General features: G+C 46.3%; 2 protein-coding genes across 6 annotated transcripts in view; one reads left to right on the top strand and one right to left on the bottom strand.

Annotated features, from left to right (window-relative positions):
• RBL2 (RB transcriptional corepressor like 2) overlaps positions 1-12,195 on the top strand; it is a 722,629-nt gene extending 710,434 nt beyond the window's left edge. For both annotated transcript variants that reach the window (XM_085638866.1, XM_085638867.1), the window contains exon 22: positions 6,967-12,195. In XM_085638866.1, coding sequence (XP_085494992.1) covers positions 6,967-7,137 — 171 coding nt within the window. In that variant the 3' untranslated portion in view covers positions 7,138-12,195. The remainder of the gene's footprint in view (positions 1-6,966) is intronic.
• Positions 12,196-45,874: 33,679 nt separating this feature from the next.
• Positions 45,875-133,965, bottom strand: AKTIP (AKT interacting protein). Of its 4 annotated transcripts, none has more exons than XM_085639412.1 (10): positions 133,945-133,965; positions 104,861-104,974; positions 99,720-99,928; positions 83,258-83,322; positions 83,054-83,154; positions 81,272-81,360; positions 77,723-77,821; positions 75,620-75,727; positions 49,774-49,834; positions 45,875-46,791 (listed from the first exon to the last, which is right to left on the bottom strand). In XM_085639412.1, exons 2-10 carry the CDS (start codon positions 104,900-104,902, stop codon positions 46,681-46,683), a joined length of 885 nt encoding a protein of 294 aa, XP_085495538.1. In that variant the 5' UTR covers positions 104,903-104,974; positions 133,945-133,965; the 3' UTR covers positions 45,875-46,680. The 4 variants fall into 4 exon arrangements, with proteins under 4 accessions (XP_085495538.1, XP_085495537.1, XP_085495539.1 ...); XM_085639411.1 differs by lacking the exon at positions 133,945-133,965 and adding an exon at positions 129,072-130,267; XM_085639413.1 differs by lacking the exon at positions 133,945-133,965 and adding an exon at positions 128,236-128,303.
• Positions 133,966-144,179: the final 10,214 nt, after the last annotated feature.

Genomic DNA, 144,179 nt, shown 5'->3' with positions numbered 1-144,179 from the left:
CGCCAACACAACCCATCACAATGATCAGAGATCACATGGGCCGCATACTCGCAAGCCAACCGAACATACATGAGGCCTTCACAGAGTATTATTGTAGATTCTATGACCCTCTGCATGTTGAGCATCAGACAGACATTACGAACTTCCTTGCCGGCCTAGAACTGACAACCCTCGGCCCACTAGCGAGAGAAGAGGATACCCTTTTGGAGGTGCAGGAGATGAGCGATGTGATAAAGGGAACAGCCACACTCAAAACTCCATGATTAGACAGCTTTCCTGCCGAGTTTTATAAGGCTTATGAGTCATTATTGGCCCCCAGACTGCTGGTAGTATACCAGGCCGCCCTGCGCAAAGGGAACCTACCGCAATCCATGCGTGAATCCCTGCTAGTGTCTGTGGTCAAGCCTGACGGAGATCAGATGGAACTGATAACCTACCGCCCATTGCCCATGTTGGGAATGGACTATAAAATCCTAAGCAAGGTAGTGGCGCTCCGTCTGATTAAACATATGCCACAAAACGGTTTCATTACAGATAGATCCACCACACTTAACATTAGGAGACTGCACAGGGTGATAGGCTGCATATGGCCTTTGCTGTGGGGCCAGCTCAGTTTGGTGTTGGACTTCGAGAAGGCGTTCAACACCATTGACTGGGCTTAACTTTTTGCCACCTTATCAGAAATGGGTATCGTGGGGAGACTGCAGAGATGCATACGTTTCTAGACAGCACCAACTGCCAGGGTAAAAATAGGACAGAACCTGTCGCCCTCTTTCAAGGTGAGATGGGGCACTCGTCAGGACTGTCCCCTCTGCTCTTTACCCTGGGGATGGAGCCACTGGCAATTATAGAGATACTAGAGAGATTCCGACGAGCGTCAGGATTGGGAGACAGCTGGACAAAATCTTGTGTATTCCCTTTATGTGCAGATTGTGCACCACAGGAGGTCACAGTGGGAGGCCAGGTGGGAACCTCGCTTCTTTCAATATCTCTGGATCTGCATTCAACACACAACAAAAGATCTCATTGATAGGAACTTGACTAGGACCATATCCTCCCGGCGCCCACAGATGGTCTTCTAGAGTACTCTCCTGCTCACAGTACGACGGTGAATTTCTCTCTCTAAAATAGTGATTCTCCCCCACCTTTTGTACTACTTTCATAATTCACCAATGGCAGCGCCCCGCTCCACCTTTATGGAGTTACATGCCATGTTGGGTTTATAGACCGAGAGACGAGTTGCACTCAGTAGACAGCATTTGTCAGTGGAGAGGGGTGCCCTAGGTGCGCCAAACTTTGAACATTATTATTTAGCCGCGCATCTGCAATGGCTCGCTAGATGGTTAGCTGAGAGGCAACTGGATGAGGTGAGTGGATTGCAACGCATAGAGCACAGGAAATGTTGGGGTTGATGCTGCTTCCTGGAGTGATGATCCCTCGAGGGGTGACTGGCAGGCTATGCTCACCAGACCAGAGTTATAAGAGAGGCTTAAAACATATGCCGGATAGGATCCCATATTCTTCAGCCATTGGATTGAACTTCATGGTGCCATTTCTCACACACATAGTTAGGGAAGGCCTGGCGGTATTGAGGGGGGTGGGGTTGACCTCATTGGGTCATCGAGGGGCCGCTGCATAAGGGCAATAGTGGGAGCTAGTGCTAGAGCTACATTACGCAGGGAACTAATGCAAACAAACTCTTCTGGGAATGCAAGAGACTGCAGCCAGATCAGATCCCACAGCATTGGCCACACTGACAGACACTTAGAAACACCACGTACATCTAAAAGAACAACTACAATGTATAGACTTCAAGGCATAGCAGGCCAAGATGCACATGGAGAGACACAAATCGGGCTGCCTTTTAACCTGGCTCCTTCACAGCGCCAACACAACCCATCACAATGATCAGAGATCACATGGGCCGCATACTCGCAAGCCAACCGAACATACATGAGGCCTTCACAGAGTATTATTGTAGATTCTATGACCCTCTGCATGTTGAGCATCAGACAGACATTACGAACTTCCTTGCCGGCCTAGAACTGACAACCCTCGGCCCACTAGCGAGAGAAGAGGATACCCTTTTGGAGGTGCAGGAGATGAGCGATGTGATAAAGGGAACAGCCACACTCAAAACTCCATGATTAGACAGCTTTCCTGCCGAGTTTTATAAGGCTTATGAGTCATTATTGGCCCCCAGACTGCTGGTAGTATACCAGGCCGCCCTGCGCAAAGGGAACCTACCGCAATCCATGCGTGAATCCCTGCTAGTGTCTGTGGTCAAGCCTGACGGAGATCAGATGGAACTGATAACCTACCGCCCATTGCCCATGTTGGGAATGGACTATAAAATCCTAAGCAAGGTAGTGGCGCTCCGTCTGATTAAACATATGCCACAAAACGGTTTCATTACAGATAGATCCACCACACTTAACATTAGGAGACTGCACAGGGTGATAGGCTGCATATGGCCTTTGCTGTGGGGCCAGCTCAGTTTGGTGTTGGACTTCGAGAAGGCGTTCAACACCATTGACTGGGCTTAACTTTTTGCCACCTTATCAGAAATGGGTATCGTGGGGAGACTGCAGAGATGCATACGTTTCTAGACAGCACCAACTGCCAGGGTAAAAATAGGACAGAACCTGTCGCCCTCTTTCAAGGTGAGATGGGGCACTCGTCAGGACTGTCCCCTCTGCTCTTTACCCTGGGGATGGAGCCACTGGCAATTATAGAGATACTAGAGAGATTCCGACGAGCGTCAGGATTGGGAGACAGCTGGACAAAATCTTGTGTATTCCCTTTATGTGCAGATTGTGCACCACAGGAGGTCACAGTGGGAGGCCAGGTGGGAACCTCGCTTCTTTCAATATCTCTGGATCTGCATTCAACACACAACAAAAGATCTCATTGATAGGAACTTGACTAGGACCATATCCTCCCGGCGCCCACAGATGGTCTTCTAGAGTACTCTCCTGCTCACAGTACGACGGTGAATTTCTCTCTCTAAAATAGTGATTCTCCCCCACCTTTTGTACTACTTTCATAATTCACCAATGGCAGCGCCCCGCTCCACCTTTATGGAGTTACATGCCATGTTGGGTTTATAGACCGAGAGACGAGTTGCACTCAGTAGACAGCATTTGTCAGTGGAGAGGGGTGCCCTAGGTGCGCCAAACTTTGAACATTATTATTTAGCCGCGCATCTGCAATGGCTCGCTAGATGGTTAGCTGAGAGGCAACTGGATGAGGTGAGTGGATTGCAACGCATAGAGCACAGGAAATGTTGGGGTTGATGCTGCTTCCTGGAGTGATGATCCCTCGAGGGGTGACTGGCAGGCTATGCTCACCAGACCAGAGTTATAAGAGAGGCTTAAAACATATGCCGGATAGGATCCCATATTCTTCAGCCATTGGATTGAACTTCATGGTGCCATTTCTCACACACATAGTTAGGGAAGGCCTGGCGGTATTGAGGGGGGTGGGGTTGACCTCATTGGGTGATCCCGTTCAGAGACTGGGTGCTAATATCCTTTGGGCAGCTACAGGGAGAATATGAGCTGCCGGTGGGGCACTTTCTAGCCCATGGCACGCTTGCAGTGGAGTTGGAACTTCTGTGGAATGTAACAGACACCGAACCCGGACAACACCCACTGACCCTCACCCTACACATCATGGGGACTGGCCGCAAACTCAACCTGGTTCGTCAAAGATATGGCCCACATGACAACAGACCCTTTGTCATCCACATGCCGACTCTGAGAGATAGATGTGGGCCGTGCCTAAACTCCCAAGGAATGGGAACTAATCATTCATTACCCACGCAGGGTGTCTCGAAATGCCAAATTCCAGTGTATACAATATAATATACTGCATAGGCATATCTCACCCCGGCTACCTTACCTAAAATATTTGGGTCCTCCTCCCTTTGCTCCAAGTGCCACGCGCACAACGTGAATATGACGCACACGTTCTGGTCGTGCCCGGCTGCTGCTGTACTGTGGACTGAAGTTACAAATATACTAACCACCCTGACAGATCGTGCAGACCTCCACACCTTGGAGGGAGCATTACTGGGGATAAATATGCGTAAAAGACCCAAAAAGTGACCAGCCGGTCCATACATTTGGCGATGCTCATCGCTTGTCCTGCGATAGCAATGACCTGAAAGCAACCACACTTCCGACAATACAGCATTAGTGCACAGTGACACTTAAGTGGGGCAGTGCGGAGGCGTTTGAACTGCGGAGGGAAGAGACAGATGTCTTTGCAGGGTTCCTTTTGCCAAATATTGGGAGAATATGCTGCAAGGGCTACAGGACTTACAAGATGCTCCCCTGGACAGGTAATGGTTATTGGAGTTTGGGGTCTCCTGAACTCCCCTTGGTGACTTTAGCATGGTTTGGCAAATTCAGGGCGGCATTATTATTATCCTGCCATGTTTGAGGAGTTGTGTGGCCGCTATCCCCGTTTCCCGAGAGGGAGGGAGTGGGGGACGGGGGGGGGGGGGGGGGGGGGGGCTTGGGCTATGGAGTTATACATAAACCGCATTCAACATATTTTATTTTATATATGCTTGATACTACTGTATGCACCCCATGGGTAGACTGTAAGATATAATGTATGTGGACATCTTCAGTATTCATGCTGTTAATGTGATCTGCTGTCTGGTTTTGTTTGTTTGACACCCATGTTATTTCATATTGAACCATGTACTTCTGTCATAAACTGATATCTATTGCATCGGACATCCTGTACTAGCGTCGTTCCTTGTTTGTTTTATTTTAACCAATGTTTATAGATTTTTCAGTCATAATTATGCAATGCAAAGAGTAATGGCAAAGCCAGATTCCCCCCTGACAATCTGTGTACAACACCCCTATGGCCGGCCTGTCGAGTCCTAAAGCAGGGTGCAACATATTTCACAGACATAACATGCATTTTTACTTGTTCTTATAATAAAAACGCTATGCTGTGGGTTAGTGGAAAAGCTTGTTCACCCAATTGGCAAACACAGAGTTACACGCTGACACCTCAGCTATGCTAACTCTGGAATGTTGCAACCAAAGTGGGTCATCCATGGTATCAAACAACTCATAACATTAAGTCAGACAATTCTCAGTTCAAAATTAATGTAACAAGTTGCAATGTGTATATTTACTAAAGTTACCACTTTGTTGCCTTTAGTCCTCTGTACCCATACTGGTTGCACATGGGGTCCTGTCACTGAGACGACTTTCTACCCTCCTGGGAAGACATGCTAACGACTCCCAAAAAAGGATACAATAGGGGCCTGCTCTGGAAGGAGGGGTCACCTCCCTCCTGCAAGAAGTCACACTGTTGTTGGCTCAAACATCGAGCTTCAACGGAGATGTCACCTTTGATGGGCACATTGATAACACTAGGGAGAGGTAGGGGCTGCTCCATTGTTCAGGCGCACAGGCTGGCACATGGTACAGGATAGAGGAAACCAGTTGCCAAACCGGTTTTCCAGGGGCATGTAACCCACTTGGTAGCCACACCACTGGGCTGGGCTAGGGAGCTCCACACCCGGGAAAAGGGTCCTGCCATATTGGCAGTGGACAGAATGGTGCACCCTTGGATGCCCAGATGCTACAATTGCAGGAAGTGGTGGTCATCAGGTGGGAGAGAACCTGGTAGCCCATTGGCTACCCACCACATCCTGCCCTGAGGGCATTTTCTATGAATAGATAGGGCACCCCTTGCACCCCGAACTCAAATCTCAACCGCCCTGCTGCACCGTGGAACCAGCACAGAGAAGCTGCACTGTTGTAGACCTTACCTGGTGGTTAGCAAAGGAGAGGGACTGAGCCTGCGGTGGCCTTTTCAAGGAGAAGTCATATTCAAGGGCCAGCTGACTGGCCTCCTGTTCGCAGGACAGGGATAGAACAGCTGAAGAAGCCTGCTGGGTCAAGATGGTTGCCCATAGTCTTCAACCCAAAGCCAACCGCCACTGTGCAGCACCAGGGAGGACCCCACCCACCGGTTACACCCAAGTTCTCTGAAACCAGGAGGACCAGGAGGACCACGACCACCTCACCCTTTTAGTGGACCGAGGGGTGGTGGCAGCAAGCCTCCCCGTTGACCGCATCACATCCACAGCATTCTTAAAGCATCTTCAGCATTTTCCATTCCTTACATCAGGACAACTTCCATAGGAAAGCCCTGCAAAGGATAAAAGTGCCTGGAACTGACTCTAGACTGCTTTACCTGCTGAGATAGCTGTTTCTGAGGACATTGCTGGTCCCCCTGATTGACTCCCCACTGGAGTTGGTCGCCTAAAGTGATTCCAAGTGACCACATTACACTTAACCCAACTTTTTTTGAGAAAAAGTTTCTAAGTGTCAAATTCATCGAATTTACCAGTGCTTGTACATTGTTGAGTGAAATGCTTTGATATATTACACCTTGTAAATTCCATATCTTTAGACACCACAACGAAAAAGATCCACCGGAGGGTTCTAAAGATAGTCTATTTTTATAAATTGGTGTCTGATTTCTTTGGTGACCTGCTAATTTTTTTCAATTGTTTTGGTACTGTTTGAATCCTGTACACTTTTTCCTTTGTGTAAGCCTTGCTGCTCAGAGCCACTACTACTCACGGTTAAGCTGAAAGTTTGACAAACCTAGGGTACTAAAGGAGTTTATAAGTGTATTACATGGTGAGGTCGCACAACCATACCATATAATACACACCATTTCCTCACAATTATAGTTATACAGCCATCTGTGATTATTATAAGAGAACATGTCAATCATTAAGCAAAAAATTTAAATGTTGTACCCTTCAATGGAACAAAAATATAGAATTAGTAAATAACTTAACATATTGTGCTAATTTGTACGATGTAAACAAAGCACTATTTACAAAAATACGATATTTTGTGCATTTTACCATGCAGAATCATTCATATCCTCAGTTCTTTCTTTGTTTTATTTATTCAGACGCTACGGGAAATTAACAGTATGATCAAAACTGGGGAAACGCCTACAAAGAAAAGAGGAATTGTTTTAGAAGATGGAAATCAGTCTCCAGCAAAGAGAATATGCCCGGAAAACCACACAGCTTTACTGAGAAGATTGCAGGATGTGGCGAATGATAGGGGCTCCCACTGAGTTGAACTTTGTTCTAAAAGTGTTCATGGTGCACTTTATATTCTTTATTTTAAAAGCCTATATTTGAATATTGGAGTATATTTTAAAATAACTTATTTAATTGCGTGCCCTTCAAATATCAGTTTCTTGATGAGCGGCCAAAATGTAAACATGAGACTTGCTTTGTATTGTTTGCATGCACACAGTGCATTTCATAGAAAACTAATGCCCAATTTAGTTTATAATTTTTTTTATTTTTCTAAAACTCAAAATCTATGGTTTTAAATATTCTGGTAGATGTTTGGGTTAGTAAAAGGGGTGGAAGATGAAAAAAATTAATTCATGTTCCACACAAGCAAACAGTAAATTAACTCAGATATCAGGCAGTTAGTATTGCCATAAAAAAACAAGTTTGTCCAATGTTTATTGACCAGCGTAATGGAATTGACTAGAGGGGAAGCTTTGGGGGGCTGGTTGGAGCGGGGCTGGTGCAGTAAGATAGTCATATTTGTTGCAGAATGTTTGACACACTTCCATCTTGCAAAAATATGATTGCCTCTGGAGTTACCCAAAGTTTCACTTGTGGACTGGGTCAGAGGGAAGACAGTGTGTACTTGAAGGATAGTCTGTAAGGTTTAGCACAACGTCCCGCTAAGCTATCTTCACATAGATTTGTGACTCTTCCCCATCTCAAAGTTGGGGTATTGGCAGACATAAGATTTCCGATGACTTCTCAATCTCCCAGGAAGAAGTGGCCTGAGTTTAAATTAAAGAATTAGACGACATGGCCCTGGAAAGAATTAAGTATTCATAGGTGGTCAACTCAATGTTTGCCTCTTCTAGGGAATTTTTAAATAAATAGATAATTTTGATGCTGGAAGTGATGATGCTGACTCAAATGTTTCTAATCATGTTTTTGGAAAATGATTACTCTCCTCTTAGAGGTGGTTCTTTTTATAGTATTGTATACAGTACAAGTCGGCAAATGAACGTTTTTTGTAAACCTAGAACTTGGAGCTTCTAGTTTGTCAGTGAGTATTTACTTGTTGGTATACCAACTCCATCAAACACAATACAGCATCTAGTTAGTCCATAGAAAGGCATGCCTTCAATTTTTAGTTAGATGAAAACAAGAACTACATTTTTTTTTAAACTGTCTTTTTAAAGGTAATTTGGTATAATAAGAAGTAAAGTAATAAGAACATCTCTTATAATTTAAAAATCGTGATGAAAATAGGACTGTGACCCTCCTTTACACAATACATTTTTTGCCAACAGAGACCAGGAATGTGACTTTCCCGATTAAATACATTGCATCACAAAACAGAAAATGACCACAGCAAGCCATTCTGAGCCTGCCATTGTTCCATCCAGCAATTCATTTGTAAAGATGTATCTTAAGGGGTGATTCTTTTAGGAGTAATTGATGTTTCTGAATGCTGCATAGAAGACTTAAACCTCCAGCTTGTGTTATATACATGTATTTTAAATTGCATAGTTTCTTCGGAGCTTATATCCTGCTTTCTTGATATTTTCATATGCCTTAAACTCATACACAGCCTGTTGTGTTAGAGAAGGTTCACTACCAAAAGAAAGTGCACTGGGTGCACAATGCATTATACCAACAATCATATACACTAGAGATCGTTGTTTTGACCTTCATCACAGGACATGGGAATAGTTTATGGTGAAACAGTTGGATGTGTGCACCACCCCACATATTTACATGTCACGGTAATGCAAATGTGAATTAATACAACTGGGTCATTGCTGGTCCCTAAACCATGCTTCTTCAACCTATAGGACCTGAACATGGTGGAGTCAGCAGAACACTGTGATGGGGCTGCATAGTTCGCCGTATCAGTCCATCGTAGAGAGTAATCAATTTAGTAATTTTGAAAAGGAAGGTCACAGGATTACAACTCTGTCATACTTGGGTTACAAACTTAAAGGAGCTTGTCAAATGTTATATTGACATAACCACATTTTGTCTAATCAAGGAACCATAGAATATACTTTAATCATCTTAGTTTCTTGCAAAACTATTCTAATAATTTGTTGTCTCCGTTCACCCAACACATACCTTTTTTCCACTTTAAGCACCTGCTTACCATACTGTGAAGGATTAAAGAGTATAGGCTTCTCTACAGGAGTCCCATTTATATGTTGCTCTGTCAGGACACTTGAGTAGTTTCCCAAACATAGCTGAGTGCTGGGAGCTGTCAAGAATGAGGCATATGATCTTTAAACTTGACAGTTGTACATGGGACAGAAACCTTTTGTCACCCTCTTCTACTATCAGAAGGTCCTGAGATGTGAGTTAGATTGTTCATCACCAAAATCATCCTGGCCCGAATTTTTTATTAGCTATAAACTATAGAAGAGCTTCTTATTTCTATCATTAGTGCAGAAGATGCAGTGACCCCAGAGTCCTAGAACAATGTGAATGTCCCACAGCAACTCAATTACAGCTTCCCTTTAATAACCAAATTTTGCACTGGTGGGCCCATTTTCCTTGCTTGCATTAGGGCCATGGCATTCTAGCTACACCACTGAAGTTGACATAAATCTGATTTGTACATATAATTGTGCCCCTGACAGCCTATTAATGTTTCTGTTTAGTGATATTTTATTAGGCATTGTAATCGCAAAATCCCTATCCCTAGAAAGAATTTGCTGATGCGAATGTTCTTGGCCTCCCTCGGCCGGACCCAATACATACAGTGCTGCCTTGAGATTTCATTGTTTGCCAGCTAAGTCTGCGCCTTAGAAATCCCAAATCATACGAGGCTTGTTGGCATTTAACTTTATCTAGTCTCTCAATTGATACTGGTAAAAAAAAAACATAGGATTCAAAACTTACTTGAGTTTGCATTAGATCTTTGCAAGATTGGAGCAGAACTTATTCAGAGATCTGTTCACCTTTGCAATTTTAAAGGAAAGGGGGATATTTACTGTATCTTGTTTTTTCTTTTTACCTGACATCTCCTCCACCAAACATTTACTTATGATTTCTTTTCACTTTGCATATTATGGACAGAGTTGTTTTGTTTTAGCAATATAATTCTAAGCATAATTCTTGACGGAGCATACTGATATTCAACACATTTTTTGAAAAAGAATGGTACTGGTTGGGTTTCTTCTGTTGAATTCTCATTATCACATCTTTTAAAATGTACATATTTAGTTTATTTGTATGGGTAGAACGTTCCAACAGCTTGGCATAGTTTGCTACTGTTATTTTATGTATTTATTTGGAATCTAATGTGATACTGTTAATCATAGTGCTTTTCTTTGCAATCATGTTACATCTGTTTAAAATAGTCACTGACACTTCTTAAATCTTAAGCTTTTCAGAAAAGCTTACAGTGGTCTTTTTAAAGTGTCTTTTACTCACTACAGCATGTCATAGCTTGTGAACTATGAGTATGTACTTGGAAGTATATTCAGTAGACGTCCTCCCATGTTCACTGAATCAAGCTCTACCATTGTGTTGTGGTTGCCCTCAAAAAGAAGCTGGCGTCTTTCCCCGTGAATTTGATTTAAAGTTCTCCAAAAACAGAAAAATATGCCTCGTCCAATTTTGGGAAGATCAGTGGATGGTTGTTTTCAATAAATAGGTGAGTTACCGTCATGACCAAATAAGCAATGGCTATGTCCTTGAAAGCTTGTTTTTATTAGATCTCAATCCTATATGTTGCAGTTGATCTCAGGTGGTGGCCCACTATTATATCAGCGAGAAAGCATTGTACATTGTACCTGCTTCTGGCACATCTCCAAACTACTTTCGCCCCACTTCTTCTACACTCTCCACCTGTCATATCCTGTTCTTACTGGCGTAAATGTCAGAGTGTAGAGGTGACGTAATCTGTGGTGTTGGTCTTAATGAATTTGCTAAATGAAATTAAATGAGCAATGTATTTTTTGTTCCTACAAAAATATTCCACTTTGTGTTCTTCTTGCTGTATAGCAGCAGAATTCCATAGTTCCCACCACCCCCCACCCCCCACCCCCCTTTCGAAGAGAACAACATAGTTGATACAATAAACTGGTGACATTGGTGTTTTTCAACAGTGAGTGCATTACGTCTGTGATGCCATCAGGTATGCAGATGGAGGATTGGATGAACAGTATAAATATTTCATTTTACCTGCCTTTCATCCCTAGTAACTGCAAATCACTTCCTTATCAACTACATGGACTCTCTTCACCGCAGCCAGTGCAGGGTGTTGTATCATGGACATATTGTGCTTTCTCTGTCTGGTCAGGAGCCATTATCACTTCCATGGTTTTCTAACTTTAACTACATTCTCTTACTGCAGGTTTTTGTAGGTCAGGAAATTGTGGCTTGGCAGATCCCTTGTTTACCCTATATACATACATATATTTGGATATATACACACACATACGTGTGTGTGTGTATATATATATATACATACATACGTGTATGTATATATATAAATATACACACATTCATTCATACATATATATATATCTTTAAAATTGGTCCAAGCATTTCATACTCCTACTCATTAAAGCAGCCCTTAAGAATATATCAGATCTCTGTATTTGAATTGTTTAAAGCTTAGTGTCTCCTTAAAAATATAGCCTAATTTGGAAATAAAAGAAATTTTACTTTTGAGTTTGTAAATAGTTTATGTAATCAAACATGTAAATGGAACACATTGGTATTTTGTTAATACTTCATAATGCACTTTTGAAATGTAGACTAGTTCTTCATACATTTTAGCATCTACAGACAATGACTGTAGGTGCCATATTCTGTACAGTTGGCAAATATCAGATTGAAAGACTTAAAGCTGTTAACAAATGTACTTTCAGACATGTATAAATTGCTCTTCCTGTGAAGAGATGTCGTACTGCTTTTCTCATAAGCATGCAAAAAGTAATAATTCCGTTTGAGTTCCCCAGGGTTGTAGCCTAATTCTGCACACGGAAAAGGTATTTATACTTGCTTTTAAAGTTGCCTTTGTGTCTCCATCGTCGCTTCTCACTTTTTATGAAAATATATTGCAACTGTCTTTTTCGACATTTTAATAAATATCCTTTGTAAACAGATTATTTGAATTTGTATTTCTTTCTCCAGATGTGGGTAGTGGTATGGTGCGCATTTCTGCAAACAGGTGCACACTTCTTTGCCCATCTGATTATGCAGAGCTGCACAATCAACCAGGGAAGACCCTAATCCTTTAGTTTAAATTGGCAAGGATACAACTAGAAAGTCCTCCCTGCCATACCCAATCTAAAGAATGTCTTTATTGCTACTCATTTAACACATGTTTTGAAATGGTTATAATCGTTATGTTATAAAAATCTTATAAAGTGCACGTACACCAATTGTGTTCATGGTGTGGTTTCTAGAACTTGCCAGACCCAGGTGGAATTTATTTATATGCTTGGGTAAACAACCATGTCTTAAGGGATTTTCTGAAGCTCAGCAGGTCAGTGCATGATCTAATTTCCAGGGAAAAGGAATTCCAAAGGTTGGGTGCCAGAGTTGCAAACCTACATCCCCCTTGTCGCTTCAGCTTGAAGGCGGGAGTTCCCATGAGATGAAGTTGAGCTGAGCGTAGGTCACATGAGGGAGTGTACCTTTGAATAAGACTATCGATGAATTTGGGGCTCTGTCCATGTAAAGATTTAAAGACCAGACATCCTACTTAAGTGGCACAGCGCAGGGGGATGGAAAGCCAGTGCACCTTCCTCAGAAGTGGGGTGACCTGTTGCCACCTAGGTTGCTGGTGGTTCAGAATCAAGCGGCCAGACTGATCCAACTGAAACCTTTGGTTAAGAATAGTGGCATACCAAGGTAGACTGAGTTTGTGTAGTCTAAGTGGGACATAATCATGGCTATCACAACCTGTATCAATGCTTCCTGTGTGAGTAGTCTACCTGCTTCTTCCAATTACGGAAGATTAGAAAGTTCAGCAGAGATCACAGAGACAACTTGAGTTTTTAGTGACAGGTCGTTATTTATTGTGACGCCAGGACTTTTTGCAGAGGGAGAAGGGGTGCGGGAGGGTCTCAGTTCCATTGGCCAACAGTGTGGGCCCCAAAGTTGTGGCCACCCCCGTCGGGACCAGTTTGGTTTTACCTGGGTTAAGCTTTAAATGGTTGCAGTCCATCCAATGGCGGATGTGCAGCATGATAGACTGAAATTCAGAGGCTGATTGAGGCGAGTTGTCGATGGTGAACAATGATCATCAGTGTAATTGAATGTGGCAACTTTCCTGTTCGAGGCATATGAGCTGCAGATTGTACACTTAGCATAGGTCGCCATCTGGTGTTGGGCCCGGATGTTTGCAGTTTGTTTTTCTTCTTGGACAGTCTTTGGAAGTCACGAGTTTGGTGACTCCTCCTTCGGTCCGTACTGCGCATGGGCTTCGGCTCCATCCTCAGATTGTTTTTTTCCGCCATCGGGCTCGGATGTGATACTTCGTGCTCCGGCTTCGAACTTCTACGGTTCCAGCCTCGACGGAAAATCCTCGATTCTTCGAGTTCCTTCATCATCTTCATCTCTCGAAGCGGCACTTTTCTCCATCCCGTACATCGACACCGGTCTTCGGGCCCTCCGCGACTCCGGTCCCGGCCGATGGAAAGGACTCCGTTCAAAAAGTGCCCAAAATGTGGGTCTAAATTTCCCCACACCGACCTCCATCAGGTGTGTAACCTTTGCCTCTCTCCGGAACACGAGGCTAGAGACTGCCCCGCCTGCAAGTCTTTTCGATCGAAGAAGACCATCCGAGATCGAAGAGCTCGACGCACCATGGCGCACTCATCCTCGGCAGCTCCACCGGACATCTTCGGAGACGACGCCGAAGCTTCGGGGCAAACACACACCGAGCAGGAGGAAGACGTCGTCAGCGCTTCCGAGGCCGACGACTCCGACGTGGAGGACGTTACACCAGCGCAGCGGGCCGTGAGTATTATGCCCCCTCCCACCCCCGCGCCGAAAACCAAAGAGACTCAGGTTACTCCCTCGCCTGCCGGCCTGGGCAAAACCAAAACTTCGATCACCCCACCTTCGGGCCCGGTGTCGAAGCACCCAAAGTCTCATGGCAGCTCGGGATCGAGCCAGCCGACACCCGGTGCCGAAAAACAGCATCCGGCACCGAAGACTGCAAAATCCAGCTAGACTCCGAAACCACCGGTGCCGAAGCCTGGACACTCGGTGCCGACCAAACACAAACACAAATCTGTCGGCACCGACGCTCCGGCGCCGAAACATCATTCGACGCCGAAACACCCGGAGACCTCAAAAAAGCATGGCGCACACAGACCATCGAAACCCCCGGTTCCGAAATCACCGGTGCCGACAGACGACTCGACACCGTTGGCTCTGTTTACACCAGACCCTTTACAAAAGACTTTGTCCAAAGATCCAAAGACTGGGCTTTTGACTTTAACTACCAAGAAAAGACGCCTTGATGCTCCGGCTCCTCCTCCTCCACCCAAAAGGAAGGACTCTGCTACTTCTCCCCTCAGAGTGCCCTCCCCACCACCGCCTCCCCTACCCACACCTCCTCCACCTCACAGGTCTCCGCCACCTTTACCTCACTACGATCCGGCCCCATCCCCAGATCCAGATGATGGGGATCCGGACAATTACCCGGCGGACCCCCCAATGGATCCCACTCCACCAGGGACCCCAGAACCATGGGAGGATTACAATAACCCTGATATACCCAATGTACCTAAGGACGACCTATACCCATCAAGGCCGTCTCCTCCAGAGGACTCCTTAGGGTTTCATCATTTAGTGCAGAGAGCAGCACACTACCATGGGGTGGACATGCACAGTGAACCAGTAGAAGAAGACTTCCTACTGGATACATTTGATATACAAGACAAATCTACTTCCATTTTACCCATGCTTAAGGGTGTCACCAAGCACGCTACAGAGGTGTTCAAAGACCCTGTTAGAGCCAGAGTACTGAACCCTAGAATAGAGAAGAAGTACAAGGCGGCACCCACAGACCCTGCTTACATCAAGGGCCCTGCTCCCCTAGATTCCCTAGTTGTCTCCACAGCTAGAAAGCGGGCTAACTCCCAATCCTCAGGAGATGCCCCACCGCCAGACAAAGAATCTAAACTTCTGGACGCGTCTGGTAAACGCACCGCCTCCCAAGCTGCAAACATGTGGCGCATTGCAAACACACAAGCACTGCTTGCGCGATATGATAGAGCACACTATGACGAACTAGAGGCTCTTATGCAGCACCTTCCAGAAAAATACAAGCACAAGGCTCATGACCTCATACAGGAGGGTAAACTAATCACAAACACCTCCATTAAGTGTGCCCTCGATGCAGCCGACACTGCTTCTAGGGCCATAAATACCAGTGTCCTGCTTCGTCGCCACGCCTGGCTCAGGATCTCAGGGTTCAAACCTGAAGTCCAGGCATCCATACTCAATCACCCCTTTGACCAGGAAACACTCTTTGGGCCAAAGGTAGACGAAGCGCTCGAAAAGATGAAGAAAGACACAGACACAGCAAAGTCTATGGGGGCACTCCAAACACAAGCCTCCAAACGTTCCTTTCGACGCTCGTCCTTTCGTGGCACAGGTAGAGGCTCCTCCACCGATAACGCCTCTACCTCCTACAAGTCCCCTCCTCAAAATACCTTTTCAAAGGGCAATCACAGAGGTGGTTACAGGGGTAACAACAATAAGGGCAGGGGCAAAACCAACAACACCCGTTCTGCCACCCCCCCCGCACAATGACTCCCCTCCGCTCCCCCCAGACCATTCCACTCCGGTCGGGGGCAGACTACAAAACTTTATCCACGTATGGGAGTCCATAACATCGGACAAATGGGTGACCCAAATTATTCGGTCAGGGTACTGTCTAGAGCTAACATCTACCCCACCCAATATCCCACCAAGGCACCGTCCAATGTCTCAAGAACATTCCACACTGCTCAAACAAGAGGTACTTTCACTCCTGCAAAAACATGCTATAGAGCAGGTCCCCGTCAACCAACGAAATCTAGGGGTCTACTCTCTATATTTCTTAATACCAAAGAGAGACGAGACCCTCAGACCCATTCTGGACCTCCGGCCTCTAAATGCCTACATACACTCAGACCATTTTCACATGGTCACTCTACAACAAGTCCTCCCACTCCTCTGCCAGGGAGACTTTCTCACAACCTTGGATCTGAAAGACGCATACTTTCACATTCCAATACACCCCTCTCACAGGAAATACCTCAGGTTCGTGGTGGACGGGCAACATTACCAATTCACGGTTCTCCCCTTCGGGGTCACCACCGCACCACGGGTGTTTACCAAATGCCTAGCAGTAGTAGGAGCACACCTCAGACGTCAACATATTCACGTCTTCCCTTACCTAGACGACTGGCTGATAAAAGCCGCGTCCTACCACCAATGTGTGCAGCATACAAACAGCACCATCCAACTGCTCCACCAGCTAGGCTTCACGGTGAACTACCAAAAGTCCCACCTCATACCATCTCACACAAAGCAATACCTCGGGGCCACTATAGACACCTCCAAGGGTATTGCCTATCCAAACTCAGCCAGAATCACAAGCATTCAAGCCTTACGCAAAACATTCCTTCCCCAACACTCTCTTCCAGCAAGAGTGTTTATGAAGCTCATAGGAATGATGGCGTCTTGCATTTTCATAGTGCCCCATGCAAGACTCCACATGCGTCCACTTCAAGAGTGCCTAGCACAACAGTGGAACCAGGCCCAGGGTCAGCTGACGGATCTGGTGTTGGTGGACGGCCGCACACATCACTCTCTGCAGTGGTGGAACACCACAAACCTTTCCAAAGGGCGGCCGTTTCTGGACCCGGTTCCTCAAGTGACTCTAACAGCGGATGCATCGCTCTCCGGCTGGGGAGCGCACCTTCTACACCTCACCATGCAAGGTCTATGGACGCCACAGCAAAAATCGCTCCACATCAACCATCTGGAGCTCTTGGCGATCTTTCTAGCCCTAAAATCTTTCCAAAAACAGATTTCGGGCAAAGCAGTCCTCATTCGCACAGACAATATGACTGCAATGTATTATATCCAAAAACAGGGGGGGGGACACACTCTCCCCAGCTCTCCCGCTTAGCCCAGAGCATATGGAGATGGGCAATTCCTCAAAACATCTTTCTCCTGGCACAGCACGTTCCAGGCGTACAAAACACCTTGGCAGATCTGCTCAGCAGACAAACGCAACAAATACACGAATGGGAACTGCATCCACAAGTTCTTCACCCATTCTTCCAACAGTGGGGGCATCCTCAGATAGACCTCTTCGCCACCCACGAAAACAAAAAATGCCCAAGCTTCGCCGCCAGATACCCACACCCATTGTCCAAGGGCAATGCGATATGGATGAACTGGTCAGGCAGATTTGCATACGCCTTTCCACCTCTCCCACTAATTCCATTAGTGGTCAGGAAGCTACAACAGCGCTCCCTCACACTCATTCTGGTAGCTCCGACGTGGGCCAGGCAGCCGTGGTACACCACGCTACTACAACTGTCAGTGGTACCACATCAAAAACTGCATCTATCCCCATGCCTCCTAACCCAGAACCATGGAGAAATCAGGCACCCGGACCCAGCTCAGCTCAACCTGGCGATCTGGCTCCTGAAATCCTAGAATTCGGATACCTTAACCTTCCCCCTGATTGTATGAACATCATCATGGAAGCCAGACGTCCTACCACTAGAGCATGCTATGCCGCAAAGTGGAAAAGATTTGTAATTTACTGCCGTAACAATACAATCAACCCTCTAGATGCATCCATACAGCACATCATATGCTATCTGCTCCATCTTCACAGGTGTAACCTGGCATATTCATCCATACGCCTACACCTAGCAGCGATAGCTGCTTATCTACAAAACAGGCAGCATTTATCACTCTTCAGAGTGCCCGCTATTAAAGCCTTCATGGAAGGCCTTAAACGAGTAATTCCTCCCAGGGCACCACCTTCCCCTGTATGGAATCTAAATTTAGTTCTTACACGACTAATGGGTCCGCCCTTCGAACCAATGCACAAATGTGAGCTACAGTTTCTCACCTGGAAAACAGCTTTCCTTGTAGCTATCACTTCCCTTAGAAGGGTTGGTGAAATACAAGCGTTCACCATACAGGAACCCTACATACAAATGCATCACAGCAAGGTCATACTTCGCACAAATCCGAAGTTTCTGCCCAAAGTCATTTCCCCCTTCCACCTCAATCAATCAGTGGAATTACCTGTCTTCTTCTCGCAACCCCAATCTGTTGCAGAAAGGGCCTTACACACACTTGATGTAAAAAGGGCGTTACTATACTACATACAAAGAACGCAACCCTTCAGGAAGACTAAACAATTGTTCGTTTCCTTCTCTCCACCACATAAAGGCAACCCCATTTCAAAATCAGGGATAGCTAGGTGGATTGTAAAATGCATACAAATTTGCTATCAAAAGGCAAAGAGAACATTATCTGTTCCCCCTAAAGCCCACTCTAGGGAATATACCCTTAGATGACATCTGCAAGGCAGCCACATGGTCTACACCGCACACCTTCACAAAACACTACTGTGTAGATGTGCATTCCAAGCAGCAAGCTAGGGTGGGCCAGGCTGTACTAAAGACACTTTTTCAAACAGCTGCAACGGATACCGGTGGTCGCCGCTAAGGTTGGGTACTGCTATATAATCTATGCTAAGTGTACAATCTGCAGCTCATATGCCTCGAACGGAATATGCTACTTACCAGTATGCATCTGTTCTTGGCATGTAGAGCTGCAGAGTTGTACACGCCCACCCGCCTCCCCGGCTACCTGTATCCGTTCCAGTACATCTTATTTAGATACAACACATGGGTTTCTCACTGTTATTACTACGCTCCATCATTTCCCTGTTGGCGAAAAACAATCTGAGGATGGAGCCGAAGCCCATGCGCAGTACGGACCGAAGGAGGAGTCACCAAACTCATGACTTCCAAAGACTGTCCAAGAAGAAAAACAAACTGCAAACATCCGGGCCCAACACCAGATGGCGACCTATGCTAAGTGTACAACTCTGCAGCTCTACATGCCAAGAACAGATGCATACTGGTAAGTAGCATATTCCTTCCTAAGGGACCAGATCAGAGGGAGACGGTAGAGATTAAACAGATTATGGGGGGAGGGGGATAGCAAGGAACCCTGCGGGACCCTACTAGTGTTTTTTAATTTTGATGCCGTCAACTGGGCTATGCGGACCGACAGTTGGACCAGCTCCTTCCTAGAGGCTTGCTCCCAGAGGGCTGAGCCCTGGATGCCTGCATCTTTGACACGGTCCACCAAAATACCATGCTCGACCGTGTCAAAGGCAGCAGAGAGATCCAACAGCACCAGGGCCTGAGGGGTTCCCCTGTCGGCCTTCTCTCGCAGGGCGTCTAGTACCTCCAGTATTACCGTCTCAGTTGAGTGGGCAGGGTGGAACCCAGCTTGGTGCAAATCGAGATAGTTGGATTGTTCAATTAAATTGGACAGACACTTAGCCACACAGGCCTCCAGTACCTTGTTAGCTCATGTCTTGCTTAAGTGGGCCCGCATAGGGAGGCGTTTAATTGCATAGGGCGGGGTTTATGGGGGCATGGCTAAGGAGCCAATGAGGACAGACGCGTGAGCCAGGAGCTCTGCGCCGACCCCGCCGATTACCACCGGCTTCCTAACCAGGATAATCATCAGACCACCTCAGATCATGCCTGAAGGTGCTGAGAGCTGCCAACGGCGATATCCGGCAAGATTAGATCCCCGCCGATGATCGGGGCTAAGAGGAATGACGAGCCCGGCCTGAGAGTTCCCAAGATGGCGATGATGGCTGCCGCCCAGAGTCTGATGTGAAACCGAAGGAAGGAAGGACACGGACGACGGCCCTGGTTATCGAGGAGGTTTAGCTGAGGGCAACGAGGGCCCTACGGCGCCGGTACGATCCCTGAAGTGCAGGCAGAGCGGAGTCCATAGAGCCACGAGACCTGTGGAAGCTGATCTGGGCCAGGCGGCCGGCAGCAGAAAAGAGAGTGGGCGGAAATATGGCTGGCGGCGGTCCCGGTAAGTGGAGACCCGATGGGAACTCAACGGTGCCTCCTGCCTGCAGCCGTGAATTTTGCTGGGGGTAGTGGCCCACAGATTCGGCCGCCATTTTGTGAGCTCGAATGAGCAGCAGGCCCCGCGGCTGGGAGTACACAAGAGCACACCCCTGACGGCATCTAGGGCGGCGGAGCCATGCTGAGGGTGTTCAGCAACGACTGCATCAGCTAACATAGGGGCCCCCTTAGCACTAACCGGGTGACGACGGCAGTGATGGAATAGCCGTGAGGACTGGCCTAGCAGCGGAGGGGCTCCACGAAGGTCAGAGGGGAGACGTGTGGGCAGTGGTGCGGCCCATGACGGCACTGCAGAGTGGGGACCGGTGAATCTCTCCCTGAGGGCTCAGATTGTTGTCCGGAGGGACATGGCTGCCGTCCTGGTTGCTTCACGGTCAATGGACATTGCTACTGGGGGCAAGTGAAAGATATTCCATTGCGGCAACCGGGACAGATCTCCAGTGCTGCCACCGACTGCATGGCGCACTGTGGACGGCTGGATAAAATATTACATGGCGCTTTCAGATACTATCGAGCGGGCCCTGGTTAAGGAGCACTAGCTTCTGGATAGAGATCTTCTCACACCAAGACCTGGAGAAGAGGAGTGGAAGGCTGGAGGGGGAGCCTTCTGCTCTTAGGATGCTGGAAGTACAGCAAGTTTGCTGAGTGAGCAGTTGAGCAGGGAGCCGCCAGGAGGTGGTGGAGGGATCCCCTGTGCAGCTGACGATTGAACAGTGACCGGACTACTAAGGGCACTGGTGAGTGGGGGGCCCCCTTTACAGCGGGCGTTGTCTGTCGCCTGCGACCTGCACGGACGAAGTGAGGGAACTTCCGGGAGGTTAAGCTGCTGTTGGTGACCTGAAGCGTCGAGACTTATGGGGAGACTACGAGGGAAGCAGGGGGGAGCGCCCCTGGAGCCGGAGAAAAAGGTGGCGGAACAACGTAAGCAGGATGCAGTAGAACCGCAATCGGAGGGGATGATTCAGCAGCAGGTCGATCAAATACTTAAAGCCATCCCGGATACCAGGGATGCCCTTCAACAGAACATTGCGCATGTGGCACTAAGGCTGGGGCTCCGAGCAGACCACGCTAAGCTGACTGACCATGTGAAGCAAACCGAAGCCACATTGGAGGTCCTGGAGCCCACCCAGAAAGCACTGGAGGCTCAGATGGGGGATGTCACTCTCCGATTACAAGCCCTGGAGCGGAGGGTTGAAGACACTGAAGGGCGGAACAGAAGGAATAATGAACGGGTGGTGGGGCTGCCAGAAGGAGTGGAAGGGGCCAATATTGTGGACTATTTAGAAAACTGGCTACGGACTGGGGTTGCCCCTGAGGGCCTGACCCCCTTCTATACCCTGGAAATAGCGCATAGGGGGCCGGTCCGACCGTTGGCACCCGGAAGGCCACCCAGGCCGGTAGTGGCGCGACTACTCCATTATAAAGATAAGGTCCTGCTACTGAACAAGGCTCGCTCCTCCGGCCCCTACAGGGTGGATAATAATAATGTGACACTGAACGTGTAATCCGGGAACAAAGTGCAGCACTGTGAAGCTTCATCATGGAGTGCTTTCTTGACCTCCAAGAACGAAGGCATCCAGTATTGTTTGATGTTCCCTGCACGCTTAAGGGTGACCATGGACGGTAAAGCATATTTTCATGATAGCCCCGAGGTGGCGTGGACCTGGCTGGAGTCCTATAGAGCAGGTTCGGGCAAAGCAGGGCGCAGCACGGTGCCGTCGGCGGAGGCGCTGCGCCCACACTGGTCACGGTGCCCACGCCAGTCACGACGCCGCGCCCACGCTGATCACAGCACACTCAACATCGTGGGTCTCTGAGTCGGCGTCGTCCTGGCACACAAACGGAGAGGGAGAGATCGGCAGCGTTGCAGGTTGTGACAGGAGCAGTATCGATGGTGGCGACAGTCTCATCTGAGTCAGTCCCCGCTGAACCCTTCTCCGATTCTGGCATGGGAAGTGTTCCACTGCCACATGTTATGCCTGGGACAGCGAATGAGATCGCCGATGCATAATATTGTAAGACATTTCCATGAGAATTTTTAGGGAGGACTGTCTATTGCTAGTCCCCTTCTCTCCCATGGGTGTGGTTGGGATGTTGGTCAGTTGTGATGGCAAGGGCTGGAGGGCTTTTGAAGTATGCGGCTCCCTCAAACCGGCATGCCTCACGAGATGTTGAGGCTTACTCGTCAGTGGGGTACAGCACTAGATAATGGTGGCATTGTGGACTAGATCTTCTAGGCTCTTGGACACCTCCCCTATCGTTGTTAGTTGAGTGGTTCCCTGGTAGCTACCAAAGGAGCAATTAGTTTAATAGTTTGGATGGGTACTAGAATTTTAGAGCCGGTTTTGGGGGTTTCTTCTGGGGAAGTAAGGGCCACCGGTGTGTCCACAAGGAGCGAGCAGTTACTTATAGAATTTAGAGTACATTATGGGGTCGTTACCCGACTTAAAATTCATTACATGGAATGTACGGGGGGGGGGATACATACAATGTTGAGCCACCATAAGATACATGCTTACTTGGTGCGTAGGGGTGCACATATAGCTTTCCTCCAGAAAACCCATATTAGCCGTGCCAAAGGACTGGCGCTGCAGCGTAGATGGAGAGGGCAACTTTTTTACACAACGTACTCCGCTTTTGCTAGGGGGACACAGCTGGAATGGGACCCCCGCCCTAATCCGTATCAGACGCAGCAGTTAGTGGATCCAGAAGGGAGATTTGTGGTGGTGGCGGGATGCCTTAATGGTATGGATGTGACGTTATGTAGTGTATATGCCCCTAATGTGGATCAGGTGGCCTTTTTACCCACCTGTCAGGGAGGTTAGCGCCTTATTTGACTGGTCCGGTAATAATAAAGCAATTTCAATTCTATAACAGACACCAATATGGATAGGTCTCACCCTCCATTGCCTGAAGCACCCATACATAGAATTTCTAAAATCAGACCGAACTGACAAGATAGGTGGGGGCTCATAGACACATAGCGCGCACAGCACTCAGGGGAGCAAGACTATTCTTTCTTTTCTGCATTGCATGTACAGTTGGACGCGATATTATGCACCCCAGACATTCATGCAAAAGTGGGTCGCAGTGAACATCTTGAACACTTTCGGATCATAATCGGTTATTGCTGTAGATACACTGGGTCCAGGGGAGACCCGTGATTCAGACCTGGTGGTTGCAGCCAGGGCCATTGGAAGACCGTCTTCCGCGAAGAAGTTGAGGCAGATATCACCCAATACTTTCTCGAGAATGAGGGCATGGTGTCAATGTGGTCACTGGAGTGGGACGCTTTTAAAGTGGTGGTACGGGGACTGTGCATTACTAAAATGGTGGGAGTACGGAAGACACTATTGCGAGATATAGAGACAACAGAGCAACATTTGCGAACGTCAGAGAGGGTCTGCCCTGAGAACCCAGGAGCACAAGGGGAAGTCTCGGACGCTAGAGAGGCAATGGCTGCACAGATAGAGCGGTTGCGTTGTTCCGACCACAGGTCATACTTGGCGCGGGCACAAGGGGAACGGGACAAAGCAAGCACACTGCTGGCATGGTTGGCCAACCCGGCCCCTAGGGGCACACCCATATTAGATTTGACCTCTTCGACGGGAGCATCGGTATATACCCAGCAAGAGATAAATGGGTTGTTTTTAGAATATTACACCGAGTTATACCGGAGCAAGTTTCGGGTCACTGGAGATGCCATAGGGGATTTCTTGGCAGATATAACGTTGCCGCAGCTAGAAGAGGTACAAGCAGACTTGCTAGGACAGGAGATCACATTGGGGGAAATAAGATGTGCGGTTAAACACATGGCGTGTAATAAAACGCCAGGTATGGACGACATAGGTTGAGTAAAACTCTTATAGGTAATCGATTTATTGGCCCCAAAGCTGTTGGCTGTTTTTAAGGAAGCACGAAGGGTGGGAAGGTTGCCAGCCTCCACCTGAGAGGCTGTCATTATCCCCCTGCTGAAGCAAGGGAAGGACCCCTCAGATAGGTCGGCTTACCGCCCATTATCCATGTTAACCTCCGATTATAAAATACTGAGTAGGATCCTCGCAACTTTGTTCCGCTCATATATGGTACAGTTGGTCCACCGTGATGAGGCGGGATTTATCCCAACCCGAAATACATCCACTAATGTGAGGCGTCTACTCCGCATATTGGGGGAGGATCACAGTATGGTTCCACCGTGGCAGTCCTCTCAGTAGATATTGAAAAGGCGTTTGACAGCCTGGAATGGCCATACCTGTTCCAGGTTATGCGCAAGCTTGGTCTTGGAGGCTTTTGTGGGATGGACAGATTCTTTAAAGATCCGCGACTGCTCGAGTGCGGACAGGGACGATGGTTTCCTCCTCCTGCTCAGTAGGGCGGGGAATGCAACAGGGGTGCCTGCTTTCTACTTGGTTTGCATTGGCCATTGAGCCATTGGTTGCACATGCCAGACTGGGACGGCACTACCTCGGATTAGACCTACGCGGGGATATGCAGTATATATTTTGACGATTTACTTATGTTTCTGGCCAATACGGAGGAGGCTTGCTTAAGACATTCTGCCCTGGTTTCGGAAATACGTCACTGGAGGGAAGGACTGTTGGATGCTCAGACGTCCATGGCATGCCAGTATGTAGTGATGGTGGCGGGGACCTTCAAAGCTATTACATGTCTCTACAGGCGCATGTTGAACAAGGGAAAGGAGCCGTTGAGGGAACTGCAAAGGAAGTGGGAGGTGGACCTAGATAAGGAGATCCCCGAGAAGACATGGGCTCAGTTAGTTAGGAAAGCATGGAACAGTACCAGGAATAGCAGATTTCAGCTGGTTCACTTTTTTATCTTACATAGGGCATATTTAACTCCTGCTAAGATTAATCAATACTTAAAAATAGATACTGCCCACGTTGCAATCTGGAGGGGGTGGAGTTTCATCACATGATGTGGGTTTGTCCGCAACTAGGAACATATTGGGAGGAGGTGGTCGACCAGCTCTGAGGAGTTACGGAACGACAAGTAGAACCGACATGAGCACTTGTTTACTGCAATGGTTTCTGCATACACCCAAAACGAAAGTAACAAGTACGTTTTTAGATCTAGGTTTGTTGTTGGCTAAGAGAGAGATCACAGCGCACTGGAAGTCAAGGCGAGGACCCAACATTGAGAGGTGGAAAGCAGAATTGATTAAACGGGCAACGAGTGAAAGTACAGTTCGGCTTCAACATGCTAAGCAGACTAATAAGTCGTTGGAGACTGCAAGGGCATGGGAGACCACAGTTGCAGCATTGCAGGTGCCTGAGGCAGACTCAGATGTAAGCTCGGCCCTGGATGCACAGACTGGTTCGCCATGAACCACAAGGGCAGTAGGAGATCCCTAGACATAACTCTGTAGTGCATCTGTTGAAATGGAATGATTGGTGGTTAAGTTGTACTGTCCCGCTGTTACTACGATAAGTATTGCAGAAGGATCTGTTGTTCTCTCATTTATAAGCTGCAAGTAGACAGGGCACACTGGTTGTAAGGAGGGGGGGTAGATGGAGGGAGCTGGGTGTGGGTTGGCTTATTTCTTGTTATATTACTCAGTTAACATAGCACTAGTGTTCCGTGATTGTTAGCAGGAAATGGACTTCTATCTGATTGCGATACGTTCTAGAGTTATGTGGTGGGTGAGAGGTAGCCTATAAACTGTAAGCATTTAAAACCGCATGCTTGTACTGATGGGGGAGACTGAGACAATTGATCAGAGGTGTTGTGATGATAATACAGCAGTATTAATACTCAGTGTAAATTTGCCTGATGTTATTTGGAAAACTAATAAAAATATGCATACGGGGGGCGCGCGTAGGGGGTTGTGTGCAGGCATGGGGGCAGGCGTGGGGGCAGGCATGGGGGCAGGCGTGGGGGCAGGCGTGGGGGCAGGCATGGGGGCAGGCGTGGGGGCAGGCATGGGGGCAGGCGTGGGGGCAGGCATGGGGGCAGGCGTGGGGGCAGGCATGGGGGCGTGGGGGGGTGTCAGTGCGGGGGGGGGTGTCAGTGCGGGGGGGGGGGTGTCAGTGCGGGGGGGGGGGTGTCAGTGCGGGGGGGGGGTGTCAGTGCGGGGGGGGGGTGTCAGTGCGGGGGGGGGGTGTCAGTGCGGGGGGGGGTGTCAGTGCGGGGGGGGTGTCAGTGCGGGGGGGGTGTCAGTGCGGGGGGGGTGTCAGTGCGGGGGGGTGTCAGTGCGGGGGGGGTGTCAGTGCGGGGGGGGTGTCAGTGCGGGGGGGGTGTCAGTGCGGGGGGGGTGTCAGTGCGGGGGGGGTGTCAGTGCGGGGGGGGTGTCAGTGCGGGGGGGGTGTCAGTGCGGGGGGGGTGTCAGTGCGGGGGGGGTGTCAGTGCGGGGGGGGTGTCAGTGCGGGGGGGTGTCAGTGCGGGGGGGGTGTCAGTGCGGGGGGGGTGTCAGTGCGTAGGGGGGGTGTCAGTGCGTAGGGGGGGTGTCAGTGCGTAGGGGGGGTGTCAGTGCGGGGGGGGTGTCAGTGCGTAGGGGGGGTGTCAGTGCGGGGGGGGGTCAGTGCGGGGGGGGGTCAGTGCGGGGGGGGGTCAGTGCGGGGGGGGGTCAGTGCGGGGGGGGGTCAGTGCGGGGGGGGGTCAGTGCGGGGGGGTGGGGGGTGTAACTGCGTAGGGGGGGTGTAACTGCGTAGGGGGGGTGTAACTGCGTAGGGGGGGGTGTAACTGCGTAGGGGGGGGTGTAACTGCGTAGGGGGGGGTGTAACTGCGTAGGGGGGGGTGTGTATATGAATAGGGAGTGAGTGTAGGAGGGTGCGTGTACAGGGTATTAGTACATAGGGAGGGGTTTGGTGGGTGTGTGGGGGGGGTGCGCAAGTGCGTGTGGGGGGTGCGCAAGTGCGTGTGGGGGGTGCGCAAGTGCGTGGGGGGGGTAAGTGCGTAGGGGGGGTAAGTGCGTGGGGGGGGTAAGTGCGTGGGGGGGGTAAGTGCGTGGGGGGGGTAAGTGCGTGGGGGGGGTAAGTGCGTGGGGGGGGTAAGTGCGTGGGGGGGGTAAGTGCGTGGGGGGGGTAAGTGCGTGGGGGGGGTAAGTGCGTGGGGGGGGCAAGTGCGTGGGGGGGGCAAGTGCGTGGGGGGGGCAAGTGCGTGGGGGGGGCAAGTGCGTGGGGGGGGCAAGTGCGTGGGGGGGGCAAGTGCGTGGGGGGGGCAAGTGCGTAGGGGGGGCAAGTGCGTAGGGGGGGCAAGTGCGTAGGGGGGGCAAGTGCGTAGGGGGGGCAAGTGCGTAGGGGGGGCAAGTGCGTAGGGGGGGCAAGTGCGTAGGGGGGGCAAGTGCGTAGGGGGGGCAAGTGCGTAGGGGGGGCAAGTGCGTAGGGGGGGCAAGTGCGTAGGGGGGCAAGTGCGTAGGGGGGGCAAGTGCGTAGGGGGGGCAAGTGCGTAGGGGGGGCAAGTGCGTAGGGGGGGCAAGTGCGTAGGGGGGGCAAGTGCGTAGGGGGGGCAAGTGCGTAGGGGGGGCAAGTGCGTAGGGGGGCAAGTGCATAGGGGGGCAAGTGCATAGGGGGGCAAGTGCATAGGGGGGCAAGTGCATAGGGGGGCAAGTGCATAGGGGGGCAAGTGCATAGGGGGGCAAGTGCATAGGGGGGCAAGTGCATAGGGGGGCAAGTGCATAGGGGGGCAAGTGCATAGGGGGGCAAGTGCATAGGGGGGCAAGTGCATAGGGGGGCAAGTGCATAGGGGGGCAAGTGCATAGGGGGGCAAGTGCATAGGGGGGCAAGTGCATAGGGGGGCAAGTGCATAGGGGGGCAAGTGCATAGGGGGGCAAGTGCATAGGGGGGCAAGTGCATAGGGGGGCAAGTGCATAGGGGGGCAAGTGCATAGGGGGGCAAGTGCATAGGGGGGCAAGTGCATAGGGGGGCAAGTGCATAGGGGGGCAAGTGCATAGGGGGGCAAGTGCATAGGGGGGCAAGTGCATAGGGGGGCAAGTGCATAGGGGGGCAAGTGCATAGGGGGGCAAGTGCATAGGGGGGCAAGTGCATAGGGGGGCAAGTGCATAGGGGGGCAAGTGCATAGGGGGGCAAGTGCATAGGGGGGCAAGTGCATAGGGGGGCAAGTGCATAGGGGGGCAAGTGCATAGGGGGGCAAGTGCATAGGGGGGCAAGTGCATAGGGGGGCAAGTGCATAGGGGGGCAAGTGCATAGGGGGGCAAGTGCATAGGGGGGCAAGTGCATAGGGGGGCAAGTGCATAGGGGGGCAAGTGCATAGGGGGGCAAGTGCATAGGGGGGCAAGTGCATAGGGGGGCAAGTGCATAGGGGGGCAAGTGCATAGGGGGGCAAGTGCATAGGGGGGCAAGTGCATAGGGGGGCAAGTGCATAGGGGGGCAAGTGCATAGGGGGGCAAGTGCATAGGGGGGCAAGTGCATAGGGGGGCAAGTGCATAGGGGGGCAAGTGCATAGGGGGGCAAGTGCATAGGGGGGCAAGTGCATAGGGGGGCAAGTGCATAGGGGGGCAAGTGCATAGGGGGGCAAGTGCATAGGGGGGCAAGTGCATAGGGGGGCAAGTGCATAGGGGGGCAAGTGCATAGGGGGGCAAGTGCATAGGGGGGCAAGTGCATAGGGGGGCAAGTGCATAGGGGGGCAAGTGCATAGGGGGGCAAGTGCATAAGGGGGCAAGTGCATAAGGGGGCAAGTGCATAAGGGGGCAAGTGCATAAGGGGGCAAGTGCATAAGGGGTGAGTAAGTGCGTAGGGGGGGTGAGTAAGTGCGTAGGGGGGGTGAGTAAGTGCGTAGGGGGGGTGAGTAAGTGCATAGAGGTGTATGTGCAGAGGTGGTGTTATGGGCACAGGGGGGTGCGTGTATGTGTAAAGGGAGTTATGTGCATGGAGGTTACATTCATGGGGCAGTGGGGGTGCAGGGGGCAGTGGGGGTATACACATATGGGGGGGTGTATGTGCAGGGGGGGGTGTATGTGCAGGGGGGGTGTATGTGCAGGGGGGGTGTATGTGCAGGGGGGGTGTATGTGCAGGGGGGGTGTATGTGCAGGGGGGGTGTATGTGCAGGGGGGTGTGTATGTGCAGGGGGGTGTGTATGTGCAGGGGGGTGTGTATGTGCAGGGGGGTGTGTATGTGCAGGGGGGTGTGTATGTGCAGGGGGGTGTATGTGCAGGGGGGGTGTATGTGCAGGGGGGGTGTATGTGCAGGGGGGGTGTATGTGCAGGGGGGGTGTATGTGCAGGGGGGGTGTATGTGCAGGGGGGGTGTATGTGCAGGGGGGGGGTGTATGTGCAGGGGGGGTGTATGTGCAGGGGGGGGGTGTATGTGCAGGGGGGGGGTGTATGTGCAGGGGGGGGGGTGTATGTGCAGGGGGGGGTTAGACGGACCGGGAGGGTCGGCTGAGGACAAGGGGAGAGGTCTCCGGGGAGAGCCGTCTCCAGCGATCGTACAGATAAATAACTTCCCCCCCACAGACAGACACCACACAAGGAGAAGAGTTTGCGTTCTTTATAGGCAATTTCTTAAGGTACGATGCAATGGTACAAGGAGGTCTGGACTCAGGGGTCCCCTCGATTCAAGTCTCTCAAGATGGGAAAAAGGGGGTAGCGGGACAGTCTGGTTACCAGTCTGGTAGTTGAGATGGTCTGGTGGATAGCTCACAATCCTCGAGCTTGGTGTTCTAGCTGGGACGGGCCGCGGCAGCGCCAGCAGGTCCCGGTGAAGATGGTCGATACACGGTCCGCGGCAGCGCCAGCAGGTCCCGGGAAGATGGTCGATACACGGTCCGCGGCAGGTCCCGGTGAAGATGGTCGTTACAACGGGCCGCGGCAGCGCCAGCAGGTCCCGACGAGGATGGATGTTGCAGAAGGCAGCGCCAGCAGGCAGGACGATAGTTCACAAGGTAGGGCTACGGCAGCGCCAGTAGTCCGTCAAGGCTGAGTTCTCTCGGTGTCTCGACTCCAGGATACAACTGCCGTCCTGCTCCGGAGCTGCCCTAGTTATAGGTCTGGCGCCCTTTGATGTCCGGACCCTCGCACTTGGAGGTCGGAGGGTCCGGGATGAAGGTGTCCAGACACCCAGCAGGGGGTGGAGCCAGCGCCTGGGGGAGCTGGAGGCGATCGGCACCTGGCGGGGGAGAGCTCTTGACGCTTCGTTCTCCTATTGACCTGCCAAGTGGTCCGCTCACCTCCTGGGTGGATGGTGGTGCCGGAATGTCGGGGCCGGCCAGGCCCAGGGTTAGGGTCGGGTGGAGGCCACGCGGCCTCGTGGCGCAGGGCCCAAGATGGCGGCTTGATCCGGCCGGGGGAGCCGGTGGTGGCTCGGTCCCGTGATACATGGAGGTCCGGGGGCAGGAGTTCCGTCGGGAGACGGGGTGCGGGTGATTCTTGTGGGTCACGCCTGGCGGGCCGGGGCTTGGGCCCTGTCATGCGGGGAGGGAGCCAGCCCTTCGTGTGGCCTGTCCAACAGGGGGTGTATGTGCAGGGGGGGTGTATGTGCAGGGGGGGGTGTATGTGCAGGGGGGGGGTGTATGTGCAGGGGGGGGGTGTATGTGCAGGGGGGGGGTGTATGTGCAGGGGGGGGGGTGTATGTGCAGGGGGGGGGTGTATGTGCAGGGGGGGGTGTATGTGCAGGGGGGGGTGTATGTGCAGGGGGGGGTGTATGTGCAGGGGGGGGTGTATGTGCAGGGGGGGGTGTATGTGCAGGGGGGGGTGTATGTGCAGGGGGGGGTGTATGTGCAGGGGGGGGTGTATGTGCAGGGGGGGTGTATGTGCAGGGGGGGTGTATGTGCAGGGGGGTGTATGTGCAGGGGGGGTGTATGTGCAGGGGGGGTGTATGTGCAGGGGGGGTGTATGTGCAGGGGGGGTGTATGTGCAGGGGGGGTGTATGTGCAGGGGGGGTGTATGTGCAGGGGGGGTGTATGTGCAGGGGGGGTGTATGTGCAGGGGGGGTGTATGTGCAGGGGGGTGTATGTGCAGGGGGGTGTATGTGCAGGGGGGTGTATGTGCAGGGGGGGGTGTGCGCAGAAGGGGGTGTGCGCAGAAGGGGGTGTGCGCAGAAGGGGGTGTGCGCAGAAGGGGGTGTGCGCAGAAGGGGGTGTGCGCAGAAGGGGGTGTGCGCAGAAGGGGGTGTGCGCAGAAGGGGGTGTGTGCGCAGAAGGGGGTGTGTGCGCAGAAGGGGGTGTGTGCGCAGAAGGGGGTGTGTGCGCAGAAGGGGGTGTGTGCGCAGAAGGGGGTGTGTGCGCAGAAGGGGGTGTGTGCGCAGAAGGGGGTGTGTGCGCAGAAGGGGGTGTGTGCGCAGAAGGGGGTGTGTGCGCAGAAGGGGGTGTGTGCGCAGAAGGGGGTGTGTGCGCAGAAGGGGGTGTGCGCAGAAGGGGGTGTGCGCAGAAGGGGGTGTGCGCAGAAGGGGGTGTGTGTGCAGAAGGGGGTGTGTGTGCAGAAGGGGGTGTGTGTGCAGAAGGGGGTGTGTGTGCAGAAGGGGGTGTGTGTGCAGAAGGGGGTGTGTGTGCAGAAGGGGGTGTGTGTGCAGAAGGGGGTGTGTGTGCAGAAGGGGGTGTATGTGCATAGGGGTGGGTGGGCATGTGTATGGGCAATGGGGGTGTGCATGGGCAATGGGGGGGGCCGTGCATGGGCAGGGGGGGCCCGTGCATGGGCAATGGGGGGCTCATCCCCAGCTCCTGTCACTCCAAAACCTGACGGTGAATACACAAACAGGCAAAGGCACACAGGATGGTTAAGTAAGAAAATGCCCACCTTCTAAAAGTGGCATTTTCAAACTCAATTTAAAAACCACCTTTCCTAAAAGATGTGTTATGAAATTCAATGTCACAAATGTAACTTTCCATTCGGACAAGATTGAAAGATGTTACACGGTAGCTCCTATGTTAACCCATCAATAGTTCAAAATTAAAAGCAGAGTATTTCACTATCACGACATGTAAAGCACACTACATGTCCTACCTTTCACATATACTGCACCCTGCCCACAGGGCTACCTTGGGCCTTCCTGAAGGGTGACTTACATGTAAGAAAAAGGAAGGTCATGGCCTGGCAAGTAGGTGCACTTGCCAGGATGACATGGCAGTAAAAACTGAGCGCAGACAATGCCTTGGCAGGTCTGAGGCACCATTCAAAGTCTACTTGTGTGGGTGGCACAACCAATGCCCCAGGCCCACTAGTAGCATGTGATTTACAGGCCCTGGGCACATACAGTGCACTGAACTAGTGAATTACTAGTAAATCAAATATGCCAATCATGGAAAACCAATCATAACACAATTTACAGGAGGAGCACTTGCACTTTGCACACTTTTTCACTGCTATTAAGTGTTAGAGAGAGACTAAACCAGTGAAAAACAAGGTCCAGCATACCATCAAAACAGGAGGTCAGAAAGCAAAAAGAGGGGAAACGCACCAAAAGATGCCAGGTTGTGAGACCGGCCTCACGGCGTTGCCCTCCCAATCATCCAGCCAACCTGCAACCACCCTCAAGACACGACATCTCCGACTCCGGCCGCCCCAGCCACCCAGATCCGAGGGCCGGCCAGAGCCCTGACAGACTCGACACCCTACCACGCATGTCCAACCGAGGAAGCGGGAACCCTCGAGCCAGACCCAAAGGCGCCAGCCCAGTCACACCTCGGGTCGCCTTCCCCGGGAAAACTCAATCGGCCACCAGGCCCCTGGGGAGCAGGCGCCTCCCCTGCCGAGCGTCTGGGGTCCCTCCCAGACCCACCTGAAAAGACCAAAGAAGTGAGCGGCAGGAAATCCCGCCGAGCCCCCTCCGTCACCCCAGTCCCCCCTCTGCGAGGACCCCGGACTTCAAAGAGCAAGCGGAGTATAACAAGGGGTGCCAGAGAAACGAAGGTAGAGAAGACCTGGAACCATCCGAGCCTGCTGACGCTGTCGCGGCTCCTGAACGCTGAAGTCACCTGGGCCTGCTGAGTGACTCGCGGCCTCTTGCTATTGAACCATCTGAGCCCTGCTGACGAGGTCGCGGCTCCCGAGCACTGAACCACCTGGGCCTGCTGAGTGACTCGCGGCCTCTTGGTACTGAACCATCTGAGCCCTGCTGACGAGGTCGCGGCTCCCGAGTACTGAACCACCTGGGCCTGCGGAGTGACTCGCGGCCCCCAGCTATTGAACCATCTGAGCCTTGCTGACGGAATCGCAGCTCCCGAACTCCAACCACCTGTGCCTGCTGAGAGACTCGCGGCGCTCCCCTTGAGGACGACTCGGTAAGAGATCGCCCAGAGAATTGACACCCTCCAGCTCGAGGATTGTGAGCTATCCGCAGGGTATTTCGCAGAGACACTATCTTGAAAGACTGTCCCGCTACCCCCATTCCCCACGACCGATTTGTGGTACTTTGTGCCACTGCTGTACTACTTGCATCTTGGATCATAAAGATCCCTTGAAAATAATCGATAAAAGAACCTATCGTCCTACAAAGAATACGTGCGGTGTCACTCTGTTCGTAGTGTATATCAGGGTGTGTGCGCCTAGTTCGGCCTACGTGGGAGAGGTGGGTCAAAGGGGTGGGCAAGACGGGCATCGAACCCCCCTCCGGCGAACGCCTTTCCAACACAGGTTTAACAGGGACCTAGCACACATGCTCTTTCACTGCCCCACATTAAACTTACTTGAAGAACATCTTTGTCTTCATTAAAAACACTGTAGGTATTACCCCATCACTTGAATTCTTATACAATTCTTGGACAGCTTAATCCACAACTATCAAGGGAAAACGATTATAAAATAAACTGATTGGAAGAATACTAGTATTGGGTCTTTTCACATGTGGTGAGATTGGATCTCGTTCATAAGATGAGCAGACAATATCTCCCTACAACTCACCTTGGCATTCTCCCAACAGACCCATGTGTGACTTGCTGGATACTACTATTCTATACATCAAACCACCTCCAATGGCAACTCCATCACATTCTCGTTATAACAGGATGGAGTCAGCAACAGACTTAATTCCTTTTCATTTGCAGAATACTACAACTTGAACGGGATAGATTCTCATATAAACAAACTAAAAGTAAGCTAATTACCCAACTGCTCACTGTTCTAGTCAACTGTGCGCTGTAAAGATGAAGTTTGTACAATGTGCCTGTAGCCAGTCTCTACTTCGTCGCTCCTTTTCAATATTGCTTCCTTTCTTACTTTATCCTCTTTTCCTCCTGTTCTGCCAGTTTGTGCTCAGTCAACTTGGTTTTCGATATGGACTCCATGTTTATGCACAAACTGTTCCTTTATCACATGGTCTCATTGTTTGATTATGCAAATAAATATTAACAGTTGAATAAAAAAAAGTGTCCATTGTCACCCAATCAATAAAGAACTCGTCCAGAACCCAGCTAAAATGCCAATTTCCAATTCGCTTAGCGACAAATACAAAACAATGGTTGTTAAAAATTCCTTGTTCCCAATTGAGTAGGACTCTTCTACACAAAGCACTGCCAAATGTGCCCCCCCACCTGATCAGATGAGTTGCCTCTCCAGCCTAAGGCCTATATGTTCCTTCCTGTATTCATGGAAGATACTTTTAACAAAGGAAACGGAAAGTTTGTTAGTCAAAATATTTATGGTCTCAAATGTAACCCTCTAGAATTTCTTTCAATCAACAGACATCCTAGATTCACTAATACTGCACAATTTAAAAACCCTGCTTCTGAACATGCTTTGGTTTAAGCTTTCCTTTGTTGACCAGTCTGGTGTGCAACTTTAGAAGTTTTGTGAAACTTGCTACTACAATGCTAATGATCTTAAAATGGCTGACGAAAAACAATGTTATCGACAGCATTACTGATGAAACAAAAAGCCTGATTTCCATCCCGAATGCCCGCTACCGGAAGTTCATAGCGACCTCTTTTCTTCGCTAAGGTACAATATTCCGCCGCAGATATGCAATAATGATCTTAACGTTGCCAGCAAACATTGTTTAAGCGGCCTGTCCCTAAGATGGTGACCATTTAAGAAGTACAAGGAGTGCTTCACCTTCACCTGCGGGGCTGCACAATGGAATCTTAGGCACTGCATCAAATACTTGCTCAGGTTATGTTATTTAGAAGGAGTGAACTATTGCTAAGCCATTCTCTCCCACACCGCGCTCTCATAAATGCTGAGCCTGTCCTTAAGATGGCGTCTGCGTTTTAAAACCTGCAGTATTTTATGAGTGATATAATCGTCCATAATTGTTTCACAACTGTCACTAACTATTGCAGATGCGATAACTGCTAATAAGTTGCGCGTCATTGTAATGACTGATTTCTCCTCCTCGGCGATCTTTATGAGATTAGTGCCTGTCCCTAAAATGGCACCCATGACTGACCTTAGCACTTTCAATCAGGGTTATGGCCGTCTGTGCTGTAATATTGATAGAGTAATTCACTTTTCTATTACTCCAAGCTGGGGGACTCTTTCATCAACACTACAGGTTTATTAGTCTAGCCTGCAAAGTTTTTGCCATACCTCTGAAATGATAACTGAAGTCTGGATACTCCCCGCGCCAAGTGAACTTCGACCAGCTAAGGAGAGACGAGTACCGGAAAACTGGAGGTTGAGGCGGGTGGCGTTCCCTAATACCACCGGGACTGATGGAACTAGGACGATGCCCTCTGGCGGAAACCTTATATGTTATACTGACTGCGGTGCCCAAGCAACATGGTCGATGCCCGGTGGAGCTGTTTTGGCAGCTATAGAGGAGATTGACTTTGGTTTCACCCTCTTAGCCGTCACCCACCCAGACATTGTTTTTCCTTGTCTCTCCGCTGTGTTGCCTTTCCCTCCCCAGCCTTCTTCCTCAGTGATCCTGTGGCTGGCACCCCTTTCCAGCCCTACCTGACCTGGTTTGTTTTCTTGAACCCTCACCCCCCCCCCCCCCACCACTCTCCCTCATGCTCCAGATAACTCCTAAAAGTTTTTATTTTATGCTATGGTAACGGATGTAACTGTGCAACTTGTTCTCATGTAAAGCGCTCTGAGACCTCCGGGTCTAGCCAGCGCTATGTAAAACTCTTCAAATAAATGTCAAAATAAACATTTGTTTGTATTTATATAAAAAGAAAAAAAAAACAATAAAGTAATTGGAAACATCAGTTTTATCAGATGGAAGCAAGTAATCCTGCCCAATGCCCACCCTGGCTAATCACAACAGTTAACTGCATTAACAGACGATTGCTTTGTGGAATTTCCCATGTGCTGGTGTTAAAATGCTGCATGGTAGGAATTGGTGTGAAATGCCAAACAAGGGTTAAGCACTGATTAAGTGACCAGTTGTCTTTTAAAAGTGTTTCCGTTTTGGAGGTTTGGTCTGAATAGCAGCCTTTTCTACCTTGTTTGAGAAGCAATGGATTGTCTAGAAGACTGAGAAGATGGATTCAAAAAGAACTTCCGATTGTAATCCCTGATTTTCCTTTAGCTAATGCGGAATTTCAGAACCGACACAGCTTCAACTTAAGAGTGGTGGATGTGTTTGAGGTTTTAGATGCTTTCATGCTGACGGGAATCCTACCTTTAAATCTCGATTTTAACCTCACTTGGCAAAACAAGAATATGGCATGTATGACAAGCATTTACAATGTAATAGGTCTCGCATTGACGCAAGTTTGAGCTATTGGCATTGCAAATAACAATGCCTTTTATTTTTGTTTTCTTTTTAAAAACCTAAATAAAAGGCATTGTAATTTACAATGCCAATAGCTTAAACTCACGTAACTGCGAGACCTATTGCATTGCAAATGCTTGTTTCAGTAGGCAGGGGCTGTCCCAGCCCTGGTACAGTGTGACAGCTAATTAACAGACAGATTTTCGTCCCCACCCCTTCCTCCTTAGGAGCTGAGGGAAGCACTGTTAATGTGCTGTAGAGACACTGAAAATGTTATGTGGGGAGGCCTTTGTGCACTCTGCAGGTGAGCAATGTAATTAACTTGGCCCAGCAGGGTGGCAAAATGCCTGGGCTATAATCCTGAGCTGAGCCAGAGAAATATGAAATTCTGGAGGACCCATAAGATGTACATATATCTTCTGGGGACTTGCATATTTGAACTGGGCGCACTCTTTTGACCCCATTTGATATCTTGCTGGACTTTGTAAGCCAAAGGGAAACAAAACTACACTGTAAGGCACAATTCCCCCTATGTGTATAATAAATAGTAACTGCAGATGGAACAGTAAACCTTACTGACTTTACCTATGAGTGCCAGTCAAGTGTTGCAGCAGCCTTATCTTAAAAGGCGGACACTGGCGGGAAACACGCACAGTCCATTTACTGTGAGATTACAGTGGGTTAGACACAAGTAGTGGGATTCACCCACAGTAAAAAGTCCCAAACTGGGTTATCACAAGCATTAAACAATAATACAAAAGGGTCTGTAGGTCTATGTGTTGAAGAAGGTCAACAAAAAGATAAATGTAAATGTAAAGCGTGAGAGAGAAACCTTAGAGTGCTAATTGGTTGTAAAGGATTTCCATCAATAACCAGTGATTGGTAGGTATCATCTGGATATCCAACCTTCCCACCACGATAAACAGCTCCAACCAGGAGTATTATGTGTGGTATCGGTGTCAACCAGAGCACCTGGATATAGCCCGGGAAGGGGGAAGAAAAGAAGACAGCGAAGACACTGGCTTAGTCAGGATGTGCAGGTATATACCGAAAAATGATATATAAACAGTGCAGTGCAAAAAAGTGAAGATGTTAAAAAAGGATTTAGAGGAAGAAGGTAGTTTAATACAGAATATTCCTACTAATCCCTAGTTAAAAATGGTGCAGAAACAGCTTTTAACAATTAGGCTGTATGACAATATGGTCAACATGTTTCAGCCTGCTTGACCCCATGGTCAAATGGCTTTCGTCAGGACCTTATAATCTATTAATTGCTACTGCAACAATGAAGTGTGAAAAAGAACAATAAGTGTATAAAATACAACCTTTTGTGGTGTATAACTTCTTCGAGCACTCAGTATATATGAGTATATCTGTGCAAACACAAAAAACCAAAGAGAACACAGTGTAAGGTTAAACATACTATTTCACCCTGAGAGAGTAAGTCCTAGGCCAGGCCCATAGCATTATCTCAAAGTGCTTACCTGGTTAGCACGAGAAGTAAGCCTCACCTCACCCGGTACTGACTCAGGTTTAGAGGAGGCCCCGCCCTATAGAGAATATGGGGGGGGGGGGGAAGTAGAGAGACTATTAAACCACAGCGGTGGTGAGCTCTCAATTTTAACAAAAAGAAGAAAAAACAGGACCGTGTATCATAGTCCTGTTGCACGCTCCGTTAACAACTCTGTTGTAACATTCCCAAGCAAGCAGATATAACAGACCAAATAGCGCAGCGTCGAATGTATGTCAGAAAGTATGTAATTAAAATGGATTTGAAACCGCAATCGCTCTAGCAGTACAGCTGTCAAGTTAGTAGTTGTGACATACGATATGCGGTTTACAAATAGATAGGAGTTAAGCCAGTCCATTAATAGTCTGGCGTTAAAACGGAACACACAGCGATTTAGATACAAAAGAAAGGTCCGTTACCCTACCTCTCAGTCGGTACCTCGGAGTGGGTCTGAGCCGTATGGGAGGTAGCTATTGAACCGGATCTTCGATGTTAAAAAGCCATCGAGATGCGTGAAATCGCATCCCCATTGGGCGGCCGGTGGCCAATCAGTGTCGTTGTTGCTACTTTCGGAGCCTCCAATCCTCGTCCGGTTGCGCTAAAAACTACAGGATGACATCAGCGCACCAGGGAATTGTAGTTCCACATGCAGAAAATGTTAACTTTATCGATCTCGTTCGTAAGAAACGAGCCAATGACAAAGCTAATAAGCATGCCAGATAACAATGCAATGGTCTCGCCTTTTGCATAAGTTGGAGCTATTGGTATTGTAAATGACAAACTTTTTTATTTATGGGTTGGTTTTGAAAACAGATAAATAAATGGCAGTCATTTACAATGCCAATAGCTTTAGCTCTCGCAAAGGCGAGACCTATTGCATTTATACACACACACACAGAGCCCCACACACACAATCCTTTGGTGAATATGTAGTGTTGGAAGGGGTCCACAGGGTGCACAGCGGTGGGGAAACGAGTGGGACAGAGAGCAAAAGGGGCACAAAAGGCAAAAAAACGAGTGGCGCAGAAGGGCACAGAAAAACAAGAGGAGCAGAGGGCAGAAAGGCACAAAAAAAGAGGAGAAACGAGTGGCACAGAGGGCAGAAGGGCACAAAAAAAGTGGAACAGAGGGCAGAAGGGCACAAAAACGAGGAGCAGAGGGCAGAAAGGAACAACAACAAAAAAAGAGGGAAAAACGAGTGGCACAGAGGGCAGAAATGCACAAAAAAAAAAGAGGGAAAAACGAGTGGCACAGAGGGCAGAAAGGCACAAAAACGAGTGGCACAGAGGGCAGAAAGGCACAAAAACGAGTGGCACAGAGGGCAGAAAGGCACAAAAGAGCCACACACACAATCCTTTGGTGAATATGTAGTGTTGGAAGGGGTCCACAGCGGCTGGGAAACCAGTGGGACAGAGGGCAAAAGGGACACAAAAGGGAAAAAAACGAGGGGCACAAAAAAAACGAGTGGCACAGAGGACAGAAAGGCACAAAAACGAGTGGCGCAGAAGGGCACAAAAGACGAGAGGAGCAGAGGGCAGAAAGGCACAAATAACCTGCCTCGGTGAGGAATCTAGCTGGGCGTGCGGGGGATGGTCCTCTCGTTCTCCGGATGAAGCTGAAGCGCCAGTTACAGGACATGCAGCCGGACCCCTATTTCGCGGCCCTGTAGAAACCCGCGCGTGCAAGAGATGTCATGAGCAAAAGACTCGCCACGGCGTGCGCGCAACACTCACCCAGTCTGTCTGTGCGCGTGCACCCGCCCGGTCTCCTTCCCAGCAAGGTATCTAGCTGGGGTTATATACAAAACCCTAAACTGTGGCTACTCTAGTGGTGGGCAAAGTCCCCTTCTACAATACGCCCCCTTGAACAGTGGGGAAATGCCAAGCGGAGACATACAGAAAAGCCATCAGCATAGATATGGGAAATACAATGTCAGAAAACACATGCGTTGAACCTACTGGAAAGCAAAGGGTAAGGCAAGTGATCAGGTGTGGTGGCTGCCTGGCAGGGGTGGAGGCAGCATAAGCTGTGTTTTTCCATATTAGGTTTAAGTTACTATAAGAACCCCTTCATCAACCAGAAACACTACCAGAACCCACACCCAGTGCATTTACTCCCACTTTCACGCACCGCACCTTAATTGTATTTGCCCTTCAACCAGGTACATATGAAAAAGAAACCCTGATGCAGGGCCTGCGGGTGGCGGGCGATTCATTATACAAAGTTAAATTAACCAGTGCACTGCTACCAGCAGTGGGGGTGAGGGGGTCCACCTGCATGCAGCGTTAAAACAAGGAATACAGTCAGGTTTTTTTTTTCAATGGAAGCCTAGATATAGCGGCGCAGAGCGGCTTCTCCTTGGTGACCGGCGGCTCCTCACCTCATCGTGGCCGCTACTGGGAGTCCGGGCCGGGGTAGCGGGTCCTCTGGAGTCCGACCCAAGGTGTCGGGGGTCCCAGGCACCGCGCCGCTACCAGGCGGGGGCAGCCCCGGGCCATTAACCGGCTGCAGGGGTTGGCGGAGTGAGGGGGGCCTGCATGCAGCTGTGTCCCGGTGGGCTGGGGCTCGCGCTCCTTGGGCTCTCGTGTCCTGCCCCCGCGGCGGCCTCCTACTCCTGCCACCGGCTCTCCGGCTCCTGCTCGCTCTCCTCTCGGGCTCCGTGGGATGGAGAGGAGGAGCGGGGGCGCACGCAGCCGAAGGGATGGAGAGTGGGAAAGGGGGGCGCACCGACGGTCCCCGGGGATGGGCCGACAACACGGCGTGCGCGCAACAGTCACCCAGTCTGTGCGCGTGCAACCGCCCTGTCTCCCTAATGAACGTACTTGGAAGGCAAGGCATCACAACACTCTGCGCGTGCCCCGGTCTGTCTCCCTTGAGAGGCATCTCAGCGACTATAGAGCTTGCCTGAGCGAAGCAGCGCGCTAACGCCAGGCTCGACCTAAAAAAAAAAAAAATAAATAAAGGAATAGCTTCTTCTGTTGCCTTGAGTGAATAATTATTGAAAAATGTGGAATTTGGCGGGATTTGTGCCCCGCCGCTGACGCCTGACTTGGCAGTGGCCCAGTCTCCCTAGTCTGCTTGTCACCTTGGTTCTGGGTATTGTGTCCACTGTCTGTCCCGGCCTGTCCCCCCCCCCCCCCCCCCCCCCCATTCCTGTGTATCGGTAGGGCCCTCCCCAGGGGAGCTCATAATGCTGCTTTGACTTTTGCTGCCTTGTGGATTTGCTCTCACTGTTTGCTAGCGGCCGGCCTGAAGGTTGTAGGCCCATCTTTGTATATCTTTTGCATTCTGTAATAAAGGTTTAAAAAAAAAAAAAAAGAGGAAAATGTGGAATAAAAAAAAACTTGCAGAGCTTGTGATCTGCTCCCAGTCTCTTCCCAAAGCATGCATTGGACATCCGAGCAAGTGGGCTGCTATTGGCTGCCAGTGTAGCAGGCGGCTAGTGATTGGCCCACGCCTGCTGCCGGGGTCTTGCAATTGGACTGTAGAGTCACACGTGACCAGGGGGAGTCACGCGCTTTCCGGGAACCCGTCAGGTAGGACATAAACAAAACAAGCCCAAGGAAAGAAGCATGGAGGGTCCGGGGCAGCGGAAGCAGCAGCGGAGGGGGTGAAGAGCATCACCGGAGAAGGGCAAACCAACAGCAAGTGAGTGCAAGGGGGAAGAAACAGAAAATTATATTTTGGGAGGGTGAAAGGGAACTTCCGCCTTTGGGTGCCAGCTCCTCCAGACTCCCTTTGCGGGCTGCAGTGGGGCGAAGATCCCTTTCGACCCCACAGCTAGAAATAGTGCTGTAGGAAGGAAATGTGCGAGTTAAAGGTGTTGAAAAGCAGGAAGAACGCCTTGTTGCAAGTGCAGATCCCGCCACACCCCCTTAGGCTGCACAGAGCTCTAGAAAAGTCCAGGTAGCCTTGTGGAAAACAGGGGATTGTGGACACAGTCTCCCTACTATGCTTCGGGGTTGTAACTGCTAACTCCTCCTCTGCTTCCCCATCCAGACGAGGTGCTAAATAGAGGAGTATATTTGTGGAAAAGTTAAAATAGATGCAAAGGAGGGCAGACAAATTTCCCAATACCCCACCCGCTGGTGATAGGGCTGCTGCACTGCCAAGAGAACACGTGAGGCATCAGACAGACTGGGGCACGTCCACACCATGGCACTGTACTTCATAAAACAGCCCTCTGCCGGGACAACCACTTACCCAAAGGCATAAGAATATCTTCAGCGATGTCAAGGTGCGTGGAGGAGGGAGTATAACTTTAGTTCAGAGTGTAACTCACGACTTATCAGCTATAATAGAGAACCGACAACAGTCCGCTCTCGCGCTTGGTTTGTGCTATAAGACTTAGTCGCTTTGTAAGAAATGTAGTAGCAGCTTTTTAACATTACAAGGCCCCGTCCTACTTTGGGGGTTCGGGGATTGGCTTCCGTGTAGGCTTCTCTTTGAAAGGTGAGGCCCAGCCTCGCCACTCGCTAAAGAGTGCTGTAGCTCCGACACCTTGTTTTCGGTGCAGTCATTCTACCGGGTCTGCAGGAATAACCAGGATCCGGCAGGTTTTATTACTCGCTCCCTAATTCACAGGTTGCTTGCAGCCACATACCCTTTTCTGGAACACTAGCGACCATCTCAGCCCTCACAATTAATGGCGTTTCGTTCCTCTGACAGCAGGCACCACGCCCGCTGTTATTTCCAATCCTCAACTGCTGCCCCTTGCCCTGTCTAATGCAATAGATTTGCCCTGTCTTGCTGTCGAATGCTAGGGAAATGTTTTTTAGAGACAAAGTACGCCGCAACAGGGCACCCACAGTAAGCATGTCTAGCACCTCATGATACCACCCCCCCAATGACAAAGAAGAGGTGAAAGGGACGAGAACTACATTAAATCATGTGGTTTCCCTATTGCAAGGCGGTGGATGGGAAACAGTGCCTGGATTTCTGTGGGGATAGTCTTACAGTGAGAGAATTCTAAAATGTTTTTAATTATTTGTCTGCCCATGCAAAATACGTTATTGTAGGTAAAATATACTGTGGTATAATAAGTGCTCAAATGATTGAGGGGGCATAGCATGAAAATAGTTTTTCCTTGGTCCTTTTTGCATTTTGCTATAAAGGGGGCGTGGTTGAACCAATGGGAAGCGGACTGCTGCATGCCAAGAGTGGGAATTCGACTGGGGGAATGAATGAGCTGTTTGACAAAGCTTTGCAAGTGGACATGGTGCTCATGCGTCTTAATTTTAGAAGCAGTTGATAGCTATTTAGTGGTTTTGCTACTACGTTATTTTGTAATTTTGGATGGGGCGTTGGGACCCGAGCCAGGCACAGGTGCATTATTAAATGTAAATCAGAAAGATTTTTAAGTAACGGACTACCAAAGGTAGGGGCTCTTAGAAGGTAGGGCGGGTGGTAAATCGCCAATGATAGTAAGGATGCTCCACCCATCATCCGTAGGAGTCAAGGAAGAAAAGTATGGATCCTTTTACTGGTGGGATGACTGATCAAGGGTCGTGCGGGGGAGTGGGGTCTGTATAGTAGAGTAGTGACTAACCAGGGGTAAGAGAAGCAGCTAGGCAGGCGATATGGCATCTATAGATGTAGCATAGATGTCAACATTTCAGAAAAGTAAAGTGGAACATTTTAAGGAAATACTCGGAATAATGTATTTTCCTCATTGACTTTTACTGTATCGGGCAATTTCAGGCGGGATACAGACAAAATGAAAACATTTTTTACTTACAAAACCAAGAGTCTGGCCTGAATTAGGTCTAATGGCATGTATATTGTAGCTTGGGGGGTGGTCCAGCAGTTGAGCCCCTATGTTAGGGACATCTGTTGCGAGTAGAGGACGATAACTCCGAAATTGGATCACGCTGTTGGTTATGAACCCTCCTCACGCTGAACTCATATTCAGGCACTGTTGTGGTACATCCTTGGACCTACGTACCCTATCAGCCCCCAATGTTCCGGGCGCGGGAGGGGGCTGGGCCTTGCCTGGGAAATGTTTATGTGTCGCCTCATACAAACAGGCAGAACATCCTGGGACCCGGGTGTTGCTGCTCGTAAGCGGCAGCCAGTGCGGCCAATGCGAGAGTGAGGACGTCAAGGAGGCAGCCAGTGGCAAGCCGGAGCAGTAGGTGTGGGTGGGGCCTGTGGATTGTGTAATGCTAGGCTGCGCTCCTCTAGGTCTGACGGCCATGTTGGATTTTTGTGGTGAGGAGGAGAATGTCAATGGAGCTCGATGGGCCGCAAAGCGAGGGTCTAGGGGCTCATTTTTAAACTCTACCCCATTTCAGGGAGCTCTTGCTTTCTGACTCTTAAAGAAGTACTGTGGCGGTCTGAACGGCCCATTCATTTCCTGGAGTCACATCCCGGGGTTCCCACCTCAGGATATAAATGCATATTTTCATAATATTCGGCCTCTCCAAAACAAGCTAGAATTAAGTAATAGTAACGCCTACTCGCCTCGCATTTTACTTGTAATAAGATACTATTCCCGAAGATGTCGCAGTAGGTAGATAAACTCAACCAAAATGAACAGTCTATATAACGTTAATAAGTGACACTCCTTTCCAATTGCAACTAGAATATACAAAGAAAAAGTTGATAGCGATCCACCATCGAGATTCATTTAATACTTACGTATAATTAAAACATTGCCCGTTTACTGCCACCCAGTACCTTCGGAATATACACATACACGTTTTTCTCAGGTGAATCATCTTCCTGATAAATTTAATATACACATTTAATTATGAAACATTGATCGCATCTTTACGACTACAAATCATTGGCAAAGTCTGCAATGCCCAGGCTATAGAGCATGATTCAAAGGCAATGGATGAGCCAATAGTCTCAAAGGCGAGACCTATTGGCTTTGCCAATGCTTGTTGTACCGGGGGGGGGGGGGGGGGGGGGGGGGGGGGGGCGGTGGCGAGGTGTGTGCGCACGCGTTAGGCAGCCGCGGATGTGGTGAGGGGGGCGGCAGCAGCAGGGTGTGTGCGTCTGTATGTGCGTCTGCGCAAGCGCGTCTCAGAAGCGCGTCCACAGACCCCGACCCCAATCGCTATCACTGCGCGTGCCCCGGTCTGTCTCCCTTGAGAGGCATCTCGGCGACAATAGGTCTCGAGAGCGAGACCGAGACCTAAAAATGACGAGGTGAACAAGTCATGTGTCAGAGCAGTTTAAAACAATTAAATAAAATGCTATGCGAGTGAGTTGGGCAGTAGTTAGTACTCAACAACAGTTGTGATGTGCAAGTCTGCTAAAGGTCTGAGACCCAGAAAAATAAAAACTTAAGAAGCGAAAGCCAACTGAAGATCTTAAACAGAAGAAATAAAACGAACCAACCAAGATGTGGTATTTGTGCTAGAAGCAACTGGAATAATTTAAACTTCACCACACTGATTCGCCAGTCATTGGGTAGTAGCAGCCAGGACGCAGAAAAGAGGCAGGTTTCAATTTAAACATTTGGAAAATATGCTGTACTAACTAGGAAGTTTGATGCCTTGAAGAGACATTGCTAAGAAATCCTCCTGTGACAAAGCAGGTCACATATCAAGTTCAATTTATTTAATTATCTTTCAAAACATGTCAATTAAAAACACATTAGTCACCGTGAAGGACTGGCATTTCAGAGTAATTAATCTGCAAAGGAATCCCCCACAAAACTGAAATCTTAGAAAATTATTAGATGAATGATTATTTTTTAAGGAAAACGTCATGACAAAGCTCAAGAGTTGCCCCAGTTATCACAATGTGATCAGACCAATGTGCGCTTAAATGACAAATCCATTTTCTGTGTTGCAGACAGCAGAGGATGGACTTCTCAGCATCTCTTCCCACATAAAGTCTTTGACGTGGAGGTTATTTAACAAGTTATTTACAATAATATATCCTAAATATATTTACAAAGCTGAAACAAGCCATTTAAAAACAAATATTGTTCTGACTTTCTATACAGTATGTAGTGTAGCAAAAAAATCTGTCACACCAGTCATCAAGCCAATCATGCTTCATTTCTAGCATATCATTTCCCAGAGCCCCAACCAAGTAAAATAGAGCCCCCACATCTCATTACAGAAGTGTGCAAGGCCCAAGAAATCAGAATACAGCTATTGCAAAGTATAAAGAACTGCAGACAGTCCATATGAACACATATGATCACAGCAGTAAAAACTGAAATGTAGTTAATCATCTATTTCAGCAGGTTGTAAATCCGATTTTACAGTCATGGTCATAATTAAGTTAGAGATTTGTACAAATCCAAAGGCATAGAGTAAACCATGTAGCAGCGTTTCCCCACCACCCCCTGTTGTCCTCGTGCCCGCTGGCTAGGCAGTGCAGTGCATCAGAGTTACGACTGCAGGGGTTTCTCCTCTTTGCTGAAAGGCTGCACCGACCCAGGTTTCACCCAGGAGAGTCCAGATACATGCAGACCTTTACTTTGCTGATCATCTGGCTTCTTCTACAAAGTGGACAAAAACAAGTGACAATTCAATATGCAAATCAAATTAAAAATAAACTGCTCTTGAAGAGGTTTGAATTTAACATGTCTTTCTAAGGGTTGAGTGGGTACAAGCAATGGGTCACGTCAGATGCTAGAATCCATGAGGACTGAACTATCAGAAGAACTCTTACACAATCTACAAACACTTGCTTTATAGAAACTTAGTTCTGCAACAAACTATTAGCAAAACAAAGGAAAAGAAAAATGCCAAACACAATTTAGATGCACTAACAGCCACAAATATCAAACAGGTGTTTAGGTTTAGCTGCACAACTTATGCTAACTGGAATACCATTCACTGTTCGACATTTAGGGTTTTTATACCAGCTCAGCTTAATGACAATTTTCCCGTCCTCGGATGGGCAGCAGCGAGAAAGAGGTAACAGAGCCGTTTCTGCTTTCAAGCCACAATTCCAGTTTGCCCAATGCCTCACGAGACCCATCAGATAGTCAATTGACCCCCCCCCCCCCCCCCCCTCAGGCTTTTCCTTTGCAATTTTGCATAAAAACAATGCAGCATTCTGTTCCGGATAAACTGCATCCCACTTCCCAAAAAAAGAAAACATTTGTAGCACAACCCGAGTCTAGGGGCTCTAGCACCTTATCTCAACTGGACTTTGAAAGGCATGGTGAAACACTGGGATCGTTGTATTTTTACTGCAGCAGCCCCTTTCAAATCAGCACCCCAGTAGACGTATTCAGTAGAATCTTGCTGCACACCCTAAACATGCACCACAACTACCCTTCTACCTTGCTCAGAATTACAGGTTATGTCTCTTTTAAGGGTTATTACATCTCATTCCAGGAACCAGTACTCTCAGAAAGTGCTTGCTGTTTTCGCTTACGCCCTAGTAATTTAAAGTCTCACCATGCTCCTAGGTATCCTGTTCAAAATCATTTAGGTTTGCTCTCCCCTCAGACATGTGGTTTGAGATAGACCTTTGGGCAGCAGTCTTGAAACTATGGGGAGATTGTACTCCGTGCCATATTGCAACGAAGACATAACTTAATGAGCTCTCAATTGCGTGTTAAGTAAAAACTTTTTCCTGCGGATTTATACTTCAAAATAATTATGCACCTCACGGTCACATAAAGGCAGCAAACGCGAAATTGAGCAATTGTTACAGACTAATTTTGTAGTATGACAAAATTGTGAACCTGTTTAAGACTAATGCAGGATTTAGTCAAGGGCTCACGTTTTCCCCAACTTATGATAAATCTATCCTTGAGCGACCTACAAATCGCCATTGCCTAGTGACTATTTTCACTTCAATGGACAAAATTAGGAATTCTTGTGACCCCCAAACTTGTCGCTACCATAGCTTCAAAGCATACCGGTCACAAATCTATGATGTTCAACGTAGAAGTCAACAGGGATCTATCGGTGCAAGTCTATACATACCACTCTGCCTTGATTAACTTCATTGATCATGGTTTCAATTTATGATTAGATTGGTATGGCAGGTTTTGATTCAAGCAACTTTGATGCATTAGTTTAAGCATTTATCACTAAATGGTCTCGCTCCTTTCGAAGCCATACTCTAGGAATGCAGCATCTCACTCAGTACATACATCCAAGACTCCTACTGCAAACTTTTGAAAAGTTTGCTTTAGGACAAGCTTTGGTTTAAGCTTGCCCTTGTTGACCATTCTGTGGCGTGCCTTCAGGCGTTTTGTGAAACATTCCAGTACAACACAAATGACCAAAATAAATAGGTACCCGTGTTTAAAAATCAAAGACGTCATTGGAAATTACTGTTTTATCAGATGGAAGCAAGTAATCCTGCCCATTGCCCACTCTGGCTAATCACAACAGTTTGCTGCACTAAAAGAATGATCTCTCTGTAGCATTTCAAATGTGTTGGTGTTAAACCTTTGTATGGTAGAAATTGGTGTTAAACTACAAACAAGCGTTAGGCACTGGTTAATTAACCAGTTTTCATTTACACTTTGTGTTTAGGTTTGGTCTGGAGTGCCCTTTTCCATGTAGTTTGGGAAGGAAAAGATTGTCTGAAAGACTGAGAAGATGGATTCAAAATGAAGAACTTCCATGCTTGCAACTACTGATTGTTTAGCTTATAATAAGTTTGAGCAGACAAACTTCAAACACACCCACAATTCTTAAGTTGAAGCTGTATTAGTTTCTTGCATGCTGGGTGGAGAGCAGAAATAATACTAGACTCTTGCCTTTAAATCTCGATTTTGACGTCACTTGGCAAAACAGGACTATGGAATGCACAACAATAACGAGGTGAACTAGGTGTGTAACGCCCACTTACTCATTATAAAAAAGGTGCTATGCGAGTTGGCTGGACAGTAGTAAGTCCTCAACTAAAGCGGATGTGTAAGTCCATTAGTGGCCAATTCAGTGCTTAATTTGAAGCAGGGATTTCCGGTGCTCTGCTCAGCATCAGCACTTAATTGTCAAAAACCACTTACGACAGTTTGCCACTTGGTGGTGCGGTCTATCAAATTTAGAAATGGGTACAACACCAGTTGGTTTTTAATTCAATATACATTAAAAAGGACTAAAATCTGTAGCCCAAGACATTCTTATTTTGTTGGACGCCTGGAATAATCTAAATTGTCGCACTTTTAAGAGTGTGATGTTTAGTAGCTGTGTAGGTACTGGCAGTGCAGGCAAGGGGCAATGGGTGGTGCAAGCTGCAGTGGCCTCCTGACGTGGACCCTTGCACTTAAAAAAAAAACATTACACAAAATAAAAACTGGGGATCATAGTTTGTCAGACCTAGAAAAGCAAGCTTTAGATGTGAAAGCCAACTGAAGATCTTTTCCATGAGAAATCTGCAAAGTAAATGATCTTTACCCCTCCACATCAACTTTCAAATCTTTAGTATAAAGAAAATGTTGCTATGAAACAGATTATGCATACAGTTGGCATAGTATACTAATAATTAGAATGGGAAATACATACTGTACCTTGTGAGACAGCATCTTTTCTCTAGCTTCATCATGTAGACTTGGGTTCCAGGGAGAAAAACTACAGAATGAAAAATAAAACCATCCCAAAATGTAATTAGAACACGCACTCTAAACACATCCACAAAGGTACGTAGTACTTTAGGCAGAAGCCCGAAGGAGGAAAGAGGAGTGTTAGAAATGTAATTTCCGGTTGGCTAGGGCATGCGCCTAAGCCAGGCAGAAACCACCACTCTAGTCAGGGCAAAGGTGTTACACACTGAAGATAACCCCTGCTCACCCCCTTGGTAGCTTGACAGGAGCAGTCAGGCTTATCCCTGAGGCAATGTGTAAAGAGTTTGCGCAACACGCACAGCAGCAACACACTACAAAAGAAACTCCACACAAGGTTATATAATAAAAAAAAAAAAGCCTTTGTATTATCCAAAACACATTAGAATCATAATCACACATACACTGTGCCAACTGGCACGGGGCAATATTCACAGGGGATTATATACATGACAGGGCCAATCGGGCCACTGTCAGAACCATCACAAGCAGTAAAAATATCAACCAGTAACTACTGGCAAAATACTGTACTCTGCATTATCCCATTAGCATTTGGGCATAATCATCAGCATAACCACTTTATGCAATCTCTGTAGGCATAAACATATTATGCATAAACATCCTAAGCATAAACACATTATGTCATAGGCATCACAGTAGGCATAGACATTAGGAATAAACACATTATGCATAAAACATGAGTACTGCACCCCAGTACCACAGATAAAGTGCATACAGCACCTTAGCATAAACTCCGAAATGACCCCAGGCCAATTGGCCTTCTGTGGGGCTCAAATGCCCTATGTTCAAAATGTCAGGATGCGATCCTAGGGCTTGCCAAGTGCCCTTTTGCTGCCAATGCAGTCAAAGCAAAGTGTGCAATGCGCTAGGGCAGAGAAGTGTATCTCACTCCTTTATTTCAAGAAAAAGAATGCCCCACATTTGCAGCTGCCCGCTCTCACGCTGTGCAGCGGTGGCAAAATTAGCCTGGGCACCCCCGTGCCCTTGAAGCCCCACTCCGGGACTCCTAAAAGCCAAAAGAAGAAATCGGCCCAGGAGCCCCGCTGGGACTCTTCCAGGGCTGCTCCGGGGCACCGCTATGCTCAATGGTAGCCCCATTCACCGGGGCTTCTCCTGCGCAGGTCCCAGGCACCAACAGTGAGCCTCAGCAGGCCTCTGCTAACGGGACCTCTCCAGATCGGCTCCGGTCTTCCTCCTGTCACCGGCGATCTCTGCAGGCCTTCCTTCCCTTCTGCCAGGTGGCAGGGGAAGGCTGGAATGCAGCAAATGGAGCCCACGAGGCTCCGTCGCCTCTCGCTCCTCTTTGGGGCTCTGGGCCTCCTGCTTTCAACGAGCACCTCTTCTGGCCACACCCACAACCAGGCAAGTTGCCCGTCTTCCGGGTCGGGCCACGTAAGTTCCTCATCTCAGTGGCAAAGTGGGCTCCCGCCGTAAAACAGCAGGGTGGGCTCCCGCTCTGCTGCAGAAGCACCCACGATGTGGGGAAATCCCCACCTCGGGAATTTCCCCCCCCCCCCCCCCCCCCCCCCCCCCCCCCCCACACACCCCAAACTCATCGCAGCCTAGTACTGCAAATTAAAACAAAAACGCTCCTCTCGTCCTGGAGCAAAGAAATAAAGATGCAGCGCTCACAAGGCGCTGGGACCCCACAGGTCAAGGGGAAAAGGATGGGCCCCGGCAGGCCAGCTCACAGGGCCCTCCAGCAGGGAGGCAGTTCCTCCTGGGGCCCAGCAGCAACAAGTCACCAAGAAGTACAAAAATCACAACCTTTTCATGGGGTCACAGCCCCAAAATGTATACACCACTCTTTGCCTGCCCTAGCACAGGGCTACCACTACTCCAAATGCAGATCTCCCATTCAGCCTAGCACTGACTCACCCTGCCCTCCCTGGAGCCACACACCTCACCAGCCCCCGTCACTCCAAAGCAAGACATGCAATCCACATCAGGCAGGTAGGTAGGTAGGTAGGTAGACACATAGCACACAGAAATGCCAACTTCTGAAAGTGGCACTTCTAAAACAGCGATAATAAATCTGCACACAGTTGTAAAGCATTACTACTATTCCAGCCATACCAAACTTGCCCACGCTGCTCCTCTCATACCAGTAATTACCACTGAAACACTTCGAGGGATGCATTGGGGATTCCCTGGAGAGGACAGCCTCACAGCAGTGAGAAACCAAAATGGCAGTTTGTCACTACCAGGACATGTCACACTCTTAAGGTACATGTTCTACCTTCTACCCACAATGCACCCTGCCCATAGGGCTAACTAGGGCTTACCTTAGGGGTGACTGACATGCAGTAAGGGGGGTGGGGGGGGGGGGGGGTGGGGGGAGGGTCACAGACGTGGCACACACTTTAGGTGCCATGTCACTGTGGCAGTAACACTGCCATTGCAGGGCCTGTGCACGCAGAGGCCTGGGGCAGGTTTGAAGTGCTACTTTGGTGGGTGGCGCAATCAGCGCTGCAAGCCCACCAGTAGCATTTAATTTACCGGCCCTGGGTATCTAAGACACCACTTTACAAGGGACCGACAGGTAAATTAAATATGCCAAACCGGTGTCGACCAATCTTACCATGTTTATCACAGAGATCACACACACGCACACACACTTTGGGCACTTTAGCATTGCTGTCCAGTGTAGAGTCCTAGGACCACCAACATCATGTCAGAAAAAAGGCTAGGAGGAAGGCAAAACGTTCAGGGATGACCCTGCAGAAAGGGCCAAGTCCAACAAGGAGGGAAAATTACTTTTAATCCTTATTCGCAATCAGGGGTTTCTTGAAACATTAGCCAATTAAACCTTCAAAGTTAGGGCAACAGCATCGGTTTAGTGGTTTTGGAGCTAGTTAAGGAATATCACTTATTGGGACTGACTTTCTCTCCAAGCTTTCTCATTGAGGGAAACTACGGTGAAGATTACCAGCACTGTGGCAGCATTATTGCGCTTTGACAAAACATATGGGGACTTTTGTCTAGAATGTGCTTAAAACCAACAACTGGTAAATGTGTATCAAGATTATATGGCTGACTAAATTATCACAAAGCAAAAGGGATGTGTAAGGAGGAGAGGCAGGAAGCCCACCAGAAGTACGGCGATTCCCGCTGCAGACCGGAAAGGGTGAGCGGTCTAGTCTCGGAAGACGAAGGAGGCCCCCCCGACGTCATACGGAGGAGACGGACAAAAGCCGGAGGAGACGGACGAGGAGCGGCGGATTGGAGACGGCAGGAGGTGACCGGACGAGCAAGTAGGACGAAGCAAAGGAGGAAGACGCGGGCAGCAATTGTGAGAAGTTGGCCCGATATATGAAGTCACTAATTCTAGTGTACACCTTGTATCAGTCCAAACAACCCTTATGGTGATTGGTTGTAAAGTCAACCTTATAGACCAGCTATCCTAGTGGTAGCATGGACAAGAGCAGTCTTAGGCTAAACTCTGAATGGCATGTGAAGCCAGCTGTGATACCATATATAATCCCTTGAATACCAAATGAAAGGACACCACAACAGATATATATATAAAATAAAGTGTATTTATTCTAGTCAAACCCTCAGCACTCTTTATGAGATTCGAGGTAAGTACAACACAGTCTTATTTAAGCATACATTAAGTCACACAGGTAAGTAATACAGTTAGGCCCTAGGGGCCACGCAAACCAAATACTAAGTAAGTGGTATAAGAACCACTGTCACGAACACAGGATAGGCCTAGGGAATCGCTGGGGCTACACTATACTACCAAAGGTTAGGAAGTGAGAGGCCCACGGGATTCAGGTGCAGAGTGGAAACACTCACGCGTAAAAGTCAATAGAAATAGTAGTTATTAGAATTTAACAGTTTTAGGACACTTCTGGAATAGCTAGGAAGTCGAGACTTGGAAACTAGACCCTAGGATAGTCAATACCCTTGTGAGCACCGGAGTACTCAAGTTACCTAGCCCACGGGCTGCGGGTGCATAGGTGTGAACTTGCGTCGGGTTTCGTCGTTGACTCCTATGGATGCCTGAAGGAAAGTTGCCGACAGGCAGTCTGTGAAGAGTGTCCGGTGGATCCCAAGGATGGAATCAAGAAGGAAGGATACCTGCAAGCAGAAGGGACAGAGTCTAGGTCACCAGCCCGGAGCCAGGAAGGAACCAGGCGATGTCGTGCAGGTGCAGGTGAAGAGGTGAAGCTTGTTGCAGCAGCCACGGGTACCAGGAGACGTAGAGGACGACCAGGACCAGGAGACGAGCTGTCCCACGAAGGCTCTTGCTGTCGGCGGCGATGTCGAGTCAGGACCCAACAAGCCTTGGCAAGCGGAACCCACGCAGAATGGAGGACTTGCTTCTGGTGCAGACCAGGAAGGTCTGGGGTGCTTCTCTTGCACAGAAGAGCGGGTGCCAGTCTGGAGGAGCCGGACCAGCAAGATGAAATCAAGGGTTCGTCGTCGCAGAGGTCACTAGCCAACGGGCCAGCAACCAGACAACACGTTGAACTACTCGGGTGCAGAAGGGCCCCACGCAGAACACGTGAAGTGTGGGGAGCTGGTCTTTGCAGATGGTGCTCGGGATGGGGGATTCTCAATTCCCCAAGCACAGCCTCGAGGAAGCCTCAGAAGTCACGCTAGTCAGTTACTAGCCACTTTTCTCAAGTCGCCGGTCCCACGTCCCTAGTCGCCTCCACGGGTCTCAGCTTCGCTTAGATGTGGATCTGGTTCAGAGGTGTCTGGAAGTCTCGGCGCTGGTCAGTCTCTGCAGTCGTCCCTCGTAGGATCAGTCGCAAAGCAAGCAGCGGTCGCTGGATGGTGCCTGGTTGCCCAGGGTGGTCACTCCTTGGCCACAAGGGAGATTTCTTCAGTCTTCTTCCTGAGGTCGAATGTCGAAGGTCCAGAGTTTCTGTTCAAGTTGCAGATTCAGGATAATCTAATCTCTGCAGGGCTCAGCTACCTACTGATATACTGGGCTAGTGGGCTGGGCTACCTGCAAGGTCCCTCCTATGGGTGGGACCAGGAAGGGGAGTGGTTACACCCCCTTTCCTTTGTCCAGTTTCGCGCCAGAGCTGGGGCTGGAGTGCCCCAGCACCGGTTTGAACTGGACTATGCATAGAGCACCTTGTGTGCCCCAGGCATGTCTCATTCCTTTCAGCCCTCCCTGCCCCAATACACTAAAGTCTGTCTGTGGAGGTGCTAGCACCTCCCCAAGCAGGAAACCCATTGTCCAGGCCTCCCTGGCTGGGAGGGCTCCCAGCTGCAGGAGGTCAGACTCGTGTCTGTGGCAGCAGCATCCATTTTGTGATGCTGAGGCTTTGGTCAGAGTTAAACAGCAAAGTAGGATTTTAACATGTCTCTCCCTCTAGAAGGGAGTAATAATATCCTCATCACCAGAAATGGTATGGGGGTATTATTCCAAAGTGTTAGACACCTTACACGACATGTTTTGATAAAGCCAAACCATAGTTACCATAACCGTTTAAGATTATAAGGTACTTTAAGAGTATATGGTAGGCTAGATCATAGAACAGCTATAAGGACATGGTTCCGAAAGCTGCAGACAGGCTCAGCTCATGCTAGAGCACCCTCTCACATGTTACCGAGCACTCTGCCTCAAGGATTGTTAAGGCCTGCCATAGGAGTGGCTCACAGGTACACATGTGTCTATTTTAAGGGTAGATATAGGTATACTATATCTAAGCAAGGGGTGATTACACGACCTTGCCCCAGCTGAGTGATCAGCCAGTTGTGTCCGATTGGAAGGCCAGGCCAGGGGTGGCATAATATATGCTGCAGCCCCTGGGAGGCCTAGGGTACACCTATGCCCGGGTACCTAGGGTACACTGTACAGGGTCCAATAAGGTGACCCTTACCAATTGGGTATGTACCTAGGGTACATGGAGTCCATTTTAAAGAGAGAGCAGACAGCCTGAGACCCTGAATGGCAGGATCTCAGGCCAACTAAGTCGAAATACCAGCTAGACACTAGGCAAAAAGTTGGGGGTAACCATAGTCAGATATCCACCTTCCTACAGCGATGAAAGGAGGGCGGAAACCCAGGAGAGAGTATTGTACAACGCGGGCAAGCCCGGCGGCTCACCGAAGAGAGAGGACGCCCCGGGTCCCTACGCCACGGTCCTGGACGCGGACCGTGGTACAAGGCGAGTACCTTTGGGAGGATCGTTTTGGTGGGGTTGGTGGGGAGACACAAGGAAGTAGGTCTCGTGTGTGTGGTTTTTTTTCCCTTTATAACTACCACGCCGGCTTTCTCCCCTCACGCCCCTCCCTCACAGTCTGCTATAAATTCTCTCTTCCTTTGTGTTTTCTTTGCTTTTTGCTGCACCACTAAATCAACAGGAGTGGTACAAGGAGGAGCCAGGAGCTACCACATTCAAGGCCTGAAGAGAAGACCAAGGGAAAGGAGCAGCCTGTTACCAGACGCTATCACTGCTGCGAAGAACGCAGCAGTTCCTTTTTTTTTTGTTGTTTGCCCACAGCACAAAAACAGTTATTGCTCGAGAACCACCCCAGGAAAGAAATAAACCTTGTTTTCGTTGCAAGTGCACCTGATCTGTTCCGTGGTTTCCTTTGTCACACCCCAACCCACTACAGGATGGTAATATATAAAAAATAAAAACTCTATCCCAGGATCAAGGTTACAAGCAATTAGACTGAAGATAGGGTTGCTCTCTTGGGATGTACTTGTTAAATATCAGGCACTCCGCTACCTTTTAAAATATTAAGGGTTATAGCCTCAAGAATTTCAAGATCGGTCTTCTGGATATTCTCTAATGTTCTAGTAGGGATATTTATTTAACCAAATAAAATATTTTTGGGATTGTTGCTAGTGCCTTCTGGGATAACCAGATCCAGGAGGAAGAAAATTAGTGAAATCTATAGGTTTGGAAAATTTGAGTCTTGATAGCGTTTGAGAGCGAAGTCTTCAGCAGATCTGTCCTGTGATTATAGGGGTTCATCGAACACTATAAAATATAAGCCTCTTCATTAATCCATCTAGAGGAAATGCCCTTCTTAGATCAAGAGTCGGGTGGTCTTAGGGTGGCAACTGGTGCAAATGATGGCACATTACTTTTTAAAAAATATATACAAGTTGTTTACATAACTTCATTTATTGGGTTGCAGACTTTTTTTTCCATTTTTTGTTTAACTATGCATTGCGTGTTTTTATATCCTTCATTTTTAAATTAGATCTAACTCCATCAGCAACTATGGATGTTGTGGGCATTATGAAATACTATCTGTACAGTGTAAAGGATATTTTAATTAGCATTTAAGATGTGTATATATACTAGCGTGCTTTATTGAAATAATATCAGTCTAGCAACCTCCTATGAGGGACAACTAGGATTACATTTTAGTACATTTTCTTTATGAATCACGGTATCCCCGCTGATTTCCAGGACTATGAAATATAATTGCAAATGTAACACCTCCCCCCCCCCCTCCTCTCCTCTCCTCTAGGATGGGATAAACAGAAGTATCAATGCACAATTATTACCATGGGTGTCTGTGATTGACTTCAAAAGTGTAAGCATTAGTGCCTTTAAAACTCGTGAACCAACATCCAGATAGAAAATCTGCAAATCTCAATTACAGGGAAGGAAAAAAGTAATCTCTTTCTGTAGGACTTGGCCCTTTTTCCCTCAGTTGTTTTTATTTTTCATATTGATGCAGATTCAGGGAGCCATTTTAATTACCCCTGAAAACTTCTGCCTGAGGGCCTGAAGCACAAAATGGTGGCCACCTGTGACATCACCAGCATCCACTGGAACCTACCAGCACCTTCCAGAACATTCCAGGAGATTCCAGAACTCTGTGACAGTTGGAGACCGTTTAGAATGTTGGGAGGATAAGAGAGGCAGTTGGCAGTTGGAGCTGGCAGTTGGCACCTGACTGGTGAAGAGAGAGGAGCACAACAGTGAAGGAGGAAGGAGTGAAGCAGCAGGGGTGGAAACTTGTGCCTGGAGTGGGGTCCATAAACCCACCCTTGATACTTGTCCCTACTGATGGATCCCAGCCTATAGCCCTGTGTGGGAAGAAGACAGAAAAACTCATCCTAAGGACCTGAACAGCAGGAACAGGCCTTAGAAGCAGAAAGCAGCAAGATCCTGACCTGGAAACTGGTTTCCCTGGAGTCCGGCGTCGAGTAGCCTGAGACCTGGAGCCCGAGGTGGAGAAGCGGCGCTGACTGAAGTAGCAGACGTCGTACCCGGAGCCGCCTGAGGTCGTGAGAGGGCGCCGACGGAGGTCGTGAGGAATACCAGAGGTCGAGGAGGGAGTGAACCGAGGTCGAGCGAGCGGCGTCATCGGAGGAGTGAAGTCCGCCCTCCGGAGTCGTCGGAGACCGAGGTAGAGGAGCACCGGAGGTCGGGAGTGAGGATCGCACTCCGGAGTCGCCCGGAACCTGTGTGGAGGAGCACCGGAGGTCGGGGGTGAGGATCGCACCCCGGAGTCGCCGGAAGTCGACATCGAGGCCAGGCCGGCTGACGTCATCGGAGCCGAGAGCGCCATCGGACCGGAGCCGCCCGAAGTCGACATCGTGAAGAGACTGCCCGACGCCGTCGAATCGGAGGTCGAGATCGAACCGAGGCCACCGACATCGGACCGGAACCGCCTGCCGGCGTCGTCAAAGAACTGACATTGTGCCGAGGCCGCCGAGACCGAACCGGAACCGCCTCACGGCGTCGACACGACTCCAGCGGCGTCGGAACATCAGAAAAAGGGCAGTAAGTGGAGTAGAGGGCGCCTAAGGCCCTGTGGAGACCTGAGAGACTGCTCTAAGGGGCTAGGGAGGTGCTGAAACCCACCTGACTGTGCCTGGGGTGAACTGGGACTAACCTAGAGAGGTTGTGTGGAGAGAGAAAGCCAGGGCACTGGTATTCCCCCCCTTTGATCTACCTCAGTTTAGGCCTCAGCCTTGTCTCAGCCAGGGAGTAGCCCCCCTCAAGCCTTCCACAACCCTACAAGCTGTGCCTGGGCCAAATCAGCCCTTAGGAATTGAAATGTCAACTGATTACATGAGTGTTGCTGTATACTTTTAATTATTTATTGGGGGTACTGTATTTATTGAGTTTTTACCTATTTATTGCTTCACTATATTTATAGGTCCACAGGACTTGATGGTGTACAATATTTATTGGTACAGTATTTATCGCCTCAAAATATTTAATTGCCTGTATTACCTGCACTGATATTTATGTCCCTTGTATTTATGATCACCCCTATTTATTGAATCTTCAGATAATATTTATTTGACCGGCACTATTTAAAATTGTATATTGTGATTGACTTATTTATTTTTCCGATCAGCAACTAAGAGAAAAAGATTAAGAAGAATATTTTCATAATTTTTACGGTGTAGAGTCGTTTTTGGAACGGATGCACGCATGGTTATTGTATGGGTATATTGTATGCTTAGCACTGTGCCTGTTTCCTGACCACTCGAGCCAAGCTACCACAGTGTGTTCGAGGAGTCCACCACCACCCTGCGGAGTGGGAGTGGGCTGTTTCCAACACTTTCCCTTTGCAAAATGAGTGAGCAATAGTTGGCATTTGACATGTTTTATTTGTATGGTGCCTATGCAACCTGGACATTTTCAAAAGGGGTAGAAAGGAGTCAACCGGAGAATTAAGTGGAATCCTAGCAAAAGACTGGTCAAAAGGCCTGTTTCTTCAAGTGTTTATGTATTTTGCTTCCTTATGAAGAGACCAAGATACAGAGCTACAAAGGATGGGGACTTGCTAGTGCAGGGAAATTAGCCATATTTTCTTTACTAAAAAACCTTTTTTTATTGGCATTTTACAACACCATCCCCTCTTATTACGTTAAAAATAATGCAAAAGTTCATATCAATGCAGCTCATGGGGGCCCAAAATTTATCGAAAAGATTTGTTAAAAATCAAGTCAGTAGACCTTACAATAAAAAAAAAATTAGATTAAAACTACAAACAAAGGAATATGGCCAAATACACTGTTAATTAAGCCTTTACATACAAGGACGTGTGAATATCTTTGATAGTACATGTGAGTGCTAAACATATGAAGCTGCTTATGTAGGCACCAGTTCATAATCAAGTCAGAGTGAAAGTGCTACAATAGGATGTTACAAGACACAATATGGGTAAGGGAGCCAATGGCCAGATTAGTGTAGTAGTGGTCTACTACGTATAGTTTTCAGGAGAAGGCTTCTGTTTGTCAAATTCATCTTTTGCGCAGCAAAGAGACTAAAACACTAAAGTGAGCGATTAGGCTAAGCTCAGAGGCTAGAAGACTAGATCACTGCTCCTCTACATATTCAGATTCCTATTAGGAAGATTGATTTGAGCCAATATCTACGCTCTGTCAGGAGGGTAGGACAGGCACATGTTACATGTTCAATAGATTCCCAGTGGTAGTTGCATAACCAGCATTAGTTCCTGCCATCCGGCTTCCGCAATCTCGGGGCCAGATGTAGAGTTGGTAAGTCAAGACCTGATCTGCCACACACTACACAAGTATCTGAACTAGATGGTCATGGAAACGTACATTCACAGAGATATACTGAATAACCAGAAAAGTCCATGTCTTTCAGCATCCTGCACTCTAAATACCATTATGAAGAATGATCATTTTCCACAAATAACAGTCATACAGCCCCAAGCTAGTCAGACAGCCGCGGATTTGGCCTCTCATCAAGTTACAAAACCACTACAATGTTTTTACTCTCTCAGGTTATGTGGCATTTCTGTAGACAATCTCTAGGTTTATAGGCATCAGCATTTCCAGGGCCATACAATCATCCATTTAGCTCTTCCAGATCTGGTGGACTGATATACCATCACTTTCTACCGAAGTCTCCTAGCCACAATGATGCTCATATGTAGAAAAGCTTTATGTATCTATTGGTCTTCATATCAGAGAGCCCAAGACACAGCCACACTGTATGCACCAACACCTCCCCCACCCCTAGTGTTTCATTTATTCTATGCAGGTTTTCTAATCAGGATATACAGAATGAAGTCATTATTACTGCACTCACAATGGCCATGAGTGCATTTTGCCACTCCTCAAAGGGCCATGGTCTAGCACCCATGCATGACATTGCAGGAAAGGAATAAGGTATTAATCACCAAAAGTAAGAGAAACATTATGGTTCTACATTTCTCCTGTGAATAGTTTGTAAAATCCTCGGTGAAGGTAGACTAGAGGCACACTCCAAGAGTGAAATTCTAGCATAATTTGGGTAAACAAATTGCTTGGATAGATCAACCTTTAATATCAGGAATAAGGTCAGCATTTTCAGAGCTTAGAAAGTGGACCAGCTGGGGTATTGGAAGTAGAGCAATAGATCATCCAACGAGAGAAATGCTCTCCTCTAGCGCTAGTGATCATTCAACCCTGTGCATCTAAGCATCTATCCAGACCTATTCCGTCAGAGGCTCACTGCCAACACTGCAGGTGGCTCAGTCAATGGGAGAAGGGATTGACCGTGTGACATTGACAGACCCTAGCCATTACATGTGTATAGAGTGATCTCACTGGACCCAGAAAATGTATTTGACTCCTGAACTGGAGTTAAATGCACTAAACCCTGCTGCTGTTTGGACTGTGCAGCAGTGTCTGTAAGTGGATACGTACATTATACAAGAATACCACTGCCAGAGTGAAAACTGGCTCATGTGTTTCAAAACCCTGCTTCATTCGCAGGGGCACACGTTAGGAATGTCCCCTTTCTCCTCTGCTTCTTTTAACAGCCTTGTAGCCCTTGGCTGCGCTCAATGGGCATACACTGGGGGCATCCCTTACGGATGACGTCCTTATTAGGTATTGCATACACAGCTCATGAGCTATGGTGCGAGAGATTCTTTACGATGTAGTGGGCTTACAAACCACCCACAGCATACCACTAGTTTTTGTTGACTCATATGCAATTGTTCAATTGCACAAGTCCAATAGGCTTCCCTTCTTTTGCGTTTGCTCCTCCCTGGAGCATGGACCAAGTACATGAGTTCTTCCTAATGGGTGTTCTTCATAATCTGCGTGCAACACTTTTTTTTAGGTTATAAACTCTTCAGTATTATTCCTAAAGCCAAGTCCTAACATAGCTAGCTACAGAATAAAAGCATTAAATGTATCATGTCAAACAAAACTGTCTGAACCTCTCAGGGATGCATTGATACAAATGTTACATATAATGGGAGATTCTAGACACTTGATAAAATTGATGCATACTTCCTTCTCAACACAGATGTAGAGCGGCTTAAATTCAAGGCAGTGGGAAACAGATGCACAACGTACCTTAAGCAACTCAGAATGGAGTTTGGTCATTGCATGCCCTCCACAAGATCAAGCTAAGTGCAATTTAAACAGATTTGATTCTATATATTGAATAGGGCTTACCTTACACCATATAAACTGGAGGATCTACCCATGTGCACTGTCCACTTATCCTAGGTACTGATGCTGATCTTCCCCTCATGCTTTGGTCCTGTTCAAGTTTGAGACTTTATTTGGAGAAGATTGCCAAGTACATAATTCCCTAGTAGTATGTGTGGCGGGCTATATACCATTTGTCATACCAGACCGAGCTACTGTGAAATGTATTGGTCTAGCTGTACTGGTAGAACACCCCAACATTATTGTGCTACACTGTTGTAGACTGAGCCTTTGTGGTCTCTCACTGACCCATAGGTTAAGAACGTGCAGAAAAGGGCTCGAGATGAGACCCCGGAATTGGTACCTATGCCCACAGAACTATTGCAGACAAGGATCCAGGAAACAATGCAGGGCCTGCGGGAAGTTAAACTGTGGGCTGGTGCAAGAGAAGGACATGCTGGTAGGACAGTATCTTTATGCCCCCATGGATTGATGGGGCCTAAAGGAGCTAAAGGAGGAACAGAAATGCTAAACAATTGAATCATGGACTCCCTCAATAGGCTTCAGTGTCAACAGCATGAGAAACATGGAAAGCACCAGCTCCAAAGACAGCAATTTGATCAGAGTCCAAGGATGCCAAGAGAGTTAGGACTTTGTAATCCGGACTGCAGACTCTCTGAAGAAGTGTCAGAAAGGGGTGAAACCCTTTTGCTTATGCTTCTACTTGTCGCTCAACTTAGTTTCACCCAAGGATGACCAAGACCAGGAATACCAATTACTTCAGAGCAGAACTATCCTGTTAGAGTTTAACAGAATTTGGCCTCACACTTCAGTGGTCTATGGTGCTCTCTGATGTGCACAAAGACAGATGTCTTGCGGGTCTGTGACCGACATCTGCTTGTGGCATGGCTTGAAGTCTATGGGGCAAGACATTTCTCTAGCACACAGTCTTTAAAAAAGTTTTAGTCTGTGGCCTGCGTCAAAGAGCGTCAAAAAAGCACTTAGATCAGGATGCAGCGTTGGCACCTTTACGTGGCTCAGAGTAATCACATCCGAAGATGGTGCAGAGTAGAGAGTCAGATGGTGCCATCTGACGGCGCGAGAGCTATTGAAAGTTTCCGGATCCAGTTTGATGCCTGGGAGCAGCCAAAGAGAAGAGCCGGTAGTTGGAAATATCCATCATAATGGGCCATTTATTAAATTTCTAGTGGTCAAGTAAACTGACAAACTAAGATTACTCACACCTGAGCAGTGCAACTTTCCTCGCTAATCTAGTACAAACACTGATCTACCCAGCTTTTGATGAGATTAACTACCACAATGACTTTTTTTTTGAGGAAGGGAACAGAGCTACACTTTTTTTTTTAAAAAAAAAGCTTTTATTGAAGGTTCCGACAATTCTATGTCAGGACTGGAGGCGAGGATTGTAGGAGGGTGGAATCTGACTATATGGTTGCCCCCAACTTTCCCTGGTATTTGGATGGTTTTTGACTAGTCTGGCTGGAACCCCAGCCTATCTGCTTCCTCCCTAAAACTGATGTGAGTAACCTAGGTACCTTCCAATTGGATACTGAGGACACCCTACCAGCCCCTTGTAGATGGTACCCTAGGTACCCAGGGCATGGGTCCCTCAGAGGCCTAACAGGGGCTGCAGCACTTATTGTGCCACCCCTGGGACAGCCATACCAAATGACACCACCAGACCACTACTGTTGTCTGGGTAAGGTGGTGCTTGCACCCCTTACAGGGATGTAGGTATCTCCTGTATCCCACTTAATACAACACATTTATCCTCATAGGTCACCCCTAGAGCAGGCCTTGCTAATCCTACAAGGCAGGGTGCTGAGATGTGTGAGGGGGGACCCCTACCCGAGTAGGGCCCCCTCTGCAACCTTCGTAAAATCATTAATGGGTTGTTTGTAGTGTAGCCATACCATATACTTAACCGCATTATAAGTATATCGCGATAGCGAGATCACTTGAGAATGGCTACACAGAACCATATCGTGTTTGGTGTCAAACATGTAGGAATCATACCCCCAATCCAGCCATAGGACTGAGGGCATGATTCCCCCCTGCTAGAGGGGCGATATGGGAAAAGCGGCAGAATTTAGACACCAATTTAAAAGTGCACGCGAAGTACAAAATGGATGCTACCAGCCACCCACACGACTCTGGCTGCCTGTTGCTGGGTAGAACTCCCGCCACGGCAGCTGGACAATAGGGATCCTGTTGCAGGGAGGTGTTCCCACCTCCCCAGACAGACTATGTGGATTGGAACTGGGTGGGTGCACCATAGGATGCCTTTCAGAGTTGCAGGTAGGCTTCTCCAGTGCCTAAATTCTGCATACACCGCCTGGAACCGGTTTAGGGGCATACTGTTCCCTGCCCTGGCGGGAAACACACAAAGGGGAGAGGGTGTAGCCACCCTTTCCCGCCTGACCTCTCATTGGTGGACCCTGATCTGGACACAACCCTAATCTTTGGATAAAGGTGAATACTGGGTCCCCAGAGCCTCAGATTATTCTTGAACTTCACAGTCTTGACCTTCGACTTGCTGCCGCACAGCTACCTGAAGAAATCTCCCTTGGAGTAAAGGAGTTACACACCCACACCCCCCCCCCCCCCCCCCCGCTTGGCAGGCACCTGAAACACTGCAAGTGACCTGGTTGGAACCTCGCTGCTCCTTCGGACATAGACGACGCTTTCCTACCTTGAGGTGGATTTCCAAGCATCCCAGAGGCCAGTGAGTGTGCACAGCAAAGCTCTGCACCGTGGACGCCGAGATCCCCAATACCCCAGGACACCGGCCACCTCTTGCATAGCACCCGACCCCGACGAGTGGGGAAGTTGTGCTTTGGTCCATTGAGCCAACCTCTCTGCAGCATCTGTGCCAAAGATAGACGCCCTGGCACGCTCCGGCGACCCGTGGGCGCACCTTTACGCACGCCAAATTGCTGCCTTCCGCGGTCCCTTGTCTCTCGACTTGTGGGCCATAGCGGAGGACAATCTTCGATTCCAAGAGTTCCCCTGGTTGCTCCAGGCCTGCTCTTCAGTCTCCTCGCTGGAGACCTCGCTCAGACCTCGCGGGTCTGCACCAGTAGCTGCTTTGTGTTTCTTGCTTGGGTTGCGGTTGCCAAGGCTTCGTGGATCCAATCCGGACACTAATACCACAGCGACCCGCATCCTTCGTGGGACAGTCACCCTCCAGAAGCTGGCCTTCCTTGAAGCCTCCTGGACCCAGTGGCTGACTATCCAAGCTACACCTCTTCGACCTGGAAGCACCCGACATTGAAGGGCTCCTTCTCTTGAGCCCCCTGGTCACTGTGCCTTGACCCAGACTCTGTCCCCTCTGCTTTCAGGTTCTTCTCTACAAGATCTACATTTTTATTCTTCACGACGACGCTTGGGGGGGGGGGGGGGGGCAAAGTTATAGCCGAGCGCCGCTGAGAAGCCCCCTAGGGGAGGTCCTTCTCCTATAATCGTACTTAGGCCCAGTAACACCACCACACCGGACTCCGTATCAGTTGCTTATCTTGGTTCTTTATCAATAATAGCACATTCAATATTTACAGTGGGATCGAGTGATCCAGTAAGAGTCCGTGTCCTTGGAGGGCTAGGGTAGCGGGACAGTCTTAGTATCAGCCAGGTACGGGAAGGCTCTGCGCCAGACCTTGAGTGCTGGTCTCAGAGCGGCTCGGACGAGGAGAGCCGCGACGGCGTCAGCAGGGCTCGGGTGGTAGTTCCGCTTGGGTCGAGCCGCGACGAGGTCAGCTGGGCTCTGATGGTACGTTTCAACAAGGTCGGGCCGCGACAGCGTCAGCAGGGCCCCAAAGGTTCGTGAAGGTCTTTAAGCACGGTGGAGCCGCGACATTGTCAGCAGGGCTCAGAGTGTAGGTTCAGGAAGAGTTTTTCTCCGTAGGGTCAGCCGCGATCCGATCAGCAGGGCTCTTGACTCCGGGATACAACGGTAGTCTTGTTGCCGGGTCGCCCCAGATATAGGTCTGGAGCCCTTTGATGTCCGCACCCTTGCGCCCAGGAGGGCGGAGAGGCCGGGTAGGGCGCGGCTAGACGCCCAGCAGGAGAGGCGCCAGGCCACAGAGCTGTGGGCCGATCGCACCTAGGTGTGGAAGGACGGTTTGGGGTCCCATCGATACTGCCCTCCGCCGGGAGTGGGAAGGGCTCACATGGTATCCCCCGGGCCAGGGGTTGGCGCCTCGATGTCGGGCCTCGCCGGGACCGAGGCCGGGTGGAGTGGGGTCACGTAGGTGGTTACGTAGAGTCACGTACAATCCAAAATGGAGGAGCCCCGAGGTGCATGGGACCTCGTGCGGCTTAGCGAGGGGGAACAGGACCAAGCCACGAGGCCGGCTCCAACAAGCAGCAGTTGACGTTTTGCCATTAAAAATCAGCCCGCGACCCGACATCGAAATCGACCTATGCGCCCGGCTTCCCTGGGGCAGGTAACAGTGGTACCTCGATACTCTCGTGGGTGTGGGCCCTTCAAAAGCTTAACTCTAAAGTGCTGAACTTGAACTCCTGCTAGAAGTGTTTTTAAACTTGTAAAATCAAACCGCGACATTCTCCATAGGCTATAATAGAGATCCCGACATGAACTTCAGTCACTGCACGCGGCTCCCGTGGTTCACCTTCCTCACTACCTTGGGTGGTTTCACAAGGGGCCAGCGACCCTAAATGCCCTAGGCATTGTCTGTAGAATTGTCGTGGTTCCAGTGCTATTTATTGTAACTATCAATGCTTGTTTGAATTGTATCTTCACCTCTAGCCTCATAAAGAGACTAGTGGGGTTATTCCTAGAATAAATACATATACATACATATACACACCTGTGTGGACTACTCTTTCCTTTGGTTATTCAAGAGGTTATCTATGGTAAAACAATAAGCTTAACACAACTTCAAGACTTAGCCTGAAGGCTGCGCTCCACAGCTACCACTAGGATAGCTTTCTTTAACCCCTTGCATGCCCGCCCCTTTCCCCGCCCAGTGCCGCGCTTTGTATTAGCGGGCGGAGTTCATGACGAGCTGGACTCGTCATGGGCACAGCGCCACCGCAGCCCATGACGAGTCCAGCTCGTCATGGGCACTGAAGGGGTTAAAGGTTGTCTTTAACCCATCACCTTAAGAGTCGAATTGGACTGGTACAAGGTGGCCACTAGAACTAGTGACCAGCATATGCCAGGCCAACTTCTCACAAGGATTATGCCTTCATTCTTCACTTTATTAATACAGCAGCGTTGAAAGAACTAACAAAGACTACGTTTCCCATGAACCATAGGGGGGAAAAAATGTCATTTACAATGTGTTAACCAATCAAAAGAAAGGGACAGCATCCAATCAGGGCCTCTCAGGCTCCATATAATCCTTTGTTAGTGTCCTGATCGTCTTTCTTCGCTGCTGTTTATGGTAATCTTTTACTATCTTCTGTCGTATTTAAAGCACATTTGTTATTTACAGACAGAGCTGCCGCTTTTCGCGAGCGCCGCGACTGTGCTGTCAGATGTTCAGAGTTCGATATTTCTTCCGTTTTCTTTGATGGGACGCGCTGTTTTAAGTTTGAAATGTAGTGCTGATTGCGTGTGTTGTTTGGTTTTGTTTCACCGCGGGAGCGAGTGTCTCTCGCTCCTATGCGCTAGTTTAGCTGGTGCATGCTCCGGACCTCCCGCCGCCTGGGGGCGCGGGAGGCTGTAGCAAGCGCGATGCGTCTCTGGGGTTTTCTAACCGTCTTCCCAGAGAGGCGAGCGTGTTTGTTCACTCAAGGGCCCTGGTGCTGGAAAGAATACGCCTTTAACGGTCTGCAAAAGGCTCGCGAGCCAGTCGCTTCGCTCGCGGCTGTTTGATTTACGCTCGTTTCCCTGCTTAAATAAGCAATAAAGGGATTAGAGTCCAGTACTGCTTGGTAGCGCCGACACCTCCTTGGGAGGTCTGGTACCGGCCATTAAGCCTTTAAGGGGACATTACCAGCCCAGTTTCAGCTACAGTTTTATTTAAATCAGAGTTTTACCAGCTATTGTCCCCTTAGGGCCAGTCACCCTGTAAAATTGTGGTTTCTGCCACCAGTGAAGATTGTAAGCTGACACCCAGCTTTGGTTAACACTTTGCTGTTGTAGCAAAAAGGGCTTAAGATTGCTCTACCTCACTCATAATGGAGTATTACGAGGATTACCACGAGGAGGAAGAGGACCCCCTGGTGGACATGCCATGGGGTGAAGCGTTCTATGAGGCTGTTGACACCTCCATCTATGGGGCAGTGGACCAAGCCATTTCCCCTTTAGAAGACAGGCTTACTCAAAAAAATAGAACAGGCGTTCTTGCGTCTGGAGCGTAGATCTGCTCTGCAACCTGCCCAGTCTTCTAGTTCCCAGGATAATCCTGGCCCGCCCCCTCCTAAACACCCATGCGCACCGGGGGTGGACGCTTTTGAGCGCCTAAAGCAGGCTTTTATTGATAGCCAACCTGTTAGGAGGTACAGCGGACCCCCTGTCTCTGACTCCTGCTCTTTCACCAGGTTTGCCAGGTCCTTCAGGGGACCCAGATTCCAGTCCATCCACACCTTGGCTTCCGTCCCAGCCCTCCCAGGTCCCTTCAGTGCCCTCTGACTCGCAACCACCTCCAACGCCTTCAGACATGTTGGACCCTAACGATATTGTGCACCCACGCTCTTCGGACTGGGTCCCAGCCGAGAAAGTCGCAACGTATGTCGCAGAACATACCAGACGCCCACTTGAGAAAGAAGCTCGCAATTGTCTTAGAGCTGAATGTCCCTGACCTTCCCTAGAGGGAAAATTAGCCCTTACCCCAGAAATTGACCCTAGAATGTCCACGTTTTTGCAGAAATTTATTAGAGATCCCAAAAAGGGCATGGACAGATCTTGGAGAGCGTGCCAAGATAAACTCTTGGACGTCCTCGGGCCTGCCACGAAAATCCTGGACATTGCTGAAGAAGCCAAAGCTTTGAGCTCCATGATTTCACCCGAGACGCTATCCGGCTGGGCTCAGCGGGTAGTGATATTTTTGGGCAATGCTAACTGCGCCCTGTCCACCGAACGGCGTAGGTCCCTCCTTATTAAAATTGACCCGAAACTCAGACCTGGCAGATTCGGAGGCGGGTGCCATTGCCCAAGGGGGACGGTTTAGGGAACCCTTCATTAAAGAGCTGGGTAAATATATCAACACTTTTACCTCATTAGACCGGGCACAATCCACTATCAAAAAAGTGTTTTCCCGTGTTTTGAGGGGCCGGTCGAGGGAGGTGCCGCTCGACTGGTCGGCAGAATCAAGCCAACCAAAGAAACCAGGGATACGAGCGTAAATCAAAGACCAGTCCAAATTTGGAAATTTCTACCCCACAAGAGAACGCAGAGGCAAAGGCAGAGGATTCAGGGGAGGAGTGTCTAACGTAAACTCGGGTGAGTGTTCTCCCTTCTTCCCCACAAAACATAGGGGGGGGGGGGGGGCGACAGGCCAGTTGTTACAGGGCATGGTTATCACCCGCGACGCTTGGGTCAGACGGTGAGGGAGTTCCATATAGAGTTCTTCGGGAACCCTGTACAACATGTTCCTCCACGACCCATTCAGTTTTCAACTCACAACGCAAATCTGGTGGACGAGGAAGTGGTTTCCCTTCTTCACAAAGGCGCCATCTCGCTTACATCGCCCCACCCCGCGCAGGTTCCTCAGCAACATCTGTTTGGTCGACAAGACAGACGGAGGCGAGCCCGGTCATAAATCTCAGCGAGTTCAACGGGTGGTTGGTTAACCGCCATTTCAAGATAGAGGGCATTCACCTCCTTCGAGATGTTCTCCGCCCTCAAGATTGGATGGTCCGCTTGGACCTGAATGACGCTTATCTGGTAATCCCAATTGTTCAACGGCATCGCCGGTTTCTTCAGTTTGCTTGGCGTCATCAGGTTTACGAATTCACTGCTCTCCCTTTCGGGCTCTCTTCCGCACCCTGATGCTTCACCAAGGTGCTCAAACCGGTGGTGGAGTCTGAGGGCTCGAGGGGTCAGGTTCATCGTTTATCTAGACTACCTCCTCTTGATGGCATCCGGGCCCTGTCTTTTGACGGATCAACTTCAGATGACAGTGACTGCTTCAGGATCTCAGGTTTGTGATCAATGGGAAAAAAAAAATTCCTCCTTCAGCCGGCACAGTCCGTTACCTTCTTGGGGTTCGTCATCGACTCCATTTTCTCCACTCGAAGCCTGCCAACCAGAAAGCTTGCAAAGATTTGCCACGAGTTGCGTCGAGTTCTGGCCAAACAGCGAGTGTCCCTTCGCCAGCTGGATCAAGTGGTGGGGCTCCTGTCAGCTTCTATCCAGGCTCTCTTTCCGGGTCTGCTACTCTACAGGGCCCTTCAACGCCTCAAGGTGTATTTTCTTCGGAAAGCGTATCCTTACTCCCACAAGATAAACTTCTCCGACGAAGCTCGGAGCGAGATCCAATGGTGGCGAACGCACATTGAGGCATGGAACTGAAAAGCGATCTTCGGTTCCGTTCCAGATTTGGTTATCGAATCGGACGCCAGCAGACTTGGTTGGGGCGCATGTTGGAGACCTTTCCACGGGGGGTTGTGGTCTCCCGACGAACAGAGGTTACATATAAATTGTCTCCATCTTCTGGCCGGCTCATTTGCCGTGAGATGTTGGACGAGAGACTCAGTGCAGTCGTGTGTACTCCTAAAACTGGACGTTTCGGCAGTCCGTTACATCAACCATCTTGGAGGCACCAAGTCGAAAGGTCTCGGACCTAGCGGCGAGCTTCTGGCAATATTGCCTGGACAGTCAGGTGTCGGTCACGGCGGAGTATCTGCAGGGCCGCGACAATGTGGAGGCAGATTTCAACTCACGCCACTTCCGAGATTCCAGCCTTTGGAAGCTGGACAACTCTGTTTTTGCGTCCCTCAGCGACATTTGGGGTCCGTTTACGGTAGACCTGTTTACGTCCCGACTAGACCACCAGCTCCCGAGGTTATTCAGCTGGCGGCCCGATCCTCGGGCAGCGGCGACGGATGAGTTTCTCCAAGATTGGAGCAAAGAATGAGGCTATGCGTTCCCTCCTTTCGCGATGATCACCCGGTCAAAGGCTCAAGTCCGCAGGCAGCAAGCGGAATTAGTCCTAATAACCCCTCTTTGGAGGTCTCAAGTGTGGTTTCCAGTTCTTTTGGAACTTATGGGATTTTCCAATCCTACTCCCCCGGTTTCCAGATCCTCAAGGATCCGTACGGCACTCCTTATCCTCTAGTGTCCACAAACTCGCTGTGGCTCATGGCGTGGAGGATCTCAGGGGTAGATGGCAAACCCCGGGCCTTTCGCGAGCAGCTGAAGAGCTCATCTCCAAAGCTTGGGCGGACAGTATGGTTAAAAGATACAAGTCCGCGTGGGGCAGATGGTTCCGTTGGTGTTTGCGAAGGTGTTTTGATCCCCTTGGTCGCGGACGTGGTCCACGTTGTGAATTTCTTGGAGCAACTGGCGTCGAACGGAATGGCCTATTAACACTTTCAGGTCAGCCATTTCCTCGGGTCATGTCCCGGTTGGTGGCTCTCCTGGGGGGTGGGGGGGGGGGGAACACCCTTTGGTTTGCAGACTTTTAAGGGGTATTCGACTCCTTACCGCCGGAACCGCGGTATTCGGCTTTATGGGATGTTAATCAGGTCTTGAATCTTTTCCTTTCATGGCAACCCAATAGGTTTCTATCCCGTAAGGAGTTGTCAGCGAAACTTGCAATGCTCCTGTGCCTGGTGTCTTGCCGTCAGGTGTCTGATGTGCGAGCACTGGATATCTCTAGTCGGATGTTCACTCCGGATGGAGTGAAGTTTACCCTTTTACGCCGTACAAAGTGCCACACGAGAGTCATCTCTTACCCAGACTTTTCGGATTTTCTGAAGCTTTGCGTGGTTCGCTGCCTCAAGGCATAAGAGGAGAGGACAGAGGAGTACCGTCCTCCAGGAGAGAGTCAGCTTCTCATTGCACTCCGGAAACCCTTCAAGGCGGTTTCCTCACCCACCATCGCCAGATGGGTTCGTTGGGTGATGCAAGAAGCGGGCATTAGCCTCAGACACTTTGGTGCGCATTCTACAAGAGGAGCCATGGCATCTAAGGTGTTTGGTCTGGGTGCCCGCTTGGAGGAGATACTCAATGCGGTGGACTGGTCCTCAGATACCACCTTCAAGCGATTTTACTTCAAGCCAATCCTAAAAATGGCTCATCTGGTTGTGGGCAAGCTTTAAACGAGCATAATCCTAGCCTCCAGTCCTGACATAGAATGAAAAATGTCCTAGCTATCGTAACAGAAAGTTTCAATTCTATTAAGGACTCGGATGCGAGGATTATCCCGCCCTATGCTCTTGGAAGAGATCCCTCCCCATATGGAAGTAGGTATGTTTTCTCTTCCCTTCATTCCTAGGTCAGAGGAGCTTGTGGTTTGCTGTTCTCATTAATTGATGGAAATGATTGACTATTCTGTATTCTTTCCTTACATGAATGATACCTAGGGTTGTAGTTTCCTCTGGTAATGCTTCCTCGTTTGTTGCAGGTTAGGATACCCACAAACAGGATTCCTGAAGACGATGGTTTGGCTGTCTTCGCGCTCCGAAAGAGAAGATTAGGACACTAACAAAGGACTATATAGAGCCTGAGAGGCCCCGATTGGACGTTGTCCCTTTCTTTTGATTGGTTAACACATTGTGAATGACTACTTTTTTTCCCTATGGTTCATGGGAAACTTAGTCTGTTTGTTCTTTCAATGCTGCTGTATTAATAAAGTGAAGAAAGAAGGCATAATCCTCGCCTCCGAGTCCTTAACAGAATTGAAACTTTCCGTTACGATAGCTAGGACATTTTTCATTCTACACAGCAGTGATTACATAGTTACAGCTCAGTGAGGGATCAGGCATTACACATCATCCAACATCACATTAAAACATCTTGCATATTACATTAATATTCTCAACATGGCATTTGGTTTAGTGCTTCGATTTAAGTAAGTCCGGATGCTCACGCAAATATCTTGTCAAAGGTTCCCAAATGTCCGAGGGCTTAGAGTTGGTAGGCAGTTCTTCCGCATATAGCGAAAAATTATCCCTACAATAGACAGCATCTAAAATCCAGCTTGTGAGAGTAGGGGGATGTCTTACTGTCCCAGTGCATCGCAACTCTGCGTTTTGCAAGCAACAACATAATGGCTATCAACTTCTTTTTTTTGATACAGAGTCGGGGCACACATGGCAGTGTACCTAGCACCAGCATTCCCAAATGGTATGTTAAATCTTGCCAAAATGTCTGTATCTTATTACAATCCCATGAAAGGTGGATAAAGTCTGCTTGATCAATTCCGCATCTTTTACAGTGCGCATTATCACGTAGGCCATACCGACAGTTTGGCTGGGGTGTGATATGTTTGATGTATGTATTTGAAATGTATGATGCAGAGATTTCCGTTAGGTGTGAGCAATGTAGGGAGCGTGCAACATGAGACCCAGTCTTCATCCGTTAGCGGAGTATCTAATAAGCTATTCCATTTGTCACGTGCTTTTTTAAGTATCTGCGCCTATTTCCGTTTGCACCATTTTATACAGTTGTGAGATCAAGTTGGAGTGCGTGGTCGCAATCAGTGTTTGTAGTGGTTGAAGGCTAAGGGGTTCTCTGGGGAAGGAAGGATAGAATTCCCTTATAGCCGCTCTGAGCTTATGATAAATTAATCTAAAAAAGGAGCGACTGGTTTCGTACATACGACATATCGTCAGAGGTAATAAAAGTTCCGTTAGGATATAGGTCACCCATCTGCATTATTCCTACCTGCTCCAGTAACCTCATACTCTTGTTCTTGTGTGACAGATCTAGCAGGGTGATGTGCTAGCGGTAGGTTCGGTGTATATAAAGGAGTCTTGTTCGCTAATTGACTGATGCGCTGCCATGCTTGCGACGTTGTGCGTATCGTATTGATTTCCTGTGATGTCAGGTGGGGTCGTGTATGCAGCAGTATTTGGGGTAGTGGTATCGGGTCCGTGTCGTCATCTTCCACCGCTAGGTGTTTGAGGTATTTTACTGGGTGATACCAGTAGTAGGCGTATTGTGCCTGGGCACATAGATAGTATATATAAGTGTCAGGGACTAAAGCCACCAGCGGTGTATGGGAGTGTCATGGTTTTCAAGCTGATGCGAGCTTGCTTTCCAGCCCATATTAATTTAACAAAGGCCGCACGTATTCTATTAAAAGATTGGAGTGGGTGGCGGTATTGGTATATTCACAAATAAATATAGCAATTTGGGCAAGAACACCATTTTTATTAACGATATTCGATCTGCTAATGAGAGAGGGAGAGTGATCCACCTATTTATCTGCGTCTCAGTGCGATCCACCATCACCCCATAATTGGATCGGAGTACGGTTTCCACCTCCCGGTGGATCCAGACTCCAAGATATTTAATTGGATCTTCCTGCCATATGAGGGGAAATTCTAGATTTGGTGCTTTTGTATTTACTGTCAACGGTATTACGGCTGACTTGTCCCAATTAATTAGCAATCCCGAGTGCCCTACAAATTTTATATATTCTCGCAAAAGCGGTGATAATTTTTCTTCAGGGTTCCGCAAATATAACACTATATCGTCAGCGTATAGTGATATGCTAATTGGCCTAAGTCAGAACCCTAATGCCGTCTGTGCATAGTTCTGCCGTATTTTACAAGCCAATGGCTCCAGTGCTATAGCGCAAAAGCAGTGGGGACAACAGACAGCCCTGTCTGGTTCCACGTTGTATGGGTATTGCGTCAGATGTGTCCGTTTACCTTAATGCGGGCAGTGAGCTTAGTATAGAGAAGGGCGATCCAGTTGATCAGCCTAGGTGGTAATCCTATTCTATTTAAAATCGCAAACATATAGGGCCACTCGACGGAATCAAACGCCTTGGCGGCATCTAGTAGGAACAATGACATATATTCTTTACCTAAAGAAATAGTTCTCAATCAATTGTTAACCAACTGAAACAACGCAGGTTTGATGCTCCAGTGAAATGGGAATATAGATCTTTACTGCAGCGGCCAGGGAATGAAAGTAAATTAAGCCACATACAAAAGAACCTAAGGAAAGGGGCAAGGAATACACTAATTGGGTGTTTAACAGGTGATATGGTGTCATGGCAAACATGTCAATCTGTGTAGCAATGCTCCACACAGAAAAGAATTAACCATGCCGGTGCCTAAAGGAAAAACAGGCTTTGCCTAGACAGAGGGAGGAGACTGCAAATATTTGTGAGAACATAGCAGCTAAGAAACAACATAGGCTACTATATATACGAAATATTCAGACCATGTATAGCTAGCATATTAAATGTAAATAAAACAATTACTGCAACAAGAGTTTTGCAAGACTATCAGTCTATCAGTATTGTACTTCTTACTCACCTAATTGCATAGGGATCTTGTATTTTTGGCTGATCAAACAAGTGGCTGTTGCATAGCTTAACACTGTCCACCACTTTGCTTTTAAAAAGTTGGACATCCTTTTCATAACTAGAACAAAAACAGATCAATTACAATTGTTAAAGCCCCAACGATACACACCAATCGCAACATCACTCCAGCTGGCCCATGTTTAAATGTGCTCTAAGGCATTTGAAAGCACACACAGCGATCCATGTAAAAATAGTTCTAGTTGCAATCCAGGTTTCCAGCTTATAGTATGGCCTTCCCTTTGCAAGTATGGAAGTTTAACAGCAGATTTGCACCAAATTGGAAAACAAGGTTTCAAATGAAGCATGTTAAAAGTGTATTCTTGAACCAGGTGTATATTATACAGGTAAGAATCTTAAAATGCAAGTTCCAAATAGGAGTTTTAAACCACTAGGTGTAAGAGGGGTTTGTGACGCAATCAACTTACATAGGCCCTTATTTTGTGGAATTTCTGAACATTTGTGTAAACATCACTCAGCACGATTACATGGTTTACTAGACACATAACACCAACAGAAACTCCCGGATAATATTCCTCGCAGTAAGAAAGTGGCACATTGAAGAAAAAAAAAAAAAGGGGGGGGGGGGAATTAGAGGAGCATGTAGTTAACAGCCCAGCAACCCGGATGTCACACATTATCTCCTTATTTCGGGCCTAAAGCTCGTACTGACCTAGAAATAGAATGAAAATACCAGGTACATATGTCCACCCATTTCTCTCAGGGAAACCTGTAATGAAGCATGTAGAAAAACAAAAACTGACAATACATTTTTACTAATTAAACTTGTAGGAAATTGGACCAGTATTGAGAAAGACATGTAGAACATACTGTATGTGGCATCGGTATAACAGAAACCTTTCCAAAAGGCAGTGTAGTGATCTACAGGGTAAATGATGAGGCAGTAGGATTATGGGACCAGAAATGCACTCTTGCTGCACTGTGGTACAGGTTCTTCAAAGAGTCCTCAATTCTTTACTAAATTTAAGAAGATCTGGGAAAAGTCCTGACTGATATGTAGATGTTGTTCCAGATACTGGATTCATAGACCAAAAGGGACTGCTGCCTGGTTTATTATTTTTCAACTTAATGTCTAGCTTCACGGTGTCCTAGATGTGGTAGTCTCAAGAGTAACCAGAGATGGGGAGCTGGTCTTCAAGATGAAGATAAGCGGGGGTTCTGGTTGTGATGTCTTTGTAAATGATAAAGCTGGTCTTGAACAAAATGTGGGACAGTAAGGAGAGCCAATAAAATTCCATCAGGATGTAGTAATTTTTTCAGGCCTTGGATGAGATGTGGCAAATGTGGAGTATGGGGGCCATAGAGCAGGGAGGTACCTTCATGCAGATGTGTACAGGGGTTTGAATAGCAGTTGTATAGTCCCTTACTTGAATAAACCGTTCTACTTTCTTTGGAAGAGAGGCAGTCTGTTTTTGGAAAGATTGTCCGTGAGCATGAGGTAGATTCCCAGGGTAAAACCAAATGACTTGGCATTCAGAGAAAATTTGGGGTTTGAAGCAGTAAACATTTGTATTATGGAGCGAGGTTTGTCCCATTTTATACTTGTTCTAGCAAACAGGAATGCTGTTTTAGTGGGTTTGAGCTTGTGGAGGGGCACTGGACACCCAGGTGCAGGCAGTGCTGGATGCATTGGATAACCAAGAAAACTTTAAAGTAGAGGTGTCTGTCTACTACAAATTTGGGAATTTTGATGGTTTTATCGGTTAATAGAGCAGCATATAGAGGTTGTAGAAAACATGCTACAGTATGAACCCTAGGAGACTTCAGGTGCCCATACGAATGAAATACAGAACCGGTTTCTAAAATAGGATAAGCATATACATGTTGATTTCCTCCCTTTCATTGAAGCTCAATTCTTCTGCAACCTGCACATCCTAAACATCTGGTACAGGTACTGCTCATTCAGTAATTTCGTTTTAAATCACTTACTTTCAGTTTGATTCAGTCTGCAAAATATACCTGCAAAACAAAGCACGACTAAAGGAAACAACTCAAAATGCATATTCTGGAGTGGAGAGGAAAAATATAAACTTACAGTACTGCAGCTTCTGGATTTAAGGGACAGACTGTGTCAATCTTGTAGAAGACTCTTCGAGCATACATTAGTACCTGCCATATGTGATTATGGTTCCGCCTGAAAGTAATCAAATGAAAGGCTTCTGGTCTTAGTCAATCCAAACATACTGAAGCCCCCCCAATCATCCTCAAGATTTCACTTCCATCATCCACAAAATTAGAACTTTAACTTGATTAATAAACGAGCAATACCATGGAAAGGAAGAGAAAAAGGATGGCACTATTATTTGGTATGCAACACAGCTACAAATACTCCAATGACAAACATCTCAACACAGCACAGGATTGCCCTGCTCTCTACCTTATACAACCTGTGATTTAAAAGCTTTAAACACAGACCGACCCAATCACCACCCCCAGACTGCATAACCATTGTGTGTCCAGCATACGAGCCACTGCAGCTCCTCCTCACTCAGGTTGCTGTGCATAACATTTCCTCATTAATGGGTACTCCCAAGCCAATTCAAAATTTGGGAATTACCAAATCATTGGTTCTCAACTTTGCAGGAAGCCAGAGGGGGGTTCTCACCCTAAGGGACAGCAACTCCTTTAAGACCTGTAGCTTGTGTCTATTTTGCCTAAGCTGCTGCATAGGAAACAGACTTTGGAACAACTCAACCAATTGTCAGATTTTGTGCCACCAGCATTAGTTACGAAATCACGTTGGCCAATATCAGCCAGCAAGGTATCCAAATACAATCTTTCTCTAGGTAGGTAGTCTAACAGTATGATGTATTACCGCTGGAGGTGCCACTTCGGCCTCCAAAATAACCTTACAGTATGCGCTCGACTGCCATTTTCAAATTCAGCATCTGTTGGGGCAAGGGGCTCCAAAAACACAATTTTATTGGATTTGGCTCAAATATTTAGTGTAACATCACTGAATGCCTGCAATGATAACTCCCAAAAACAGTATTTAGATTCCCTTCATACTTCGGTCACAGATGTCCTACTCATTACGTCCTCAATTGATTCTTCCAGGGAGGACATTTAAATCTCAATTATACAATTTACTCCACCTGGTGCACTCCATTTTCTTTTGGGTGACAGTCACTCACCAAGTCCATGAAGGGAAAGTTTTGGCAATTAACTCACTCGGAGACAGTTATTCACCAGAAAAATCAGATGCTCAGCAACCTCCCTCCAATTGATCACATTCTCTTCCTGGTGCAGATGTGAGGGTGGTTGACAACAGGTGGCATCTCTTACAAAAATCACCCAGGCACTGTGGAATACATTCCATTTTCAGAGCACTTCTCAAGTAGCATCCCCCACTTCAACCACCTCTGGGAAAGGCTGAACATACCTACTAGGTGTAATTTGGGCTAGGTCTTTTGGCACTATTATTTTGATACCAACAATTGAGAGACATGCCAAATAGTTATGCTGGATTGAAAAGAGTGGAATCACATGCTGTAACCATGACAAACACTGAGCATGGATTATCTTTTCATTTTTGCCACTGTAGCAAATTAAAACCCTCCCACTGAGATAAGGGTTGGTGGTGGCAAGCTGTAAATGTTTTTTAGGGTGGGGCCACCACTTTTCAGTACTAGAGCATGTTTGCACTGATAAAACATTTCTGCTGTACACATGATCAATGTGGCTGCTGACACTTTTTCAAATATCACTGTTGGCTATCTTTAATTGGACTTGGGGAACTCCTTTTTATTTAGGTCCACAGATTTCAAAAAGGTATTAACTTTGGACTCTACATGCAAGGTAAATCGAAAGGACCCTGTAAGAGTTGGACCCTGTAAGAGTTAGATCCTAGATGTGCTGCCCTTGAGGAATCCTAGATATTTAACAGGGCCAGGCAAACAGTCGAAAGTATGTGGCTTTAGCTGTGGGCCGAAAGGTCAGTTGTGTGCTTTGGTGGTCAAAAGCGATCAGATCTTCTTTGACAACTTCCTGGAAGTCTAAACTTTCTCTTTAGGCAGTAGCTCCACAAAATAGAGTCCTAGAATGCGATGTAGTGACCAGAGAGGGTAGACTAGTTGGCTCACTTATAACAGTCTGAGCTTTGGCAGACTTTCCTGTCTTCTGCAGCCACCCTCTTTTTGTAAAGGTCGTGAAGTCACAGGTCCTAAAGCATAGTACCAATTTTTTGCAGCAGAGGCAATTAGGTGGGGAACTAGCATGTATACAAATCGGATCCTATGGAGTGATTGAACAACACATATCCACAGAAACAGGATAACATCCTCATTCCAACTCCTGTACTTTAAGGGATTGCATTAGGATGGCAATTCTACCAATCTGCTAGAAAACTACTAGATCAAGAGCAACATTCAATTGAAAAGCGCAAACCCCACCAATTTGCTATTCCAGAAATCCATCCCTGTTTGAGACATTACCTTAAATATCTGGGATCCAGCTTAAAATGGTCAGAAATTTGAAGTAAGATTTTTTTTCACAACAGGGACATCATTCCAAAAAACTTGAGTTCTAAAAGAAACCTCATTCAAAACAGTGACATTCTTAAATGAAGAGTGGATTAGTTCTAAAACGGCGTAGACCGATGTAAAAACAGTAAAGCAGTGGGCCTCAACAAGACATGCAGGGATAAGTGCTCATATCACAAGTGGTACAAGGGTGAAATGGTGTGGGGTAGCAGGTTTCTGAACGTAGACAAAGTAGTATTTAAAAGGTTGGTGCTCAAGATCCAAGACTTTAGTGATGAGTCGCAATCAACTGTGATCTTTCACCCACACACCCACTATTCTTACGCGCATTAAAAAATATATTTCATCATAGACCACCACTTTAAATGTGCTTGGGTCCACTTAAATGGTTTCTACAAATCTAAATCAAAAGCATTATAATAAACACATCCAGATAGAAGCTAAGCAGATTGCTCTCTCTTCAACCCTGCCCTCAGAGCATTAGTTTTGCCAACTACATTCAGAACACAAGTTTGAACACTAGTTTCCAGGTTAGTGTTTTATAAGTAATAAAAACAGATCTAGCTTAAAAAAGGGGGTGTTGCTACTGCAAAAAAATGGTAGTCTCCTTTTGAAAATAGAGCTAGAGCCCAAAGGGAGAGTAGGGTTATAGGACAAGGTACAAAACCATTCTATGAGTTTGCAGCTGTATTTCAATGACAAATATAGAAAAATTGTAACGCGAATCAAAAATAGTAACAATCTGAACAAGAACAGAGTACACCATCTCAGTTGATCTTACTTTTACAAAACACATTTACCATATGGTTGGGGACATACTTCCCACTTCCTCATCCATCAGTACTTGCACCTAAATTATTTTGGGTGCAAAAAGACTGTCCCAAACACTAAATACTCTTAAGTACAGTTTAGTATCACAATGTGAAATGGTGGAGGAAACTGTCACTGAGCAGTACTTACAAGTATTAAATAGACTTTCAAAATGGCACTTTTCATATGGTGGCATCTGGGATGGAAAGGAATGATGTGGTAATTAAGCTAATTTACCAAAAGACATGACATTAACTTATGGATTATCTAAAGCTACTATACAAGGAACTGACCTCCATTTTGTAAAGGCTCTTTTCACATCCAGTTCCCCTGAAACAGGATCGACTAGCGGGTGGAAGACTGGTATATCGAACACTAAGCGCTAGGTTTAAAACAAACAGACTGAAATTAATAAGTTGCAAAGCACTTCTCCAAGTGAAACTTAAACATGAATCATATTTAGGTCTGAACGGTACTCCCACCCAACTGTGCCAGTACCCAAGCAACATTTAGCTTTGTGTAGACTATGCATTTCGCAGGGTCTCAAGAGGAGAATGTGGTCATGCTTCCTTCTTACCACAAAACCCCCGAATAAATTTAGGAACTAATGAGCAACCTTTAAATTTAAAGGCAATGGCTTTTACAGAACTTTAATTATCTCTCTCAAGAATGGTTATCCGGGTGACATTACTACATATGGAAGATTAATTTCTAAATGTAATTAGAGGTTGTGAGCACAAACCTACCACAGCAGCACCTTACATTTTATAAAAACCAAATACAAAAACATTCAGCTACAGGCTAGAATAACTTTTCTCCATAGTAAATACTTTGGATTACTTGTGGATCACTTAAGATTGCACATTTTAACTCGAAATAATTTCTTTTGGGAATCTATTCTTACATGATTAAAGGAGACTAAAACTCTAGTGCTGGTGAATGACTCAAATACTAAAAATGGAACATCCATCTACCTTTAGACTGGAGTTCAAAATCACTCAGGTACACAGAGCAGTGCACAAACATCTCCCACTCACTTGCCTTTAGCAAGTGATGTTTACCAACATAAGCTGTTTTAGCAGAAGCCGGGAACCTTTCTGAAAAGCCCAGGTTAAAGTAACCAGATGGCAGAACATCATACAGACCACACAAGTGGGATTTCAACCGATTTTCCATAAGATTCTTTAGTTTATGTTAAAAGGCCTACTGATTCCCGAATACCAAAAATGCTGGACTGTGCTTATAGGTTTAGGATGGGTTCCATATGATGCGTTTCCATTTTCAGGGGGGTGAGGGGGCAGCGGGGCAGGGGTGAAGTTACCAACATACACACGAGCTACGCTTCAAACTTTATTAGCATAACTTTGAAAGCAGGATGAGCTCATTCCAAAACCAAAATACCATTAAGCTCATCAAAATTGAATCTTAACATTCTGCGACGATCTTGTGCCTTGTTAGCGTTAGTTGTATTACAATTATCTGTAGAATAATCCACCATGCAAATTGCCCTACTCTGATGACCTTACTAACAACTTGCTGCACACATTTTGATCTTGCTCTCCACAGATACTGAAATGTTTTTACAATAGGAGCAATATAATCTGATTAAATTCTCTCAAAACGTTTGGAGAAGCCACTTTAAAACTATATAATATTGAATTCTCCCCATACTTTTAAAGTGTTTACCAAAGCCTGCTCATTTTCATGATACCTGCTAACCATCTTCTTGTTAGTTGAAATAGCTGCCCTTGTTCATACATTAAATTTACTGATTTAGCCATGCTTCTAGATCTGCAATCATTTGGGTTTTAATAGATGCGGGTAGTGTGGTACAGAAGAAATATATTATTGAATTACAAATAATGTTAGCTTACATTAAGGCCATGAACTACTGCTTTTTGCTCTGCAGGGTAGATCTAGTTTCCGGTGATAATCTTCTCACTAATCTGTCCATAGCACATCATGCATTTTCTTATATAAATAGTTGTCCAGATTGCTGTGAGACCTGAGAGTTGTATAGGGTGCTCACAACACACTGAAAGAGGATTAGAATATAAACTTCAACTGCTACTTACTGGACATTCTCCATCTGGGTAGTTATCAGGAATATAAACTGTAAACTTGAAGACTCCATCTTGGTAAAGACCGTGTCGTATAAATATAACTCCAAACCACACTGAAACAGAGATGGCACCCTTAAAATTGTAATTATACAGTAAATAAACTTTAAGGAATGGTTTAAAAAAAAAACAAAAAAAAAAAAACATTGAGCTCCTTACTTAGTGCAGAACGATGCGATGGCTGAATGTAGACCCCAGGTAATTTTTGCTTAACGACCAACGTGCTACAGATAAGAGTGTGAAACAAAAGTGTCAGTCAAATACAAACTTGTTCATGCAAGGCTACATAGAGTGCCACTGTACAACACATTAGGTCTATGACTCTTCAAAAGTTGCTCCATCAACAAACTAACACAGAAGTTGGTACCATTTCAAAGTGATGATTGAAAGGATGCCAAGTCCTTAGGGAGAAGAGAAATCAAAGTCAAAGGGAGAACCTGTGAGCAAGGAGCAGCTGCTCCGAAACACATCGGGCGTTTTTCGCAGTTGGATATTAAAACACACGCTGAACAGGAATCATGCACAGACGGGCTAACAAACTGGTGGGTGGGGTTTACATTTTTACAATAAACAATTAGAAGTAATAACTGAAGAGAAGAGTATGCCACACAAACAGGAAATGTATTAAACAATGAACTATATAAAGAAATATAAGCCTCTTGCTGTTTGTGGACACCACCAACACACTTTCCATGTGAAATAACGGAGAGGAGGTTATTGCAGGAACATTTTGAATTCCCAAACAGACGGGTGACAATTTTAGGAGACCAAGGCTTTAATGATTAAGCAGTTGCAACTTAAGATTTCGATTTAAATACATTACAGTTCAATGCAGAGAATGTATTAGCGATGGTCAATTAACTGAAGGAACACTTAAAACCTTTATTTTTTCATTTTATAATACAAAATAAAAAAAAAATGGAGCCAGTTGTGGCATATATGGTAGGAAAAACACAAATACCATACACAGTTTTTTCATATGATATTATGGAAAGAACCAGTCACAATAGGATCCTCAAAAGGATATCCAGTCTCATCCGTACCCCTCTCTCCATCAGCATGTTCTATCAGGGGGTTCCCATCCATCCGTTTCTCCCCAGTGTCATCATCGTCACTTGCCGTAGAGGACCTGTCCAAAGTCTGCTTTAGGAGGTCATCGCAGAGGTCTCTCCAGGCTGCCAAATCCTCTGCTTGTCATCACGTCTGTAACTTCATGTGTTTTTCTTCTGTTAGTGACCACTACATTAAGTCCCTGTGCCAGTGTATTATCTCCGGTGCTCGGTGACCCATCCATGTAATGGCAATCCTTCCGTTTGTCAAATACTACAACCAATGCCAGCTGTAGTAATTTATATAACCGTTTTCTTCTCCTTGGTCGTTTGACATTACCAAACAGGCAACACTGGGGAGAAGGGTCTATACGCAAATGACTAGTCCTGACAATATCAGCTACGAGCTTGCACCAGAGTGCCTGCACCAAAGGAGCAATGCCAGGCTAAATGCAGGAACTCTGCATCGTCCGTGCCACATTAGGGACAGCTATTGGGATGTGTCAGGGATAAAAAGTGTAACTGTAGGTGTGAAGTAAGTCCTAATGAGGAAGTTGTAGTGTACCAATTGAAATCAGGCATTACTGGAAAGAGTGTGTATTAGTTTGTTAACCCGTGTTCAATGCCCGTCAGACAGAGGTGTATCGAGGTCCAGATCCCAGGCAAGTTGCGGCCGGGGAAGGGCACCAGCAGTCTCAGCCTGCATGGCTCTGTATAATAAAGATATCAAGTGTCGCCTTGAGCCACAATTCAGTAAAATCTCAAGTGTTTGTGTGGGAATGGGGGCCATAGGATAGGAGGACCAGGTAATCCTGGCTATGCTAACCAAACTGGCATGTTGCAAGAAATGGCCAGTGCCAAGTGTTAAGTCTTGGCACGCCTCTTCAGAAGTTAGGAATGTTTCTCCAGGGTATAAGTTTCCCAGAAGCGAGCATTCACCCTCCTGCCAAGCCTGAAAGGGCGCATCTAATAACTGCCTAATGGCTTTCAGTATCCTTACATCAAGTTCCCCGTGGAACGGAGGCAGTTTTAGGACAGTCTTTACAAAACGCTGCCAGATAAAAGCAGCTTGCCGTACTACATATGGGAGGTCCGCACATGTCCCAGCCCCTTCCATCAACAACTCCAGTAAGTTGCCTGCTGCCGCGCTGCCCAAGAGCAGCCTCTTTTCGTCCGGGTCAAGCCATCTAGATGCATGTTGAAGATGTGTGGCATGATAATATAAATCTAGGCGTGGGACCTCCAATCCCCCATACTCATGCCGTTTAGTTAGAGTCATCAAGGCCAGCCTGCTGCGGCAACCAGCCCAACGGAGTACGTTTAAGTGTGAGTCCCGTTAGTGTGTGGAATGGGACAGAGTGAGTTCTGCAGTACAGAGACATCGCTGAAGCAGCACCATTTTTGCAATAGCCATCCGACCAATTAAGGAAAGGGGCAGCGTGTTCCAGAACATTAATGAGGTCCGCAAGGACTTCAGGACCCTCTCCATATTTAAGTGGAGCTGCTGGGTGCTAGTGTGTGCAACTCTAATTCCCAAACAGCGCCAATTCCCAAAGCAGTCCCAAAACCGGTAAACAATTTATGCGTGCCTACCAGAGAGGTAAGTGGTAATTAATGGCTTGCTGCAATTTAGACGCAAGCCTGAGATATTTCTGAAATCTAGGAGTTGTAGAAGCCGCATTAAGGGAAATTACATGTTGTACCTCACCCACCCGTATGTCCCAGTCATGTAGTCACCAAATAGCTAACGGTTCTATCGCCAATACAAACAGAAGGGAGAGTGGGCGCCCCTGACGAGTACCCCTGCAAAGTGCCCAACCCTCAGTATTTAGGGCCGAAACCCATAATCTGCAGTACTTGGAATAAATCACCCCAGTTCAGTGTTGAAGGCCTTTACCAGATCAAGCGACACAAGCGCAAGTTCTTTGTTGCGATGTTCCATCTTGTCTAAGGTGCAGGACGGTGTCCCTACCCGGAATGCAGCGGCACAGGTCCTCATGAACCAAACATGGCGTTAAACTAACAGTAAGTGTTTTACTAAGTATTTTTACGTCTTTGTTTTATCATAATGCGAGGTCTATATATTGTAGGATCTGCATCACCCCCTGGTTTGAGGAGCACAGGCCTCGCATCACAGGTAGTAAAATGCCTAGGTCTGAAGCCTCCATAAAGACCTCCAGGAGGTTGTGTTAACGTGGCTGAAAACGCCTAATAAAAAAACTCAGAAAGGAACCCATCACCGCCTAACATCTTGGCTCGTGGAGGTTTATTAAGCACCAATCTGAGCTCCTCAAGCATTAACTGTTCATCTAGCTCTTCAACAGCTGCCTGTTCCAACTTAGGAATACCCAACCTTTCCAGAAATGGAGTTCTAAATACGCGCGCTGACATTCTGATCTACCTTGTATATGCGTTGTAAGTGTGCACAAAACACTTCCACAATACCCGCTCTAGAGGTAACCCTGGCCCCATTCGGAGTGTCTAAACAAGTCAGAATCGGGGAATAAATTCAGGCCAATAAGCGGCCAGATGCATCTCCTTCATGGTGCAAACGCTGCCGGTATTGTTTTAAAGTGTATTTATCAAGTTGGTCTCATATTTCAGAGATACGCCCCCTTATGTTATATTTATCCCAAAGCACGACCGGAGTAATTGGGTGCTTCGCTTGGGCAAGTATCTGTTCTGCTGCGCACATGTCAGCCTAAAGCAGTCTACGGACCTCGCAAGTCAGTCCCATACATGTGCCCCTTAGCACCGCCTGGAGTGCCTTTCACTCTACAGATCTGGTCACAGCGGTGCCCCAATTCAACTCAAAATAACCTGCAAGGACAAGCGATACAGATTCCCTGCCGGTCGGGTCCTCCAGTATATCCACGTGCATCCGCTAATATAGAGTCCCTAGCAGTGCACCCCCAAGAGCGATCATGCAGCAGACCGGGGAACGATCCAATAGGAATGGTGCCAGGAGCGTTACCTAAGCGTCATCTGGTCTAGGAAACCCAGCTACCAGTACCCTGTCCAGCCTACAATAGGTGTTGTGTGTGGCAGAATGGCAGGTAAATAAACTACGATCCGGATGTTTGATTCCAGATGTCCACTAATTCTACATTGGGCATAACTTCCCGGAGCGCGGTCGCCATATGTGGCTTTGGGCCTGCTCTAGGCGGGGTTCTGTTTAAATAAGGGTCCAAAACACAATTAAAAATCGCCCAGCCACCGTAATGCAGATCAACGCCCTGCAAAAGGAAGTCTTACGCGGTAAAGAAAAAAAACAACCGGTCATCGGTGTTGGGCGCATATGTAGTAAGTAGGGAAATATCCAGCTCATAAAGGAAACCCTGTATATGAGGATGCATCTGCCCCCCACACCTGCCTCCATGCAAGCACTCCCGGTGCCACACAGATCAATGTGCCTCTGGCATATGTAGAAAACAAAAGAAGTTTGGCCTCTCCAATTCTTAGCTAGTATAGCAACACCTGAATCATTCAAGTGAGTTTCTTGTAAGCATGCAATGCCAATTTTGTGGCGCTTGAGCAAGGTGAGCAGCCGGTATCTTTGTATGCATGCTCAATCCCCGGATGATCCAAGAAAGAACTCTGTAGGTGCCACTCATTGCTTCCAACCACGGACAAACCTAGCTCAACCAAGTATCTATCAATGTCCACCCATCTCGTGTGCTAGTACTCGCACCACATTCCCAGCCAGTCCAACAGGGACTTGCTAATACCCAATTGTCAAACAGCGTCCCAACATGGCATTCTAGAAATCAAACATCACGCAAAAATACTTAGTGAGGTTACCTGTGGTGCAACTGAACAAATGTAAGTTGGATGCATTATCAGTCAGGAGAACGCCAGACAGATCCTACCCGCCCCAGGTATGTGTATAGAAACTTCAAGACTATACCATGCATATCAACCGATACACATGGTCACAACCTGTCACAGGCTCAGACATACAGCTCAAATAGCCTTATTCTCGCCCATCATTTCAATTAAGCGTATCAGGTACAATGTCCTGCACTGGGCTGGAGGATTCTGCAGCTGCTTCATCGGTTTTTGCCAACGATTCCGCTTCTTGTGCTTCTGGTGGTTGGTATATAGAGCAGCGCGGTATTGTCCCATCCTCACTTATCAGAATAGTTCAAGAACCCAGAGGGCAAGAGTTGAAGCTTATTGCCCTCTCCTCCGGCTTAACCCATCCAGAGGATTTCAAGCCATTCCCATAAGTCTTCTGGACGTTCAAATAAGTGGGCCTTCCCCAGGTGCAGAACTTAGGGCTTCGCTGGACAAAGGAACATGTATGGAAGATTGAGTACCCTTAATTTCTGTTTGATGCGGAGAAAGGATTTACGTCATTCCTGTACCTGTTGTGTAGACTGGATAGATGGCAATTTTGGCGCTGCCAAACTGGGGGGGGGGGGGGGGGGGGGGAACAGTCCCCTCCCTTGGCATACGAAAGATACAGTTCAAAGTAGTTAATGATCTTGGCAATGAGGGCCAGAGGACAAACAGTTTGGGAAGGCCTTCTAGTTTAAGTTTTGTTTTCACCCAGTTCAAGAATTGCTCAGTGGGGAGTCCTTCAGATTTCTCCAGTAAGCCCAAGAGTTGAATTTTGCTTCGGTGAGAGCATCCTGCTGCATCTTTGGCCCGCCTCTCCAGGTCCACCGTGATGAAGTTGAGTAACTGGGTGCTCAAGGGGCTTTACCTCCCCTTGTAATAATTTGGCAATATTGTCCTCCACTGATCTGACTATCAGCTACTTTCCGTAAGTCTGCACTGAGGAGGTTGACGTCAATGGGGACTGTCTTGATATTATGTTCGAGGGCAACACAGGAGCCTGTATGGTTGCCAACAGTTCTGCTCTGGTCAGTTCTACATCCCCATCTGGACCATCAGCAGTGTTATTCGTTTCCGACTGCCGATTGATCCTCTGGGTAAGATGGTGTGGAGTGGTGTAATGCACGATGGTGTTGGAGGTTTGCACCATCGCTGCCTTGTCTTTCCCCATGATCACCGTCACCCCTCTCGGTAGGGGTTAGTCTCCAGTATTAGTGTCGTACCCCCACGTCAGATCACGGGCCTCAATGGTAGCCCCAAAGCTACCACCGCGTCTGTCTAGGTATGCAAATAAGGAGTTATGCAGGCCAACCCCCACCACATGACAGATGCTGCAAGGGTGCAACAGTACAAAAAAAGCTTAAGAGGCTACTGCAGCTTTATGCATTTCAGATGAGAATATGGAGGAGTTATTGACAGCCTTCAACGTAGTCTACCATCCCACCCTCATTCACATCAGTATGCCACAACTACAATTCTTTGCCTACATCCTTCACTGTTTTCCCTGCACAACCAATACTATTCTTTCACATATGCTCCCAGAGACAGAACCACTATCACAAGTGGAGTCCAAGGATCCATCTCATTTGTTTTTAACCTCTACATGGATCTCCTTGGAACTCTACGCACCCATAACTGCATAAAAATCCACCTATGTGCTAATGAAAACTATATAAAAGTATACACCCAGATCAACACTATTGCGGTAATCAAAAATTACCATAAAAGAGACATACATAGAGGATCAGAAAGCAGTCAGTCAAAATACATCAATAATCTAAAAATAAATTTATGATACTAAAATAAATGAACGTTTAAAACGTATTGGTATGCCACACAATTCCCTAGTGTCAGTACAGACTTAAAATCTTTTGTCATCAATTATACACTTTAAAAGTTCCTAGATATTCAAATTTTAGAGCAATTCCATCTTGCTTACCTGCAAAGCCAATACCCCTAGACCTCGGTGTTCCAATCACCATTGGGGCCAGAAAATCTGTCTGGAGGATTCGGATTAGGCAGCTAGTCCAGTTTTCTTTCGTACAAACCAAATACTCATGAAAAACATAGATACTGCTAACACCATTGGGCAGATGAATCTGTCTGGAGAATTCTGCACACCTCCCAAGTGCCTTCTGACACCGACACGTCTACAAGTTGGCAATATCCGCCTGGCTCCCGCCCTACTATAGACAGGGCAGAAAAACATGTGCTACAGATTCTTGCTCATGTCCAAAAGATGGGCAGTCCATAGCAACAGAATTGGCTGACTTTGTCACTCTGCACTTTTACCTCAAGATGGGCTAAGTGCCATATCTGTAGAGAATGTAAAGTTGCCTAACCAGGTTTGGTTCTGTATCATCTAAAAATACTCTGCACAATAAAACTCATTTGTTGTTGAAAATTTGTCTGTTAATATACCTAAAGTTGATGAGGCCAGGAGTTTCAGCCGGTAAGATATAAACAATGATTTTGTTTCATTTACGGAGATAGAACAGCTACCCCCTTGGTCTGTCCATATATTTGCTAAACCCAATTCAAGCGAACATTTAACGGACATCTCATCCATGGGAGATCGCAGAGACAGGATATCTAAGAAGTTCCTCAAGTCCTTTACGATCATATATCTTTTCGGGGGTAACCCAAGTTACCCTTAAAAAAAATTAGAGGTCCGATTGCCACCCGCTTTGAGATAAGTCTAAGACCAGCACCAAACCTCAAGGGAATCAAGGGGTGCTAACCGGAATACACAACACCTGCCTTAAAAAACGGTTTCCACCATATTTGGCTGTTTGAGGTTATTGTGGCCTTTGAGCGCCACACCCTACAAGGCCACCCCGAGGGACTGGCATGAATAAAGCTGGAGGACTGAAGAGAACGGTTTAAAGTGGAACCCTCGATAAATCTTCATCAAACCACTGATCTTCTGTTCTAGTTTTACACTCAGCTTAGAAATCTGTTGGGTCCATTCCATCTTTCAGTCTAGAGTAACAACCATAGTCAAAAGGTGTAAACCCGCTCGAGTGGTTTCTTATTCAGTGTTTGATTAGACCAAAGGTTTGGCAAGGATTAAAAACCATACTTCGTTTTGGACACATTAATCTCCAGTCCCCGATCACTACAAAATGTGCTCAACTGATCCAATGCTCTCTGGATCCCCATAGGTGACTTAGCAAGGAGGAGGGTGTCACCTGCAAATATAAGGGGCAGGCAATCTTATTTGCTAATTTAGGTGCCTCATTATCATTTAGGCAATTAACAAGGCCATTAATAAACCGGGTAAAAAGGGGCGGGCCAACAGCCCTGCTGCACTCTTTTGCTCACTAAAAATGGTAGTGTCACCTCGCCCAGCTTCCCACAACGTACCAGGGCATCAGTGCGTTCATGAATATAGTGGAACACCAGGCTCTCTCTCTCAGCAATGACCAGAGTGTTGCCCGCGGAACAATATCAAAGGCAGCTCTAAGGTCCACAAACACTGAATAGAGTCTACCTTTGCTAACGGTTACCGTCTTCCAATATATTAGCTGGAGCCTAAAATGTGATCAATGGTTGAGGTACAAGAGCGAACGCCCGTTTGAAGGGGACATAAAACCTCATTATCTAGCCATTGCTGTAATCGGGAAACAATAACCCTGCTAAATAATTTCTGGGTAGAGTCAATTAGGCTGATAGACCTATATTTTGCAGATTCCAATGGAAAGCCTTTTTATACACTGAAAAATTCATGCACGTGATCATATGAGCTTATGAATTGTATAAAGTGCAATATATTTTGTTTCAGATCTGTGTTACAATGGTACAAAAATAAAAAATAAAAAAAAATGAAAAATTCACACTCCAGCCCATAAGTGTGGAATCCTCATTCCCTTCAATATGGCATTGAACACCAGTGTTAGATAATGGGCCCAGATTTTTATTTCGGTCAAGAACAGGTCAGCTGGAATTTTGTCGATACCTGGGGCTTTGTGGGGGCACTTCCTTCCCGATTGCTTGCTCTACTTCTTCAAACGTGAGGGGGGGGGGGGGGGGGGGGGAAGAAGTGGGGACACCTCAGGAGTGATAGAAACTGTTAAGCCAAAATATACACACCCAGTTTCTGGAACTATATCCACCCTCAACCATCAAGACATTCTTCAATGTATGACATTTTTGTAGACATACCTTTTAAGCTGCACCCTTGTCTACACTCCAACAGTGTCTTAATCTTTAACACCTGCGCTACTAGGCCTCTTCCCCTCCCCCCCCCCCGTGCTAAGCCTTTTTGGGCTATTTGGGGTAGTTCGCGCTTAGGCCCTTGTAACGTTTTGACTACATAAGGTATCCAAGCCAAATTTGCGTCTTTTTTTCAAACATCACGGGGATTCTAAAAGGTACCCAGGGTTTGTGGACTCCCCTGGAGAGGACCTAGAAATTAGCCAAATCACAGCAAAATTATGGTTATTTTTGGAAAAATAGCGTCTGTTTTTTTTCCTACAAATGGTATCAACAAAGGGGTTGTGGGGCTGAAATCACCATTTTCCCAGCTCTCAGGGACAAACAGACTTTTGTCGGAAAACCAAAACGTGTTGCTCAGTTTTGGCATTTTTCTGGGACATACCCTACTTTTGCTATTTGTGATTTCAACCTCCTTCCAGTTAATGGGTATGAAAGCAATAATGGATCCTGGACAGCTATGCATTTTATAAAAGTAGACAATTCTGAATTCAGCAAGGGGTTATTTGTGTATATCCTTCAAGGTTTCTTCATAGAAACTAACAGTTAAACATAGGAAAAATTGAAAATTAGTTGAAACAAAGGATTTGTGTCAACGTTTTCGCCTATAACCTCATTGTGACAGCGGTTTGAATGCAATATATTGTTACATCCGCTAAACCTTTGCGGTTGTGGGGATATATAGGACTTGTAGGTTCACCAAGAACCAGACGAACCCAGAGCCAATAACTGAGCGTCTTGCAATGGTTTTTCATTATGTTCCGGGAATATAGCAATTAATTTGGTAAAATATATACATGAAGAAATCGGTATGAAAGACACCTATGCATTTCTGGGGCGGGAGAAAATCAGCAGGAGTTTGCCCTGTTATGTCCCCAAGGGAAGGCAGGCAGGAAGACTGGCTATTTTTTTGAAGGGGGGGGGGGGGGGGGGGGGGGAAGAGAGATCAGGTACCACTGCCCCCATCTGCCTACCCCCTCTGGGGGCGGTGGGGGTATTGTCATGCCCATTTTTGGCAGCCCTTGCATGAATTAGAAAATAAATAAATAAAGCCCTGGTTTCTAGTGGCCTTTATGCCCCCCCCCGCCAAGGGGGTGGGGGCATTGACATGTCAGTTTTGGTCAGCGTTACAAGTCAGGAGGACCAAGCCTGGCAGTTCAGGCTTGACTGTGTGTATGGGTATGACCAATCCAAGTGGCAGGGAGTGCAAGAGAACGATGGACTGGGATGTGGCCCAAGTTATTACCAGTGGCTGCGATTTATTCTCACTATACTGCCATCTCCTCTACCATCCGCCAGGCAACACTCCCACATTTGGAGAACACCTTTCCGACCTGATAACACTGCTCACTCTTGTACTCCAACATCATAATACTTGGTGACCTCAACCTCTATTGGAATGATGAAAATACTCTGATCCAATCCTTAAACGAACTTCTACTCAATAATAATCTTATCAAACACTGCACACAGCAAACCCATAACAGAAGTTCAATCCTTGATGCCATTATAGCTCACGAAGATAAAGTTACTATCGACCACATCCTTCCTGTCGAATGGTCAGACCACCACATCATTCTATTTCACATTAACCAAATGACCCATTGCCTACCCCGTACACAGGAATCCCTTCATTGGGTGCGAAATATAAGACAGATTCCCCATGCTGACCTGGAAGAAAGGGTAAGAACACCAATTCCTCCCCACCACAAGCGACCTCTACAACTGAACTTACTACACATAATGACAACCATACTAGACCAAGTAGCCTCCTTGAAACAAACAAAAAAAACAACAACAAAAAAAGAGTCAGGAACAACACATCGAGATCATGGTTTAACACAGACCTAAACTCTGAAAGAAGACATCTCAGAGCTGCAGAAGACTGGCGGAACAACCCGTCCACAACCCACCTTGACCAACTCAAAGCAGAACACAGGAGATATAAACGACACATCAAGAATGAAAAAGCTACCTTCTTCTGTAGTGCATTAGACAATGCCAAAAATCGCCCCAAAGAACTCTTCAATCTCATTCGACAACAAACATCCAAGCCTCACGCAACAGTGCAGGCCTTCCAAGACCTATGTGACAACTTAGCCAATTTCTTGAATGAGAAATCACCAAGTTTGAACGCTCCCTTGATGACCACCTCCGGTCATCTCACGAAGGGCTGCCCCCCTGCATAGAAGATAATAACCCCCTCATGCACCCCCCTAGCAGCTGGAAGTCATTCAACCCAATCTCCGAAGCAGATATCATTGAAATGATTATCAGGTACAAACCCTCCTCACACATAGCTGACCCTATTCCTGCCCAACTGGCTAAAAAGCTCAACCTCGCCCTAGCCCCTCTCTGGACCAAGATTATAAATAGCTCCCTGAGAACCGGAGTCACGCCAGACTGTCTTAAAATCAGCCAAGTCACAGCATGACTTAAAAATATAAATAAACAGGCTCTGACCCAAACCATCCCAATAACTTTGGTCTCCAATCTCCCCTTCTTAGAAAAAAAACCCTGGAAAGATTTGTTCTCCTCCAACTTAAACACATTGGTCAGAATACAGAAGGTTGTTTCTGTCAATCGGGCTTCAGAAAAGAAAGCAGCACAGAGACAGCAATCCTGAACGTCTTAGATGTCCACAAATCACTCGATACAGACCAATGCGGTTTACTCCTACTTCTTGACCTATCGGTAGCCTTCGATACGGTCTACCACAAACTGCTCATAAATGTACTCCGAGAAAGGATTGGCGCAGAAAAGGTGGTACTACAATGGTTTACCTCCTTCAGAACCGCTTCCAACAAATAAAAATGAACTTCACGTCTAACATACTCCCTTGTAACCAAGGGTGTTCCACAAAGATCAGTTCTCTCCCCATCACGGTTACACATCTACATGGAGCTCCTCCCCGCCATACTCAAAAAAGCTAACATCCCCTTCCACCTCTATGCAGACGACACCCAGATCTACCTAGAAACATCCTCAATTAGAGACATACAGAGACATACAGAGACTAAATGACTAAGAGAAGTCTAGCACCGGCTATCCCACAACCACCTAAAATTCAACCAAGAGAAGACAGAAATCCTTCTCATATCCAACAAAGAGCAGCTCTTCACAGCGGTGAACCGGCCTACCTGGCTTCCAAACTCAAAAAGGCAGGCCAGACGAGGAATCTCAGGAGTGCCAACACTCTACTCATTCCCCTGAAAACTTGCAAACAAAAAAAACCTTCTCACGCTCCTTCTGTGGAAATGCGCCTAAAATTTGGAACTCCATCCCAGTCCTTATTAGGACTAACACCCTCCTTCATAAACTTCAAAAGTCAGCTCAAAGACCTCTTCCTCAACCAAACTCATCCGAACGGATAGCTGCCGCCCAATGAGACAAAGTTCCTCTGTCACAGGAATCTTACCCAGCACAAAATATAGACATTTCGATAATAAGGCAGTTACATCACCTGCCTTTTGACTCACTCCTTTGTCCCCGCCAACCTGAACAGGATTCGACACGAGACAATGCAGTTTATTGAAATACTTTGTGTTCGATTGCATCACGATTAATGTTGTAAAGTGCTTTGATACCTTCGGGTCTGGCCAGAGCTATATAAAACTCAAATAACATACGGGTCGGGAGGACCAAGCCTGGCAGTTCAGGCTGGACTGTTTGTACTGGAGCAGAGTAAATTCTGGTTTTCATACGTCTATGACCAATCCAAGTGGCATGGTGTGCAAGAGAACGATGGACTGGGATGTGGCCCGAGCAATTACCAGTGGCTGAGATTTATTCAAGCATTCTAATTACTTTTTTGTACACTTCAATTGCTTACCAGGCATACCAGGGTGGACAACAGAGTGAACAGTTCAGTTGCTTTAAGCATGTTGCTTAAGAGCCTTTTGTTACCTAGATTTCTGGAGTCTAGTTTGTTTTTTGTGACTGGAGAGAATCCCATTTTTACGTGGTACCATACCTTAATGCAAGTATTTAAAAATTAACAAATATCCAGGAAAGCTGGTTCAGGAATCCGTATTAGTTGGCAAGAAAGCACCATATCAGTTTTGAACACCATTTATTTCTTGACATCCTTAGGATCTGGTCCAATTAACTTTGTACTTCAAACATGGGACCTTGTATCTCAACTAATTTTCTATACGTGCACTGAATGTTTTGGACTAGTGCGACTACTTCTGCTTATGAGAGAAAAACAGTTTGTAGTTCTTGTGAAATGTATGCACCCTGGACTTGCGACGTTAGAGACGAATTTGAACTTCATTTGTGATAATGTATCTGTTTTGATTTGGAAGGCAGACTTAGTTTCTCTTGGCCTGCAAAAGACTGCAAATTGGCAAGGGCTAATTGAACCCTTCTGTGCAAATGTGGCATTAAGTAGGAATAAAACTATATGAATAGTGAGAAGAGTGAATGGTTACTGCACATGCATTTGAAAGATACAGACCCGAAAAAAGTGTAAATCTTCATTAGCCCATTCTGGTACCTTTGCGGAACCATAGACAGACTGGCTATTGAGAACAAATAAAGCAATGACATGATACAGTGGTGAAAAATATTAGAGTTTTCCCTATATTAAAGCCTATGCTTAGTAAAAACAGTACACTTGGGGTATGCTAATTGCATGCACTAACTGTGTGAGAGCATTAGATTTCTCATTGTAGTCTATGAGAAAAGGGCCTACCAGGAGAGTGCTTAATGCGGAGGTCTCACGTGTAAATTGAAGGCACTATATTCAGTGTGCACATCTCACTGCTCCCACCCATCAAATCTAAATATCAAACTAGGAACAATTCCCTTCGGAAGGATCTCTTTTTAAATAAATTGTTTAGCTAGTGTTAACAGTAACAATCGAAATCGCAGAGAAGCGATTTGACTGCATAATCAATATACAATTGCATACCACTGAACAGTCATAAGATCATAGCCACACCACTCCACCTAGGAACAGATATTCCCATCTGACAAATTTTAGTGTTTGAAAGATTTTAGGTATACACTCGCAGCGCTGTATTGGCAGTCTATAATTACTACAGACTTTTATTCTCTGTGGTTGATGAGTATCAAATTCCTTCCGCACATTGCCTCATTCAGCATACATCTATAGCATAGCAAACCATCTGGCTATTAAAGACCATTGCAGAAAGTTAAATGTGTGGTTGTTCTACATCCCGTCCCCCCCCCCGTTTTAGATACTATGCCCCATTGTTTTAAAGATTTTTGCATTCACATATTGCATTACCAAGCATAGCTAGCAAATTAAGGTTCACCCACCACTATTTTGGAAACCGAAAAAAAGGTCCTAGAGTTCACAAGAAAAGTCAGGGACTTGATATACTGAATATAGTCAATCCAAAATTGATTTTAGGAAAACTGAAAATATATTTTTCATATACTTGAGCTACCAATTCAGAAGGCGACTGACTGGGCTAGAGACAGCAAGAGTAACCATGAGGATTTGAACAAGAAGAAATTTAACCTACTTGTTTAAATTAAGTAGAGTTTAACCAAATTAATTCAAAAATGTTATTGCTACTAAGTTTGCAAGCTAAGCACAGCGTTGCAACTATACTAGCCATGTCATGTAATGGAATTTTACAAAAAGATTTATGCGTATGCCGGGTTTAATGTCATTTGGAGTAGAAAGAAAAAAAACAAAAAACAAGTGTATTTAGTCAAAAGAACGTGCTAAACTATATTATTGACTTTTGCTCTAGGCATGTACCATTACATATTAAGTCAATACATCTCCTAAATGTCAATATCTGTATCTCAAATCACCCATAAGAAATATTCTTGCATGCATTTAAAAAATTTACAGTGCATTCATACCTGTGAGTTCACCTAATATGCCAAGACATGCACACAAACCCCCTGCAGTATCGGGTGCCAAACTGAAAGAACATTTACACTAGAATTAAAATCCTTCAAAAGCCCGACACTACCTCCACTTCGCACCCATTAACGTCCTGCATTGTAACACATACCATATATCAATGAGGAATGGACCACTTGTACCAGAGTGACCAGGGTTCAATGTTCTTGCCGTCTTTCAATAAAAAAAACCCTCATTCACGTATCAAGCCGTGAGGCGGTATATCTTGATTCTCCGCCTTATTAAAAATGTGACAGCATCATTGGTTTTTTTTTTCTCGTATGCTATCCTCCACCAGGAGGAGAAACCACTGGTTATTGCAGTAGTGATCAGTGAGGAAAAGAATGCTCAAGTGCGGTGAGTTCGGGTGAAGTGAGTTAATACGTGGCCATTTTTGCCTTAACTGTACCTTTATTCAGTTCGGAATGTGACAAATAAAAACAGTGTTGTGCGTGGGGGGGTGAGTTACCGGTCTAACGCACTAGAGTGTCCATGTGAAAGGTAAACATGTTTCAGCCCCATATAGTTGCCCTGACGGGTCGGGGGGGGCCTTCTTCAGGACCATGTAAAGTGAAGGCCGCAAATTGTAGCAGTCTAGGGGAGGACGGATTCAGTTCACCTAATATAAACGAAGGTCAACAAGTACCTTTAAGTACTTAACTATGGACTTCCTCGGGGTGCCGGCGGGCTTTTTTGGCCTGCTTGACTGCACGCAAAGCACGACTTGTGCTCGCTCACTCTCCTTCGGTGCCCCTTCGTTTAGATTAGGTGAACTGAATCAGTCCTCACCTACACTGCTACAATTTGCAGCCTTCACTTTACATGGTCCTGAAGGCCCCCCCCCCGTCATGGCAACTATATGGGGCTGAAACAGGTCGACCTTTCACATGGACACTCTAGTGCATTAGATCGGTAACTCGTCTTCCCACGCACATCACCGTTTTTATCTGCCACCATTCCAAACTGAATAAAGGTACAGTTCAGGCAAAATGGCCACGTATTAACTCACTTCACCCGAACTCCTCACTTGAGCACTCTTCATCACTGATCACTACTGCAATAACCAGTGGTTTCTCCTCCTGGTGCAGGATCGCATACGAGAAAAAGAAGCCCAATGAGGATGCGGCCACATTTTTAATAAGGCTGAGAATCAAGATATACCGCATTACGGCCAGATACGTGGATGAGGGTTTTTTTATTGAAAGACAGCAAGAACAATGAACCCTGGTTACTAGGGTACAAGTGATCCATTCCCCATTGATATATTGCATTACAACAGGAAGCCGAATGGATCACAGCTCCTTCTTCCTCCCCCTTTTTGATTAGGTATATTGCAACACATACCACCTTTTGGGAGTATATCTGAAGCAAGAACCACAACAGCATTGCTGTTATGAAAAAGTTCTATTTACGAAAATTCTAAGTACACTCGGTGTAAATTGTAAAGTCATACTATGAGTGACTATGCATACAGAACCTGAAATTAACACAAGGTGAATTCTAGAAGCAGACGTTCAACCAAAATAGAACATAACATTTGATAAGGGCATCAGCATAGTTGGAAAAAATTATTTACTTGGACTAGAAATAGCTGTAAGCCAACAAATAAAATAAAAAATAAAAAACATACAATTCAGCGAGGAGGGAGTACTCCAAGTAGAAGGGTCCATAGGAGGCATGGGTTCCATTTGTCGACTGCACTGGAGTGGCTGGAGAAATGGGCTTGGTTATAGGCACCGCATTCTTGGGTATAGATGGAAGCTGCTTCTTCGTTGAAGACGTATATGGAGGACTGACTTTCTGATCTCCTGTCACCCCTTTCTCTTCATTATCAGATCTCTAAGAACGAAAAGAATATGAAGGTCACCTTAAAGAGTAGGAGTTCTAGTGCACGGTACGATCCAATATTAATTTACATAATGAGGGACCGGGATCAAGAGCAGAGAAATAGTAGTTGGTTTATAGTAATATTGGCTTTGAATTCACGCTAGTGCTACCTGTTTGCGATTGCTGGCTCCCCACAAATGCATACCCAAGGCTGGTTGAGTAACAGATGTCACAGGAGAAGACCTACCCACAGAATAATTGCTCTGAAAACAAAGTAAGGAGAATGGCATTTGTACATCCACACAAAGCTGTGAAATGCTAACATGAGGCAGTCCTAGTCTGTAGGAATGCAGTCATACACATAAATGCAGAGACGGACACAACACTAACACATATTTTACATCTAAATAAAAGTCGACTAAGCCACAGTATCAATCACTTCATGTACCATATGTGGTAGCATGTGGCCACCAGATCCACAGCATGTATATTTTTAAAGACCTTAATCATTTCCAAAAGTGATTCCATCTCATGAAATGACATTGACCTCAAAAATCTGTAAGGAATACAGATTCAGTATTTCTATGCGCAGCAAAAAACCTTAAGACATTCAAGAAATCAGGGGAAGGAGTGCAAGACTAGGGCCATACAAAATCCCTTACATCAAACTCGCTTGTAGTAGGACAGAGGAACAACCCTCATTAACTCACACTATAAACTGAGGTACACTCCTAGACCACTCACCACACAAGGAGCACTGCATCCCACCCAACAGGAACACCATCCTAATTAACAATTAATGTTAGTCCTCTTCCACTGTAGCCCAACATTCTCCACAAACAATACAAATAACTGACTAACATCCACCACTCAAATTACTTTCATATTTCACTATACTAACACTAATCCTTTATGGGTTCCGGAGTAGCGTGCTCGCCGAAAAAGCGCTTGGACGCCTCATCAGGGGTAGTAAGCCCTATATAAATGCAATTACAATACACATCTGGATGCCAATGCCATCTGGTGAACTTTAATGTCTTGTCTTTATTCATCACTGCAGCATAAAGGACAGATGTTTTGGCCCCACATTGAAAACGTTGTTTCCTCAAATCCTTCAGGTTTCAAAAAATTAGGGCAGGGCTAAGGTTAGGGAGAAAAAGGATTTTGTGCCCCTCAAAAAAACAAAAAAAACCACAAAGAAAACACACTTTGATTTAAAGAATTTGCTGCTTTTCGTACATCCTTGCATGCCCCCTCTTGGTTCACTGCCATCACTGCTATTTATTCCAGTCATTCCATTTGAGCCCCACCTAGGTAAGCAAAGTGTTTATATCAGCGGGTGGAGATGTTGGACTCTTAGGAATCACATTTCTGCAGAAAATGATCTACATTTGTTCTGCCAGAACAATTGTATCTAATGACATCGGCCAGCCCCAAATCATCAATCTTTGACCACTGAGTCGTTTTCAGGCCATTCAACCTGCTCTTCTAAATGGATCACCAATAACAGTGTGCAAAAAATATATCCAGATAACGCAACGGAGCTAACAGAAGGGGAATGTATGCTCTTATTGCTGTCAGATAAATTACATGACACAGTAAATGCAGGTGAGAAGTGAATGACTGCTTTTGAAACCAGGATGACAGAAGGGCGAGTACAGTGGAAGGGAGAGCTGACTCTCTGGTGGAAAAAGTTATTCAAGCACCGGCAGGTAAACCTGTGTATCAGAACTGGAACCACAAGTGCGATATATGCTGCCTGCACAAGACGCTAGGTTGCTGTAGTACACTACAATGCGCCATTGGAAATGTTCCCAGAATGTCTTAGCCAATTCTCTTCTAGGGGTCGACATTCTATTGACACTTCAGGCTGATTTTGATGCTGCTCAGTCTTTTAGGTGTGGGAGCTGGTTTCAAGACAGACAGGCATGCCCACTTATAGCATATAGAAATCATTAACATCAGGATATGCTTAGACTTTTAAAATTAGAGCTGGGCCTCATGATTATCAGGTGTCCAAGTGGAAAGGTGAATAAACATTTAAGTGTCCTTCTGATCTGCAACTTGTATAAGTGGAGTCTAATTGTATTGCTCCACATTCACCTTCATAATAACCATCACAAAATAACATTTCTTTTAAAGTCTGTTCAACTGCAATATACATAGTGAGACAACTGGTTAACCATTTAACAGTTTGCGTTCCATTGAACATGGAACAATATCCTCCCTTATTTTTGAGGCAGGTTCTCCAGATGAAGCATGCCAGAATTACAAATCAATGTAATCTACAGATTTGGTCATTTCCGCCAATTAAATTAATCAAAGCAGAACTACCCCATACCTCACATTTTACATGAGCGTATGGACCTGCAGATTCAAGTGGTTGGTAGACCCATTGATGGTGTATAGTGAAAGAAGGTGAGGTGCTTTATAGGGCAAGGTTAATATAATTTAACAGTTTTCCAGAGCAATGCACATTGTCTTTCGGTCCATTCATTAAAGGGACAAATAGTCTTGAAATGCAGCTCCTTAAGGAAGGCCAGATACTCCAGGCAGAAGAACCAGACCAGTAGATTCTTCCTGTAGCACATGGAATTTCTTTCATTAAGAGTATAGTGCAACATGCACTTGCAGAGTAAAGAGTTTAGGCTTTATGCATTTAAGAAAGCATGGACCTAACTTCCAGGATAAACTAAGCACTTTAATGAGACCATTTATAATGCTACAGTGTGGCATAATTCTGTAATTTGTAAGAAAATGGTAATCGCAGCAGGGCTCCATTGCCGGCAGCCTTTATATGTAGTACACCATGGTAGGGATGACAACCTTTGCAGCTACCATTTTTATATTCTGGTTGCTGCATTGTACACTGTGCTGCAATGAGCACAAGACTAGCCGAGTTACATGAAGCGCATTCCAAAATTAAACCACTGGGATAGGTTTTGTAGAGTGCAGCTGTATACAGTACCAACAGTCTCCAGCACCCACACATTTAGTGAGCCAACAACTTCAACACTAGACCCAGTTGCTCTATCCATATTTAAGTTAAGCAGGGCGATAGAGATTTGCTCAAACAATTTTGTCATGCATTAAGGCCGGGAATGGAACAGGACGGCAGCAAAGCACTTGATCACTGATCATATAGTGAGAGGAAAAATAAAATAAAATTTAAAAAAAAGGTATTTGGGCTTCAAATCCTAAACTTCTGTTCAAATATTTTTTGCATCACCATTAGTTTTCATACAGCGCATTACAAACTGTGTGGACAATCACTGCACTTCAAGTGTAAGTTGTAGAGACCATTTAGAACACTGGTTCCACAGGAACTAGGACAATATTTGACAGTTCCAGGGTTAGTTGTGTGTGGTGTTAATCTGGAGGAAGGGGGTGGTGTAAGGCCGTTTGCTACTGGGTAGTTTTAGAGAGGAGGGTATGGGACAGTGGGTTAGATTTACTTTAAGTCAGTAGGGGACAGCTGTTAAGAAGTCCGACATTGTAATTCATCAAAACAGTGAAGGTCAGTATTGGGGTCAACAGTACGTGGGAGAGCTAGCTTTTTTTTTTTTTTTTTACAACATGAGGGATTCAGAGTGGGTCTGTTCAGACCTAGAATGTGGATTTGTCAGCCAACCATGTGAGATAGGAGTAAATCATTTTTCTCTGGAGAATTAAGTTTGACTAAGTAAACTTTATTCAGCATTTCAGATTATGCAATTAAAATGCCGTAAGCAAAATTTGGCACCAAGCTACGATTGCCACTAGTCTTGATGGCAAGTAATGCAGAGCTCAGAGTCTTCCCCCCCCTCACACATTTGCTTAGAAAGTACGAGTTGCAATAACAGTCTGAAGAGCATTTTAGTGGCAACTCTGAAGTGAGCTAAAGCAATGGTTAGAGTTTGCTTAGATATAGAGTATCCTAGTATGGTCCTAGTTTTATCCACATAAGCCGAACTACCTAAAAATGCAGCATACACTGATCTGTAGATGGTTTGGTGTAAACTTGTACAGATGTGTACTCCTGCTCTGGTATGGTATACAGATGCGCAGTGAGGGAAACCCTAATACATAAGCATTGATAGGGCCTCAATCAGGTAGGCACATTCAGAAACTATTGCAGGAGGGGGGGGGGATCATGTTGGCGAAACAACATTCTCCACCCCTTCCGTAGCTACTCCACTCATACACACTACACAACCAAACAGACAGAGCCCTTCTGGCTCACCCCAACTACGGTGGGCCAATGTTGCTTCCCTCTTCCACCACATGCAACGGGACCTATACCGTTGCTGCACCGACCCCTAACCCCAACCAACAGCAATTTAATTTCCTCAGAAGAAAACTAGATTCTTGGAGCAATAACTATCAGATTTCAACACAGTGGTTTCTGCAAGTAACAACGCGTTAACAAAAAATATTAAAAGTCGGAAAACTGTCTAATGGATGAGGTCTTGCATAGTAAGTCATTGAGAAGTGATTTCTTGTGAACCATGAGAACTTCCTCAGAGAGTACTTTTACACAGTACAGAATTACTGCCTTTCTGATCTTTAAATTGCAATGAGTTATTTTTCTAAATCAATTACATTTTAAAATAAAAGGTCTGCAGATTGCAATAGCTGCAGTGTCTGGCATAAAAGTCCCAAATACAGCACATGCATAAAAAGCTACTGCCAAATGTGTTTTACGTTCACTTTAAAAAACACAACAAAAAAAGTATGTCATTTGCTGAAAACCATTGACAGTCAGAAAAAACCGGGGGTCATTTTTGTTGTGCATTAGGCTATCAGCTGCACAGCTCTGCCTCATTCATGCGGCAATAAGTGTGCAAGTAAAACGGATACCCAAATCCTGTTTTGTGAGCTAATGACTATTTGTTGCAGAATGGTAAATGATTTTCTGTGACGGTGATACAGTCTGATGCCATAGTTATTTCACTGAAAACCCACCTTGCGGGCAGATCCTGTAGACATGCTCCAGAAAGGGTTCATTACTTGCTCTCCCAGCTTGGAAAAAGATTTTTCCCTACCCACGCTTCAGCCAGCTTCTCAGGTCCACTTATTCTAAAAAAAATGCAATGAAAAAGAAAGCAAAACACATCACACCTATTACTTTAACTCCATTGTAGACAATTTTTCCTATTCAAAGAACTACTTGAAGAGGTAGTAAGGGTACGGTAACATTTCTCCTTCACAATCTTTTCAGAGACAGAAAATTCCATTCACTTCTAACAGCAGATCTTGGTTTCGCTTCAACGGGTTTCTTGCAACTGGAAATAGACAATGTGAAGTATTTGCCATTCAAAACAAACGTACAGAATTTCACAATTGAAAAGAAACTCCAATGTCAACTCTGCAGCGTAACCATCTAGTGAGACTAAACCGCTTTATTTGCCAGCACTGCAAAGTCTAACAAACGGCCAACTCCATTCTATGGAAGGCTACAACAGAATTCCAACAGTCTCACACCCTACTCATGAGAGGAAGAAACTTAGTCTGCCAATATTTCCAAACTCCAGTTCAAATGAAACTTCCTTTCAGTGAGGGTTTATGAACCATGCTTGATTCTACTCCTCAACTCTGCGTCATAATGCTAACCCAAATATTTAAATACCAGCTTCTTACAATCTCAATTGTAATTGTGGGGTCTGCCACCTACCACAGCCATTGTCAGGCAAAAAGGAGCCACGCTGCCTATCTGTCGGCTTTCATTATCTTCAAGGGGACTAGGTTTTTTGAGAAACTGATCACCTCATGCCGACGGTACAGGCTTCATGCAAGGGCATCACGAGAATGGAGACAAATGAATGTAGGCAGACAAAGGCAAGGATGAAGCCTTCTATGTGCACATGATCTGCAGCATTCCCAATGACATTAGAACTGTTATGCACTCCTGCGATTCGGAAAGAAACTTAAAGACATCTCATTAAAAGCAATTCCACCACAAACAAAACAAACTTGTAACCTACCTCATTATGAATGAGCCAGTCATAACAGGCCCTTCAGTGTTTCATGGCTTTCTACCTAGGTTGATCATTAACAAATGCCATTGCATACAAACACAATGAACCTAGTTGCAAAAGCTCAAAGACTGATGAAGTCAGGTGTTATTCAAGCTCGACAATATGTAAATAATCCCAAATAAAAAAAACAAAATTCGTAGCATCACAACAGTTTACTCCGCAAAATAAAAATAACTAGTAGGTAATTTTAGAATAAGGCTGTCTTAGCAGCACCCTAGTTTTCAATCATCTGATGCAATGTTACCTGGTTCACCAGTTAAAAACAAAATTGAAAAGTGGACGATACCCAACTAGTACAGTCAAATTAATGTGCCCCTGTGCAAATATCTGCCATTTTGTGCTGGTCTAAAGTTGAAGCCCAGCTCTCAACCTATCCGCGTAATAGGAGATCCTGTGAAAGCTGCTGCAACTTAAATTAGCGGCAAAAAGACAATTGACACTGCTTGGCGATAATTCGAGTTACTAGGGCTGCAAGTCTATAAACATTTAGGATTCCTTCTGCATCACTTTCTTTAATGTGTCTTTCCCTATTTTATCTGCAATATACTTTTCTTTCCCATCGTACCAAGCTCTCTGTAAAAAACCGTTGTATTTAATGTGAGATTTACGATAGAAAAGTTAAGGCTGGCCATTGTGATTTGATCGTGCTACCATAGGATTCGGTAGATCGGAAACTTATTTGTTTTTATCTTACCCTTACACCCACAACACCTCCATCATCAGTAGGTGATCTCAAGTACCGCAATCACCAGATGACATCTTTAGGAGTAGTTATATCATAACTTTTAGTACTCTATGATAATCTTTTTCAAATGAGGGCTTATCACCAGTAGTTCTCAAACATCTCGGCATTGGTACAGCAGGAATTCAATCGCCCCAACTGTTTTATAACTAAAGTGGACCTGTATGTGGCCCATACTGTGCAACTTCTGCAACATAACTGACTGTGCTCCAAGATATAGGCATGGATTACCCTATTTCACAAGCAAAATAAATACAAACTGCACAACTTTGAGAGTGGTCAGAGTAGCTGGGGACATGGTTAAAAAGGCCCAAGGACAAAAAGTGCAGTTTGGGTACAAGTTAAGACACCACGAGAACTGCTGTTAGACTGTTTGCTACCTATTTCCAAAAAGAACACAGGTTAGCTCCAACAGCTGGCAACAAACAGGCATCACATAAACAAGTAATTCTGTAACTCAAATAATATCTGTACTGATTTTTTAAAGTCTTAATCCAAGTCGTGGTCATAGCACATACATTTAATATCAAGAAATTATCACAACTTGCTTTTCCTACCAAACATGTGCCATTAATCCAACTACTTTGCATTGTACGATCTATCGGGCTATGACTCAGAAGTGCACAGAAACTACAGTGTACCTTATCCCACTTTCCAAAACAAGGGTCTTACTTGCTGTCTGCGGTTAAGCTTTGCTGTCTTCGACAGAAAATAAAAGTTTCTTCCTTCTATCCGCAGTGGCCTGCATTATTGGGGATAGACGTTGGAATTAAGCAAACTCGGGGGGGCAAGAATGTAATCTCTCATGGAACGTTTCAAATAATCTGATAAGTAATCCTACTTTCCCTTCATTGGCTATGGTAGAACACAGTGGACATGTCTCCCTAGTCCAAAATCCTAGTGTTAAATGAACAGCTTCCCAACCACTCTTTTGAAAGAGAAACAGGACCACCACTTGCTAATTTCATATCATAAGAAAGCAGGTCGTGTGCCATAATCCGCAAGTCTCAATTGGTGGCATAGTTTCACAAGAGCAACCTCAATGGCTAAGGATTGTTTAAGATACACTAGCCTTAGTAGTGACAGACTGAGTTAAGTAAACAAAAGACTTTCATATACAACTAGAATTATCTAGGCATTCCCCACTCTTCAGACATGCCACCTGGCTACACTTTTAAAAAAGGTAATATGAAATGTGTTACTTCTAATATTGGTTTCGCTAAAAAATTTCACCAAAGTGTACAAAAACTGTTGAGAACATAATAGAGGGGGATTCTAAAGGAAGGTTAAACTACTGAGGAATAGGGATAGTGAAGATGGCGAAAAAAGATGTTGGTTTAAAGTGGGCATGATTAGCATCATCCTTGGCAAAGAAAGGATTTGTCAAAGATGGGCAGGACTGAACTTAAATGAATTGTTGCCACTCAAATGAGAACCCACAAGCGCGCGTGTATATGTATAATATATATATATATATATATATATATATATATATATATATAATAAATAAATAAATAAATAAACACGACTAGCGCTAATGAATGAAGCTTTTCATGGAATATTGCGTGGTTGGAAAAGTAACTACCGTTTGTTAGTAACTGTAGGAGATATTGTTTGCAGGAAACCTGGAGTTGAAAGGATGGCTACACTGAATTCTATTAACTAAAAGCTTAAAATAAGGACGACCAAGAGTGTCTCAGTCTGGATCTCATACAAATTGAATTGTAAACTGCAGCAAGTTGATGTAGGACACAAATGAGGTCTCATGGATGTCAGTCATGAGACTGGTACCACTGACTTCTTGATGTATATCCCCTCAGAGGTTCTACACATTTGGTCAAGTACAGAGAAATATGCACCCTCAGAGAGAATGGATCAAAGACAGCTGATTGAAGGGCGTGCTCCCTCTAGATCTGCGGTTAGCAGAGATATTTGTGATTCATTAGTACATACTCCAGACGGCCCGAGCCGACAGATCTTTGCTCCTTGTATCGCCTCATTTCACTCTTTAACTAGGAAGTTGAAATCGGAGCAAAACTGCTCGCAAATTGGTTCATGAGAAGTTGGCTCCATGATACATATACAGCAGTTGGGATTTTTCCCCCCCAATGTGCTGCAAGACATAACATTAGATGTGTGTAGAACACTAAGCTCTAGCCGACAGGAATGCGTGGGCCCCCTATAGCCTGTTGGCGGACTTTCATAAGGCCTTTGATTGAGTTGGCAAATTGATTAACTATATTCACATATTAGGAGGGCATACCTGTGAGGGCCAGAATAGAATGCACATTGTCCCACACTTTTCAGGTGTTGCAAAGCACCCATTAGAGGTGTCCACTCTCGCCTTTACCATTTGCTATTGAATCCCTTGAACATTGGTTACAGATTGATGCCTTGGTTAAAGGATTTCAGTGGACTTTGGGTTGGATGACACAGGGTGGTGCTTTATGCAGATGAAGTCCTGAACCTCCTTGAGTACCCGCAGGAGTAGGGGCGAAGGATACCACAAATTATCCAAGTCTTCAGGAGATTCTCTAGGTGGACTATTAACAAATTTACATCTGCCATATACAGCATTGCCCTCCCTCACTATTGGAGTGGTTTGAGTGGGCTGTAGACCTACAGACCCTGACTGAGGGATTTAAGTACTTGGGGGTGAACGTCACGGGACGGACCACAGGCATAAGTACGGAACAATCAGTGTCAGATAGAACACTCAACCAGGAACTAGGGGTTTTGGTCATCACTACCTTTGTCCTTTCTGGAGTGGTCCTCGATGCACAAAATGGTGGTCCTAAATGGACATACTACAAAATTACACATTATCTTGTTCCTCGCCCCTCCTCCAAGATTGAACAATTACTCCAGAAATTCCTTTGGAATGATAGACCTTCCCAATCACCTTCTAGAAATATTTTAAATCCACCTGTTAGGGTGGCATAGCTGCCCCAGACATAACTTCCTACTATAGATCAGCCTAATTACTAATCTTAAATGAATGGCAACTAGGCCTCAGGGATCTGCCTGTGCCTCTAAGAGGTAGGGGGTACTTGATTTGAAGTGTGATGACCATTCCATTTCTTCCACCCACCACAAGAGTGGTGCTTCCTGCCTGAAGAGACTCCTCTCTGGCTCTGGGTTGGACCAGGTGTCCGACTAGGCTGATTCTACTGTGGATGGGATGTTAGCTCGGAGAGGTAACCACGCTGTAGGGATTTAGGCAGTGGGATGCCACTGCATTGGCATTTCAAAGCTGGGAGATGTCGGAGTGTACATTCAGGAATTAAATCTTCACAAAAGCCACATATTACAAACCTGGTAGAGCTCCCAGACTGCAGCCCACTGAAGGAGAGGGTCTTAACTGAGGAGCCGATGGACCTCAATTTCACATATTTACAGACCCCTTGTGACTAATTTACCAGAAACATTTGGTCAACTTAAAGGAGACATGGGAGAAAGATCTAGGTAGGCCCACTAACTGAAGACAAGTGGAGTGAGGCTAGGGTAATTCTCCCCCCCCCCCCCTCCCAAGATGGGATGACCAACAATTTTTACAAACACTTCGAATCTGACCTGGTTCCTAAATTAGTGAACCTCTAGAACTGTTCTACACACGAGCAGGGTATCCCCCACAAATTCCTAGGCAAATATTACGCTCATCCACAAAGCAAGTAAACTACAAGATCGACATGATCCATGCAGATAAATTCCATTGCTTAAAGATGCAAAAATCTTCACTAAAATCCTAACCAATAGACTCTTACTCAATCTCCCATACCTTATTCATCCAGATCAGTCGGGATTCATCCCATGCTGCCATCAGCCGATATTAGCTGGGTGGTACATCTGATAGCGAAGGCAAACTACAAGAAAATTCCAATGGCAATACAGTCGCTCGATGCGGAAAAGGTTTTCAATCAAGTCGGATGGCTGTTTTTTTCAGTGAATGCCAGAGGCAGTGGGCCTAGGTCCCCGAATACAGACTTGGATCAGAGATAACTACCATTACCCGACAGCCAATATACTGGTCAATGGTGTTAAAACAGACTGTACAACTATAAAGGGGCATGCGACAAGGATACCCACTGCCACCCCTTTTTATACTGGTGGTTAAGCCCTTGGCTGCCTGCATTCCCCAACATTACTTCATTGAGGGAATGTTCTTTGGTGGGGACAAACATAAAATACATTTATTTGCAGAGGACGTCCTGCTGATTAATTGGACTCCATTAGCTTTATTCCCATATCCTTACATATTATTGATTTATACAGCAGTTAAGGTTTGAAGGTTAATCATAGCAAATTAGAGCTGTTAGGTGTGAGCATTGCGTAAAGGAACACATTTCTAGGGTATCACTTTTCCAATGGGCCGAGGTGAAAATTAAATAACTAGGAATTTACATCACCCTTAAATAACAGTCTACCAGGCGAATTATCCTAGACTCTTCCACAGTCTCACCCAAGACCTACGTAGATGGCCAAACATCTACATCTTGTGATTGTGGATAGTTGCACCAATCAAATTAAATATCCTACCTAGAGTATTGTATGCTTTTCAGGCACTGCCGGTCAGAATCCCAGGAAGAGACTCGAAAACTTCCCAGTCAGTTGCTGACACTTTCAGGCCAACATGCACACGTCAAGGAGTGTACCAAGACCAAACAGGATGCCGGATGGACTGGGTCTGCTCGATATAAACTATTTTCACTCAGCCTAACTTAGAATTTTGTTTGTGTGGTTTAGGAGACAGAAATACACTGGATCCACATGGATGCAGCAGTTATGGGCCAGGCCCCATGGGTGGTCCAATGGACGCTGAAACATGCAAGACCCTTAGTTGGCCAAGTTTGAGATATTGCGATCCATTCTTGAAATCTGGGCTATGGTCACAAAGATGCAGACTCTTGCATCTTTCCCATCCCCCTACACACTTAGTTTTGGTAATGCAGGTTTTATCCCAGAGTGGCATGGGCGAGAACTTAGGAAATGGTCAGATGGGGGCTGTAGAATGCTCCGTGACTTGTTCGGGTGGGTGATTAAATCCTCCGATGTGTGTAAAAAAGAATTTATGGTATGAAGAGGGGCAGACTACAATACATTCAACTAAGGCATTGGGCTATGCAACCAGGAAACCGAGGCAACATGTAGACCCTGCACAGTGGGAGCAGTTATTTGTCACATATGCTTCACTGAAAGGGTTGATAACCAATATTTATACTGCCCTGGTAGATTAGAGCACGAACGTTTGCTGACCTTATATGAAACCGTGGCAAAGGCAGTTAAAAGCTGAACTTACCTCTGGTCAGTGGAAGAGTTTGTGGGAGGACATACACTGATTATGTAAGACAGTCCAAACAGTCTTTATAAACATGTTATGGCATACTAATGCCTTGAAATTCAAACAGATGTATGCAGACGCCGCCAGTGTCTGCGCAAAGAAATTGTGAAATGAAAGGAATGTAGTGCAAATGGTGGACCTGCCATAGTTTGACTGCGTTTTGGAAGGATGTCTTGAGTCACATAAAAGAGGTACCCGATCCAAGGAGACTCAGCAGTTATTATATTGGGTATTCGGCCAACAGAGATAAAATCCTTATCACTAACTGATTGGAGAATAGCTATGAACATGATTCTTGCAGCCAAACAATGACTGGCCCGTAGATGAAGACAGCAGAACTGAGCTAGTCAATTAAAGACACTGCTGGCAGTGACTAGAGAAGTTAAACTGGGACTTGAACATTTCAAATGCAAAATAGAACGCCGAGTGGTGTCCACTGGTGGACTACTTGTCAGCAGGTGGAGTATTGGGTTCGTTGAAACTAATGCAATAAGGTGGTCTGGACAAGCTTGGCTGGGAGCCTGTATTTACCACTTTTAGGTACTTATTCCCTTGCTCTCCAACTGTGTAGGACACAGAGTCTAAAGTTTGTGTTTTGACTGACTCCAATACCCTGTTTTGGGAGGGGCTGATGGGGAAAGGGTGGGGGTGTTGCTTTGGAGTGTTGAGCTGATGCTGGTTACTATGCCACAAATTCTATAAAAAACAGTTGAAAGGAAAAAGCTTCCCACTGAACAGGTTGATGCCAAAGGAGGAAAGAGCACTCCAAGATATGAAACTGACCAAGGCACCCAAAGATTAGGTCCAATAAGCTCAAAAGAGCTAGTAACACTCATGTAGCTAACAATATACCACCTTTACTGCGTTTGGAGATTATCATATCCCTATGTAAGAAAGGTATTAGAGGCAATCCTTTGAACCATCGGCCAATATGGTTATTAGATGGGGCAATAAAAGATACTTGGAGTAGTTTAACTAAAATCGAATCTAGGGCTGTATGGATGACAAGAATGCTTTGACTGAGGTGCAAGCTGGCACTTGGTCGTGAACAAGAACAGCTGGCCAAGTTGTTCCAACTGTATGAGTTGTTACAAATATACAGTAGCAAAAGATCACATTGTACCTTACCTTTACCGACTTAAAGCCATCAATTGATCTGGTCAATAGTGAGAAATGTTGCATATTCTCCAAGCATTAAGGAGGGATAATACAGTCCTGCATGCTATTGTTGGTCTACACACTTGCTACATGGTCAAAGTCCATTATGGGACATATGGCGAGTGGCCTATTTTTACGAATTTAAAATGTAGTAAAGCAGGGCTACGTATTAGCCCTAGTCCTTTTTAGTTTACTTTTAAATGCTGTGGAATACCTGTTGGAGACTGCTCTTGACGTCCCAATTATAGTTAGTAACAAGCATTTACAATGCAACAGTCTCGGCATTGTTAAAGTTAGAGCTATTGGCATTGCTCATGACATTATTCTATAGCTATCATTTCAGGGCCCGTTTTTAGGATGCCGGCGTCTTCGCATCCCACTGGCTCGAAGAGCTTGAAAAAAATAAAAGCGACATAATACAGATTGGAGACACAAACACACAAACACCACCCCCCCAAACACTCCCTCCCCCAAGGCCTCTGCTTACAAAGCATAACTAAATACATTTTAGTACAGAATAGTCAGCCCAAAATGACTGGCACTCATCTCCTGAAAGTAGTGAATGAGCAGACTCCCAGCTGGTGCGAAGTACACAAACAGCGGTCTGCACGAAAGCAGAGTAATGACAATCTACTATACAAACGGTATACAAACAACTGCACCAGTGAACCGAATTATACTACACTGCCACCCCACGACCCGCCAATTACGGTGTCGTTGCAATTGGTTAACGCTAAAGGTACCAACTGCTTGATCTAAACTCTGAGTCCGAGGCAGGAACTTTGGCAGAGTCTTTAATCGGTGGAAACAATTGCAGTTAATATCAAATATACAATGCCTGCAGATTATCAAATATTGCAATTTGAACTGTTTTATTAAACAACGTTTACATTCTCGGTATAACCCTCTTAGGTTTGGCAGCCTCAAGAAACACAACTTGCTGGTACTCACTGCAGAACTGGCACCGCTCGCTGCCGACCGCCCGGGCACTCATGGGTATAAAACGTAGGTGGAACACCGTAAGAAAAGGCCCAGGTCTAACGCAGAAGTGCCTGCGCTTCCGCGCGTTAGGGAGCGGGGAACGTTTACCTTTGAATTCCTGTAAACATTCAGCTCACACACCGCAGGACCCCAGCACTGTCCTTCTCCAGAGGACCCCGTGTACAAGGGGAATTAACACACTGCCTGCGAAGTAGCGGAAGTAAAAACACCGGTACGGTGAGTGTGAAGCAATAACACCAAAAGAGAAGGCAAGCCGTAAAGCAAACTGGGGAACCAGATCAGTACAAAGGAACGGCGTGCTTCTGTGGGGAATACAGAAGGAAAGTGCGGTAGGGCCTTGGCTAACCATAGGATCAGTGGAGCGAATGAGGAAATAGCTGCGTACAACGACTGAGAGTTTGGTTTGTTCAAACTGGGCCGTATCTCCTAATAAACTTACACCGGCCATAGCGTTGCAAGAATATGACGCAAGAATGATAGAACAGAGTGTTACCATGGAAGAGGAGGGACGATACCATGGGCGGGTAAAGAGTGGGTCTTCGAGGGCCTCTCAGGAAGAGAGCGGACGGTAGATTAGTGCAGGGCGGAGGAGAGAGCAGGGGGAGAGGACGAGCACACCACTGCCTTTCTCCGAGGTTAATGCCTCAGAGAAACGCAGCGTCGTTTTAGGATTCGGGCGTGTTTTTCTTTCTCTCCTCTTGCCATTGGCTGGAGGAGAGAAAAAAAAACACGCCCAGAGAAAGAATCGAAAAAACACGCCCCCAATCGCAAAAGGACGGTGCTTGTTTGGAGAGACAGACCTCTTCTCCAATGGCTGACCAGCATTTCAGAGGCCAGCCAATGGAGAAGAGGGGCGGGTTAAAGCCCCACTACTCCAAGTCATTAAATCTCGCAAGCGCAGCCTTCGCTAGCCGAGACCTAAAAAGGGACTTCTATTCATAGATGCTTTTTTGCTATCCAGGACAATAAACACATAGCACAAATTACTATATAGATTCAGGGTATTTCAGAATGAAGAATTTAGTTATCAATAACAACGAAAAGAAATATGTTAATGAATCAATTCAAAAAAGTCTTTATTGCGATTATTCATCTTAAAAGACAAAACAGTCAGTATATTAAAATTAGATACAACCACATACACCATACCAAGTCCTAAAACTGGTTTACAAGTTTCTCAGTAAGGTTCTAAAAAAGATAAAATACCTATATTTACATATTAAAACAGTTCCCAATACAAGATTAAATATATCCCACGCACAAGACTTTGAACACATCATAGAAAAAACATAAAAATACATAATTTCACGCGGTTCATTCGATACCTCAAGGGAAAATTGTAAGAAAGTGGGTTTCTGTTGCAGTAACCCCCCCCCACCCCTTTTTTGCCTAATAGCTGATGCACTTTTCCTTGTTGTGCCCTGGGGTCCTGCCAATCATGTGCCCAGGGCCTGTGTTCCTTCCCTAAAAACTGCCTAACAGCCAAAACCCAAATTGGCAAACCCTGGCCACATGTCAGCCCCTGGTAAATGGTAGCCTAGGTACCCAGGGCCTTGTGACCAGGGAAGGCCTCCAAGGGCTGCAGCACTCATTGTGCCACACTTGGAGGCCCTGTACCCTAACACACACACACACTGCTCTTGCAGGCTGAGTGTCTGGATACAAGACAAACAGAGAGTCGACATGGCACACATCCCTGTGTGCCATGCCCACAACCTACACTGCCCTGGCATACATCAGCCACCCCTCTAGCTGGGTGCCCTATGCCAGTGGTGTGGACACAGAGGCAGGAGCCCTATGCCCCTGCTGTACCCATGTCCATTCCTGGGTCCTGTAAGTGCAGTGCTGCCAGCTAAGAGTATATGGTGCTGGGAGCTTGTGAAACACGAACTCCACAGCACCATAATGGCAGTACTGAAGACTGAGCAGTTTGGTATCAAACTGCTCAGCACATTAAATCCACACTGATGCCAGTGTGTGATTTACTGTGCCAAGCACCACAGAGGGCATCTTAGAGAGGCCCCCTGAAACCTAAACCTACAATCCACGTCTGTTCTGAGGCTGCCACACAGCAGACATGTTGCTGGACCCCCTGGGTAGGAGAGCCCCTGCTCTCCTGGGTCTGCAACAATGCACATCCTGGGCGAGGTGCTAAATTTCCTCCCCCAGGATGGGCAGGGGGAAGCTTCAAAGGCATGCCGCCTCTGTTAGCTTCCCCAGGACACTGCAACCCCCCACTCTGGCGGGAAGCTTGGCCGGAAACCCCAAATAAGGACAGGGGATGTGCCAGCCTGCCAACCCCACCCCTCAGGTGGGGGAGGCGAGGTGAAGCACATCTCCGGGCTCTCGCCATCTTGAAGATGGGAAGCCCTGCCCAATCAGGACTAGGTTCCTGCCCCCCCTCCCACAGGAGAGAGGCAGGATAGGGGGTGTACCCGCCCCAGGACAGGGACCCATTGGCCCCTGCCCTTCACGTACCTGTAACGCCCCTAAATCTAGTATTTAGGGGCACCCTAAACCTTCCTTCCCCAGATTCCAGATTCAAAACTACAAAGAAGAGCAAGAAGAAAGACCTGCCCTGCAGCTGCTAAAAAGAGGAAGACACCAACTGCTTTGGCCCCAGCCCTACTGGCCTGTCGACCCTCGAACCTGCTCCGGCTCCAACCCGGCATCTCTTGTGGCCAACAACCTCACAAACCCCGGAGGACCTGGCTACCCTTTGGCTCTAAGCCCCTGTGACTCCCATGAGTAGAGGCTCTACTCAAAACCTACCTCTAATCCCTGGCAGCAGCCCGGAACCGCGAACCCAGCACACTCTGCACTAGCCAAGCCTGGCCAGTGCCAGAGTGGACAAAGACCACGAGGACGACCCCACAGCGACGGTGACCCAGAGTCCGGCACCCAAGGACCTCCCTCGACACTCCTGAAGGAGCCTGCAGCATCAGAACAAGGTGCCCCCCCCCCCCACCAACCGCGATCAACAGAGGGTAAGATTTCCCGACACCAAAAGGCACCCCTGCACGTGGCACCCCACGGCCCCCTGTGCCCAATCCCGGGGTACCTACCTATCCTCCAACTAACCTCTCGAAGTGGTGGTGGCACCTGAAGAATCCTCGTCCAAGCTTGCAGTGTTTTTCTAAACCAGAGATTTCCTATTGAAATCAATTGAGCGCCCGAAGGCTCAAAAGCACCCTGCACCCAGCCCCCCCCCCTCCCCCCCGGGGGTGGCCCTGGCAGTCAAACCTCTACAACTACCTACTTCCACACTTGCCCTGAGTAAGTGACCAGGAGCCCAGCACCCACAGCCGCGTGGCTTGCCAGTCAGCAGCCACCAACCAAGGCCCCCCTATCCCTCATAGGATAACATTGGGCCTAACTCACTCTGCACCCGGCCGCCGTAGAATCGCTGAGGGTCAACCAACTGTACCTACCTGACCCTGGAGGACCCCTGAGTCTATGCCCAGAACCTCAACTCTGCCAGTCGAGTACTTCCCTTTAAATCGATAACTATTTTCTTCATAGGGTAACTGACTGGCTTTTTCCTGAAATTTCTTCTAAGTGTGGACTTTTCAAATCTTAAAATATTCCCTAAAAATCAGCCGAGTAATGAAAACGAAATTACTCACCTGCTCTTAGGTGAGCTCCCAGTGCTGGATCTTGGTGCCCAGCACTAACTCTGAAAAATACTTACAACTGTACTTACCAGTAACCCAATTTTCTCCCATAGCAAATCATTGACTGTTTTTCTGTGAAATTTCTTGTAAGTGTCAATTTCTGCAATCTTTAAATATTCTTTAAAAATCGTATAATATCTGAAAACGTAATTACTTACCTGTTTTGGATAAAGGTCCCAGTACTGAGTCTAGGTACCCAGTACTGGATTACAAAAGTAACGAGAACATACTATACCTGTAACTTGCATTTTCTGTCAAAGGGAATCATTGACTGCTTTCTATGAAATATTTTCTAAGTGTCAACTTTTAAAATAGCTAAATATTGTTTAAAAATCACAGTAATTAAGTCGACTTTCATCACTTGATTCTAAGTTCTGACCCAGGACTGAATCTAGGATCCAGTCCTGGAATTCCAAAAGTAATCCTAAAAGTAATCTGTGGCAAATAACATGAACCTTACATTGAACTCAATGCATTGTGTTTAAAATAGTGTTGCCTATTGCAACCACTTGTAACGGTTTACAAAAGTCAATTGCAGATTGCAAAAGTATTTATATAAAGCATCTCATTCTGAGAAAGTATATTTTAATTCCAATTGTTGGTTCTAAAATAAAACAAGCATATATTTTTTATATATAAACCATTGGCCTAGAGTTCAGATATTGTGTGAGACCATTTGCTGAGTGTGTACAACAAATGCTTTACACTGTCCTCTGATACTGCCTTACTGCTCGACCAAGCTACCACTTTAGAGTGTAAGGTTGTTAGACCTGTCAGCCCTTTGGGTGGTCCCTCCTCATCATTATTTATTTTCTCCCACTTCTGCCTCAAACCCTGTTATAATTTTTCCTTTTTGGGAACCACCAGACTTGTTAGTGTTGATGCAGGGTCAGGGAGCCATTTTCCCTACCCCTGGAACTTCTGTCTGAGGGCCTGAGACACAAAATGGTGGCCACCCATTGTCACGTGACATAACCAGAACTCACTGGAGGTTTCTAGAACCTTCTGGAACATTCTAGAATCCTGTGATAGGGGGAGGCAGTTTTAGAATGTTGGGAGGCCATCTCAGAGGGGCAGTTGGCATCTGACTGGAGAGGAGAGAGGACCAGAGATAGAAGGAGGTCGGAGTAAGGCAGCAGGGGTGGAAACCAGTGCTTGGAGTGGGGTCCAGAAACCCACCCTTGATGCTAGTCCCTACTGACCAAGCCCAGCCTAAAGCCCTGTGTGGGATCAAGACCAGAAGAACCATCTTAAGGATCTTAACATTTGGAACAGGCCTTAAAGAGGAAGAACAGCAAGCTCCTGACCTGTTCGGCGGTGTCCTCCTGGAGTCCTGACGTCGAGAAGCCTGGAGACCTGGGGCCTAAGGTAGAGAAGCGGCGCTGACAGAAAGCAGACGTTGTACCCGGAGCCGTCAGAGGTCGAATGAGGGCGCCGACGGAGGTCGTGGAGAGGCACCGGAGGACGAGTAGGAAGTCACCTGAGGTCGAGGTGAGGCGTCGACGGGAGAGTGAAGTCCGCCCTCCGGAGTCGCTGGAAACTGAGGTGAAGCGCGCCGGAGGTCGGGAGTGGAGATCGCACTCCGGAGACACCCGGAAGCGGGGAGACCGTGTCCCTGCGACGCCGGAAGGCGACATTGAGCCGAGGCCGCCCAGCGACATCGATCCGGAGCCGCCTCACGGCATCCACACGGCGCCAAGCGGAGCCGATAGTCGTGGAAGGGACAGTAAGTGGTAGAGGGGGCGTCTAAGGCCCCGTGGAGCCCTAAAGACCATCCTAGGGGCTAGAGGGGTGTTAGGACCAGCCTGGGAGTGCCAGGGGTGAACTGAGACTGGTGCAGTGACCTCCGTGAGGGGCTGTGTAGTTTGGAGGGCCAGATCTTTAGGTTACCCTCGTTCTGCCTCAGCTTAAGCCCCAGCCTTGACCAATCTAGGTGGGACACCCCCATGCCACCCAAATGACCACAAGCTTTGTATGGGCAAAGTAAGACCAAGTTACCTCATGAAAGTGATCTGATCTGTAATTGTCATTGATTGCTTTACCTTAATTATTGAAGGTGCTTTACTTCTTGTCTTTCACTAATTTATTCCTGCACTGTATTTATTGTCTGACTGTATTTAATTGCCATCTGTATTTATTGCACCTCTATTTATTCCTTGCTTAATTATGACCTGAACCATTTGTTGAAACTTCGAAGTAGTATTGTTTATTTGACCTGCTCTTTTAAAGGAAAATCCTATTGTATTGTATTTATGATGTGAAGCCTGCAACTAAGAGAAAATAAGATAAAGACATATACATTTTCTTCTTTTCTTCCATAATTTTTACGGTGTAGTGTCGTTTTTGGAACGGAGGAACGCATGGTTATTGTGAGGGTGTGACGTACGCTTAACACGGTGCCTGACCCCCAACCGCTCGAGCCAAGCTACCACCGTGCTGGGAACTTGGTGACCGCTAACCCGGTTGCCCGGTTTCCAACAAAGGTTATATCTAACTTTAGCCTCTGTCAAACCCTTGGGGACTGTGGACTCTGTACACCCTGTACCTAGTAAGGAACAGTATATACAGAGCCACTTTCTCACAAAAATATCTTAGCTATTAGGGCCCCCCCATTTTTCATCCGCAACACCCATGTCCAACTCAGGAACTTAGCTACTCCTATTACTGCAATCTCGTTGTGGTCAGATTTCAGCAGCCTCTTAGCGGCCATCGCAGAACAAGTCCCTAAGGAACGACATGCTGGTTTTAGCCACAAGCTACGAGGTTTGTGATAGACCGGACATACGAATAAGAGATGGTCAATATCTTCAGTATGTTCCGGGCAAAATCTGCACTTATCACCAATTCCTGGTTGCCACTTACATGTAAACTTCCGGAGTGGCAATGACCCAACTCTGAATTGGTGATAAAGCTTGCGGTCTGATGGCTTTGATACAAGGTCCCAATAGCTTTACAGGCAGGGTTCATCTTTAAGATCTAAAAAAATCTCTAGACAGAATAGGGCTAGTGATAGAGAACTTCCTTATTTTAATTAGCTCCCAATATGCTGCTCGATAGGATTCTTTTGAAGGAAATTCCACCAATTCAGGGCTCTCCCAAAGTTCCCTCATCCCCATGTCAATAAGGAGAGATTTTATGCCAATCAGCCATGGGATCCTATGCAGGCGATCCAATCTCCTTACTTCGGACAAAGCCCTAGCAAAGAAATGGAGCTCTGGAGTAATCCAGAGACGCCTACAGAAGGCCAACGGCCTATAGCGGGCAGTAGCCTCAATACGATGACAGCCTAAGTCAAACATCAGTGGAGTACGGGGGGACAATTGGGGCAAGCCAACAACCGATCTCATGAATTTATTCTGGGCTGTGGACAATTGGGTCAGGTTACAAAACCCCCAGATCTCAGCACCATATATAATAGCGGGAATGATTTTAATCGTGTAAATTTTGACCACTGGAGCTATTGGCTTAGTTAACGATAGCCTGTGTTCCTTGGTCAATGCTCCCGCTAATTGAATGCGTTTCAGTGCGAGGATCTTAACTTGGGGATCCCAGCTCAACTTATCGCCAAAAGTGACACCCAAATGGGTGAAGACTTGTCTGCTCCAGAGATTTCCCACCCATAAAGACTCTTGCTTTGACCGGCTTGGACCCATGGAGCACCATAAACTTAGTCTTCCCTACGTTAACCACAAGCTCATGTTCGCAGCAAAATTCCTCAAAACGAGACAGAGCTAACTGCAACCCCTGTCTCGTCTTGGATAATATCAGCGTGTCATCCGCGAACATGAGCAGGGGCACCTTTTGGCCGGCGAGCATCGGCGCGTCCGTTGGTTGGTCAACAAAATACTGCACTACCCAGTTGATAAATGGGGAAAACAGGGTTGGTGCCAGCACACACCCTTGCCGGAAGCCCTTTCCTACCTCAAATTTCTTTGTAACCTCGCCCGGTTTCCCCCCCAACGAACCAGAGCGTACGTTGATTCATGGAGTCTACCCACGAGGGAGACTAACTCTTTATGGGAGGTCTTATGGAGACTGGGGATGCCTAATTTTGCTCTTGGCACGAGGTCGAAGGCGGATTTTAAATCCACAAAGGCAGCAAAGAGCATTCCCCTACCCAAAAAGACCTCCTTCCAATATATAAAGACAAATCTAAAAGCCTGATCCAAAGTCCCCATATGACACCGGAACCCCGCCTGTAAAGGAGATAAAATATAATTTTCAGACATCCAGCCCTGGATCCTACCCAATATTAAACGTGCTGTTATCTTTTGAATAGCGTCAATTAAGCGGATGGGCCTATAATTGGCCGGAGCGGAACGATCACCCTTCTTATAGATAGGGATGATTTCCGCTCCAGACCATGATGCAGGAATTGGGGCTCCACCAGCTATCGAATTAATTACATTTGTAATGTAGAGTATCCATAAATCAAAATCCTGTTTGAATAAATTGGCTGGAATGCAGTCAGGCCCCGGTGCCTTACCACTTGCGATAGACTTAAGAACTGTCTCTACCTCTTGTGTTAAACAGCAGGGGGACGTCAGTTTGGATTTGTGGGACAACCCCTGACCTCTCTGAAACCAGTTGCAATTGAGTTTCGAAAAAGACAACCCATTGCTGCGGTTCAACATTATTATTCGGGATTATTGACCGATCTCCATTCCCCCAATAAGATCCCAAAATTGGAATCTCTCCTCTCCCTTGCAGAGAAAACTGAAGGTATGTGGTGAAAAAAAATATAGAATGTGTTCATTAAGACTATCTAGTTACGTTTTGAAAGACACCTTAGAAAGAACAGAAGCAAGTACCACTTAACAGTAACCCTCAAGGACAGTGATAATAATGCGTTTACATTTAAACAGAAAGCAGGCTGTCAGTCGATAGCATAATACTCCAAATCTATAAACGTAACATGGTGGCTGCTGCTCTATATGGAGATGAATTGTGGGGCCATAGCAACCCAAGCTAATTACAAACAATAGAAAAATGCTTCCTGAGGTCCTTTCTGAAGTTAGGCCCAATGACACCCATATTGCCACCTTTCCTCGAGTTACGTATTGCCACTATCAGATCTGGCTGCAATGGTGCCAGTGTTGTATTGATTAAGACTGCAAAGAAACCCAAACATAGTAGTGTATCTAAAATCCATGTTGGAGGTGAAAACTTAAGTGGTATGGACTGAGCAAGCTAGTTGGCAAATAAAAAGGTATGTTTTGCAGCTAGGGGACCTCTAGAGAGAACCAAGCCTAGTCGGCTCAGATAATGCTGAATCATGTAAGAACACTACCAGTATTTTACACTAGACATAAGGATCTCAAAGACGCGCACAAACAACTTATCTTGCTTGTAAGTGTGACATGGGATTTGAAAATATGGACCAAAGTTAACCCAAACTAAAACATACTATCTATCTTAAAATGGGAATGGGGATTTTCCCTACGAGACTACACCTAGCGAGACGTAGCAGGCTTGAAAAAGGGGAAGAATATTGTGGCTGTACTTTTAGTCAGAAAGATGGCATTGTGCATGTTTTCTACTGGACACAATTATGTAAAACCCATAAATGCTGGCTACACACTCTGCTTAAGTCTTATAACAAGAGATATAAACTGGATGCACTAGAACTTTGTCCCAAGGCAGATTATGAATTCGTTTTTAGTTCTCTGTGCTTATATATGGGCAGTGGGGACAATCAGCCAGAATGGAGGTGGACTAAAGCAAATTAGATCTCAGAGAGGCCAATAAGTTATATTTAAAATTGGATAGCTGTTGAGTATAATAATTTATGTCAATGTAGAGAATATATTTAATACGGAGAGTGTCCTGCACACTTTAGCCTTGAAAAATGTGCAACAGGCACGTGCAATAATTATTTTGGTGTTATGGAGTATAGTGAACATACTTTGTGAGGGGGTGATCTCCCAATGATTTTGCTGCATATGCTTGGAGCACTGGTGGTGTATTCAAGCGTTCTGCAAGTTAAGTGTTTTTATTATTGGATTAGGATATTGTAAAATGCATAATTATAACATATATGGAAGGGTTTATTAGGTCTATTTTTATATCATATGGTGTATCACTGATAAATTAACTTGAACAACATTTTTTGAGGCAATACTGGGAATGTGGTCCTTAATAATAAGGAAATTAAATACTGCCTTGACAAAATCCCTTCGTGAAACACTCACATCATTACCTCTTGACTTAAGCAAAGTTTTAAGATTACACATTTGCCCAGACCAATAAGAAAGGGAAGGAAGAACTACAGTGAACAACTTGTGGATATCAGCATCAGGTTAAAACTGTAGTCTGGAAAATGTGGACGCTTCAACATCACTTCTCTCTACCAAGAAGCTTAATTCACAATGCTGAAGACCAAAAGGCCAAGGGAACAAATGATGGTAGGAATGCTGAGCAATGCAGACATTCACCCCCCCTGCCAGTCACAAAGATCTGGGTTTAATCCATTTTTCTTTTGCTCACCACGCCACCCCAGTTTGGACCCAGCCATATGCAAATCAGTCTTGACCCTGTGCCTCATGCGAACAGTCCAGCCCAACTGTCGAGCCAGGTCCTCCATGGACCGGAAAAACACATCCTGGGACCAGTTTTGGATCATCACCCCTCAGCAAGGCTAGTTTGAATCCAGGGGCGCAGTGAGCATGGGACCCACGTCTCGGCATACCCTTCCCACTTAGGGCGACAAAAGGAACAAATGATGGACAGAAGGAACAACATCTATACTGTTAACAGTAATATCCCAATGCAGCTCTTGCAACTCCAGTTTTCAGCTCTACACACTCCTATTAAGGTTATTGTAAACTGTCTTTACCAAACAACACTTGCCTTTTTAAGACTATGTTTTGTACGCAGATTTCCCTGCCAACACTAGGGGCTTATCCTCACAGTAATTTTATTGCCCTGCTAGACAAATCTTTTTCCAAGCCTTTATCAGATCATTGGAATAAAATATACTTTTGCACTACTTCAGAGATCAATCCAAAACCTAAAGTAGATTACATACATGAAATCCAGGTAATAGGATGGAGAGCAAACACAGGCTTTAGAAGTTGAAATAAATTGTATAGTATTATGATCTGATGTAATGCATTCATCCCCAAAAACAAAATTGATCAGTAAAGCGACTATTTCAGTCTCCTGCTTTCAAGAGAAAGGTTATAAGCTCCACGAATCCTGCAATAACACTTATTCTACTTAGTCACTGACCCCACAGACATGTTTTACCCCCAGGAAAAAACATAACAGCGGTAACAAAAATAATGGTTACGCAGTCCAGCAATTTTATAGCTGGATAAATAAATGGCTTGTTATAAACCTAGAGAGAAACCTCAACCTTTCTGCGTTACCTAGAGGCTCTGGTACAACTGAATTATTAACCTACTTATCCAGCTCCATTATAAATAATTTATTGGAATTCAACTCCTGCGTGCTTAAGGCGTGACTAATCAAGTGTTAAACGAAACCCAGCTCTATGACCAACACCTGTATTGTATTATCACAGATTAAAAAGAGACACCTCACCAGTACCGGCCTCTTAGGAGCTTTCCAATACACTAATTGACCATTTTTGAAGAAAATAATCACAACCATAAATAAGAATCTCACCCTCTGTCCTCCCCTTCCCCTCTCCACTGATTCCCCTGCTGTCACTACTCCCCACCGCACACCTTGTGTGCGCTCTGAAATACTTTGAACTCATTACCCCCACAACCTGTTCTTAGAAGTATGAGCAGAATCAAAATCAGGATGTCCCTCGGAACCAGCTCTTCCTCATATTATGATGTCTCCAAACAACACCTTGCTCCCAGACAAGACAACATTGTTCAATCTTTCTTTGAACACTGCGAATGTACCTCAGGCCTGGAAAACTGGACAGGTGATGCCAATTCTCAAAAAAACAAATGCAAATCCTCTAAAACTCACCAATTACAGGCCCATTTCGCTTCTTCCATATCTCAGTAAAAATCTAGAATGTCTAGTAAATCAACAACTATCGAGCTACTCTGGTTAATTCCAACCTAGACATTTCCCAGACCGGCTTCTGAGCCTCTCGGTACAGAAACGCACTAATAGCTGTCTTAGAGGACACTCTCCCTTGATGGCTACCCAGCCATGCTAGTACTAATTTGTCTGTACACTGCCTTTGAGGCCATCTCACACTCTTATAATGGTCCAGAGACTGAGATGGACATCACTGACAAAGCACTGGGATGGCTACATAGCTCTCTCAATGATCGTACACAGACAGTAAACTTAGGACCATTTAAATCACGTGTACTGTCTTTAAAAAAGGGGAACCACAGGACTCATCCTTGAGCCCCACACTTTTTAATATACACAACACCTCTTTGACTAGAGTCGTAAGATCATCTCATATGCAGATGACATGCAGCTATACATCTCAATGGGTCCTAACCCCGAATGTATAAAAACTAAACTCAGACTGCGTGCAGAAATTCCCTCCTGGGTGTCTTAAAACTGCTTGCATCTAAAACCGTGAAATCTGAGATCTTTGTCTGGCAAGCTTATTCCTTCTGGACAGACTATTGGTGGCCACCTGAACTGGGTGTTGACCCGCAACCTAAAAAGGTTGTAAAAAAGCCTATGCATCCTGATAGACCATAACCTCAAAAAAGCAGGTTGGGTCCACATGCGGGCCTGTTTTAGAACCATGCAAATGCTTAAGGCCTTTCAATGGCTTCTCCTCCATCCTAGGAAAAACTCATACATTCCTTGGTAGTCAGCCACCTGGAGTACAGAAACTCACTTTTGGTTGGAACAAATGAGACACTCTTTATCAGAACTTCAGGTAGTCCAGAATACAGAATTATGCCTTGTTTGTAAACTACTTCCCTGCACACCCTCATAGCCCACCTTCAGATCCCTTCACTGGCTCCCAATCAGGAAATGTAAATTGATACTTGTATAGCGCACTACTCACCCGCAAGGGTCTCAAGGCGCTTGTACGAATACCGCTGTGGAACCCATCCTGGCTTTCCCTGTGAGGCGTCCACTCCTGGGCACCCCCAAGGTGGAGGCCAGGCAGGAAGAGCTACATCTTTAATCTATTATGTTTGGAACATAAATCCCTCTCAAGGAGAGGCCCTGCTTATCTCCAAAAACAAACTTCACCCTTATCCTACAAGAAACTTGAGCCCCCAACGTATTTGTACAGTCAAACACGGCAGCTGCTATTTCTCCTACCTTGGCCCCCATTACTAGAATAAACTCCCCCAGCACATTTGCGACTGTTCTGAAATTGCCCACTTCAAAAAACTTTCCAAAACTTGCCTATTTTAACCTCCTGTCTCCGTTCTCACCCTACATGGATTGTAATGCAGCGCCGAGAAATGCCTGTGAGGGTGATCTGTTGCGCAATATGAAGTCCACACAACATTGATTTGCGATGAGAGAAGTAGCGTCATTGTACTAGGCCACATTTATAAGATGTTCAACTGAACACACAATATATAGGATAGACAGCAAAACTTAAGTGGTAAACTTAAGGTACGAGCCGCTACTCAACTCACTGTTTCCCTACATAAAAAAACTAGACCGGCATTAGTTTACAGCATTGTATTAGGAGATACAAGGGAACAACATGTTCAGGCTGGGAAGAAAGCATTTTACTCACAGAAGTTCAGGAGCTCAGAGAATAGGCTCCATTCATGTGTAATAGAGCCTTTTTTGTAATAAAACTTGGGAAGGACAGTGAGTATCAAGTGCAATAATATTATTAAGGTGGGCTCAAAAACGTTATGTTTAAAAGCGTAAGGAATGGTCGTTCGGATACTGCCACTTAAGACTTGTAGGAAATTGTTTTCTTACAATCTAGGAACAAGTAGTTCAAGTACGCATTTGTCATCATACTAACAGCCACGAGGTAAACAAGTTATATTTTTCTTACAACAGCCACGATGAAAGCAAGTTATATTTTTCTTCCTATCAATAGATTTTTAAAAAATAAATAAATAATAATAAAAAAAAAAAAGGAGACATACACCACAACAACACATCGAAGTAGCCCTAATAAAACAAGATTCCGAGCTACCCTGGCCCAGAAGTTGAGCTGTCTGAAGCCTGCTTCAGAGGTGTATGGGCGAGGGACTAGGAGGGAAAGCGAACTAATGTAACAATGTCAAGGATAAGAATCCACGAAAATATATTGACTAGTCACACTGTCGAGCTCCAGAAACCCAGTGCTGTCTGACAACAGCTCCTCCCACTTCCACCACTACCCTTTTAACATGACAGCTCTATCGCCAAAACGCACCACAACACTGTACACCGCTGTACATCATTGCGCGCTTTACAGTTTGAATGCATTCACTTTATCCGTTCAGTGACAGGGCAAGCAGACCTACTTAAGAAAGCAATACGTTCCCCAGCCCGTCTAGCACCCTTCATAACCCCATCTGCCATTGGGGATATTAAAGGGACCACAAATAGTACACAAAATAGAAAAAGGACAAACGTAAAGCGCTTATTGTGAAGTGAACAACCAGCCCACCATCTTGGAAAGGCTGCAGTACACATCTCCTCGACAAAGAAAACACACGTTGTTCTTCCAAAATTTGACCAGTACATTACATTAAACAAAAACAAATACTCAACACATAATCAAGAGGTCATTGCCAAAATATAATTTACGCCAAAATACGGTTAGCGCAGATCTATACGTTATCTTTATATCACGCGTGCGCCCCTTGGAAGCGCACTGTTATTAGTCCAGTTAAACTCCGTTACTTTAAAGTACCACATTTCTAGGACGGACGCACATCTCACGCTCGCAAGAACTACCACCACATAATCGATAGTCCGTCCTCACTGTCGATACAGACGCTAAGCCGCTCAAACAAGCTCTTTTAGGATTCACAGGCAAGAGGCGGGACAATGCAATACACTGAACTTAAAACGTTCGTTGATTGGTTTCGTCAGAAGATAGGAGGCGGGACCAAGGGGGTAAGGCTGGGGTTCAGTAAATAGCTGTCAAAAGGGCTGTGGCTATATACTAAGATAAAAGTAGGGCTAAGAGGGACATTGCCCCAAAACAAAATGCGACTATTTAAGAGCCCAGAAGGTCGTTGTCCAAGTTAGGGGAAAAGAGAAAACTGTCCTAAGGGGAATTTACGGAGAGATTACCACTTCTTTGATGTGTGCGAGCATGACAGCGGTCGGGCAGGTCCAAAGCAATACTCACCCGCCGCCGGCTCATGTCCTGGCTTCTCTATTGCACAAACACGTTGTCAACGCCGGCTTCTGATCATCTGCTACAGTCGACAGCCTTCATCGCCTTCCAGGGTAGTGTTTTAGTGCCGCCACCGCCCCTAGCAACGGATATCCTTTCCCAGGGGCCACCGCCCACGTACTCTGATTGGTCAACAATGTGCCACTCAAATCTGAATGACGGGGTGCTAGACCAGTGACTAATCTCAATTGGTACTGGTCTGAAAGGGTGTGAGGAGGAGGATCAGTTTTACGTCGCCCGGAGAAACCCTAGCATGTTAATCCAACCATTGCAGTAAATTGGGGAACTTTACGAGATATGTGATTTATTAGTGTCAGCGCAGTCATCGGTCAAAGAAGGTGCGCATATGGCTACCATGGAAACGGACTATACGTAGAGCAGAGTCGCGAACACCTGGTTTGCTGTCAATAATAGCGGTTTTCTAATAGAGCATCTTGTGCCTTATTTCTAGCTGTTATTTGTTCACCCTAACGTATAGATTACAGCTCAAATCAAACTGAGTTTAGAAAAATTAGAACATGTATTTAAGCCAGGAGAAGGAGTAATAAATATTGGATTGATGTGGCAAAGAGGCCGCTTTACATTGATGTTTCCTATAATTCTAGCGTATGGTACATGCCCAGCTTCAGTTGCTTACTAGAAGCAAGGCTGAAGTACTTGCGCCCCTTTTACTGCCAGCCTTCCTTCTTGTAAGCAAGGACTACAAGTACAAAGTGCGTTTACGCACTGCTTGCAGATTTTCAAAACACAAAAATAAAAAGGCATTGTCATTTACAGTGCCAATAGCTCAAACGCAAGAGTTATTGCATTCCAAATGCTTGTTTAAGGACTGTCTTTTAAAAGTGCACACTTCACAGTTTGGCTGGCATCTCCTTTACAATACCTCTCAAAAAGATTATTCCAGTCGGATTACCAGCCAGCAGTCCTGACTTCACCCCTGGTTGTCAATGGTTCATGGATATCACAATTTCGTGTCACTAATGTGGCTGCTCTAAATGGATGAGGTAGTCAGTATTTCAGTTGCACAAGTCTGTCTACCCGATTTTGTGCAGACCTTACCCAGGTTTAAATTTGCAGTAACTGCTGGTATTTATAGCGCCTAGAAACAGCCGAACACTTCTCTGCAGCTCTGTGTGTGTTCAGTGAACACTGCGCATGTCCGAGGGGAAGTACTTCCAAACTAGCAGTGCTACCATCCGCAAGATGGCAGGACGTATCCCACGTTGCCCCGGATGGCTCACAGCACGTCCGTGCTTGCAGGAACACTGACTGGCAGAACGCACAAAGTGCGTTCTGCCAGTGTGAATGAGGGAACTTGTGCGTCACACTGATGCCTCTGAAGGACGTGATGGGAGGCAGAACTGCAGAAACCGCACACGATCAGGAATTTGCACAGAGGTAAGCGCGAGAACACATTGTCACAAGTTGGGTTTAAATTTGAACAGAGAGCGTCGGTTGGAAAACGCTGCAGACAGGAGATCTCAGCGTAGCCCAACAATAAAATAAAAATGTGTCTCACCTTGACTTTCTGAAATGTGCACAGAAAAATACCAGACGTGTGAACAGGTACTGTCCTCACAGCAGCGGGTTGACAGCTGTCAATAGAAAAACAATGATGCCTTTTCATAGCAGCAGCAGGGTGACTGTCTTACGGAAAGTTTTGAGATGACCCCAGATGTCAGTCCACGAGTCTAGTCAATGCAGCACCAAGAGTATACACTGGCACAACAAGAACGGTGGTGCTGTTCATGCTGCAGAAAATGCACAATTAGTTGTGAAAAACTAGATGCGGGAAAACAGTTCACAGCAGAGGTTTTTCTTGGTGGAGCTGCAGTCACAGCATGCAGTGCTTTGGGCTCTAGTAGAAATAGTTGAGACGCTGTAGGGACAGCAGACCAGTTCAATTAGCTGAAATCTTTCTTGGAGACTACCCAGGCACTCCCCAGGCAGACGCTCTCAAAACTGAGGCAGGCAGTAGACAAGGCTCCTTAAGAGAACAGACATCCAGATAGTAGAAACTGTCTTGTCTGAAGCACACATCGTAGCGCACTTCTTCCCCAGACAATGTGCACACGTAGATATGTGGCAAGTGAACAGAATCTGAAGGCACAAGACCTGACAAGAAGAGTGCAGACGTTGGTGAATGCCAGGCTTACAGTACAAAGCGTAGACGTTAGTAAGCAGGCTTAAAGAGCGGAACAGCACAGGACACAGACGTTGAGAGGCTTGAAAATCGCCCGGCTTACCCTCACTGAAGGCACAGCACTTCCCCAGACGTCAGTAGGCTTACCCTCACTGAAGGCACAGCACAAGTAGAAGTAGGCTTTCTCTGAAACTTAGAGATGGACTCAGGAGAGTAGACAGCCTTAAGTAGATGAACAGCTCTTTAAGTAGGACTTCCCCCAGGAACACAAACAACTGGCAGACCGCTGTGGGGTCAAGGATGCCACTTGCAGGTAGAAGCTTAGTTTGAGGAACTGAAGAGTCTGTACATGAAGTTGCTTGAAGTTTTAAAGGGTGACATACGCAGGTTCGTATGAAGATAGTCGCCAAAAATTGTAGTGATCAAGTCACGCAGGTAGTTGTAGTTCAGAGAAGTTTTATTCAGGATAGTTACAAGATGATATTGAGACCCCACCTGGAGCAGCCATCAAGCTGCTTAGCCCACTCAACTGTCTTCTCAGACTGAATCATAACATTCTAAAAAGCATCAAAGTAACATTCCATTGGTGGTAAATAGCATTGCATTTACTAAAGTCAGGATATAACAAACTCCTTAACTATGAACAGATCCTAGGGCTTCACTGAGTCATGTTTGAGGAAAATATCTGCTCTGCCTAGGGCCATGAAAGACTAACCAGGGGATTTTGAGTGCATGGTCTAATGATGGGCAATCTGAAATGATCAAACGGTTAAATTCTGCCTGATTGTTAGACCAGATCTTCACCCAACACGTCAGAGGCTTTACTGCCGCCAGGTTGGCTATATAGTTAACTCCTAATTCTTAGTGTACGGAAAATGAAGGGGGTGCCCTGGGGAACCTCAAGATTTGTTTCATGAACTTATTTTTTGCAATCTGTAGTTTATTAGTCACAATAGAACCCCAGACATCGCTTCCGTACAAGACCGTAGAAATGCAAAAGGACTAATAAAGCTTTAAAATCACCCCTGGAGACCAGGTGCCTAATCTATGGGCGTAGGTAGCAAAGGCTCCCGTGGATTTATTCATGTCTCCTAACTTTCCCTCCATCAAATGTTTCCTGTTCAATTTTTAATCAAATACAATTCCCAAAATAAGGGAAGGCAGGACCTTTGCTAGAGTGCGGGCTCCTGCCTTAAATGTCTTAGAACGGTCGCCCGAGGGCCAGCTTCCATAATGTTCAATTTTGTGAAGTTGGCCGATAAGTCCAACCTGTTCATAAAGGAAACAAATCCATTAATCAGGGCCTGTAGGCCCATGGGTGTGCGTGCCATCAATACTACATCGGCATACAGTAATACTGGAACTGCTTTCCTGCCCACTCAAGGGCAATCACTCTGTAAAGATGTCAGGGTGGCTTCTAAATGTCAGGGACTGTCCGGGGCTATGTTGGGAACACAGTCAGGGACTTGAGCAAGGACTGGGTAGAAAACGTACCATGCACAGAAAGAGTAGTACAGCCCAGCCCAGGATTAAACAAGGAGTCAGAGGAGAAAAAGGTATCCAAAAGGGGGGGGAAGCCTGTACACAATGGCTAGGACTCAGAAAGGAAGGGCACTCACAAGGCAATTTAGCATTCAGACTAACTACACCCAGAACAGACGTGCAAGATATAGATATATATATATAATACAACATTAACAATAAAGGGAATGTGGGGAAAAGCACTCAGGAGCTCCACACGGTAAGACTGAAGCTCAGTAAGTTCCTCACCCACAATTGCTGTTTTACAGATACTGACTGAAAATATCCACATATAGGCTACGTAAGCAAAGGCAGGGTCTGTGGAGCTTATACCTATGGTGATGTTATAACTAACTCCAAGACAATACTCACAGTGAACAAGAAATACCACCTAGGTAGTCAGCTGTGCCCATGGATCCTGGCTATCAAACAGGAACACGCAAGGCAGTAACAGCAAAGGGGTAGAAACAAGCACAATAGACAAGGAGCTAGCAAGGATGAGTGCTTAACAGGAAAGGAAGGAAATCACAGGGCACACTTGGCAGAAAGCAGGTAACAAACATACAAGGTAACAGAAGTCAGCAGAATAGAAAGACAGCAAACTAGAACTGGAACCGAGGAAAAGGGAAGAATGGCAGGACCTGGAAAAAGGATATACAGAAGGGGAGGCTACAAGGGTATACTAGAATAGTGCAGGTTCAGAAGTCAAGAAGACAAAGTAGCATAGAAGGCAGTGCTGGGGCAGGAACAAGAATTGAGCCAATGCTCAGGAGTCAAGGTAGCTCTGCAGGCAGTGCTAGTTCAGGAACAGGGAAATTACTAAAGCTTCAGGAGTCAAGGTAGCACTGCAGGCAGTACTGGTTCAAGGAAACAGGAAATAGCTACAGCTCAGGAAACAAGGAGTCAAGAGAGCACTGCAAATCAGGAACAAGAAATAGCTGAAGCCCAGGAACAAAGAATAGCTGTAGCTCAGGAAACAAGGTAGCACTGCAGGCAGTGCTAATTTAGGCACAAGGATTAGCTATATCTCAGGAAACAAGGTAGCACTGCAGGTAGTGCTAATTCAGGCACAAGGAATAGCTATAGCTCAGGAATCAAGGAACAAGGATTAACTATAGCAAAGAAATATCAAAAACTCAGGGAAAAAAGGATCATTCTCACCGGAAAACAGCTACAATTACCAACACTGGGCTGAAGGGAGCTGGGGCTTAAAAGAGCTCACAGTACTCATGTGCATCAGGTGTGAGCAGGCTAGCAGCAGCCAGCCACAGGTGAGCTGAATTCCTCCACCCACCCTTGTCCTGCAGGGGTGGAGACAAAACAGTGAGCAGGGGATTATAGGTAATGGAGTTTCCAGCATGAGCAGACTGGGTTCCACAAAACCCGGCATGGATTGGGAATGGATGTCAATTCCTAAATGATGTCCAAATGCCTGGAAGTCAAGATATGCATACAGGGGAGTCTCTGGAAACATATTAGGATACTGGAAAGCCCCACAGTTTGGCCCCCTGGTGGTGGGAACGAGAGCACAGGGAGTGAATCGTGACACTGAACTGTTAATATATATTATGAATAAAAAATAGTCCAAAATCCACCCTTGATGAACCCTCCTAGTGCAATTAAAATAATCAGTGAGCCTCACCCCGTGAGAGTGTCTAACTGCAACTGTAGCATGGGCATGAAGGGTCATTAATAGGCTTACAATAGCGGGCTCGATCCCCAAGGATTCAAGTAGAGCCCACAATTTCTTAAGATTAACCCGATCAAATGCAGAAGTAAGGTCCATGAAACCCCAAAAAAGGGCGCCAGGTTGGGCAACCATATATTTAGAAACTAAAAGATAGAGGTTTAGACATTGCTCTGTAGTTGATTTTCCCTTTCAGAAACCATACTGCACCTCCAAGATAATTCTATTTGTGTCAGCCCAATCAGAGAGCCTATTTAGTAAGACCTGACTCAAAACTTTAACTGTAGAATCAATTAGGGATATGGGACGGTAGCAATGGGGGTTATCCTTGTCTACCTTCTTAAAAATCGGGGTGAAGATAGCGGTTCATCATGAAGGTGGCATCCCGTTGTTTGCTGCTGCATTTAACACCCTAGTGAACACTGGGGCCCATACATCAATGTTGTCCCGGAAAAAGTCTGGAGGGACCCCATTGGGTCCTGTGGCTTTATTCCGGGACAATCCCTCAATGCCCAACTGTACTTCATCCAAGGAGAAAATGACAGGAGTAACAGTCGGTCAAGAAACCATCTCATAGATGGTTCCCTCGCCTTGTCCGAAGTTATAAACTCCTTCAAAGTAGGCATTCCATTGTTCCAGGGTGATATGATGACGTAATGAGGGTCTTAATGGCTCTGAATAGCAAGGTCCATTTATGACTTGCCAAAAGCGAGTACTGTCCCGCTGCTCACTTGCTTGAGTTAACTCATCCCATGCCAGCCTTCGTAACATTCTTCTCCGTTCCTTCAGGACCCCCTTATAAAACTCTGTCTATGGGGATCTGTTTCAAAGCCCTCTTCAGGAGGGGGAGTGCCCAAGAACATTTGGCATCGAACCATCTCGGATAATCCGAGGTAGGAACAACTGCGGGAACTGGTAACAAACTAGTCATTGTCTGGGCAATGGAAATACATGACTTAATAATTTCTTTATCAGGGGTTAATGGATCTAGGCAGGTTTGGATCTCCTGTTGTCGATTTATAAAAAGAGAGTGATTAAAAGCTGTAGGGTCTAACTGCGACCAGTGTAGGCATCTACCCTGGTCAGTTAAGGATAAAAGGCCCGCAGGTGTACTAAAGTGCACTGGCTGATTACTCTCCCTTCGAGCACTAGCATCAAGGGGTTGTGATCACTATATGGACTATGTAAAATCTTAAAAGAAAGTGGGGACCCTCCCAGCGAGGGGGAGACAAAAATATAGTTGATAACCATTGCACAACACCTGCCTTTACAGGTTGGGGAATATAAGATTTGGAAGGGTCCGACATCTTATCTAGGGTAAGTACTAGATTTAAAAAAGTGTAAAAGACTATTCAATTCGAGCCCTTCTCGGGAGTGCTCCCTATGCATTCCCTCCATGATTGTGCATGTTTGTAAGCTATGCTGATGTTGTAGTGAGTCAGGGCAGAGGTGGCAATTAAAATCCCCAGCCATGATTAAATTGCCTTGAGAGAGGTCCTCTCCCCGTAACTCATCAGGTACGCCACTTAAGGCTGAGAGGTTTAAGGGCCCATCCTTTCCCCTTTTAGCATTATAAAAATTAATTAAAGTGAAGCGGAGCTATCTTCCCACAACTAATTTGAAGCCCTTGAGCACTTTGGAGTCCCACTTCAATGGCTTCACGGACCCACAGTGATCAAGCGCTACAAAAATAATTAGGCCACCACTCACTCTGCCTGCTCTAGAGCCCACCGCCGGGAGGAAAAAGGTCATAAAACCCTTGGGAAATAACTTGTTCCCAACTTCCCATGTTTCCTAAAGGTAAATAATATTAAAAGATCTAATAAACAGGATCCAGCCTGCATCTGCAAACTTTGCAGGTAGACCAGCCACGTTCCATGAGACGAGGTTTTGATCTTTCCCATTACCATGATTATGGCTTAAAAGAGGGGTTATAGGACCTGTAGACTGGTTTATGGCCACTTGGGTTGGAAGCCTACTGGTTAAACGATCTACATTTATGTGGGGGAGAACCTCAATCTCGGCCGTAACCTATTGGGAAGACCCTGGGAGGGGATAGATCGATGGGCATCTAATGACATCATCTGAGAGGCAATCTAGATTGTTAAAGTCTGCCAAGGGGGTGTAGCGGTTAGAGGATGCATGCAACCCAGCCATAGCACAATCTTCCCACCACTGGCAAAAAGATGGTCATTATTTATGATGTTATGAGAAGGTCTATAGAAAAAACCCAGTGATAATCGTTTAATACAAGATTGAGAAAAATGCAACTGGGAGGAGTGCCGCAAGATGTTACGTACCAGTTCTGGGTATCTAAAATGAATAATCACACAGTTTCCCTCATAGGACTTCCTGGAGGGCCCTATCCCGAAAATCCTCCTCGCCATCAAGATGTGCCTATAATCTGTCACGTTATATCTGGAGTGTCTGCCTAACCAGTGAGAGACTTTATTAATTAGTTGGCCCATAGTCTCCTGGTTTAGGGGAGTCAAGGCCTGGAACCCCAGCTAAAACCAAAGTATAAGGACAGCAATCTGGGGGAAGGTTTATGATAAGTAAAAAAGGGGTGTTAACAGAGGCTTGCGATTCCAATTGCTACTACAGGGGTACATGACAGGGACACTGGTTAGTAATAACTTGCTGCTTACGATCGACTTGGCCAACGGGATGGAATATTCAGGCTCACAGCTCCCGCTCCTATGGAATTATAGATATGAAACTGTCCGCTACCAGAGTGATCTGGGAGGGGCATCTCGATGCATGTAGCTTGGGCCTGTGGAGTTAGGGGAGGGGAAACTTTATTAATAATGGAGAGAACACTCTCCGCTTTGTCAAGTATATCTCTAGAGTCTGTCATGAGTTTCGCAATTTTATCCCAAAATTCAGTAATTAAACTAGTCAATGTATCCATGATTTTGTGCGTTAAAAGATCCCCAAACTTCTCAATATAATTCAGTTCTTACATGTTCAATCCCATGCCCCTTCCGGGTAATTTGCGTTTCTTCGCACTTTTTTGCCTTCACTAAGTCCTTACCAACAGGTGAATCTAGAGTAACCATACTGTTGTTGGGGCCAGAAAGGGAGATATTGGCACTGAGGCCATTTAGGTCTATCGGAGCATCCCCTCTATCAAACTTCTGCACAGATGGACCAGCCAGGTGTAAGGCTTCCCTAGACAGTAATAGGAGTAAGTCTCTAGGTCCTACTGATCCTACCGAGAGCCTCCTCTCCGCCCGATCAATTTCCGTTGAGATGGCCCCCACCGCTTTCGCTAAGGAGTCAATAGTTGATCTCTTTGAGCCAGTGGGTGTCATTGCAAGCACAGTTTTCCTATTCCCTATTTTCCCCAATTTTACTAAAAAGCAGAGGAAGAACCGAAGCGTGCAGCTGTAGCTGTGGGACTCTGGAGCGCTAAAAAGATGGTTACTCACTGCGGGATCTTCTTCTTGTTCCTGTTGCCTGATTGATGTCTAGTATCGTTCCAGCCCCTTAAGTTTAGAGAAACGAATAACTTGCCTATATAACCAAGAGAGTAGGCTGGGCACAACCTCCTCTGGCCGCTGACGGGCGCAGATGGGCTCGCTCTTGGCCCGTTCTTCACCCAGGCACATGCCCATGTGCGTCCTGCATAGCGGGGGCCCCAAGCAGCTGAAATACGCGCCTCTGGGCGTGAGAATGCAGGTGTGGGTGGCGGCCGCAGTAGCAAACACTGGGGCTTGAAGTCCTGCATCTTACTCCTCTATGAAAGGGCTCCTCATTAATATTTATGCGGTAGGTCTATTTGCGGCCCACTGGGAATCGCAAAATGTGTATTAATACATTTGTATATGAGTGTTTTGATTTCCAAATAGCGAATCACAAAAATTCGCTATTTGGTAATTGCAAACGGTTACCTACATGCATCTGGCCCTAGATGTACACCTTTGTTTCCCCTCCCTTGCATTTGCAGCTAGGTGTGAGATTACAGATAGCTTCCAGCCAGGATACTAAAATGTAAATTGATACTTGTATAGCGCACTACTCACCCGCAAGGGTCTCAAAGCGCTTGTACGAATACCGCTGTGAAACCCATCCTGGCTTTCCCTGTGAGGCGTCCACTCCTGGGCACCCCCAAGGTGGAGGCCAGGCATCCTTAGCGTTGTGGGACCGTTACTCTATCCAAAGGTGGCCTGATGGCCCCTTAACATCGCCTTTGTTTTGGGCTCAGCTGGAATTTAAAATAACAAAACCCCTAACCCCCTGCCCATTGCTGCTCGGAACAAAAGCAGACAACGTGCAGCCCTGCTGAATGTGTCCCGGAGTCTGAAAATGATACCAGGACCAGTTCAGCATATTTCTGTGGAGCTCAACTTCTTGGCAGGGGAGACGGCGTCAACCCTGTGAAAAGAGAGGGCTGATGCCGCCTACCCATGTGTACCCCTGACTTGTGCCCTGAGATCACACAAAACCGTTTACCATCTGCAGCTCTGTTTACCGGGAAGGCTATCCTGCCCATCTAGACAGAAACGGTTGATTCACCAAATGTGTTATTTGCATACGGAGCTTCATTGGAACAGATTCAGTATCCTGAAAGCAGCTCAGGACGAGCATCATCCACCCTTATTCAGTCACTAACAAAAGGTCTGCCTCCTGTGTTCATAAACGATCCTGACAATTTTACTGCCTTAACTGGCAGACGTTGTTAGTGTCTGTAATAAACAACTCCGCCCACCTGTTCGCACGTGTAAAGGTTTCTAAAATACCTGTTCTGCAAGCAAGCCTGTCTACACCTCAATACAAAGTTCTAAAGGTGGTTCCCAGACCATCAAGTGCGGTATACGCCAGCATCCCAATCCGTCTAGGCTTCGGATTATAATTAAGGATTCCAGTTTTCCATTTAAACTGATTTTTACATATAAATACAGACGGAAAGCTTTTTGTTTTTTAACTGTGTTTATATATAGAAACAGGAAAATACTGACAAAACAAATGCTCCTGCGGCCTCTGTGCTCCTCTATAAAATCTGTGTCAGAGGCACACAGGGGCTGTGAAAGAAATCTGAAACTGCTGCCCTCAAACTGCTACTCTGGTGAGGGGTGAACAAGTGCAGCTGGGAGCGCTGTGTCTGCAGAGACCCTCCAGCACCCCTCGCTGTGGTGCTCATGCAAAGTAAATTGTTGGAGCAGTGCAAGCAGCCAATTTCCAATAAGAGGTGTGAAAACACCCCAGGACATCGGCTGCAGCCCCAGCAAACTTTTGTTGTATGAGAGGGGGAAGGAGGTTGATGGGGGCAGGGCATAGTGGCAGACGTGCCTTGGGCAGGTCTCAGCATAAAGCCTGGGTGCATCCCTCCGTGACTATATGCTGCTGTGGGGCAGTGAGGCTGAGTAAGAGGTTTTTCGGGGCGTTAGAATGATTTAATTTTACTTAGCAAGTGTTGAATAAATGATTTCAAGAACTGATCATTGGCAATCAAAGTAACACAGACTGATGGAATTAACTGTAATATTTGAGCCATCTTTTTAAATAGAGTGGACTTTACTTTATATGGGGTTTGTCAGGAATATCAAGTAGCATCAGGAAGCAAGGACACGGGCTGCTTTGTCATCTGATCTGCCGCAGGGAGTTTAAGATTTAGTTTAGGAACCAGAGAGGCCAGACATGGAAATTATGGAAAACGGAACACTGGAGCGTGTCATATTTAGTTGCCATTGGTACACTTCCAGGTTAGGGGTAGAACATAGCAGGAAACAAGGCAGAACTAGAATATAAAAATCTTGCATTCTCCCAGTAGGTGCCTGGTAACGTGGGTTGTTGTTTTGGCTTTCTACTGCCGTATTTCTTTGTCACTTGGCCTTCCATTCCCTACACTTTATTGTATTCCTCTTTCCTGGTTCCCCATTCCCTTTTCTTCCTTTTTACTATATAGGACTTCTGTATGATCCCTGGTGTTGCCTGCTTTTGAGCTCTTGACTGCATCTTCAAAACCTCCATCTACCTGCTCCATTGTTGTCCAGCTTATGGCCCTCCAGTTGGCATGGAGTAACTACTTCGCTTCTGCAGTTATATGCTTCTTCTCCTGAGAGTTCTGATAATACTTGGGCCCATTACCGACTTTGTGTACTAAGTGGAGGGTGAACCGCAAGGCTGATGTGTCTTAAATGCTTTACATTTGTTATTGAAGAAACTAAAGAAAATGCACATTATTCTTGCTTTGTCAATATTAGCAAGCAGTAGTTCTCTGAAGGTCCAGAGCTGTGGTATTTGCCATTCCAAACCAGCGTCTCTTGTGTCTTATCCTTTACCCCAGTTTCCGACGGAAATATTACTATTAAGTGTCTTGACTGGGAAGGGAAGACACCTGGTATTGTGAACTATATTCCAGCGGTCGAACATATCCTTCACAAAACTGACAGTTTGAAAGGCTGCTCATTCTTTTCCACTATGGACTCAGCCAACAAAGTATGCATGTTAATTTAAATAAATGTGGAAAAATACTAGCGGCACCGTCTTTTTTTGCTTGCAACAAAAATAAATATGGATAAATACACATAAAATGACCCAAAAACAAATATGGATAAATGCAGACGGAAATATTAAAAAAATAAATACCATAAAACTGGGAGCCCTAATTATAATGCTAGAGGGTCTGGGTGGGATACATACCTGCTAACCTTAAAACACTTTGCATTGTGCAATCGTACAGGGAGAAGAATGAGGCTTTGTGCCCCTGCATTTCTTAAACATTGCACCTACACTCCCACAGAGCAACAACAAAACCATATGGACCTCCTCATGTCCTGGGGAGTTTTTAATTGGAGTATTGGCAAGCAAAGATAATTGATGCCTGAGCATTCAAAAGGTGGCGACATGATGAGTAAAGAAAATGTGTGTCAAATGGTGGCAGTGTGTGAGTTGGCAGGTCTGGATATCACAGAACTTGCTTGGACTGTTGGCTTGGTTGTATAGTATATAGCAATATAGCATATAGCGATACGTGGTGTTGATGGCTAATTGCAGGGCCAGACTGGGAACCAAAAGCAGCCTTAGCAAAAATGTTCAAACTAGCCCCACTCTCTTCCTTCTTTCTCATTTCTCTTTCCTCTCTGTCACCTAAGCACCTGCTGTAATTACTTGAGGGAGCAGGAAAAAGTCTCAAAGAAGCTAGCAGTGGCCCTTCTACCTCCAGTGGCTCCAGCCCACCGGGAAAAGGCCCGATGAAATAAACAGGTAGTCTGGCCGTGGCTAATGGAAGTAAGTGCCTGTTTAACTCTTCAGCATTGCCCTGCCACAATCATAGAAGTATCACATTAGGAATGTGATATGACTTAGTGGGTATTCTGCTGACCTAGAAACATGAAAACATGGTTTCTATGCCTGGTTCAACACTTTATCAAAAATGTACAATTCGGCACACATCACTTAATTTCTTTGGGTCTTAAAACGTAAAAGAAATGCACTGCAAATATGCAAAAGCTTACTTAATCCAGTCTGAAATTGGCTCACCAACCCCTTACCCCATCAACTAATTAAACTGGCCACAATGAAAAATGTGATAGTCTAGATGTTCTGCTTTACTTTATCAATCACATAAAGACCCTGGTTTAATATACAGATACATGTGTGTAATCTCTGGTCACAGGTTTGAATTATTATAACATTGCGTAGAGGGTTAACATGTGTAGGAAAGTAGGATTTGCTTTCATGGTTACCCCCAATTTCTGCTGGTGTTATTCAATTTTCTGATTAGTATGACTGGGATCCTGCTAATCAGGACCCCAGTCACTGTGCTCTCTCCCTAAATTGACTATGGTAAGTAATTTGGTACCTTCCCAATTGGCTACTGGTGTACCCTTCTAAGTCCCTAGTATATCCTACTAAGGTACCCAGGGCATAGGTACGCCAGGGGTCTCCCATGGGCTTCAGCATGTATTATGCCACGCATGGAAAACCACTCAAACTGTGAATACAGGCCTGCCATTGCAGCCTGTGTGAACTGGTGCTAGCACCACTCACAACAGATATGTTTCCTTATACCTGAGGTCACTGTGTAGTGTAGTTCCTATATCCCTGATAGGCTCTGCGCATTGGAATAATATACACAATAGTTTTGACATAGGACTGAGGTAGGTATGTCTCTATCGAGTACATTAAACTTAATTACTTGTGTGTGCCAGCTAACTCAGAGGTCACTAGAAACTTCTCAAATATACAAGAAGGGATTAGATTCTGACAACCGCATAAACATGACAACTTTGTTTCCCTTAGATTCGGAACAATCTCAGAACTGGGGAAATAATAGATAACAGCTTCACTCAGTCAATCGTGCATGCTTCGTTTCACAGAGTTGCACAGAAATAGAGAGACGGGCGTTTCAACAAAAAGGGGTTTATTGAACAGTCTTATTTCTCATGCAAGAGATATGAACTGCTACAATCGTGAGACAGGATGCAAAGTACAATACGTACAGGGTTAGCAGTAAGATAAAATAATACTGCAATAGCATGGTTTGTAGCTATGATATATATTCATAAAATACATACATAAATAACACAGGCTAAAATGTGAATACTCATCTGATGCTTCTAAATAGTTCTACCCCAGTGTTCCTAACCTAAGTGTAGCACGAGGTAAGAAGTAGGTGCTGTTTTCTAAAGTATAGCTAGCTATAGTTTTAGTTTTGCCAAAAGTTGCCAAAAGTTTCTCTAAGTTCTAGTCTGCTCCATACATTAGAATGTGTGAGGTTGGAATCTTTTTCCGGGAATCAATATCTAACACCCCGCAAGGGGAGTCAGAAACACTGGAGCTGGATTCTCTGTGAGTAGGATGACAGCATCTGGTCTGTGCATCAGGCGGGAACTCGATCTCCTTCCGAACTTGCCGTGGCGAACCGCAAGTAGGCAGTCGAACTGGACCGTACCGGAACCGTTGTTTGCCAGGGCAAGTGCAGGTATATTTATACCTTAAAGGTGTTTAGGAATGCCTTTATTGACGTAAAAGTCGGGCATCGGAACGTCATGAATAAACCCCTAAGGAATAGATGTTCATGCATAATAAATGAGTTCTTGGAGAAATCAATATCCAAGCAAGGGAAATTCCTAAAGGCTTAAGAGTCTGGTTTTCCAAGAACTCGTTGTGATGTGGATTGACGGATGTACGAGACCATACCTGTACTTGGTTAGCATGGACAATGCCTAAATAAGGGCTGGATTTTCTATGCCTAAATAAGGGCAATATGGATTGTACCTATATAAGGGCATAAATCGGGAAACCTATATACGAAATCTAAATCTACACACAACAACTGCACTTAAAACCTATAAGTCACCCCTAAGGCAGGCCTTTCAAACCTGAAGGCAGGGTGTTATGTTATAAGTGTGAGGGTGCCCTGCATGAGCAGAACACCCCCTATAAACCTCAGAGTCGATTCTCCAGGCTTTGTAAGTGTGGTCAGCTATTTAATACATATAGTGGACATCGAGTCAATTACGAGATGTCTAACTATATATTGGCTGCACCGAAACCGGTCATGTTTGGTATCAAACATGTTGGAATCCTACCCCAACACCGATTCCAGTGTTGGATGTAAGATCCCATGTACTGGGGGGCTGCCTTAGGTAGCCCTCCTGTATTCCCGGTACCAGCCTTCCAGGGTCTAACAGCAAGCTAGTGCTGCTGCTGACCACAGACACAATTCAGCCCTCCTGCTGCTGAGCAGGGGAAGGTAAAA

This window comes from Triturus cristatus, chromosome 12 (genome assembly GCF_964204655.1).
Source record: "Triturus cristatus chromosome 12, aTriCri1.1, whole genome shotgun sequence".
NCBI classification, from domain to species: domain Eukaryota; kingdom Metazoa; phylum Chordata; class Amphibia; order Caudata; family Salamandridae; genus Triturus; species Triturus cristatus.
The sequence above is the reverse complement of the archived record's forward strand: the minus strand, read 5'-3'. Positions and strand labels throughout refer to the sequence as shown.

What these genes read in the sequence shown, in the direction of transcription:
- AKTIP (XM_085639412.1), bottom strand. Translation starts at nt 104,902, where the DNA reads ATGAACCCTTTCTGGAGCATGTCTACAGGATCTGCCCGCAAG. An exon ending in CTACAGGATCTGCCCGCAAG is followed by an intron (nt 99,929 to 104,860) that starts GTGGGTTTTCAG and finishes TTTCGTTCTTAG; the next exon opens with AGATCTGATAATGAAGAGAA. An exon ending in AAAAGATGCTGTCTCACAAG is followed by an intron (nt 46,792 to 49,773) that starts GTACAGTATGTA and finishes TCCACTTTGTAG; the next exon opens with AAGAAGCCAGATGATCAGCA.